Consider the following 144,179-nt stretch of genomic DNA (forward strand, 5'->3'; position numbering starts at 1 on the left):
AATCTGAAAGATTTATCCGAGATTCTACTTAGAAAGCTTTGCCACGCTGCATAGATTTGAACTTCAAGATATGTTCTATGTGGGAGAAACAAAAAAGAGAAATGTATTTGCGCGAATCTTAAAGCAGGAAATGGATGGCTAGATAGAGAGGGCCTGGGTGCATGTGCTCTAATCTATATTTTCGTACAATGTGTACATCATGCGACCATGCAACGTCATGTCGTATTGTCTTATCACTGGCACGCTATCCAGGTCAGCGTCATCAAGTTCTGCAACTTGGTCAGTCAGCTCGAGGCAAGGTGGTCATTGCACGCGGAGGAGATGGTAAATTTTACTTCCTCTCGCTAACCTTGTTGATTGATTCATTCAGTCAATGTTGATCTACACATTATATGTAACCCGCATGCGTCGCCGTGTTGTACCACAGGTTAACGGGACGGCCATTTACGTGCACACATTGTTGGATGAAGTTGAAAGGAGAGTATGTGCGGGAGGACATGATCCGTTGAAAAACTTGTTGGATATCCGGGATCTAGTCGAATTCGAGACCTTGTTGTACTAGACTTAGTTTACATTCTATGTGTGGACGATTCATGCTATTTTCTATCTAAATTTTGATGAATATCGGTCGGTTTGCATGAATTTCGTCCGGTTAGTTAAAATGCGGTTTGAAATTTATGTGGCTAACGTTGGATGGATGTCTCCCGCATCCGTGTTCGCGGACTGGTCCCCTCCTGTCTGCAGACGGATGCAGGTTTTTTTTTTGCAGGTTGCCGTTGGAGATACCTTAATATCGTAGTATTCACTGCTTCGTCCATGACAATTACATCCCACTTTGTCAATTCCTAACTCGAACAGACGGTGAGTCTAACTTGTTTGTTTTACTATGCAGATTAGTGAAAGTGATAAGCTGACCTTCCTCCTCCTCCTCCTCCTCCTCCAAGAAAGAAAGTTAGGGTTCGTGCCTCTCGCCGGCGCCGGCGCAGGTCCGCCTCGTCTCCGGTGGCCCTAGGGCCATGAAGGCGCGGTGGATCCTGGCAAGTGCCGGCGGGAGGGATCCGTTTTTAGTCATTTTTTTCAATCTTGTTAGGGTTTGTGTCCTACTCAGGAAGGCGAGACGGCGGCGGCTCCCTGAAGATGGAATAAAGGTCTCCCCGCCTAGCCCCCATTCCGGCGGTGCGTCTAGCATCGTTGGTGGGCGTGTGGAGGTGTGTATCCGGCAGATCTATCTTTGATGGATTTGCTCGGATCTCGTCGTTGTTCGTCTACATTCGTGTGTCTTTGGTTTGGATCCTTCCAATCTACGTTATTTTTCATCGGCGGCGGTTGCTGTTCTGTGGTGCTGGTCCTATGGGGCCTTAGCACGACGACTTTCCGACTGTCTACTACAACAAGTTGTGCCCGGCTCCGGCGATGGAGGGGCGATGATGGCGGTGCGCCTTCGGCTCGCTTCGGTGCTTGTAGTCATCGCTAGGTTGTCTACGAAACTGGATGTAATTTTTATTTCTGGTATTCGTTGTACTGCCATGATTGAAGATGAATAGATTGGAAGTTTTCCCAAAAAAAGAAGATTAGTGAAAGTGACAAAGGGCATATATTGTGTATGCGTGGCATGTGCAAATGTACCGTGATTCTTACCCCTAATCTCCCATGCTTTAGTTGGAAGTGTATAGACATATACAGGGACATTTACTTTTTCTATTCAAAAAGAAAACGACAGACAGGGATATCTGCCCCGAGGCGTCTTGTGTTCCACTCCAAACCAAAAACAAAATATTTTTACAGGCCTATACAATAAAAATTATGAATAGCATTGTACAAGACATACACATCATTTACTACATCTTGCGTGCTGGCACAATTTTGAAATCAAATTCCGAATAATTAACTGCAAATGGCTCGGTTGTGAAGATCAAATATGGCGTTCTGATACTGTACTCGTCCCACAGTCCTCCATCGAGAGAACGACTTACAGTTCAGCAAATTAAAAACCAAATAGCAACTCATAGATATCACCGAACCAGAGATTGTTCATGTGCGTCAGTGCGTGCATAAAAGCGAGAGAATGGGTATACACGTAATTTCATGCCCTCTACTACCCGGCCGGCCAGTCAGGTTGCACACACCAGCCTATATATACGTCTGCCTACCTTCTTCTTCAACACACACTCAGCTCTCTCAAGTTCTCATCTCAGGTACAGGACACTAGGTTACTCATCATTTTTCATGTTTGCACTCGCACTGTAGTTAACCATGGGCAAGCACGCGCCGTCCAAGTCCAACCGCGAGGTGGTAGAGTCCCTGTACGCTTCCCTGGCCCGTGGCGACGCGGCGGCCGTGACGGCACTGCTGGCAGCGGACCTGGACTGGTGGTTCCATGGGCCGCGCCGGTGCCAACATATGCGACGCCTGTTGACCGGCGAGGCGGCGGGTGCTGTGGCATTTCGGTTCATGCCAACGCGGGTTGCGGAGGTCGGCAGCGCCATGGATGGCCAGTGGGTTGTGGCGGAGGGGTGGGCCGGCGAGCACGACTACTGGGTGCACGCGTGGTGCCTCCACGACGGCATCATCACCAACTTCCGTGAGTACTTCAACACGTCTGTCACCGTCAGGAATCTAGGCCAGACGGCTAAGGAAGACGTGGTGTGGGCCATATGGGAGAGCCAATCGCCCAGGCCCAAGAGCCGCTCCATGCCGGGTCTAGTGCTCGCCATCTGACATTACATAGTTTGTATGTGATGTACATATTTTGTAAAAAGAAAAATATTGTTTTTACCCGGACAACGGGTAGTTGGTTTTTGACCATGCAAGATATGGTGTACAAATGATGTAAATCATGGTTTTACTTTTGAGAGTTGGTCTTTTTACCTGCTAGCATGTTCTTTGTGAATGAGTGCAAATTTCAAGCAGCTATAATAGTTTTATAAGACATTTTCTTCGTTTCTTCGAAAGGTCTTTAACCCAACAGACCACCCGTAAAACTTGAAGGAAGCGAGAGGGACCGCGACATTACAAGAAACATCTATTTGGGTGGGCGGGCGGCCGGGCGGGCTTGGGGAAGAGAAAAGAAGGAAGGGCAAGCACACAAGTTTCTAAAAAAAAGCACAAATACGCGGACAAGTTTTTTTTTTGAGAAAAGCTTGCTAAGCTTTATTGATTAGCTAAAATGGTTGCATGAATTACAACTGGGTCATGAGGAGTACCCAGCCAAAGATCCCTCCCAACCGCGAGAGAAACACCAAACCTAGCTAGCCTGTGAGCTTCATAATTCGCAGCTCGAGGTTCAAAAAAGAAATTACAAGATGCAAAGGAATGAGAAATATCTAAAATCTCTCTGATGATGATGCCGTAGTCCCCCTCAACTCTCTGATGTATATGATGTACTGCCTGTTTGCAATCTGAAGCGACATGGTGAACCATCCCAAGATCTTGCGCCAAACAAAGGCCTTCCCTGCACGCAATAGCTTCTAGCATCGGTGGATCCAACAAACCCGTGAATGACCAGCATGGAAGAGCCCAAATAAGCGCCATTACTGTCCCGCACACGGGAGCGGCCGTACCAACATTATGGTTGGTGGAAACTGCAACGTCAACATTAATCTTTATGGAACCCTGAACTGGCGGGATCCACTTGAAATTTTGGTTTGCTTGTGCAGGAACCGTCTGTAGTGGAGGTTCTGGCCGCGCACTCAACTGATCCAATTCAGCTATGAAGTTAATAACGAAATTGTGCATAGCATATGGACTTTGGTTTATACCTTCATGAATGAGTTTTCTCCTCGCATACCAAATAGCCCATAAAATGACTGTCATCCTTGTTAACTCATCGTGATTCAACACATCCATCATTGAGAATAACCAAGCACGGGCAGAAGGTTCTGACGTGGCTATCATATGCTCCAGGAGGTCATGGTCCTCTAATGCCCAAACACACCTCGCCATATTGCACTCGAGTAAACTGTGTCTCCAAGTGTCTTGTGCTCCGCGCGCAAAACACCCATCGTGATTCGGCATATTTCTGTCCTTGCATACATCCTTTGTTGGTAGTGAATTTTTTGACAAACGCCACAAGAATTTTGCTTTGCCGGGACTGTCACTTTCCACAAAGTGTTCCAGGAACGCTCGTTTTCAGAATTATTTGAGGACCCAGCTCACTCCAACCAATCCTCCCTCCTCTTTTTCGTTTCCACGATCATCCTATACACCGACCGAACTGAGAATATTCCATTCTTTTCAAAAACCGCATGAGCAAAAATCATTCATGGCCCGAGTACACACAGGATTTCTCAATATGGCCGCTGCATCATACGGTAAGAAAACTTGCTCAATGAGGTCTGTGTTCCAGCGTGCATTCTCATGATCTATCAGTTGGAGACAAGTGTGTGACTATGCCCATGATGTTTGGCCCACGTGGCCTCGCATCGTTGTCATCATCTACTGGCCTACCTGCCAACCATGTCCACGTTATCTCCTTTGGGACCTACGTATTTCTCAAAAAAAATTCTCCATTGGGACCTCCTATTTAGCACCCTGCGAGCTGGCCTCCCTTCCACCGGCGCACCACTTTGGGCCGGCTCATTTGCGGATCTGGATGCGCCATTATTTTTTATTTTTTCTTTTTTCTTTTTGTTTCTGTTTTTGTTTTATTCTTCTATAAAATAATTCAGGATTAAAAAAAGGTTTTAAAATTTCGAAATATGTGATTTTTTTAATGTTCGTAATATAAAAAGCTCGTGATTATAAAAAACATCATATATTTAAAAATTGTTTGTGGATTTCAAAAATATTCATGAATGGTAAAACATGCTTGCTTATTCAAAAAATGTTCATAGTATGACAGAAAAATCGTGAAAGGAAAAAGTACCCATGTTCAGAAAATGTTCACGATTTTTTTAAACATGTTCGCGAAAGTCAAAAAACAATCGTTAATTTCAAAAAAATCGTTGACTCAAAAATGTTCACCGATTCAAAAAAAATGTTCATGAGTTTCAAAAAGATTGTCATGAATTTTAAAATGTTCAGGATTTCAAAAAAATGTTCACAAATTTGAAAAATGTTCGGCCTTCTATTCTTGCTAACCCCGCTCTCTAGCCGTGTGTACTCTGAGGACCTCCTCAGCGACCTGTTCAACTTGTCTTACGCCCGTCGTCATTTCCTTTATTCTTTCTGGGTTTTTCTGCAAGACATTTTAATCATGTAAATATTTTCACAATCAGATTAACTGAAACACAGGGATCAGAAAACCCTGTTATTCTCAAAGACCACTTTATTTCTAAGTTTCCAAAGAGTCCAAACTATAGCAGAAACACCAACTACCATAAGATCTCTATCATTTTTGTTAAAAAATTTATCCATATTCCCAACATCTGTTGTATGTTATCAGGAATATCATGCATGTTAAAAGCACATTTCATAACCATCCACAACATCCTCACAACAGAACAATGAAAAAAGAGATGATTAATATTTTCTTCCCTCCCACAAAAAGAGCAGCTATTATTTCCAATCCAAACCCTATGAATCAAGTTATCTTTAGTAAGAATGATCCCCCTCAAGGTTAGCCACATAAAGACTTTGACGCGCGGGGGCATCTTGATTTTCCACAATAATTTATGTGGATAACTATCCCAGTTTGTATCATAAACCTGTAGCAAGATTTCATAGTGTATTTTCCATTCCAGTCAATGTTCATTCAATCTAAATGCCCCACAAGCCTCTTTGATGTGTTCCCATAGCTCCAAAGACTCACCATATAAGGTTCTTCTAAAGCGGAATGTGTCTAAACCCTCCCCGGGCACATCAGCAACTGATTTGTTTTTTTTTCAAAAAAATATTGTACAGCCTAGGAAAGCTATCTTTCAGAGACTTTGGCCCCAACCACTAATCTTCCCAAAATTTGACATTTCTCCCATTCCCCACAATAAATCTACACAAAGAAAAGAAGAACTCTTTCTGTTTTAATAGCTCAGACCGGGACTGAGAAATGTAAATTTTCCACCACCATTTACATAACAAGGCTTTATTCATCAAAGCCAGATTTTGAATCCCCAACCCCCCATGTTTTTAGGTTTACACACTTCAGACCATTTAACTAGATGGTATTTCCTCTTAGCCCTAAAAAAATCATTCTCTTATTCACCCCAACAGCCAATCCATAGAATGGCATCATGTAATAGGGAATACCAGTCAGCGGGGATTGAATCAGAGTAATCCTACCAGCGCTAGCTAAAAACCTCCCCTAACATGTACCACATTTCTTCTCTATTGTTTCCTCTGGAGGTTTCCAATGTTTATTCCTAATTATTATTTTTATCTATGGGGAGGCCTAAGTATTTCAAAGGGAGCTCCCCCGGAGGGCAAGTAAAGATTTCAGAATACCCCTCTTGTTTATCAATGGCTTTTCCAAACAAGAACAATTCACTTTTGTGAAACTTGATTTTCAGCCTAGACATCTGCTCAAACAAACATAATATTTATTTCAAATTATGTGCACTATCAAAATCACCTCACGGAAGAAAAATGGTGTCATCTGCATACTACAGCATGTTAACACCACCCACCAAATTATCATGTAACAGGCCTTTGATCAGACCATTTTTCCTGGCATTATTCGTAAGCATTGCCAGTGCATCAGCTGCAAGATTAAAGATCAAAGGAGACAAGGAACCCCCCTGCCTTACCCTTTATGAGTTCGAAAATATGGTCCAAGATTATCATTTACTTTAATACGCATATTACCCCCTCTGATGGTCCCCATAATCCAATCAATCCATTTACCAATAATTCCTTTAATTTTCAACATTTGAAAAACATAAAGCCATTTAACATTGTCATAGTCTTTTTCAAAATCAACTTTAAACAACAGAGCACATTTTTATTTTGGATGTTGGTCATTGCACTTTGCAAAATCTGATAGTGATGTCATGTTTTCACTCCGTAATGCACGAACTGATTATGGGTGTGCATAAAAAAATGGTAAACTAATGGGCTTGTTACGGGAATATTACGGGCCATTCCTCAAAATTATCCTCACCCCCCGAATTTCATGGTGGGTGGGGCCCATCTCTTTCCCCCTCAATCCAATCCAACCTGGCAAGTCACTATCACTCCATAAAAAAACATAATATTTGGTGGATGTAGCATTGTTGTCTATAGGCAATACTCAAACTCTTTCTATATACCTTTCTCGCCTCGCACATCTTCCGCCTAGGGTTGTATTTCTGTTATGTCGGGTAATAGAAAATGGGAGGTGCGGTCCAAAAAAAACACCTACAACTGTAATTTGCCAAAGAGAAAAGTATGTTTTTGGCCCCTCAAGTTCACCGAAAATCTACATTTGGACCCTCAAGTTTTTTCTGGATGATATTTAGTCCCCATGTCTCAAACCCGGATACAAAATCAGATTTGCTAGGAAAACCGGCCACGTGTCTATGGTTTTCTCCCCGAGCTCCAGATCCCCCTGTTGTGCATCTTGCCTGCATCATGTGGCTGCCGCCCGAGCAACCTCTCCCGACCTTTGTTGTGTGCCTCTCCGCACCACCGTGTACCTGCTGCCCCTTAGTCACCTGCAACGAGGGCACTTCTTCCCATTCTCCCTTTGCGGCTGGTGTCGCGCACCACCTTCTCCTCTGCTCCTAGCACACGGTCTAGAGATGATTCCTCCCAGCCAGCTTGAGCCGTAGTGACCCACTGACCCTCCTATTCTTCCTCTACATCCTCCAGCAACCTCCTAGTCAGAGGAATCTAGCAGGGAAGCTTCCCTTGTTCCCCTCCGGCAAAATTACCCATCGGCAATTCCCCAGCCATGGCGAGTGATGGGGTTATGTACCTAGGGTAGGGTCATGGACCTGTTCCAAGTAACTTACCCCAAGACATCCTTAGAAGAGGTCGCCTTCCAGTCGACCAATGAGGACTCACTCGACTGGCCTGAAGGACTCGACCACGAAGACTCACTCGACCACCAGGAGGTCAAGAGGCACTCTGCACTGCAACGGCCTGTAATCAAGTAGACTTTATGATAGTAAAGGCACTTTATGTGGGGCGTTACCAGTAACGCCCCAGACTTAACTCACCTTAAACCCTCTCCTGCGTGGGCTGGCTAGGGTCCTGGCGCACTCTATATAAGCCACCCCCTCCACAGGCAGAGGGGTTCGGCACCTTGTAATTCATACATTCATAATCCACTCGACCGCCTCCGGGCTCCGAGACGTAGGGCTGTTACTTCTTCCGAGAAGGGCCTGAACTCGTACATCCTTTGTGCTTACAACCTCTCCATAGCTAGGACCTTGCCTCTCCATACCTACCCCCCACTCTACTGTCAGGCTTAGAACCACGACAGTTGGCGCCCACCGTGGGGCAGGTGTTTTAGCGATTTTGTGGAGAAGTTGCGATTCTTCCGAGTACTCTCATCATGGTGTCTGCTGGAGTTTTGGTCAAGGGTCAAGAGATCCGTCTCGGCACTCTCACCTTCATCGCCGACGACTCCGCATGGCTCCAGGAGGCTCCACTCGACGTAGACGCGCTCCCCGTCCGCGGTGCGACGCATTTTCGCGCATGTGTCCGCGGCGTTCTGCTGCGGCAACCGTCGACCCAGTATCGGTCGGCTCCTCCATCGTCCACCCTCCCGGTCTCCCGCCAGCGCAAGCGCTCAGGCCGGTCGAGGCTTCAGCGATGGGTGAGTCACGCGGTGGCTCGCCAATCGGCCACTACACAAGTTGCGGCAATCGAGCCCAACGAATCTCTCTACGGCTTGTTCGATCAGTCGACTGGCTCCGGAGAGACTGCATCCGAGTGCGGAAGCAGTGATCCAGCGGCGGAAATCTTGATGGTCGACGGGCCCCACAGCCCTCCTGGCTTCGCCCGTGGTGGTGGAGCAGGTGACGGCGGCGACCCTGCACGAGACTACGAAGAGTACCAGCCCGAGCCACTCGACTCTCTGCAAAGAGAAGAGCTTCGCCGCAGGAACGAGGATCCCCTGCGTATTCCCATCGCAGGAGAAACCCCCGAGGCTCGTGCCTTGGAGGAGGCGCGTCTGGCCAATTTGGCCGAGCGCACTCGACTGGAGAACCTTCAGCGAGCACTCGACGAGCGCGCGCGGCAACGAGTTCCCGACACCAGTCGACGTCAACTCTTCCCGCCGACTCAGGTATATCGAACCCCAATTCAGAATTTAGCAGCTGCGACCCGTATAGCAGAGTCCATTCAGCCTTCGCAGTCGGAAGCTGGCAGAGGTTTGCTGCAGATCAGGGATCTGCTCCGGGCAGCAGGAGATCAGAATTCAGCCGTGTCTCAGTCGCGCAACAGAATTCACAGTCGATCTGTCACTGTGAATACGGTTCAGTCGGCTCACAGCCCCAGATCGCCTCCGCGGCGCGAAGGGCGTGAGAATCGGCGAGATCAATATGGCGACAGACTCGACCGAGATGATAGGCGTCGAGTGCCCTATTCCCCTCCGAGGGGTGGGTCTTACGCTCCTCGGCAGCCAGATGATAGGCGTCAGTACAGTACAGGGCGTAGGGTTCCAGTTGACCCCAGAGAGCCAGGCTTCGACGCGCGATCCATTATCGTGCAAGGGTTGGTCGACCGGAACAGAGCCCATCGAGGCGCACTCGACAGAGATGTACCCACGAGCAGTCGAGTACATGTTTCTGGTCCTGAATGTTTCAGCAGAGCTATCAGAGCCGCAGTTATCCCCCCCAATTTCAGGTTGGCAACAGGAGTCAGCAAGTTCACTGGTGAGTCTAAGCCTGAAACTTGGCTTGAAGACTACCGAGTGGCAGTTCAGATCGGTGGTGGGAACGACGAGGTGGCCATGAAGCATTTGCCCCTCATGTTGGAAGGTTCTGCCAGGGCATGGTTGACTCAATTACCTCCTAGCAGCATTTACACTTGGGAAGATCTGTCCCGAGTGTTCGTCAGAACGTTTGAAGGGACTTGCAAGCGACCAGCGGGATTGACAGAGTTGCAAGTCTGCGTGCAGAAAACTAATGAGACTCTCAGAGAGTATATTCAGAGGTGGATCACTTTGCACCACACTGTGGAAAATGTCTCTGATCATCAGGCAGTATGCGCCTTCAAAGACGGCGTCAAGAACAGAGAACTGAGTTTGAAATTTGGTCGAACCGGTGACATGACCTTGAGTCGGATGATGGAGATTGCTACCAAGTACGCCAACGGCGAAGAAGAAGACCGACTCCGAAGCGGCAAGCACAAGCCGAGTCAGTCGGAAAAAGGAAACACCAGTCGGAAACAGAAGCGGAAGGCTGAACCGGCAGCTCCTGGAGAGGCTCTGGCCGTGACTCAAGGAAAGTTTAAGGGGAAACCAAAAGGATCCTGGAACCCCAAGAAGGTAAAGGATAAAGAAGGGAACGACGTGATGGATATGCCGTGTCACATTCACACGAAGAAAGATGAAGAGGGGAATATCATTTACCCAAAGCACACCACTCGCCAATGTCGACTCCTGATCCAGCAGTTTCAGGGAAAACAGTCTAAGGACAAGGAGAAGGAGTCGGACAAGGCCGAAGACAAAGAGGACAGTGAGGGAGGATATCCGCATATCAACTCCACTCTGATGATCTTTGCAGATGTGGAAAGCAGAAGTCGACTGAAAGTGATTAACCGAGAGGTGAACATGGTTGCCCCAGCAAAGGCAAATTATCTGAAGTGGTCTCAAACACCCATCACATTCGACCAATCTGATCACCCGACTCATATTGCCACCCCCGGGAGGCAAGCTTTGGTGGTCGATCCAGTTGTCGAAGGCACTCGACTGACAAAGGTGCTGATGGATGGTGGAAGTGGGCTGAACTTATTGTATGCAGACACATTGAAAGGTATGGGCATTCCGATGTCCCGACTGAGCACTAGTAACATGAGCTTCCATGGAGTTATACCAGGGAAGAAGGCCGAGTCACTCGGCCAGATAGCTTTGGACGTAGTGTTTGGTGATTCGAAGCATTTTCGCAAAGAAAAGTTGACGTTTGAGGTCGTGGATTTTCAAAGTGCATATCATGCCATTTTGGGGAGACCAGCCTATGCACGGTTCATGGCTCGACCATGTTACGTGTACCTCAAATTGAAGATGCCCGGTCCCAAAGGTGTGATCACTGTCACCGGTGATAGGAAAAAGGCAGAGGAGTGCTTTCAGAAGGGCTCCAAGATTGCCGATTCCCAAGTGACAGCGGTCGAGTTCGAAGAATACAAGCAAAACGCAGATCCGAGTGACTTGCTGCGATCCAAGAAGCCCGCCACAGAGTCTGCATTCCAGTCGTCCGGTGAGACGAAGCCTGTTCACATTCACCCGACCGACCCCGAAGCAGCTCCGACCCGCATCTCCACAACACTCGACCCAAAATAGGAAGAAGCGCTCATCCAGTTCCTCCGTGAGAACTGGGACATTTTTGCATGGAAGCCCGCTGACATGCCAGGTGTTCCCAGGGGACTGGCTGAGCATCGCCTAAGAGTCGACTCGTCTGCAAAACCAGTCAAAGAGCATCTTCGGCGGTCCGCCGTCCAGAAGAGAAAGGCCATCGGTGAAGAAGTGGCTCGACTGTTGGCGGCAGGATTTATCCGAGAGATATACCACTCCGAGTGGCTCGCTAATGTCGTCATGGTTCCTAAGAAGGACAAGTCGCTCCGAATGTGCATTGATTTCAAGCACATCAACCGGGCCTGCCCGAAAGATCACTTTCCTCTCCCTCGCATAGATCAAATTGTTGACTCGACCGCGGGATGCGAGAGGTTGTCTTTTTTAGATGCTTACTCCGGGTACCACCAGATCCGTCTGTACGGGCCCGATGAGGTAAAAACAGCTTTCATCACTCCATTCGGGTGCTTCTGCTATATCACCATGCCATTCGGCCTCAAGAATGCCGGAGCCACATTTATGCGAATGATTCAGAAGTGTCTACTCACCCAAATCAGTCGGAATGTGGAAGCTTATATGGATGATATTGTTGTCAAGTCACGAAAAGGTTCCGACCTGCTCGCTGACCTCGCCGAAACATTTGCCAACCTCAGAAGGTATGATATCAAGCTCAATCCATCAAAGTGCACATTTGGAGTTCCTGGTGGCAAGTTACTCGGTTTTCTCGTTTCCGAACGGGGAATCGACGCTAACCCAGAGAAGATTGGCACTATTCTCCGAATGAAACGCCCTGTGCGAGTGCACGATGTCCAGAAGCTTACTGGATGCTTGGCCGCATTAAGTCGATTCATCTCACGACTCGGTGAAAAGGCACTGCCTCTTTACCGACTGATGAAGAAGGCTGACAAGTTCGAGTGGACTCCAGAAGCTGATGCAGCGTTTGCCGAGCTAAAAGCTCTGCTCTCCACCCAGCCGGTGCTTGCTGCTCCAATCAGCAAAGAGCCTCTGTTGCTCTACATCGCAGCCACAGGACAAGTCGTCAGTACTGTGCTAACGGTCGAGCGGGAAGAAGAAGGAAAAGCTCTCAAAGTTCAGCGCCCAGTGTATTATTTGTCTGAAGTCTTGACTCCATCCAAGCAGAGATATCCTCATTATCAGAAGCTTGTGTATGGAATATACATGACCACAAAGAAGGTTGCTCATTATTTCTCTGACCATTCCATCACAGTCGTCAGCGACGCTCCACTATCAGAGATTTTGCACAACAGAGATGCAACTGGTCGAGTGGCCAAATGGGCGATTGAACTTCTTCCCCTTGATATCAAGTTTGAGGCAAAGAAAGCCATTAAGTCCCAGGCGATAGCAGATTTCCTCGCCGAGTGGATTGAACAACAGCAGCCGACTGAAGTTCACTCGGAGCATTGGACCATGTTTTTCGATGGCTCTAAGATGTTGAATGGTTCCGGTGCTGGGGTTGTCCTGGTTTCCCCCAGAGGAGATAAGCTCAGATATGTGCTCCAGATTCACTTTGATTCCTCCAACAATGAGGCAGAATATGAGGCCCTCCTATATGGGTTGCGCATGGCCATTTCACTCGGCGTCCGTCGCCTAATGGTCTATGGCGACTCGGATTTAGTGGTCAATCAGGTGATGAAAGAGTGGGACGTGAGAAGCCCAGCCATGACTGGATACTGCAGTGCAGTGAGGAAGCTGGAGAAGAAGTTCGAGGGGTTGGAGCTCCATCATATACCCCGACTGAAAAATCAAGCAGCTGATGATCTAGCAAAGATAGGTTCCAAGAGAGAAGCCATTCCGAGTGGTGTGTTCTTGGAGCATATACACACTCCGTCAGTCAAAGAAGATCCTTTCACCGAAGAAACTCCGCAGCCCAAGAGCGCCACAGATCCGACTGAAGTTGAAGTCCCAGCGGTGGTCGACTTGATCATGGAGGTTTTGGTGGTCATTCCCGACTGGACGATTCCGTATGTCGCATATATCTTGAGGAAAGAGCTTCCGGAGGATGAGGAAGAGGCTCGACAGATCGTCCGTCGATCTAAGGCCTTTACCGTAATCAAAGGACAATTATACAGAGAAAGCGCGACTGGAGTCGGTCAGAAGTGCATAACACCAGAAGAAGGTCGACTCATCCTCAATGATATTCACTCGGGGACCTGTGGTCATCATGCGTCCTCTCGGACCATCGTGGCCAAAGCATACCGAGCCGGATTTTACTGGCCCAAGGCGAATGAGATGGCAAAAGAGATAGTAGATAAGTGCGAGGGATGTCAGTTCTACTCGAATATGTCGCACAAGCCTGCGTCAGCTTTGAAGACCATCCCACTCGTCTGGCCTTTTGCAGTTTGGGGGCTGGACATGATCGGTCCTTTGAGAACAGGACGAAGTGGCTTCACGCATGTACTGGTGGCAGTCGACAAGTTCACCAAGTGGATCGAGGCTAAACCAATCAAGAGCCTTGACACCGGTACTGCTGTTAGCTTCATCAGGGAACTAATATTCAGATATGGAGTCCCGCACAGCATCATTACGGATAATGGGTCGAACTTTGACTCAGAGGAATTCAGAGCTTTCTGCGACTCCCAGGGCACACGGGTCGACTACGCATCAGTCGCCCATCCGCAGTCGAATGGACAAGCAGAGCGAGCTAATGGACTGATTCTCAAGGGACTGAAGCCTCGACTGATGCGTGATCTCAAACACGCGGCTGGAGCTTGGGTCGACGAACTTCCATCTGTACTCTGGGGACTGCGGACCACGCCTAATCGGTCGACCGGAAGAACTCCATTCTTCTTGGTCTATGGAGCTGAAGCAGTCTTGCCGAGTGATCTTCTCCACAATGCTCCTCGAGTTGAAATCTACAACGAAGCAGAAGCTGAACAAGCGCGGCAGGACGCAGTCGACCTTTTAGAGGAAGAAAGGGAGATGGCTCTGATCCGATCGACCATCTACCAACAAGATCTGCGCCGTTTCCACGCCCGAAATGTGAGAGGTCGAGCCTTCCAGGAAGGGGATTTGGTTCTCCGAGTGGATCAGCACAAACCACACAAGCTTGCTCCTTCTTGGGAAGGCCCCTTCATCGTCACCAAGGTTCTCCACAACGGGGCGTACCGTCTTTACAACGTCGAGCATAATATCGACGAGCCCCGAGCTTGGAACGCGGAGCTACTCCGCCCATTTTACACTTAAGTTTTATCACTCGGATGGGTTGCAATAAAGTACTTTTGTAGTTCATGGACCTCAAAATAATAGTGTCATAGTTCCTCCACAATATCTGTCACTTTTTATTTTATTTCCAATAAAATTCCCCTCAGTGGGTGACTTAGTTGCGAATCTGTTTCGCCTAAGTTTGTAAAAATCCTACCAAGTGGTGAGCCAGACTCCCACTCAGAGGCTTAGCTGCGAATCCGTTTCGCCTAAGTTATCAAAATCCTACCGAGTGGTGAGCCAGACTCCCACTCAGAGGCTTAGCTGCGAATCCGTTTCGCCTAAGTTATCAAAATCCTGCCGAGTGAAGAGCAATCCTCTCACTCGGGGGCTTAGCTGCAGCCATGTGCTCGTCTAAGTTATCAAAATCCTACCGAGTGGTAAGCCAGCCTTCCACTCGGAGGCTTAGCTGCAGCCTCGTGCTCGCCTAAGTTATAAAAATCCTACCGAGTGAAGAGCAACCCTCTCACTCGGGGGCTTAGCTGCAGTCCAAGCACTCGCCTAAGTTATAAAAATCCTACCGAGTGAAGAGCAACCCTCTCACTCGGGGGCTTAGCTGCAGTCCAAGCACTCGCCTAAGTTGTAAAAAGTCCTACCGAGTGGTGAGCCAGGCTCCCACTCGGAGGCTTAGCTGCGAATCCGTTTCGCCTAAGTTATCAAAATCCTACCGAGTGGTAAGCCAGCCTTCCACTCGGAGGCTTAGCTGCAGCCTTGTGCTCGCCTAAGTTATCAAAATCCTGCCGAGTGAAGAGCAATCCTCTCACTCAGGGGCTTAGCTGCAGCCATGTGCTCGTCTAAGTTATCAAAATCCTACCGAGTGGTAAGCCAGCCTTCCACTCGGAGGCTTAGCTGCAGCCTCGTGCTCGCCTAAGTTATAAAAATCCTACCGAGTGAAGAGCAACCCTCTCACTCGGGGGCTTAGCTGCAGTCCAAGCACTCGTCTAAGTTATAAAAATCCTACCGAGTGAAGAGCAACCCTCTCACTCGGGGCTTAGCTGCAGTCCAAGCACTCGCCTAAGTTGTGAAAATCCTACCGAGTGAAGAGCAATCCTCTCACTCGGAGGCTTAGCTGCAGCCTCGTGCTCGCCTAAGTTATCAAAATCCTACCGAGTGGTAAGCCAGCCTTCCACTCGGAGGCTTAGCTGCAGCCTCGTGCTCGCCTAAGTTATAAAAATCCTACCGAGTGAAGAGCAACCCTCTCACTCGGGGGCTTAGCTGCAGTCCAAGCACTCGCCTAAGTTGTGAAAATCCTACCGAGTGAAGAGCAACCCTCTCACTCGGGGGCTTAGCTGCAGCCCTGTGCTCGCCTAAGTTACAAAAATCCTACCGAGTGAAGAGCAACCCTCTCACTCGGGGGCTTAGCTGCAGTCCAGCACTCGCCTAAGGTATAAAAACCCTGCCGAGTGGAGAGCAACCCTCTCACTCGGGGGCTTAGCTGCAGCCCAGTGCTCGTCTAAGTGGACTAAAGAATAAGTCGATTGCAGCACAGGCACCTTGCTTTGAACCTGCAAAAAACATTCCGAGCCGAAGGCAATCGTATTCAAGCACCAAATCCAAGTTTGAATCGACATCTAAAGGAACCGAAAGTGCTCAGGCGTCAAGCCCGTTAAGGTTTGTCGGTTACAATTCCACTCGGCATACCGAGGCAAATTTAAAGCGTCGAGCCAGAAGAAGTTTTTTACCCCTCCTGTGGAGGGCTGGAAGGTGCAACAAATTCATCAAGGTCAATTCCGTCGGCGATCCGAGTGGCAGCTGCAAGGAAAGTCTCCATAAAGGACCTGAAGTCGTGCTTCTTGGTATTGGCCACCCGAAGGGCCGCCAGCTTCTCCTCTCGTGCATCTTTGCAGTGGACTCGGGCCAGACACAGAGCGACATCTGCACCACACCGAGCCGAGGACTTCTTCCACTCCTGCACTCGACCAGGGATCGTGTTCAAGCGGGCCATCAGCGACTCAAGGTCATTCTGAAGTGTCTCCTCAGGCCAGAGCGTCGAGTCGATGCGAGATGTGGCGGCCTTCAGCCTTGCGAGATAGTCCACGACAGCTGCAACACGAGACTCCAGTCGGAAAACATCCATGGCAACTTCGTCGTTCACCGGAGAATTGACGGGGTCAAGGTTTGGCTCCAGTCGGCTGGTTTCTTCTTCAAAGTTTTGACAAAATTCTGCAAGGGTGGTCACTAAGTCAAGAGGATGGTCGAATGGAAAAATCACAATTGGAAATGTCTGCCAAGCATAGAGGTTTACCTTCAAGCATAAGAAACAGCTTCTTGGCAAGTCCACTCAGGAAGGCCTCCAGATCAGTTTTCTTCCCAGTCAATTTGCTGACTTGGTCGGTCAGGGCAGCTTTATCAGTTTTCAGTCGACTGACCTCCTTGTTGGCAATCCCAAGAGCAGCTTTCAGATTGGTATTGTCTTGTTCAAGCTTGGTGACTGAAGCTAACTTCTCGTCAGCAAGCTTGATCTTCTCAGCTAGCTCAAGGTCTTTCTTCTGCTGGGCCTCCCTTACCTTACCTACAAGTTACAGCAAGATCAGATTTGAAACAAGCAAGGGGAAAAGCAGTCGTCAGGGTCTCACCAAACATACCTTCGGTCTCCTCCTTTGCCTTTGTCAGCTTCTCCTGAACTAGCTTCAAGCTCAGCTCGACTTGAGTATGCTTGTGTTCCAGCTCTGAGTAGCGAGCCACAAGATCACAAGAGTTCTGCGAAGAACCAATCGACTAAATGTCAAATATAATTCACTTCCGAGTGAAAAAGGGAAAAACACACGTTTCTAAGACTACAGCCGAATACAAGCATTCGACCGTAGTCTCGGGGACTACACCCAGTGGGTGCACTCAGCGTGCCCCCACTAATCCTGTTGAAGACAAAGTCGACCAGTCGACCTCAAAAAAAAAGTGTGCGAGATGCATTCTCTAAGACTGTGATCAACTGCAAGCAGTCGACCACAGTCTCGGGGACTACACCCAGTGGGTGCACTCAGCGTGCCCCCACCGGTTTGTGAAATCCAGTCGACCAGTCGACTGACAGAAAGATTGACATTATAAAGCCTAAGGCCGACTGCCAGCAGTCGACCTTAGCCTTGGGGACTACACCCAGTGGGTGCACTCAGCGTGCCCCCACCGGTTTGTGAAATCCAGTCGACCAGTCGACTGACAGAAAGATTGACATCATAAAGCCTAAGGCCGACTGCCAGCAGTCGACCTTAGCCTTGGGGACTACACCCAGCGGGTGCACTCAGCGTGCCCCCGCTAACACGGAGTTTATTCGACACACCCAGTGGGTGATTACTATAAATTCCGGAAAAGAAAAGTTTTTGGTAGCATATCCAACAGAACAAACAGCGGTCGACTGACCTGGACATTGCTTTGGAGGGCAGAGCTGGCGTCATAAGCTGCCTGGCTCGCGTCCCGGATGGTCTTCAGCTGCTCCATCATGAGTCCCGCCTGGCGTATTGCCTCCTTCGCTGCGCCAGCTTGGTCCTCTGGGACGTGGTGCGTCGTGAAGAGGGAGGGCTGCTGAGCACTCGTCAGTGGATTTGCGAAGGACACCGTGTGTCGAGTGGTGTTCTCTTCTTCCACAGTCAGAATCTCAGGCGCCGTCACATCCTGAGGCACCTTACTGGCGGACGCTTTCCGACTCCTCCTGCGTGCCAGTGGTTCTTCATCCTCGTCGTCATCAGGGAGATTGATAACAGTATTGGGTGGAGCTGCGGAGAAGAATCAGGATCAGAGATCGCGAGTCAGTCGACTAAGAACGATGTTAAGAATACAGTACCTGGGTTCGAAGTTGCTGCATCCTCCATCTCGTGGTCATCAGCCCGGGCCGAGGTTTCAGAAGTAGCAGCACTGCAACTCCAAAGGATCAGTCGACTAACTTCAGCGTCGACCAGAGATAAAGTTCACACAGAATAAGAAAATATGAGCAGCACGGTTACCCTGATATGGTAGGGATGGACACCTTCATCTTCGGCAAGAGCTTGATCGGCTTCGACGGGGCCGCCCTGGGCTGCTTCGGCGCCTTTTCAGTCGGCACCGGAGAGGTGGTCCGAGGGCGCTTGGTCGACTGAGTGGCGGTCGCAACCCCCTTACCACGTTCGGTCGAAGGGTCGTGGACAAGCTTCGACCGCCTTTCTGAGCGCGGTGGTACGACCTCCTCCTCCTCTTCTTCCTCGTCCTCGACGTCGTCTTCATCGCCGTCATCATCATCATCGTCGTCATCATCCTCTGCAACATCCGAGTCCCATTCCTCCTCTTCCTGGCTCTCGCCCCCGCTCGCCTCGCCTTCCTCAGTCGAAGCTTGTGCCCCATTGGGCATCGAGTACAGCTCGGTGAGGGCCTAGCAGATGCCCAAACAAGGATCAGTCGACCAGTCGGCAGGGTTAACAGAAATGAATACGACAAGGGCGCAGTGGAGAGCAGAGCAAGTGTACCTTGTTTGGGTCGCTGTTGTGGTCGAGTGGAGGAATCCTTCTGGCTCCGCGCGGGTTGTCCTTGTTTCCGGTAACGGCTACCATCCATCTTTCCAGAGTGACGTCGTCGACTGCTTCTGGATGGACTCTAGTCTCGTCTTCGGTCCCACAGTACAACCACATGCAGTGGCTCCGGAATTGAAGGGGTTGGATGCGACGCTTGAGGAAGACCTCCAGGAGATCCATGCCCGTCACCCCCTCCCGAACCAACTGCACCACGCGCTCCATCAACATCTTCACGTCGGCTTTCTCCTCCGGAATCAGCTTCAGAGGGGAGGGCTTGTTCACTCGGTCCATGGTAAACGAAGGGAGTCCACTCGACTGCCCTGGCGTCGACTGGACCTGGCAGTAGAACCAAGTCGACTGCCAGCCTCTGACGGACTCGGGAAAGGTCATGGGCGGGAAGGTGCTCTTATTCCTCACCTGGATCCCCAGGCCCCCACACATTTGGACGACTCGGGTTCTCTCATCACCTGGGCTCGCCTTCTTCACGGTCTGAGAGCGACACGTGAATATATGTTTGAACAAACCCCAGTGCGGTCGACAGCCCAAGAAACCCTCACACATGGACACGAATGCAGCAAGATAGGCAATGGAGTTTGGGGTAAAGTGGTGAAGCTGCGCTCCAAAGAAATTCAAGAAGCCACGGAAGAAAATACTTGGCGGCAAGGAAAACCCACGATCAACATGAGTGGCCAAAAGCACACACTCACCCTCTTCTGGCTGTGGCTGCCACTCCTTCCCCGGCAACCTCGCAGCTCCGTGAGGGATCAAGCCCTCGTTGGCCATGTCGAGGAGGTCCTTCTCTGTGATGGTCGACTGGATCCAGTCTCCTTGGACCCAGCCCTTCGGCAGGCGGGATCTGGACGAGGACCCTCCGCGGCTGGTGGATCTCCCCTTCGCCTTCTCCGACGCCGACGCCTTCTTGGCGCGCTCCAGCGCCGCCGTCTTCTCCTTGGCCATGGTCGCCGGAGAGATGCGCGAAGGGAAGTGGTGCGGGGGCGAGAGCGAGCACGCTGAGCTGGGAAGAAGGAAGCAGAGAGAGAGGGAGAATGCTGGGGCGCAGCACAGAAATCCTCGCCGGGCGCATTTATAAGGTCCCTTCCGAGTGGCTGACATGTGGGCCCGGTCGATCTAATCATATCTGAGAGCAGTTATGCAGGCTGGATACGTGGCGAAAAAGGCGGCGCGGAGATCGAGGCGTCTATGCCCCGTCCCATCCGAACGCCGCGGTCCGCCCCGCTTCGCGCGCGCCCCCAAATTTCGCATCCCGCGGAATCCGCGAGCAACAAATCAGTCTGTCAGACGCGGTGTTTCCGGCGATCCGTCGCTCGGAGATCGTCGAAGCCCGAAAGATCACTCGACGCAAAAACAGAATGGATCGAGTCGACTGAAGGCAAATTGCTCCCTGTCAACGAAGAGATTCTTTGGTCCAGAACAGCGCACAACTAGAGCGCAAAGGTCAATCGGAAACGACATCAACTCCTTCTTCACTCGAAGCCTCAATCCATTCGGGGGCTAATGATGGGGTTATGTACCTAGGGTAGGGTCATGGACCTGTTCCAAGTAACTTACCCCAGGACATCCTTAGAAGAGGTCGCCTTCCAGTCGACCAATGAGGACTCACTCGACTGGCCTGAAGGACTCGACCACGAAGACTCACTCGACCACCAGGAGGTCAAGAGGCACTCTGCACTGCAACGGCCTGTAATCAAGTAGACTTTATGATAGTAAAGGCACTTTATGTGGGGCGTTACCAGTAACGCCCCAGACTTAACTCACCTTAAACCCTCTCCTGCGTGGGCTGGCTAGGGTCCTGGCGCACTCTATATAAGCCACCCTCCTCCACAGGCAGAGGGGTTGGGCACCTTGTAATTCATACATTCATAATCCACTCGACCGCCTCCGGGCTCCGAGACGTAGGGCTGTTACTTCTTCCGAGAAGGGCCTGAACTCGTACATCTTTTGTGCTTACAACCTCTCCATAGCTAGGACCTTGCCTCTCCATACCTACCCCCCACTCTACTGTCAGGCTTAGAACCACGACAGCGAGTGCTTGTGGCTATCCTCCTCCAATTCCTCACGGCAATATCACCAGGAGGTCCGACCAAACAATCGCTCATCATCAGTTTCAGTGGGGAAGCGATGCTTGCCTTTGCCAGGCGATGCCCTGCCATAGCCACACCTCTTGTGTGCAGGGCTGCCTCTTTTCGTGGCTACTGTGTGTCGAGCCCGCCTCCCCCGCATGCGGTGAGCTGCGACGGTCAGTACATCTTCATCGACGGGCGCTGTCGTGCAGCGGAGTAATGCAGGTACCCTTAACTCATCCGTTCCGTGCCCCGAGCTGGAGATTGAAGATGACTGGAGTCAGCCAATGGACCCCTTCCGTAAGCCAGAGAGGTGAAGGGGTAAGCAACTGACAGCCCAGGCTCACGTCATTTTAAGTGGACACGTGGCCAGTTTTTCCAATCTAATCTGATTTTTGACAAAAGTTGTTCAGTTTTGAGACATGGGCGACTAATTGTAGGGAAAACTTTTACGGAAATGATATATCCTGAACGTTTGAATTTTAAGCATGGCAATCCAAACATTTTTCATGGCAACTTTAGTTCATGCGAGTTTGGCGAACATGACAATTTTCTGACAAAAAAAACAAAATGGGACAAAGTGGTCATGTTTTAAGAACTAAAGTTGCCACCTAGCGTCAACTAAAATTGCCATGAAAAAACATATGAGATGACATGCTTAAAATCTGAATGTTCGGGATTTATCAGGTTCCAACTTTTTAAGAGACTAAGTACTCCCTTGGTCCCGTGAAAAAAAGGTGGAAGCCACCATCTCTCTCCTTTTATCATATCCTCTTCTTTTTAATTATCCTACCCCTAGACCTAGGTGCATGGAAAATTAAAGAGACCATATATAGAATGCTATTGGTCTTGATTACCGTCTGATGAGAGAAGTAGTTTTTTCTACTTTAATGTGCATTGGTAAGATAGATGTACACTTTTTTAAAACATATTTTAAGGTCAAACGTATGCTTTTCATCGGACGAAGAGAGTATAGACTATCGGTAAATTTGAGGAACAGAAACATACTTTTTCTGTGTCAAAAGAAAAAAGGTTTCATTTCATTCTACGAATCTACTACCACTGTCGGCCAGTGCAGTGATCTCGGGCGCAATTGGTCGATGCACGAACATAACCACGCCACGGCATTTCTCTCTCTAATTAATTGTGAGTTGTACTCCTACACATCTTGAAGTAGGAACACCTAGGATTCCTGACTGATCCATCAAAGCAGAAACAAACCCATCAATGTTGTCGGCATGGCGATCGACCAGCATGCATCATGGACAATTCACCGGGCATCGTAAAAGCTAGCCATACAGCTACGCAGCGGTCGTCGGCGTGCCGGCCTCGCTCCTCGTCTCGGCGGGGCTGTACAGCGCCGACCGGCTGGCCTTGGGCCGGCTCTCCTCGAGCTGCCGCGCCACCTCCGCCATGCTCGGCCTCGCCGCCGCCACCGGCGCGCAGCAGCCCATCGCCAGCTTCAGCGCCTGCACCAGGCCCTCCTCCGCGGGGCTCCGCACGCCCTTCGCCACCTCCGGGTCGAACACCTCCACGGCCGTCTCCTCCAGCACCGCCGCCTTCACCAGCGCCGGCAGGCCGTCGCCCCCGTTCGCCGCCGGGGAGGGCTTCCTCCCCATCAGCAGCTCCAGCAGCAGTATCCCGAACGCGTACACGTCCGTCCGGGGCGCGCACCGCTTCATCGTCTGCAGCTCCGGCGCGCAGTACCCGTCCGCCCTCGCCGCCGACAGCACGGCCTCCGCCGCCGACGGCACCAGCAGCCTGCCCACCACCGCGTACTCGGTCACCCTCGCCACGAAGTACTCGTCCACCAGCACGTTCGACGACCGCACGTTGCCGTGCACCACCGGCGCGTCCCCGTGTCGGCTCTCGTGCAGGTACGCCAGCGCGCGCGCCGCGCCCAGCGCGATCTTGTGCCGCCGCGGCCAAGTCAGCGCCGGCCTGCTCTCAAGACCGCCGCCGTGGAGGAGGTCATGGAGCGTCCGGTGCGGGAAGTAATCGTAGACGAGAAGCTTCTCGCCGCGCCGGCCCTGGTAGAATGCCCGGAGCGGCACCAGGTTCTCGTGCCGCGCGCGCCCGATGCGCCGCACGGCCGGCCCGCACGACGCCGCGTCCTTGCAGCTCCCCTCGCGCAGCAGCCGGAGCTCGATGCTGCCGCCGGCGTCCGCCAGCTTCGCCTTGTACACCGTGCAATAGTTCGCTTTCTCCACCACCTGCCCCGTCGCATTCAGCACCTCCTCCAGCGTGAGGTGCTCCCCGCCCTGGAACACCACCAGCTTCCCCTCGCCGCCTTCCTCCGTCTCCACCCCCTCCTCCGCCGCTCGCCTCACCCTGTTCCTCCTCCACCTCCCCTGCGCCCACCCGATGCACACCGACGCCAGCACGACGGCGCCGGCCATCAGGCCGATGACCATCCCCGCGACGCTGCCGGAGCTGAGGCCCGAAGGGGACACGCACGGCTGCTGTAACGGCGGGCCGCACAGCGCCGGGCTGTTTCCGAGGAACGACTCCGCGGTGAAGCTCGAGGCCCGAAGCCCGGGGGCGTCTGACCGGAGAAGTTGTTGTACGAGAGGTTGAGCATCTGGAGGCCTCTCATCGCGGCGAGGGACTCCGGTATGGGTCCCTCGAGGCGGTTGCCGCCGAGGTCGAGGCGCTGGAGGCCACGGAAGCCCGTCAGGAACGCCGGGAAGTCGCCGGAGAAGCGGTTGGCGCCGAGGTCAAGAATCCGGAGACGGTCGCACGTATCGTTAGGCCCCGCCGGCGCGGGAATCGCTCCGGTGAGAGCGTTACCATGGAGGCGGAGCTCGGCGAGGCGGTCGCAGAGGTTCCAGATGGAGGGCGGGAGCGCGCCGGAGAGGGCGTTGCCGGCGAGGTCGAGCTCGGCCAGCGCGGGCGCGTTGCCGAGCTCGAGCGGGATGGCGCCGGAGAGCGAGTTGGCGGCGAGGTAGACGGTCTCGAGTGCCGCGAAGGCGCCGAGCTCCTGCGGGAGGCGGCCGGCGAGCGCGGCGGCGGGGAGGCGAATGGAGGTGAGGAGCAGAGCGGCGTCCCCGGCGAGCGAGAGGTTGGCCCGCGCGCCGGGGGCGTCGCAGCGGAGCGGCCGGCCCGCGGGCGTGGCCCAGCGGAGGCCGCGCCAGAGGCAGAGCGGCGTGGAGGCGTTCCAGGTGGCGAGCTGCGCGTTGGCGGCCGCCGCGCCCTGCAGCGCCGGCTTCAGCTTGTCGATGACGAGGGCGACGTCCCCAGCGGCGAGGACGGGTAACGGGGAGCGTAGCAGGAAGAAGAAGCCGGCGAAGAGGAGGGGGAGGAGGCAGCGCGGCAGTGCGCGCGCTGTGGTGCGCATCGTACAAACTCTGTGCAGGGGGAGCTAGCTAGCGGCTAGCTGAATCTGAATGGAGCTGGAGCTGGAGCTGGAGCTGGAGTGGGCAAGTGAAGTGGAGTGGAGCAAGAAAGAAGAAAGCGAGGCAGAGCAGCTTGGTCGGTCGTCTCGTCTCGTCTCGTCCTTGTGAATGTTCTCGCTTTAGACGGCGGGCTGGCTCTGGCTTTCCACGCACACCAGTGGCGAGCGGGCCTGCTGAGCGCTGAGTGCGCTGACTGACAGACGCACAATTTTCTTTTCTTTTCTTTTCGGTGATGGGAACGGAGGCGTCCACGGCACACTTTGGTCGTCCTTGGGGCGAAAGTCAGCATCGCAGGCGCAGAGGGCGTGGGCGTGGGCGGCAGCCGCTACGCGCTCTACAGTCGCGGCTGCGTTCGTGCTTGCGTGTGAAATACCCGGGGAACAGTACGAGTATCACACTCGACTCACGTGTAGTAGTGGTACTACTACGCTGGACGGATTGCTAGTTAGGACGAGACATGCATGAGTGGCTCCGACACGAGCATGGGAGCATGTGATCCAGCAGCTACGTTGCCGAGAGTCAAGTGTGCACGCACGCACGCCGATTTAAGCGAGTAATTTACTTGTATCAAGATCTATCTATGTTCTTGCTCTTGTCCATTAGTCAAACAAACCGACGACGATAAGATTCCCGTGTCGACCGCATAATTGCACGGTGCTTCCATCCCGTGCTCCTGCTTGCCAATTAATTAACACAGTACAAACTACAAATGCAGGAAAAAAAACTTACGATCCAAGCTTCATTTTACAAAAACTTATGATATATTCATCAACCATCATATCAGTTAAAAAACATCAGGAATTCAAGAGTAATAAAAATTATTATACCTATGTCCATAGACCATCTAGCGACGACTACAAACACGGTCAACATCGCCTCTCCATCACAGGAGCCATGCAAAAAAGCCTCAAAGGACCGGCGCACCACATCAACAATCCATAGACACACAAACATAGACGAATGAAGACCGGATCCACGAAGACAAACACCAATCGAATCCTGCAAGATCTGCTAGAGAAACACCTTTGCATGCCCTCCGACAATGCAAGTTGCACCGCCTGCACGCAGTGCTAAGTGGAGAGGACCTTATTCCATCTTCGGGGACCCGCTGCCGTCTCGCCATCCTAAGCAGGACACAAATCATAAACAAACTAAAAAACACCTAAAAATAAAGTAGGAGCCCTCCCACCGACAAAGTCTGCGATCGACCACGCCTCTATGGTCCTAAAGCTTGTTGTATCTTCGGACGGACCGGCGACGGAGATCGTTCCCTTCTTGAAGGCGTCGTCGCGGCTCTCATTGCCCGTCATGCGGCTCCGAGGAAAACTCTGATCCTTGGATCGGGCGGTGGCGGCGCGCCAGTGTCGTTCCCTTCTTGAAGGTGCCGCCTTGGTGCGCATGGTTCGTCATATGTAGCTTCGTCTCTGCATGGTGGTAGTGCTAGGGGTGGTGTTGCCGCGCTCAACGTCTTTGTATCCTGCCCTGGGTGTGTGCGTGTGTTGCGGTGGTGTGGCGTGTATTTGTACCGGGTGCTTATTGATTGGTGCTTTATATATAAAGTGGGATGAAAGCCTTTTCCGATAAAACCACAGGAAACAAGACAGATTGACGGCGGTTCGAAGGGAAGGCAGGGAAACACAAGATGCATGGGAGTCTCTAGCGAGGGAGTAGAAAAATGTTCTTTATACCGAACTTAATATCCTAGCTAAGGGCATATCCAACACCGACATTTAAAACAGACATAATATTTGTTCGCGAAATGGTTCGGATACGGATACGAGCCGGTCATCCAAACCTGTCCCCCGTCGCCCGGTGCTGTTTTTTGTAAGTGTGCAACACTCCAAATGATGGCAGGAAATCTTTGAGGAGTGAAAAATATTAAAATATAACAATAGCTTGAATATAAATATTTCAATTCAACTAAGTTTAGAAATAAAATAGTTCAAACTTGAATTGAACTTTGGGAAAACCTTTATTGCCATGCTACCTTCGATAAAGCTACCATGAACTAGTTAATAAATCTGCCATGCTCTAGTAAGTAAAGTTGTTGCGCTCTGAAAAGTAAAAATGCCATGGTACCTACAATAGAAATAGAACAAATTTGCCATGGCAAAAAGCATGGTAGCATGTGTGAGAATTTGCCATCATTCGCTGGACAATTCTTTGTGATGAATTTCCATATGAGCAATACAAAACATTTCCTAAATTTGCCAAAATTAATACAAGTAACCATAGCTTAACCCATTTACGTTTGCACAAACAAAAATGAACATAATGTCAAGCTTTATGGATTGGTGAAACTAGGAGGCTGTTTGGATGGGAGCCCGAGGCTCTGAAGCCAAAATATTGGCGTTGACCATCTACATGGGCAGCGTTTGGATTGAAGCCCGTTATTTGGCTCCCCAAGCCTTGATTCAACTCTTCAGTTCATTTTCTCACCAACGCGTTGGCAAGTTGTGCATCATCGCCAATTTTTGGGCTCGCTCATGCGTTGGCGGGGTCAGCATGGGCACAATCCAAACAGCCCCTAGTTGTCTAGGTAGACATGCTTCATAGTTGCCACATGCTTTCCATTTAGCTAGCTATATTTGCTGCAATGCCCTACTAGTAACCATAGTGTTTCTACTTGGGGTCTTGCACGGAGGCCTGATGGGAACCGTCCGCAGCCCCTGCGTCACCCCCCGCTAGGGCGAGGACGGTGGAGACCATGAAACCGCACCGTCGGGCAGCCTCCATCCCCGTCCTCCTCTCCGTCGCTCTTGGAGGAAGCCGACAACGGTGACGGAGGACCTCTTCCCTCCTGCGTCGGGATCGGGTGAGGCGGGTTACCCAACAGTCGGGGTGTTTCTCCCTGATTTGAGTCGCCGCGGCAGCGACGGAGCTGCAGGACGACGTGGAAGATCGGGTGGTGCTGGCCGCTCAGCGCGTCCGCGTGGTCACGGTTGCCATGGCGTCTCGGCGATACGGCGGCGGTGGCGTCGTTCGGCATGGATCCCGAGGCGGCGGCCCTGGAAGGAGGGGGCAGGTGAAGCTCGGGCTTCCTGTGGCGGCATGGCGTGGTGTTGTTCCTGTCCAAGGTGGATCTGCGCCGACAATCGGTGGCTTTTGGCTCCGGAGTGATTTGGATGAGAGATGGTGACGGGTGCGTGGGATCCCTCTCGGCGGCTCTCGCGGTTTGGCGTGGTAGGGTGGCGGCCCTCCTCCAGGCTCCAGTGGTGGCACACACATGCAGTGTCTGGTGTGACAGGGCTCCCATGGTGGCAGTGTTGCGATGGATGGTCGCGGGATCTAGGCGGCTGGATCTGGGGCTTTGAAGGCGGTCGGGACGACGCATAGGTTGTCGGATGGATTTCTTGGCACAGATCCGGGTGAAAACCTGGTCTTCGGACGGTGGCCGGAACCGGTGATAGTGATGCCCTTGGCATCGTTTCCTTTATGAAGGCATCATCGAGGTCAAGCTCCCAACTACCCCGCTACCTCCGAGGGAAACCCTCGATCAGTTGATCGGATAATGGCGGCACTCTTGTATCTTTTCCTCCTTGGGGGTGTCATTCTTGGAGGTGTGCATTGGCTCGAGGGACCATTGGACAGTTTTAGCGATGGAGCGGCGTTTCATGTCATGCATTGACGATGTGGAGTCTTCGGCTTTAGATGTTAGGCTTTGCTACAAGGTCTGTTTGGTACTCGGCTCGGACTATCGGCACCCCTTCATCAAGTGGATAGGAGTAGCAACATGTGTTGCACTGGTGGAAAAAGGGCCTTTGGTCGCGGTTCGCAACTGCCATTAGTCGCGGTTGCGCAACCGCGACCAAATAGGCGCGACTAAAGGCCCCCACCTTTAGTCGCGGTTGCTTAAGAACCGCGACTAAAGGCCCGTCCACGTGGGCGCCAGGCGGCCGTCGGGGCGGAGGACCTTTAGTCGCGGTTCTTCTGGCCAACCGCGACTAAAGGCCGCCGCAGGTTTAAGGTTTTAGCCCCCCCCCCCAAACCTGTTTTCTGTTTAATTTGTATTGTTTTATTTCTTTTGTGTTTTATTTTAATTTTGAAGGAGTTTCACATATTCTATGGTACTACATACATGGAATGTACAATTTCAAACAAATTTGAAATTAGAACCAAAAAGAATTCAAGAGGAATATACAATATATATTCAATATCATCGGATGACCATATACAATTTTGAACAAGTTTCCATACATAATTTAATGCATATAAAGTTCTACGTCCTCGTAATGGTGTTCTCCTTTAGGATGGAGGACTTCCCTCCTAAACCATCCAGCTAGTTCCTCTTGAAGTGGTCGGAAGCGAGCTTCTGGACTAAGCATCATCCTGAGGTGTATCTCCGGATCATCTCACAGACATAGTATGCACATAGATTGGTCCCCGCTAGCTGAATATCCTCACCATTCTTAGCCTTTGACCTTTTGAATTCTAGCTCTTTTTTGAATTCACCGACCTTTGTATCTACGAACCGTCTCCAAACCCTACGAGGCAAAGAAAATTAAATGAACAAGAGAGTTATTAGTTACTTGATATTAGGAAATGAACGAAATAGGCCGATCGATATAGAGCACAAATGAATGAAAATAATTACTTCTGCAACATTCTTCTCATGTCGCCCCAAAGCTTTGGATCCTTATTCAGAGAGTCGTGGACGAGACATTCTGAGGTGTCAACTTTAATTACTAGCAGAATCCAATGGAACCTGCGGACACGATACATGCACAGTACGTCATGCATAACTCATCGATTAGCCGGCCACATACCATGCATGGAGTAAACAAAAGAGAATGTGCTCAAGACAGAAACACTCACCCAAAATGGTAAGGAAATAGAATATCACTTTTGAGTTCCTGCTTTGTAAGAAACTGCCACAGGTCTGCCTCCATGTCGGCGGGGTGATGCTCCAACACATATCCATTAACGATGTGTGGGTCAATGAACCCAACATCATGGATGTTCCTTACTCTGCATTCCTTAATCTTCATTCTGCATGTATAATAGCGGACACAACAATATAGTTAGGACATATATATAGTGCAGGCAATATGAACGAGATGGGGTAGAAATAAATCACTTACAGAACATAGCAACTGATGATAGATTTGTCGAGCTCGCGCAGATTGAAAAGCTGGAACAATTCACTCAGATGAATTTGTACATAGTAATGTTTGAAGTGATGCTCATATCTAACTTCCGCATAAATATATTCTTTGGCATTTTTATTTTTTATGTAACCCTTGTACCATTTCAGCAGACCTTTCATTTGTGGAGATAGATCCTCTTCCTGCGCAGGCTCGACGAGAGGCCCATTCTTCACATATGTAATTACTACCTCCTTCACTGGCGCCTCATCAAGGCCTAACAGTTCACGAAGAGTAATACCTAAGTTGGCCGCTTGTTCTCTGGCACTCGTTACAGTCAATCCATGTGCTGTCGTAGCTGCTATGATATCAGGGTCATCCGGACCGGCGGCTTTCACTATAAGCGGGGCAATCGATTGTTTACTTTGTTCCCCGAGCTGGGCAACTCGTTTCCCGCTTTTTTTACTTTCTAATTCCGTTTTCTCGGCCTCCTCCAAGGCTTTGTTCTCCTGGTTCTCCGCCCGCTCTTTCTTCTCCTTCAACATGAGTGCCTGCCTACGAAGTTCACGTGCATAGTCGTCAGGCAGATTCTTCGCGGCTTGGGACGGTGTGCTCAAAAATGACTTAGCCCACTTCTTTTGCTCATCAGAAAATACTGGCTTGGGCTCGGGCTCTCTTTTCTTCTTGCAGTCCGCCTTCCATTTCTCATGATCAGCAGCCGCGGCCGCGGCAGTTTCCTCGGCACTACGTTCCCAAGGCCTTGTGGGGAGAGGCTTCAGTGATGGCTCCGGTACCTTTGTGGTCTTAGGTACATAAGGGTCCGGGTTAATAATCTAGGACTGCTTCTGCTTCTTTGCCGGAGGTGGATTGGGGGGCGGCGTCTGATCACCCGCCGGACGAGGACTGGGGGGCGGCGTCTGATCACCCGCCGGACGTTGTGGACTGGGGGGCGTCGACTGACGTGACGGAGGTGTAGGTGAACCGCCACCACCGTAGGGGGGTGGACTTGTTGTCCTTGGCGCCTCGCCTGGAAACTTGATAAACTTCTTTTGCCATAGAATAAAATGGCGCTTGACATCTCCAAGTCTTTTCTCCCCTTCAGGTGTAGCAATGTCAATCTCCAGGTCCTCAAACCCTTGGACTATGTCCTCCACTGTGACACGAGCATAGCCATCTTGAATGGGGTTGTTGTGGTGGAGTGCTCCAGGTAAACATGGTAAAGCACTGCCGATGGCTACCTTCATGGACATGTTCCCGATAGGATAATACAGATGACATTCTTTCATCTCCTTTATATCGTCCACGGGGTAGCGAGGAGGCTCCGGTGTAGTAATTTCGACCACCAGAGGCTCCGGTGCAGTAATTTCGACCACCAGAGGCTCCGGTGCAGTAATTTCGACCACCAGAGGCTCCGGTGCAGTAATTTCGATCGTCGGTGCATCTGCACCAGCCGGTGGGGCCTCCGTGGAAGCCACACTGCTTCTCCGCTGCTGGCTTTTGAGATCCGCTGGATGATCTTCATGCTGCGCCCGAGCTGCATCTCTTTCGGCTACTAGTACACTCACGGTTTTCTTCATCACATCCATTTCCGATGCCAACCGCGCCACAACATCTGCTTCCCGATCCATCTTTCTCTTCCGGCTTCTGTAACCGTACGGGTCATCGTTCTGGGGGAACCCTATTTTCCACGGAATGTGCCCCATGCCTCGTACACGTCCTCCGTGTTCAGGATTCCCGAGGGCTTTTGTCAGCGCGTCGTTCTCTCTGTTGAACTTGATCTTCCCCGCTTGAGCATCCCTCATTGCGTCAATAAGGGCTTGGGTGGGTTTAATTATTTTGCCCCGGTAAACACACTCCCCTGTCTCCGGGTTCAGCGTTCCCCCATGCCCGTACCACCAGCTTCTGGCCCTTGGGTCCCATCCCTCCGTACCTGGACGGATTCCTCGCGCCCTCAGCTCGTTCTCCATCTTCTCCCACCAAGGCTCCCAAAGGCGATACCCTCCTGGCCCCATAATATGATTGTACTCCTTCTTAGCCGCATTTTCCTTATTTTTTTCGATATTTGAATGAACTGCTCCGATTTCTTTTGCTTCACAAATTCTGGCCAATCATGTTTCAGTTTCTCATATTGTCCTTTGAAATCCGGAGTCTTGTTCTGCTTGACAAAGTCATGGGCTAGATTTTGCTTGAATTTCCGGAATGCGTCGGCCATCTTATGAAGAGCGAACTGTTTGACTAGCCTCCTCCTCTCCTTGTTTTCCTCAATCTTGTTACCCTCCTCATCGAATTTGTTGTATTCCGGAGGTAGAACAAAATGTTCCATAAGCTTCTTGAAGCAATCTTTTTTTGTTCTCTTATCGACAAAAGTGAAACCAGCAATTCGTGCCTTCTTTGGCTTATTCCACTCCTGGACGGTGATCGAGACGTTGTCTCTAACAATGGCTCCGCATTGGTTGACAAACTTGGTGGCGTTCTTGCGGGGCTCCAGCGGCCTGCCGGTTGCACTGTCGACAACCTCGATGGTGCATGTTTCTCCTTGTTTCATCGTCTTGGTTGCGCCACGCTTTGACGACGTACTCGATTGTTTCGACGATCCGGCCGAGGGCTAAAATAAGAAAGAGAGTCGCGCGCGTTAGTACACACATATTTATTCAAATCAGTTAGTTTGTATCACCAGAGGCTCAATGTATATATATACCTCGGCGCCGGAGGTGGTTGCTACTTCCATTTGAAGATCGTCGTTTATCGACGTTTGTTCGGCATCATCTTGCTGACGGCGCCCTTCATCTTCACCGTCAAGGTTCAGATAAGAAGAGATATCATCTTCTTCTTGTCCGGTCGGCACATATAGAATATCGCCGTTTATGATGCCGAACATATGTGCTTCACCGTCCGGATCATAGTTGTCCATAATCGGGTCAGCTCTATCGTCCGCCATTATGTCAGTCCTGAAAACATGTAGTAAAAACAAATTAATTAAGTGAAGAAGGGGGGCGGTGGCGGTGGCGGTGGCGAAAGGGCGGTGGCAAAAGGAGGGGGCGAGGAAGGGGTGGGAGAGGGTGTCGCGGTAGAGCGGGAGACGGGGCGGCAGACGACGGCGTCACGGAGAGGGAGGCGAGGACAACACACATGTATAACCCTCGCCGCCCCCTCTCGATCCCTAAAAAAACACCGCGCGCATCGCCGCCCCCCTCGCCGCCCCCTCTCCGTATATACGTTTTTTTTGTTAATTATCAAATTTTACGGTTATTTGTTAAGTTATACGTTTTTTGTTAATTTATTTTACGGTTATACGTTTTTTGTTAAGTTATTTTACCGTTTTTGTTAAGTTATTTTACGGTTATACGGTTATCAAATTTTACGGTTATACGTTTTTTGTTAAGTTATTTTACCGTTTTTGTTAAACTAATTAACTAGTTAAAATTAAAAAGAACAAAAAAAAATTCTCTCTCTCTCTCTCCACGATCTCGCTCTCTGTAGAGAGGCGCGCGCGTGCGCGCGCGGCAGCGAGGTCGGCCGGCGGCGTTGAGGGTGGGCGAGAGGCGGCGCGGTGGGCGAGGGAGGCTGGCGGGCGGCGTACGAGGGCGAGAGGGGGCAGCGGGCGCCGTACGTGGGCGAGAGGGGGCGGCGGGCGGCGTACGAGGGCGAGAGGGGGCGGCGGGCGCCGTACGTGGGCGAGAGGGGGCGGCGGGCGACGGCGGGCGGCGTCGAGGGCGAGGGCGACGGCGGGCGGCGTCGAGGGCGAGGGCGACGGCGGCAGAGAAGACGAGAAATGGAGGCGACGGGTCGGGCCCTTGTATTTATAGCCCCCCCTTTAGTCGCGGTTGGGGAGGCGACCGGCGACTAAAGGGTAACCTTTAGTCGCGGTTGGGGAGGCGACCCGCGACTAAAGGGTAACCTTTAGTCGCGGTTGGGGAGGCGACCCGCGACTAAAGGGGTTTTTGCGTTCCCGCGCGCAACGACCTTTAGTCGCGGTTGGGCCCAACCGCGACTAAAGGTATTTTCCAAATACTTTTTCTTTTTCAAAATCTTAAAAATACAAATAATATATCAAAAAATTAAGAAAAATAAAACTAATTCAATTCAATATGTTAAAAATACAAATAATATATCAAAAAATTCAGAAAAATAGAACTAATTCAATTCAATATGTTAAAAATACAAATAATATATCAAAAAATTAAGAAAAATAAAACTAATTCAATTCAAAATGTTAAAAATACAAATAATATATCAAAAAATTCAGAAAAATAAAACTAATTCAATTCAAAATCTTAGAAATACAAATAATATATCAAAAAATTAAGAAAAATAAAACTAATTCAATTCAATATGTTAAAAATACAAATAATATATCAAAAAATTCAGAAAAATAGAACTAATTCAATTCAATATGTTAAAAATACAAATAATATATCAAAAAATTAAGAAAAATAAAACTAATTCAATTCAAAATTTTAAAAATACAAATAATATATCAAAAAATTCAGAAAAATAAAACTAATTCAATTCAAAATCTTAAAAATACAAATAATATATCAAAAAATTAAGAAAAATAAAACTAATTCAATTCAATATGTTAAAAATACAAATAATATATCAAAAAAATCAGAAAAATAGAACTAATTCAATTCAATATGTTAAAAATACAAATAATATATCAAAAAATTAAGAAAAATAAAACTAATTCAATTCAAAATGTTTTCTCAACATGTACAGCTGATCTAGAACATCATTGTCATTCATTAAATGTTTTCTCAACCAACTGCCGAAAGTCTCCATGTGGGCCTTCCTAATCCAGGATTCAGGCTTCCCCGGGTTGTCCGAGCGTAAAATATTCTTGTGTTTCTCAAAGTACGGAGCCACCAAGCTGGAATTGGTCAGTACAGTGTGGTGTGCTTCAGTCAGAGAATGGCCGTCCATACATATCGTTGATTTCCTTCCGATCGTGCCTTTTCCACTTAGTCTCCCCTCGTGCCGCGATCGAGGAAGACCAATCGGCTTAAGGTCAGGAACAAAGTCAACACAAAACTCAATTACCTCCTCATTTTCATAGCCCTTGGCGATGCTTCCTTCTGGCCTAGCACGGTTACGAACATATTTCTTTAATACTCCCATGAACCTCTCGAAGGGGAACATATTGTGTAGAAATACAGGACCGAGAATGAAAATCTCTTCGACTAGGTGAACCAAGAGGTGCGTCATAATATTGAAGAAGGATGGCGGGAACACCAACTCGAAACTGACAAGACATTGGATCACATCGTTCTGTAACCGTGGTAGATCTTCTGGATTGATTACCTTCTGAGAGATTGCATTGAGGAATGCACATAGCTTCACAATGGCTACTCGAACATTTTTCGGCAGGAGCCCCCTCAAAGCAATCGAAAGCAATTGCGTCATAATCACGTGGCAGTCGTGAGACTTCAGGTTTTGGAACTTTTTCTCCGCCATGTTTATTATTCCCTTTATATTGGACGAGAATCCAGACGGGACCTTCATACTGCTCAGGCATTCAAAAAAGATGACCTTCTCTTCTTTGGTCAGAGCGTAGCTGGCACGACCTTGAAACCATTCCGGATGCCGGTCATCAGGGTCTTTCAAACGTTGTTGATCCTGCCGTGCTTCCTTTGTATCATTTGTCTTCCCATACACGCCCAAGAAGCTTAGGAGGTTCACGCAAATATTCTTCGTAACGTGCATCACGTCGATTGCAGAGCGGACTTCTAGGACTTTCCAATATTCTAGCTCCCAGAATATAGATTTCTTCTTCCACATGGCTGCGTGCCCGTCAGCTCCCTTCGGAACTGATTGTCCGCCAGAACCCTTTCCAAAGATGACTTTCAAATCCTTGACCATATCAAATACCTCAGCACCAGTGCGTTCCGCAGGCTTCGGCCGGTGATCTGCCTTGCCGTTGTAATGCTTGCCTTTCTTTCTTACTGGATGAATTTTCGGAAGAAATCGACGATGCCCAAGGTACACGTTCTTCTTACAATTTGGCAAATGTACACTTTCAGTCTCATGTAAGCAGTGCGTGCATGCATTGTATCCCTTATTTGACAGTCCCGAAAGGTTACTAAGAGCAGGCCAATCGTTGATGGTTACGAAAAGCAACGCTCGTAGGTTAAATTCCTCTTTTTTGTGCTCATCCCACACACGGATACCAGGTCTGCCCCACAGCTGTAAAAGTTCATCAACTAATGGCCTTAGGTACACATCGATGTCGTTGCCGGGTTGCTTCGGACCTTGGATGAGCATTGGCATCATAATGAACTTCCGCTTCATGCACAACCAAGGAGGAAGGTTGTAGATGCATAGAGTCACGGGCCAGGTGCTATGGCTGGAGCTCTGCTCGCCAAAAGGATTCATGCCATCTGTACTTAGACCAAATCTTATGTTCCTTGCGTCAGCTGCAAAATCTTTGAACTCTCTGTCGATCTTTCTCCATTGCGTTCCATCTGCGGTGTGTCTCAACTCCCCGTCCGACTTACGGTCCTCTTTGTGCCATCGCAACAACTTGGCATGCTCTTTGTTCCTGAACAGACGTTTCAACCGTGGTATTATAGGAGCATACCACATCACCTTGGCGGGAACCCTCTTCCTGGGTTTCTCGCCCTCAACATCGTCACCAGGGTCATCGCCTCTGATCTTATAACGCAATGCAGTGCACCGGGCATTCATTCAAATTCTCGTATTCACCGCGGTAGAGGATGCAGTCGTTGATGCATGCATGTATCTTCAGAACCTCTAAACCTAGAGGGCAGACAACCTTCTTTGCTTCGTACGTACTGGCGGGCAACTCGTTATTCTTTGGAAACATATTCTTCAATATTTTCAGCAAGTTTTCAAATGCCGAGTCAGCTACACCTGCCTGTGCCTTCCATTTCAGCAAATCCAGTGTGCAGCCCAGCTTTTTCAGACCATCATCGCATCCGGGGTACAACGACTTTCTGTGATCCTCTAACATGCGATCCAAATTCTCCCTCTCCTTTTCAGTTTCGCAGCGTCTCCGTGCATCAGCAATGGTCCGACCAAGATCATCAACGGTCTCATCACGTGCCTCTTCTTCACCTTCACCTTCACCTTCCCCTTCACCTTCCCCTTCACCTTCCCCTTCACCTTCAGCATCCTCCATGAAAGTATCACCGAAATGAGCAAGATAGCTTTCATCGATGAAATCATCCCCTTCTTCATCTTCTTCCATTATAACCCCTCTTTCTCCATGCTTGGTCCAACAATTATAGCTTGGCATGAAACCGTGCCGAAGCAGGTGCAGGTGAACTTCTCTTGAGGAAGAGTAACCCTTCTGATTCTTACAGTCAACACATGGACAGATAACAAAACCCTTCTGCTTGTTCGCATTAGCCACTACGAGGAAATCTTTCAAAACCGTAGTGAACTCGCGGGAGAGTCGGTTACCGTACATCCATTGCCGATTCATCTGCATTATTATAATATAAAATATATAATTAACCATCATGCATTTGTTAAACTAACTAGCTATAAACAATAGAAATTAAACAATGAACAACACACATGCATATTTTATCGATGACACACATGCATGAAAGGTTCAAGTTGCTAACCGCGATCGAGGAGGAACCTCAAGTGTGGCTCCAACACTTCATATCATGTTTGTTTCACGCTGTTGGGGCATTTCATCAAACACCTTGTGTGCATAAGAGGAACCAAAAGCAAACCTACACCCCCTTGTGAAGAGAAGTGGCACCAAATGGCTAAGTGAGTGCGCTGAACTGGTATATATAGGGAGGAGCTTTAGTCGCGGTTGGCCTGGCCAACCGCGACTAAAGGCCTTTGGGCACCTTTAGTCGCGGCTGACCTGGCCAACCGCGACTAAAGCCCCTCACGTGCACCAGCTGGCCACCGAGCACCCTGGGCCCAGGCCTTTGGTCGCGGTTCGTCTGCCGAACCGCGACTAAAGACTTCATTAGTCGCGGTTCCTACAGTTTCGCGACTAATGGGGCTGGACGGAAGCCTCTTTTTCTACCAGTGTTGCTAAGATGGTGGATTTAGACTTACTGATGTATTGCTTTATAAGGTCTTTATGAATAATTAATAAAATAGATACATGAATCACCAAGATGCAGAGGTCGGGGGTCATCCTCCTTTCAAAAAAATTGCCATCTTGCACCTCGCGAACTTGTAACCAACTCAAAAAATGGCTCAATAATGGGTTGTCGTGATTCTTGCCGGCATCGGTGAACGATGATGATGTGCGAGGGGCGGGATCTTGGCATGGGATCGCATGTAATGATGGAGGAGCTGTCTGTCGGCGTGCTTGGCGATGGCGGTGCTGGACAAGAGACTTGGGGACGACTCACATATGTGGCCCGGAGGTGAGCCCAAGACGAATAGAGGGTGAGCCGCATAGTCGGTGAGGCGCGAGAGCTCCAGGGACGCACAAAGCAGGGCGTGTCCGCTCGAGGTCTGTTGTATCAGCAACGCAAGCCAGCGAGAGGAGCAGGGCCTGGGTCACCGAGCATCACCACGGACCCAACAAGGGCCACTCGCTGAGGATATCGATGGAGGTAGCGGTGGCGGCACGCACCTCCTCCCGCGCCTCGTCGATGGCGTCGCCTACGCAGCCCGCCTCTAGCTTATCTCCTCCGCCGCCCGCCTCGCTTCTGCCCTCGCCCACCTAGACACCGGCGCAACCCGCCTCGCCGCCGAAATTGAAAGCGGCACAACTAGATGAGGTGAGGAATGGGGAGCGTCAGTGAGAGAGAAAGCAGAGTGGGAGAAGAAATTCAGCCGGTTGGGCGTTTGCGATGATATCTAGGTTCGCTGGAGTGTCTCTTTCCTTTGCTTTAACACATCTGCACATTTGTTACCTCAAAAAAATATCTGTGCATCTGACCCAATGGCAACAAATACATTCGTCGGGAATCCTCAAAATATTTACCTTTCGGCATATGCATTTCCCTAAAAATTTGAAATGATGGATTATCGACAACTCCACAATAAACTCCATCAGTTATTTTTTTCCTTCAGAAAAAGTAGGGTCTACCTTGACTGTTGACGCAATGACCACCAATAATTGCAGGTCAACATACTCGGAGCCTGGAAGCCATCCAACCCCCTACTGGAAGCGGCAGCCAGGGGTCGCCGTCCTCCTGGAGGCGCAGGCCATCGACATCCAGATCTCGTCTCCGCTCTCCGCTCACCGGCCGGCCGGCCGGCCGGCCGACTGCCGCGGTACGGATGTTCCTTTTTCTTTCTGTAAATCTCTTCCATCCTCCCTCTTTTCATTTGATTCATCCTAGTTAACTTGGTGCTACCTCCAACTCCCCTCCTCCGAGTTTACTAATTTCTTGTTGCCTGCTAGTACTCCCAAGATAACTAGTCGGTCTTGTGCCTGCGACATGGCCCAGATCAAATCAGGCTAACTATCGTTCTGTTACCTTACACCCATCAGCGTCGGTAAAGGAAGTCAGATTAGAATAATCAGAAAACAATATTACTAGCTACTAGCATCTGTGATAAATCTATAAATTCGAGTTTCAGACATATTATCCGGATTAGATGTTCAATTTGATCTCCATATGTGTATGTGCTAGCTAGTACCAAATCAACTGTTAAGGAAAGTGTGACTCTGTATCCTAAACCTGGTACTGTTAAGATTCAACCATGTGTGATGTAAGTAAATCTAAGGAATATAATTCTACTGGAAAAACAAGACCTCCTGAGCGAAGGCTGGAGTTTGAAGTGTCTGATGCAGCTCCTTTGTCTTCTGCCGCTGGTGTTTGGGGTCTAAGGTTATTGCTGAAATCCAGCTCATCGCTTGCTTTTGAGAAATCAGAGCACAAATGAGTGTTTAAAATAACTGACGTACAGGTTGACGCTAGAGATAGGATCAGTCATCGTCAAGTCAAAATTTGGAGAACTGTCGTTAGCAACAAGATGGGAGAGCTTAATTGTAGTAAAGCACATACCAAATTTGAACACTTCTTTGTGCTACAGTTTTTAGCTTACTTGCTGTCTACTTTGAAGTGACTGAGATTTTTTTAAGGTGAGAATTATCAAACCTGTTGTGTCTTCGATGATTATACCTGTAAGTAACTAGGGAGTTGGGATGCATGTGATCTTCATTCTCTTGCTCTATATAATTCATGACATTTGCATCATCTGGTATAGTGAATGCTCTTATTTAAAGAGCACTGCACCATATTACGTATCTGCAAATGGAGTACGAAATTAGTACTGGACATAATGCTCTGGAGCGCATGTTAATTGATGGAAGTGCGGAGCCAATGGATCTGCCGTTATCACTTTTAGAAGACATCACAAATTGTTTCTCTGACGATCAGCAAATCGGCAGTGGCGGGTTTGCAGTGGTCTATAAGGTACACAACTCTAATAAGCTTCCATCTAATCACAATTGGTCTAAAAACTAAACTGGCATATGGTCACGTGACATAAGTCACACCGCCACAAGCCCGAAAAGGTTTGCAATGACAATACTTGTTTGTGACCGCAGGGAATGGTCGGAAATGAGATAATTGCTGTGAAGAGGCTATCCAGGAATATGCATGAGAGTAAATTCCACAAAGAGGTCGAGTGCTTGATGAAGGCCAAGCACAAAAACATAGTGCGTTTTCTAGGATATTGTTCTGACACGCAAGGGAAAATTATGGACTATGAGGGGAAGATGGTCATGGCGGATATACGAAATTGGTTGCTCTGTTTTGAGTATGTACCTAACGGCAGTCTTGATAAGTATATTACTGGTAAGATCAAGACATTCATTTCCATCTTTATTTGCTTTATTATAGAGCCCAAGGATCCCACGTAAACTATGCTTATGTTGCCTGACGTTTGTAAGTTTATTACTCACATTATACAATCTCTACCTGCCTATCTCTACAGATGCATCTCATGGACTTGAATGGAGGGAGCGTTTTGAGATAATTAAGGGAACATGTGACGGTCTATGTCATCTTCATGAGAAGCGCATTTTGCACTTAGATTTGAAACCCGCTAATATTCTAATAGATGATCACATGGTACCCAAAATTGCTGATTTTGGCCTTACAAGGTGCCTCGAGAAAGAGCAAACCCACGTTTTTACTTCAAACCTTTGTGGATCACTGTAAGCCAGCCTCTGGGGAGCTCTCCTTTATTTCATTTTGTATAGGATGAATTTAATTTCTAGAACCTCCGCCCAGAATTAGTTAACTCAAATTTGTCTAGTTACAGATGTATCTAGACACGTTTTAGCGTTAGATACATTCGTATCTAGACGAATCTAGGTCAACTAATTTGGGACGGAGAGAGTATTTTACAGAAAGTGAGAAGTAACTCTATAAATCTTCTTGCAGCGGATATTTGGCACCTGAGTTCTATAGTGGGCAAGTCACATTTGCATCGGACATATATAGTCTTGGCGTTATAATCCTGGAGATAATGACTGGACAAAAGGGTTACTCCGAAGATAAGAATGTAAGAATAATTTAATCATTTTCTCCAAGTTAAAGCATAAAATAATAAGTTAACAATATTACCCTCTAACTTATGAATTAGAAATGACATTCCTTCCTTTTCTAGACTTGGGAGTAGTGAATGAGAAGCACTAGTCTAGAAAAGTAGAGCTTATGAATTAACAATATTACTCTACATAACTAATAAAGATGTATGATTAGATTGTTTAAGTTGTATATGAAAAATTAGAAATACATACTCCCAACCGTATAAAGTGCTTTACTATTCAATACACTATTTTGAATAGTATTACACTATTCACAACAATATTTAATTTTTTGGTATTATATGCTCGTTCTGTATTCACTAAGCAGCTTATATCTTAATGCATGATCTATTTAGGGGCTGGCGAGGCCAACAATACGTCCGACGATGTGCACAGAGGTGTAAAATCCTACTCAGTACTCACCATATTTTTCATTATGTTGTATTAGATGTAGTTAGTTACGTTCACTTAGTAGTTTTAATTGCAAATTTATGGGGTAAATTTCTATCGTCTTTCCAGTCAGTTCCACCTGAAGGGAACACTTCTCTACGGCCACAAGGTTCTCATTCAAACACCACTCTGGGTTACACAGAGAACTACACACGCAGAGGTTTCTCCTTTAGGATTTCTAGCATAAGAACTCGTCCCATAAATTCATAAATAAATATACCAAGTGAAACCAAGAAACTATATCATTTCCACAACATAATTTACATATGAATTTCCCTTTCAGAAGGCCCCAAAGGGATTACATAAGCTAAAAAAATTATCTTCTAACTACCTTCTTGAGCCTTACAATGCTCTGGATACTGTGACTCTTATTGCAGGATGAGGCGAGAGAGCAGCTCTGTGGATGGCTTCCGGGAGAATGCACCTCTTTATTTTATATTTGGTAGGATGCATGCGTGTCTTTCTAGGGTATTGATAAGAGCGAGAGATAGTGCCCCGACAAACTTCAATCTTCAGGAATCTTTCAAGTCATTGCTTTTTTCACGTGCGCATTGTCTCTTGGTGAATAATTGGTTGACTCTTCTTTTCATCTTCGCTTTTCAGCGATGCAAATCTTCATGCCTTCAGATAGATTGCTTCTCCTTCAGGAATCCTTGTGCCAGTGTATGCGTACATACATGCCAAGATTATTTAAATATTCAACATTGCTTATTCATTTATTTTTAATTTTTTTTATAAGGGGTCTTCCCTGCCCATATGATTGATGATAATACCTTATCAATATTTAAAATATCTATTTTTAGAATGTCTATCAATATTCGGGTCGGGTATAGGTCCTCCGCGCCCGAATAATTGATAGCAATATCAATATATGCAGTTTAGACTTTATTCAGCCGCTGCCCATGCCCTGCTATGTCCATATGATCATCATCGTTTAACATATTGAAATCATATTTTTGATCGCATTCTTTCTTTATTTCTTCAAAATTTCCATCCATTTCATGCCTTAATTCTTTTAATATTTCTTCTTTTAATTTTTTCTTTATTATTTTTGAAAATTATTCAAATCTTTTATCCATTTCTTGATTTATGTATTCATTGTCTAAAGGGTCAAGTACCTTTAGAAGGCATTCTTGATATGTTTGATATTTTGAAGACTCTTCCTTCTTTATATTTTTTGAGCTTGATGCCTCCCCCTTTGTAGGAGTTGGTGAAGTAGGTATGCCTCTTCTCATTTGGGGTCTTTAGCCTTTGGGTCAATATAATTATTTGGTCCGAATACCTTTCTTGCCCAAAATAAGGCATCATTTATACTATAATATCTTTTGAATGTTAAATCTTCTCCTTTTCTTTTTGCATTTAATTTCTCAATCATAACGTTTTTCCATTCTAAATATATACCGGGTTTATTTCCATCAAATATAATATATAATGTTTCTCCTTTTGGTATTTCAATCTTTTCTGGCTTTGGCAGATTTTTGTTTAATTCGTTAAAATATTCTGCCAAGCTATTGATATATAATCGTTAAAAGAGATGAAAGAGGATATTTGTTATCAATTCTCAATAGCTTGGCAGAATATTTTAACGAATTAAACAGAAATTTGCCAAAGCCAGAAAAGATTGAAATACCAAAAAGAGAAACATTATATATTATATTTGATGGAAATAAACCCGGCACATATTTGGAATGGGAAAACATTATGATTGAGAAATTAGATGTAAAAAGAAAAGGAGAAGATTTAACATTCAAAATATATTATAGTATAAATGATGCCTTATTTTGGGCAAGAAAGTTATTCGGACCAGATGATTATATTGACACAAAGGCTAAAGACTACATCCAAATGAGAAAAGGCATACCTACTTCACCAACTCCTACAAAGGGGGAGGCATCAAGCTCGAAAAATATAAAGAATGAAGAGTCTCCAAAATATCAAACATATCAAGAATGCCTTCTAAAGGGACTTGACCCTTTAGACAGTGAATACATGGATCAAGAAATGGATAAAAGATTTGAAGAATTTTCAAAATAATAAAGAAAGAATTAAAAAAGAAATATTAAAAGAATTAAGGCATTAAAAGGATGAAAAATTTGAAAAAATAAAGAAAGAATGCGATCAAAAATATGATTTCAATCTGTTAAACGACGATGATCATATGGACATAGCAGGGCATGGATAGCGGCCTGAATAAAGCCCAAACTGCATATATTGATATTGCTATCAATTATTCGGGCGCGGAGGACCTATACCCGACCCGAATATTGATAGAAATTTTAAAAATAGATATTTTAAATATTGATAAGGTATTATCATCAATCATATGGGCAGGGAAGACACCCTGTAAAAAAATAAAAATAAATGAATAAGCAATGTTGAATATTTAAGCAGCCTTGGCATGTATGTACGCATATACTGGCACAAGGATTCCTGAAGGAGAAGCAATCTATCTGAAGGCATGAAGATTTGCATTGCTGAAAAGCGAAGATGAAAAGAAGAGCCAGCCAATTATTCACCGAGAGACAATGCCCACATGAAAAAAGCAATGACTTGAAAGATTCCTGAAGATTGAAGTTTGTCGGGGCACAATCTCTCCCCTATAAAAGGAGGCGTTTGCTGCGAAGAGAGACACCAGATGGAGAAGAACCACCAGCCACCGATAGAGCAAAGAGATGCGACCCAGCTAGCAAGCTCGTTGCTCAGTAGTAGTAGTACTAATAGTAGTAGTTCCTCATCCTGCAATAAGAGTCACAATATCTAGAGCATTGTAAGGCTCAAGAAGGTAGTTAGAAGGTAATTTTCTTTAGCTTGTGTAATCCCTTCGGGGCCTCCCGAAAGGGAAATCCATATGTAAATTATGTTGTGAAAATAATGTAGTTTCTTGGTTTCACTTGGTATTTTTATTTATGAATTTATGGGACGAGTTCTTATGATAGGGATCCTATAGAAGAAACCTCTGCGTGTGTAGTTCTCTCTGTAGCCCAAAGTGGCGTTTGAATGAGAACCTTGTGGCCGTAGAGAAGTGTTCCTTTCGGATGGAACTGCCTGGGAAGACGATAGGAATTTATCCTGTAAATTTGTAATTAAAACTACTAAGTGAACGTAACTAGCTACATCTGATACAACATAATGAAAAATATGGTGAATACTGAGTAGAATTTTACACCTCTGTGCACACCGTCAGACGTATTGTTGGCCTCGCCAGCCCCTAAATAGATCCTGCATTAAGGCCCCCTTTGTTTGGGCTAGAGATTGCTGAGAATCAGCTGCCACTTGGATTCCGAAAATCCACTACAGCTGTAGATTTTGAGAATCCAAATCTGAATGTTTGTTTACCCCGGTTTTGGAAAAACAAAATGTTGTGAAGTGTCTACAACGCCCCTGATGTTGTGGAGTGCAGGACGCCGGAGAGGGGCGGCGTACGCAGAAATCGGGGCGGTGTGTTGATAACCCACAAGTATAGAGGATCGCAACAGCTTTCGAGGGTAGAGTATTTAACCCAAATTTTTTAATTCGACATAAGGGGAGTCAAAGAATATTCTCAAGTATTAGCAGCTGAGTTGTCAATTCAACCACACCTGGAAACTTAGTATCTGCAGCAAAGTATTTAGTAGCAAAGTAATATTATAGTGATGATAACGGTAACAAAAGAGTAACGAAAGCAAAGTAATGTTTTTGGTATTTTGTAATGATTGTAACAATAGCAACGGGAAAGTAAATAAGCGTAAATCAGTATATGGAAAGCTCGTAGGCATCGGATCAATGATGGATAATTATGCCGGATGCGGTTCATCATGTAACAGTCATAACATAGGGTGACATAGAACTAGCTCCAATTCATCAATGTAATGTAGGCATGTCATAGTCATACGTGCTTATGGAAAAAAACTTGCATGACATCTTTTGTCATACCCTCCCGTGGCAGCAGGGTCTTAATGAAAACTAAGGGATATTAACGCCTCATTTTAATAGAGAACCGGAACAAAGCATTAGCACATAGTGAATACATGAACTCTCATCACCGGTAAGTATCCCGATTATTGTCACTTCAGGGTTAACGGATCATAACACATAATAGATGACTATAGACTTGCAAGATAGGATCAAGAACTTTCATATATTGATGAAAACATAATAGGTTCAGATCTGAAATCATGGCACTCGGGCCCTAGTGACAAGCATTAAGCATAGCAAAGTCATAGCAACATCAATCTCAGAACATAGTGGATACTAGGGATCAAACCCTAACAAAACTAACTCGATTACATGATAAATCTCATCCAACCCATCACCGTTCAGCAAGCCTACGATGGAATTACTCACGCACGGCGGTGAGCATCATGAAATTGGTGATGGAGAATGGTTGATGATGACGACGGCGACGAATCCCCCTCTCCAAAGCCTCGAACAGACTCCAGATCAGCACTCCCGAGAGGTTTTAGAGCTTGGCGGCGGCTCCGTATCGTAAAATGTGATGAAATCTTATCTCCGATTTTTTTCTCCCCGAAAGCAGATATATAGAGTTGAAGTTGGAATCGGGAGGTCTCCAGGGGGCCCATGAGGTAGGGGGCGCGCCCTAGGGGGGGGGGGCGCCCCCCACCCTTGTGGAAAGGGTGTGGGCCCCCTGGTCTTCATCTTTGTCGAGGATTTTTTTATTATTTATTGTAAGATATTTCGTGGAGTTTCAGGTCATTCCGAGAACTTTTATTTTCTGCACATAAAACAACATCATGGCAATTCTGCTGAAAACAGCGTCAGTCCGGGTTAGTTTCATTCAAATCATACAAGTTAGAGTCCAAAATAAAGACAAACGTGTTTGGAAAAGTAGATACGACGGAGACGTATCATATGTGCATCGCGGTCGGAGCTCGTGGGCAGCGGCGAAGACGGAGCTTGCTGGCCGGAATACGGGGTGGGAGGATCCGCCGTCCTGTAGGCGAGCAGGCTGGTGTACGTGGAGATCAGGGACGTCGCATCGCTGGCGGAGCTCGTGCGCAACGGCGGAGACGCAACTCGGTAACCGGAATACAGGGAGGGACGGGCATGGTGGCGTCAGATCCGGCCTTCCTGGAGTCGACGGGCATGGGGAAGGTGGTGAAGGAGGCAGGGGTCGGTGACCGGAATACATGCTTTCGTTCAGGGCATCTCCATTGCATAGCCGCTTGTGTAGATGCTTAAGGATTAAAAATATAAAAGATATTGTCTAGCGTTTGCATAAGCGTCTCAACCTCCAATGCCCAGAACGTGTAAAGCGCTAACAATCTCAGGTCAAATCAACTACTAATGAACTGAAGCGTCCGCTGCCAGAGTTGGCACCGCTGCCCGAAAGGCGCCGGGAAATATTCTCTGGGTTAGCGAAACGGCCAGGATTAAGATCCTTTTTTTTTTGAAGCCAGGATTAAGATCCTTAGCGCCGCGTTGTAGGTGCCCTCAGGCGAGAAAGAACGAGGGGAGAGAGAACCTGTCGTGGGGAGATTTGGATAAGGGCAGCAGTGGCATTCCTGCTGTAATAACGGGGATAACTTGGTCTGGACTTTAACTTGGGTAAGTGGCCGCTCGGGAATCGCCCGAATCACCAGATTCGTAGCTTCCGGCTTGGACGTGCCTGGTACTCCCTCCGTTCCAAAATATAGCGCGCCTACGCTTTTCGAGGTTCAACTTTGACCATAAATTTAACCCACGAAACCGACTGCGGCGGGATCAAAAATTATATAATTAAAAACTTTTTTTGAATACGAATTCATTGGTATAATTTTTTCGCCCGCCGCAGTCGGTCTTGTTGATTAAATTAATGGTCAAAGTTGAAGCACGGAAACCGAGGACGCGCTATATTTTGAAACGGAGGGAGTAGTTGATTTCCAGAAGCGATTCTAGGAAGCTGGTGTGAGAATATGTGTGTTTGTTTTAGTTTCTGATTTTATGAGGCCTAGAATCTGAAATCAGTGGCTACAGCTCAAACAAAGGCCACCTAAGATATAAGTTGCTTAGTGAATACAGAACGAGCATTTAGGGCGTGTTTGGTTGCCCGTGCTGCACTTGCATGGCATCCCAGATGTAATTTCAGTTTGGTTGGTAAACTATATGGCCATCTAGGCCTCCCAACTCATGCAAAAAGTACCCTCTCAGCCAGGCCGAGAGCTATGCCTGATTTGGCCGTTCCTTGGATGCATGCACGAGTTGTGCAAAATGCCTGCACCCACCCCCGCATCATGCGTGCAGCTTCATGCGCAGGGTTGCGGCCCCCCTCGCCACAACGGCATGAGATCCAGTGACTTCACTTGGTGAAGTTACGTTGCAACTTTAGGCTCTTCATCTCCATCCAAAACAGATCCAATGGTCCATATCACACAAAGGCAAAAGCCCTCAGCACTTGGTCAGTTTTGCAGCCCAGCAGCGACAGAAAACTCATCGTAGGATTCAGTTAAAACAGATTACATGCCAACTATCTAATCTTCATTTCTGAATATATAAACTATAGGTCTATAGCCGTTTCAACATACATGAAGCAAGGTTATCATTTGGCTGTACCTTCCACTTAGCTGAACTAAAAAGATCATACATGCACATACATATTTTTGACTGACAATACTCATGAAACAGATATAGAGTGGCATTTGACATTGAAAGGCTGCATCATAGAATATCCAAATGCTACAGCAAAAAAAGCCAATGTTGAGTAATCATTCAAGTACATAAAAGTAGGCCATTTCACTTGTACACTTAGGCCAAAAAAGACTGGTTAATCCCCAAAATACTGTAGTTAACCCTATCCAAAATACTACCTAGCAACTTTGAAGATACTAGATCAGATCATCATGAAGATATCATCGTCAACTCGTGAAGTTGTCAAAAGCTTGGTAAAGCTGTCGATTGCATCATATTCTTGACGCTTCTCACTTTCTCCCATGGGACTCCCTCCTTTGTTTGTGCCATCATTCTCCACTTGCACTTGAGGCTGCACACTGTCTTTTTTCTTTTGTTGTTGTTGCTGCCAGTGTAAATGAAAAATCATTTTGTTAGTTTAGGAATGAATAAAAACAAATAGTACATACATACTGCAGCTGACCTTTGCTTTTTTTTTTGTTGCCGCTGATTTAGGTTGCTTTCGCCCCTTGCGTAACTTATCAAACCAAGTTTGCTTTCTCCTTAAATTTTTAGATGAAACCTCCTTTTTCTTCAGTTTTGCAGAACTAAGAAAGTCATTGGCTTGCTGCACATTTGGATCATTTTAGCATCAGCCCAGAATATGTTGGTTATATCCTCCTCACAATCCAACTGTAGTGCATATTGAAATGATGGATTGTCAGCAGTTTTGTCATGAAAATATTTCAACATACTTCCAGCTTGTCCAAAAGCCAACTCCCTTTGTCGCTTGGTTCGCAAATGATTTTTTTGGTCACGGCAAGTATATCCAAGGTTAATCGGTCCACCAACTTGATGAGAAGCAAACTCATGTGCAGCTTGTGGCATAATGCCGGAATCATCGGCGGTTTCAATTTCAAAAGCTTATCTTTCTGAAATCTTTCTTTGGGATACCATCAAGTGGCGAGTTTGTGGCAATTGCAACAAGTGGTTGTGTTCCAGCACAACCTCGGTTACTTCATAACTTCCGGCCTCTCGATTCAATTGAAAAGACATACGAACTTGGCAATTGGTTCTTGTTTCAGCTCTAAAACGCTTTGTTGCATGATCGGTTTGTCCTTTTCTTCGATGACCCTCGTTGGAACAAACAAATCTACATGAACCAACCTGACCATCAAGTCTGCTTTTGTTTGCATATCTTCTTCTCATATCAAAGCCTGTGTGACCCCCATATGCAACCCAAAATGCCCAAGCCTCATCCACATTTCTGAATCTCATACCAACTTGAGGTATTCCCTTGCCAATTTCTGCCATCTCACAATAGTCAATTGTGAAGCACAACACTGAATTCTGTCAAATAGCACAATAGAGAGCACTCAATTTCAGAAATTCTAAATGAAAGTCTAAAATCAGAGGACAAAATTTCATCACAGTGTACGTGCAAACTATTCCAAGCAATTTGTATTGTACATGCATCATGAGTAACCAAACTGACTACCATTCTGCACCCAAGCAACTCAACTGAACCTGTACAAGAACTGCTCTGTACATACCTAACTCTTACTGTATCTGTATGAATCGGGGACACATTACCTCGACTGGATGCGGGATGGCAGAGGTCCGACGGCGACGGTGGCACGCGTGGCCTTCCCACTCCTCCGGCGGCAGCCCGCCTCTCCCTCTCCTCCAGCGACGGTGCGGCCGCGCGGCTCCTTTTCCTCTTCAATGCGGCGGCCGGCGCGGCCACGCGGCTCCTCTCCGATGCGGCGGCCGGCGCGAGTCCCTTGCTCTCTCTCCCAGATGTTGCGGTGTGGTGTGATTCCCCTTCCTCTCCGATGCGGCGGAGCAGCGCCGTCTCCCTGTCCGAGACGCCGGCGCGGCGCGGGAGAGCGGAGCAGATTCCCGCGAACTCTTTTCTTTAGCCTGCACTCGTCCAAAACTGCTAAGTGCTGAGGTTTTTTTTTTTTTTTGAAAACAAGTGCTGAGGTTTTTTGCCTTTGTGTGATATGGACCATTGGATCTGTTTTGAATGGAGATGAAGAGCCTAAAGTTGCAACGTGACCAAATGAAGTCACTGGATCTCAGTCCCGCCACAACTCCCCATTTTTTTTCACCTCGTCCGCCCAGTCCTTCTCCCACCCCCGCCCGGCCTCAGATTCGCCGCCGCTGCCTCCTCACCCTCGCCGCTGTTGCTGCCTCCCCACCCTCGCCGCCGTCGCCTCCTTCTCCTCCTCTCCGTTGCCGTCCCTTTTTGCTGGCTGCCGTCAACAGGAGATAATACATGGGAGGATCAGATCTCGATCTGCCGCGGCATCCATGAATCCTTGCACGGGTCGCCGGACCCGGCGCGGTTGAGGCCGAGCTGGGCGCGCTCGGCGTCGAGCTCCGGTGAGTGGATCCCGCGACGCGACGACCCGGTCGTCGCTTCTCGATCCCGCTGCAGTGGGGGCGCTGGTCGGTGGTGAGTGCCACGTGATCTGGATCTGATGCCGGCGTTGGTCGCAAGATCAAGGAATGGCAACAGCAACCAGATCCTGTTGTGCCCATACTTCGTTTCTGCTGTGTTGATCTCCAGCCTGAGATCCCGTGTCAACATCCTCGTAAACAACGATCCATTCAGTTGGTTGTGAATTTATTTGCTGTGTATGAAGTAGTACCACTCGATAGCAAGAGAAGGGAACGGCCGATGGCGGGCTGGCGGCAGCCGATTTTTCTGAAGAAGTTCTGAACTGTTCTAAAGTTTTGACTGAATTTAGTTCTTAGCTACATTCTGATGACTAGTGCCATGGCTGATGTCTCCTGTGTTTGTTGTTGTATTTGTAAACAAAGATTGCTTGTTAATTTTATCTGAAACAGACATGCTTCTCTTGTTTGCTACAAGCAGTATGACCAATTTACCAAATAATATCTCGCTCATCCTGTGGCATCTCATACAACCTATCAAACACATATTCAGCCTGGCCAGTCCCACGGCACACAAGCAACCAAACACACATCTCACTGTACCATTGCATTAGCCCAGCCAGGCCACAGTCAGCCAGCATGCTAGATGGGATGCAGCGAAATGTCACCCAGGCAACCAAACACGCCCATAATACCAAAGAATTAAATATTGATGTGAATAATATAATACTATTCAAAATAGTGTATTGAATAGTAAAGCACTTTTAAGAATAATGCCCTACCTAGTGAACAGTGAATACTATTCAGATAAAAAGCGCATACCTATCCACCTAATCTCATATTAACCTAATCAAAATCTGATCTATTATTAAAGGTTAATAATTTATTTTCTCTATATTGTATATATATATATAGATCCATTGACGGACCGGTGGTCCTTGCCACGTGCAGTCCCCCTTCTGTGGAAATAGACCCTCCACTGACCGACGCTTTTTAACATGCAGTAAAACCCGTTAGTGTAGTTTTTTTTCAGTTTGCTATATAGCCCTTTTCCCTATACGTGGAAGGGGTGTGTATATAACTTATACGAAAACATTTCAGCTAAAATGAAAATTTCCCCGGCAGCCACCTGGAGTAATCTAGTTTCATGACTCATCAAAGTATGCATTTGACTTGGTACATTTTATCATATTTCTTTTGGATATACCATTTTATATGGATACATAGCAAAAAGCAGGGGCCTTCAATTTCATGGTACTCATATAGGATTATTTTAGAATCATTATTGAAGTTAAAAGTGTATGTATATATAATTTGTTTGTTTAAGTGGAATATAGAAGGTGAGAGTGCACATATACTCCTAGGAGTTTGAAATAGGTGTCCAAGAGCATATCTTCTAATCTGCAACGCAGATTGGAGCTAATTGGGAAGAGTAGTATAGTCTCTGCATAAATGCGTTGGTGAGAATGCAAAATCATATAAGACTTTGATGATCAAGTATACGAAACTCTTAAGCTTAGAATTTTTTTTGACAGAGATTTTAAGGGAGGCCCCCTAAAGTATAATTGTTGCAACAAACCCAAATTGCAAGTATCATGCCTTGAACCTGGGTGGGTAGGAAGGCATCTGCCCCTTTCCACGTGTAGGCTATGCCTTAGTCTGTAGCTTAGAAATTTTGGTACCTGGCGCAAATTTACATGTCCTTTTTGTCCAAAATTTGCAGTTATACATACAAGTGTTTCAACTTTTGAAGAACTTGCATTGGGACTGTATTTTCAATAGATGATCAGATTACTACTTTTGGAGTTCTCTCCTTTCTCTATAGAAGCTATAGATAACCTATCATGGGAATAAATCCTGACTCATAATTCATAAATGCAACTTTGTAGGTAATTGATACTTGGATGATTCAAATGGAGACATCAGATCAGGCGGACATTCTGTTGGAACAAGTAAGAGTATGCACAAAAATAGGGATAGAGTGCATGAACTCGGACCCCAAGAAGAGCGAGACACATAGTCGATATGCTTGATAAAACAGAAGTGCTGACTATTCAGAAGAAACTGCCATCAGCTTCCCTGCAAAGAAAAGGAAAAAAGAAACTGCAAACAACAGTTCATCACATAATCCCCTCACCTCGCCTGCCTACAATGTGGGGACGAAGTGATGGCAGCAAGGCAGGTGTGGGCACAAGGGCGGAGCACGGAGTGGTGGGATCACTTGAGTGACCCAGCATGCCCAGAAGCTGAATTCCGGCTGGCCTTCCGCATGCGCCGCTCCATATTAAACGACCTATGTGATGAGCTCAGCGCCGCTGTCACGAAGGAGGACACCTTGTCGCAAGCCGCCATCCATGTGCATTAGGCCAACTCCACCGCACGACCTTAAATATATATCTATTTTGTCTGGATTTTGTCCGTATGCGATAGAAATAGAATGAACAAACGCCGAACAGAGGCCACACAAACTCGCTGCGCCCAACGCTGCTACCCTAAATCTATACCCATTTTATCCGAATTTTGTCCGTACGATGGGCCAGGTACAGAAAAGGAGAGAGTGACAGGTGGGGTCGAGGGCGGACACAGACAAACGACGAGGACGCGAAGACGTCCGCTTTCTGTCCGCTTTGGCCCCAAACTGAAAGCAATTTTGATCTAGAAATGGGGCAAAAGCGGACACAGAGCGGACGAAACGTCCGTATGCTCATATACGTTGGGTCGTTCGGTTTGTCCGTTTTACCTCAAACGGACATAAACAGACGATTTGCGATCGATTTGGGTCACGCGCTGGAATTGGCCTTAGCGTGTCGCCGTCTGCCTCTTGCGCCTCGCCACCGGGGAGCCCCTCCGCGGGCTCTCCCGTCGCTTCGGCCTTGGCATTTCCACCTGCCACAACATCGTCCTCCAAGTCTGCGACACCCTCACCCACGTCCTCATGCCCGAGGTCGTCCGCTGGGAGCTGGATCGTCCGCGGACGCCGCCTGTAGATTCCACGCCTTGTATGGGATCCCCAGCATTGTCGGTGCTGTGTGCACCGACCACGTTCCCATCGGCCCACCCAAGGATAATGTCGACGCGTTCTACAACCATCGCCTCTCAGTGCGCAATGTTGAGTATGTATTTTGTATTGCATATGTATTAGAGTTGTGGTCCACTTTTTAGTCTTTTATAATTGAGGTAGAGGCATTTCCTTGTATTATATATATGTGCACCAATACTTCATTAATACAACGTCTATTGTATTGCAAACTTTTCCGTCTACATGGTATCATCTTGAAGGTCCTGACCTAGGGCAAAGCCGCCGCCGCCACCGCTCCCCACTGCCGTCGCCGCCGCCACGCAACACTTCCCCGCGCGCGCCGCCGCTGCCGCCGCTCCCCGCCGCCGCCGCCGCCGCGCAGCGCCTCCCCGCGCGCCACCGCCGCCGCCGCGCAGCACCTCCCCGCGCGCCGTCGCTCCCCACTGCCGCCGCCGCCGCACAGCGCCTCCTCGCGCACGCCGCTACCGCTCCCCACCGCCGCCGCCGCCGCGCAGCGCCTCCTCGCGCGCGTCGCCGCCGCCGCCGCGTCCTCCTCTGACGCCGCCGCCGCCCCGCTTCCGCTCCCACCCGTTGCACTGACTTGCTTCCACCGCCGCGTGCCGCTGCCGCCCGTCGCGCCGCAACCCTAACCCGACGCGCCGCCGCTGCGCTCTCCCGCGTGCCGCCGCCACCCCCTTCCTCCTCCTGCCGTTTCTGACGCCTTCCATGGACTCTCCAGGCTACTTCACCATCTGCGGTGGAACCGCTCCATCGGCCGCGCCAACCCAGTCGCGTCCTCCCGCACCCGCCGGGTGTTACCCGGTGTCGCCACCAGCGCCTCCCCCGCAACACCCGCAAAGAGGAGGGGGCCGACGCAACCGGCGTGGCGGCGGTCGCCGCCACCTGCAGCAGCAGTGGGCCCAGGACGCCGGGGGGGGGGGGCGCCGAACTATCAGCAGGCTCTCCCCGCTGGCCACCAGGCGTTCATCGGCGCACCCTTCCAGCCGACTGGCGCTAGTTACGGGGCCCTCCTTGCGCCGCCGCCCCTCGGTGGTTATGGACCGCCCGTCCCAGCGCCGCCCTATGGGAGCCTTCCGCCGCCGCCGGTACCTGTGCCATGGGACCCCACTCTCCTCGCCGCCCAGCACTCCGCGCCGTCGCCGAGTAGCTCTGTCGGTGGAGGCAACTGGTACATGGACTCAGGTGCTACTATGCACATGGCAGATCATCCCGGTAACCTAACCTCCTCCACTCCCGTTCACACACCCACTTGTATCACCGTCGGCAATGGCTCCTCCTTACCGATTACTCATATCGGTACCACTAGCTTTCCCTCCACTTCCACACCCATCACTATGTCTAATGTTCTTGTTTCACCTGATTTAGTCACGAACCTAGTTTCCGTTCGTCATCTTACTTGTGAGAACCCACTTACTGTTGAATTTGACGGTGTTGGCTTTTCTGTGAAAGACGCCCATACCCAGATGGTCCTTCACCAATGTGACAGTCCCGATGAGCTCTATCCCGTGAACGCTGGTGCCTCCACCTCCACACCCGTCGCCCTTGCCGCCGGCGTTGACCTTTGGCACGCTCGCTTGGGTCACCCCAACCACACCGTCTTACGTCAAATTATTAGGAGTTTCTCTTTCTCATGTGATAAGCTCGACAAGCACTCTTGTGAGGCTTGTCGCTTAGGCAAGCACGTTCGTCTTTCCTTTAGTGCGTCTTCTTCCGTTTCCACTTTTCCATTTCAATTACTTCATAGGGATGTTTTGACATCTCCCGTTGCGAGTAACACGGGCTATCTATACTACTTGGTGATTTTAGATGATTATTCTCATTATGTGTGGACTTTTCCCCTTCGTTGTAAATCCGATGCCTTAGCCACACTCACCGCCTTTTATTCATATGTCACCACCCAGTTCGGTCGCCCCATGCTCGCACTCCAAACTGATAATGGAAAAGAGTTTGACAACGTCGCTCTTCACACACTTCTCGCCTCCCACGACACTGATGTCTACTACACAACCTTCTTCTTGTAGACGTTGTTGGGCCTCCAAGTGCAGAGGTTTGTAGGACAGTAGCAAATTTCCCTCAAGTGGATGACCTAAGGTTTATCAATCCGTAGGAGGCGTAGGATGAAGATGGTCTCTCTCAAGCAACCTTGCAACCAAATAACAAAGAGTCTCTTGTGTCCCCGACACACCCAATACAATGGTAAATTGTATAGGTGCACTAGTTCAGCGAAGAGATGGTGATACAAGTGGTATATGGATGGTAGATAAAGGTTTTTGTAATCTGAAAATATAAAAACAGCAAGGTAACTAATGATAAAAGTGAGCGTAAACGGTATTGCAATGCATTGAAACAAGGCCTAGGGTTCATACTTTCGCTAGTGCAAGTTCCCTCAACAATAATAACATAATTGGATCATATAACTATCCCTCAACATGCAACAAAGAGTCACTCCAAAGTCACTAATAGCGGACAACAAACGAAGAGATTATGGTAGGGTACGAAAACACCTCAAAGTTATTCTTTCCAATCAATCCGTTGGGCTATTCCTATAAGTGTCACAAACATCCCTAGAGTTCGTACTAGAATAACACCTTAAGACACAAATCAACCAAAACCCTAATGTCACCTAGATACTCCAATGTCACCTCAAGTATCCGTGGGTATGATTATACGATATGCATCACACAATCTCAGATTCATCTATTCAACCAACACAAAGGACCTCAAAGAGTGCCCGAAAGTTTCTATCGGAGAATCACGACGAAAACGTGTGCCAACCCCTATGCATAGGTTCATGGGCGTAACCCGCAAGTTGATCACCAAAACATACATCAAGTGAATCACGTGGTATCCCATTGTCACCACAGATACGCACGGCAAGACATACATCAAGTGTTCTCAAATCTATAAAGATCCAATCCGATAAGATAACTTCAAAGGGGAAACTCAATCCATTACAAGAGAGTAGAGGGGGGGGGGAGAAAACATCATAGGATCCAACTATAATAGCAAAGCTCGCGATACATCAAGATCGTATCATCTCAATAACACAAGAGAGAGAGAGAGAGAGAGAGATCAAACACATAGCTACTGGTACATACCCTCAGCCCCGAGGGAGAACTACTCCCTCCTCGCCATGGAGAGCACCGGGATGATGAAGATGGCCACCGGAGAGGGATCCCCTCTCCGGCAGGGTGCCGGAACGGGTCTAGATTGGTTTTCGGTGGCTATGGAGGCTTCTGGCAGCGGAACTCCCGATCTATTGTCTCTTCTGGAAGTTTTAGGGTACGTGAGTATATATGGGTGCAGGAAGTACGTCGGTGGAGCTTCGGGGGCCCCACGAGGTAGGGGGCGCGCCCTAGGGGGGGGGGCGCGCTCCCCACCCTTGTGAGCACCTCCCTTGGCTCCTGGCGTGGGGTCCAAGTCCATCCAGTAGCTTTCCTTCCAAAAATAACCTCTCCAGTTGATTTCGTTCCGTTTCGACTCCGTTTGATATTCCTTTTCTTCGAAACACTGAAATAGGCAAAAAAACAACAATTTTGGGCTGGGCCTCCGGTTAATAGGTTAGTCCCAAAAATAATATGAAAGTGGATAATAAAGCCCAATATTGCCCAAAACAGTAGATAACATAGCATGGAGCAATCAAAATTATAGATACGTTGGAGACGTATCAAGCATCCCGAAGCTTAATTCCTGCTCGTCCCCGAGTAGGTAAATGATAAAAACAGAATTTTTGATGTGGAGTGCTACTTGGCATAATTTTAATGTAATTCTTCTTAATTGTGGTATGAATATTCAGATCCGAAAGATTCAAGACAAAAGTTCATATTGACATAAAAATGATAATACTTCAAGCATACTAACTAAGCAATTATGTCTTCTCAAAATAACATGGCCAAAGAAAGTTCATCCCTACAAAATCATATAGTTTAGTCATGTTTCATTTTCGTCACACAAGAATGCTCTCATCATGCACAACCCCGATGACAAGCCAAGCAATTGTTTCATACTTTAGTAATCTCAAACCTATAAACTTTCACACAATATATGAGCGCGAGCCATGGACATAACACTATGGGTGGAATAGAATATAATGAGAGGGGTTATGTAGAGAAGACAAAAAGGAGAAAGTCTCACATCAACAAGGCTAATCAATGGGCTATGGAGATGCCCACCGATTGATGTTAATGCAAGGAGTAGGGATTGCCATGCAACGGATGCACTAGAGCTATAAATGTATGAAAGCTCAACAAAAGAAACTAGTGGGTGTGCATCCAACTTGCTTGCTCACGAAGACCTAGGGCACTTGAGGAGGCCCATTGTTGGAATATACAAGCCAAGTTCTATAATGAAAAATTCCCACTAGTATATGGAAGTGATAACATGAGAGACTCTCTACTATGAAGATCATGGTGCTACTTTGAAGCACAAGTGTGGTAAAAGGATAGTAACATTGTCCCTTCTCTCTTTTTCTCTCATTTTTGGGCCTTTTCTTTTTTTATGGCCTTCTCTTTTTTACGGCCTTTCTCTTTTTTTATTCCTCACTTGGGACAATGCTCTAGAAAATGATGATCATCACACTTCTATTTATTTACAACTCAATTATTACAACTCGATACTAGAACAAAGATGACTCTATATGAATGCCTCCGGTGGTGTACCGGGATATGCAATGGACCAAGAGTGACATGTACGAAAGAATTATGAACAGTGGCTTTGCCACAAATACTATGTCAACTACATGATCATGTTAAGCAATATGACAATAATGAATGTGTCATGAGGAACGTAATGGTGGAAAGTTGCATGGCAATATATCTTGGAATGGCTATGGAAATGCCATAATAGGTAGGTATGGTGGCTGTTTTGAGGAAGATATAAGGAGGTTTATGTGTGATAGAGCGTATCATATCACGGGGTTTGGATGCACCGGCGAAGTTTGCGCCAACTATCAATGTGAGAAAGGGCAATGCACGGTACCAAAGAGGCTAGCAAGGATGGAAGGGTGAGAGTGCGTATAATCCATGGACTCAACATTAGTCATAAAGAACTCACATACTTATTGCAAAAATCTACAAGTCATCAAAAACCTCGGCACTACGCGCATGATCCTAGGGGGATAGATTGGTAGGAAAAGACCATCGCTCGTCCCCGACCGCCACTCATAAGGAAGACAATCAAATAACACCTCATGTTTCAAATTTGTTACACAACGTTTACCATATGTGCATGCTACGGGACTTGCAAACTTGAACAAAAGCATTTCTCAAATTCACAACTACTCAACTAGCACGACCTTGATATTATTACCTCCATATCTCAAAACAATCATCAAGCATCAAACTTCTCATAGTATTCAACACACTCATAAGAAAGTTTTATTATTAATCTTGCATACCAAGCATATTAGGATTTTAAGAAAATTACCATGCTATTCTAAATACTCTCAAAATAATATAAGTGAAGCATGAGAGTTCATCTATTTCTTCAAAATAAAACTACCATCATGCTCTAAAAGATATAAGTGAAGCACTAGAGCAAATGACAAACTACTCCGAAAGATATAAGTGAAGATCAATGAGTAGTCGAATAATTATGCAACTATGTGAAGACTCTCTAACATTTAATAATTTCAGATCTTGATACTTTATTCAAACAGCAAGAAAAACAAAATAAAATGGCATTCTAAGAATGGCAAACATCACGTGAAGAAGCAAAAACTTAGGATCAACCGTAACTAACCGATAGTTGTTGAAGAAGAAAGGTGGGATGCCAACCGGGGCATCCCCAAGCTTAGATGCTTGAGACTTATTGAAATATTATCTTGGGATGCCTTGGGCATCCCCAAGATTGAGATTTTGTGTCTCCTTAATTCCTTTCATATCACGGTCTCCCTAAATCTCAAAAGCTTCATCCACACAAAACTCAACAAGGACTCGTGAGATAAGTTAGCATAAACCATTGCAAAAACCTTATCATACTCTACTGTAGCAAATCACTAAAATTATTATTCAACATTGCATACTAAATGCCTCTGCATATTTAATAGTCCTATCCTCAAATAGAATCATTAAAGAAGAAAACATATGCAAACAATGCAAACATAACAGCAATCTTCTTAAACAGGACAGTCTGTAAAGAATGCAGCAACATCCATACTTCCCTAGCTCGAAAAATTATGAAAGAAAATTCCCACTATAGTAAATTTATCAGAGCTTAATATGAAAAAGGTTTAAACATTTTATCACATTCTGACTTTTCTAGGGAATTATTGCAACAGTGGTAAACTTTCTGTTTTCAAACATCAACATGTGGACTTGTAACATAGGCATAGTAAAGACTATCAATGCCACTTTTATTAGAATAAAAGATGCAAAAGATTGTTCCAAATAACAGAAAGCAAATCCTAACAAAATAAATTGACGCTCCAAGCAAAACACATATCATGTGGCGAATAAAAATATAGCTCCAAGTAAAGTTACCGATGAACAAAGACGAAAGAGGGGATGCCTTCCGGGGCATCCCCAAGCTTAGGCTCTTGGCTATCCTTGGATTATCTTGGGGGTGCCATGGGCATACCCAAGCTTAGGCTCTTGCCACTCCTTGTTCCATAGTCCATCGAATCTTTACCCAAAACTTGAAAACTTCACAACACAAAACTTAACAGAAAACTCGTAAGCTCCGTTAGTATAAGAAAATGAATCACCACTTCAAGGTACTGTAATGAACTCATTATTTGTTTATATTGGTGTTAAATTTAATTTATTCCAACTTATCTATGGTCTATAACCTATTTTACTAGCCATAGATTCACCAAAATAAGTAAACAACACATAGAAAACATAATCTGTCAAAAACAGAACAGTCTGTAGTAATCTGTATCAAATGTATACTTATGGAACTCATAAAATTCTCAAATAAATTTCTGGACCTGAGGAATTTATCTATTAATCATATGCAAAAAGAACTAACTCAATATCACTCTCCAATAAAAAATGGCAGCAATTCTCGTGAGTGCTAAAGTTTCTGTTTTTTACAGCATGATCGCAAAGACTTTCCCCAAGTCTTCCCAAAGGTTCTACTTGGCACAAACACTAATTAAAAGCATAAAACCACATCTAAAAAGAGTATAGATGAATTATTTATTACTAAACAGGAACAAAAATCAAGTAACAAAAATAAAGTTGGGTTGCCTCCCAACAAGCGCTATCGTTTACCGCCCCTAGCTAGGCATGATGATTTCAATGATGCTCACATAAAAGATAAGAATTGAAATATAAAGAGAGCATCATGAAGAATATGACTAGCACATTTAAGCCTAACCCACTTCCTATGCATAGAGAGTTTGTAAGCAAACAACTTATGGAAACAATAATCAATTAGCATAGGAGGGCAAAACAAGCATAACTTCAAAACTTTAAGCACATAGAGAGGAAACTTGATATTATTGCAAGTCCTATAAGCATATGTTCCTCCCTCATAATAATTTTCAGTAGCATCATGAATGAAGTCAACAATATAACCAGCACCTAAAGCATTCTTTTCATGATCTACAAGCATAGAAAATTTACTACTCTCCACACAAGCAAAATTCTTCTCATGAATAATAGTGGGAGCAAACTCAACAAAATAACTATCATGTGATTGAAAATTAAGATCAAGATGAAAGTTTCATGGTTATCATTATTCTTTAAAGTATACGTGTCATCACAATAATCATCATAGATAGGAGGCATGCTTTCATCATAGTAAATTTGTTCATCAAAGCTTGGGGGACAAAAAATATCATCTTCATCAAACATAGCTTCCCCAAGCTTGTGGCTTTGCATATCATTAGCATCATGGATATTCAAGGAATTCATACTAACAACATTACAATCATGCTCATCATTCAAATATTTAGTGCCAAACATTTTATAGATTTCTTCTTCTAGCACTTGAGCACAATTATCCTTTCCATCATACTCACGAAAGATATTAAAAAGGTGAAGCGTATGAGACAAACTCAATTCTATTTTTTATAGTTTTCTTTTTGTAAACTAAACTAGTGATAAAACAAGAAACTAAAAGACTCGATTACAAGATCTAAAGATATACCTTCAAGCACTTACCTCCCAGGCAACGGCGCCAGAAAAGAGCTTGATGTCTACTACACAACCTTCTTCTTGTAGACGTTGTTGGGCCTCCAAGTGCAGAGGTTTGTAGGACAGTAGCAAATTTCCCTCAAGTGGATGACCTAAGGTTTATCAATCCGTAGGAGGCGTAGGATGAAGATGGTCTCTCTCAAGCAACCTTGCAACCAAATAACAAAGAGTCTCTTGTGTCCCCGACACACCCAATACAATGGTAAATTGTATAGGTGCACTAGTTCGGCGAAGAGATGGTGACACAAGTGGTATATGGATGGTAGATAAAGGTTTTTGTAATCTGAAAATATAAAAACAGCAAGGTAACTAATGATAAAAGTGAGCGTAAACGGTATTGCAATGCATTGAAACAAGGCCTAGGGTTCATACTTTCGCTAGTGCAAGTTCCCTCAACAATAATAACATAATTGGATCATATAACTATCCCTCAACATGCAACAAAGAGTCACTCCAAAGTCACTAATAGCAGAGAACAAACGAAGAGATTATGGTAGGGTACGAAACGACCTCAAAGTTATTCTTTCCAATCAATCCGTTGGGCTATTCCTATAAGTGTCACAAACAGCCCTAGAGTTCGTACTAGAATAACACCTTAAGACACAAATCAACCAAAACCCTAATGTCACCTAGATACTCCAATGTCACCTCAAGTATCCGTGGGTATGATTATATGATATGCATCACACAATCTCAGATTCTCTATTCAACCAACACAAAGGACCTCAAAGAGTGCCCCAAAGTTTCTACCGGAGAATCACGGCGAAAACGTGTGCCAACCCCTATGCATAGGTTCATGGGCGGAACCCGCAAGTTGATCACCAAAACATACATCAAGTGAATCACGTGGTATCCCATTGTCACCACAGATACGCACGACAAGACATACATCAAGTGTTCTCAAATCTATAAAGACTCAATCCGATAAGATAATTTCAAAGGGGAAACTAAATCCATTACAAGAGAGTAGAGGGGGGAGAAAACATCATAGGATCCAACTATAATAGCAAAGCTCGCGATACATCAAGATCGTATCATCTCAAGAACATGAGAGAGAGATCAAACACATAGCTACTGGTACATACCCTCAGCCCCGAGGGAGAACTACTCCCTCCTCGCCATGGAGAGCACCGGGATGATGAAGATGGCCACCGGAGAGGGATCCCCTCTCCGGCAGGGTGCCGGAACGGGTCTAGATTGGTTTTCGGTGGCTACGGAGGCTTCTGGCGGCGGAACTCCCGATCTATTGTCTCTTCTGGAAGTTTTAGGGTACGTGAGTATATATGGGTGCAGGAAGTACATCGGTGGAGCTTCGGGGGCCCCACGAGGTAGGGGGCGCGCCCCCACCCTCGTGAGCACCTCCCTTGGCTCCTGACGTGGGGTCCAAGTCCATGCGGTAGCTTTCCTTCCAGAAATAACTTCTTCAGTTGATTTCGTTCTGTTTCGACTCCGTTTGATATTCCTTTTCTTCAAAACTCTGAAGTAGGCAAAAAAAACCCAGCAATTCTGGGCTGGGCCTCTGGTTAATAGGTTAGTCCCAAAAATAATATAAAAGTGGATAATAAAGCCCAATATTGCCCAAAACAGTAGATAACATAGCATGGAGCAATCAAAAATTATAGATACGTTGGAGACGTATCAGGCACCACCTTCCGTCTGACTTGCCCCTACACTACCCAGCAGAACGTGCATTCTCCGCACTCTTAATGACCGCGTTCGCACGTTACTCTTTCACTCTAACGTGCCCGCTCGGTTCTGGCCCGATGCCCTCGCTACCGCCACTGTCTTAGTTTCCATTCGTCCGTGTCGCCCTCGGTGGAACTACGCCCCTCACCACCTTCTCTTCGGCACACCACCGTCCTATGATTGTCTCCGCATCTTCGGTTGTCTCTGTTATCCTAGCACCGCGTCCATCACGCCACACAAGCTCGCACCACGATCTGTCCCATGCGTCTTCCATGGCTACTCTCCTAACACCAAAGGTTACCGGTGCTATGATCATGTCACTCATCGTGTGTACACCTCGAGGCATGTGTACTTTGTCGAGACGGTGTTCCCTTTTTTTCAGGTTCCTCCGGTTTCGGCCCCTTTGACGCCGGCCCCCGCGCCCCCTTCGTGGAGCGATGCGCGGCGGCAGCCCCCGGCACGACGCCTTCTGCCGCCACCACCTGGCTTCGTGACTCCCTCCCCCGAGGTCGAGTCCGAGCAGGCCCCCGGGTCCCCATCTCCCTCATACGAGGTTGAGCCCGGCACCCTGCCCGCCACCCCTGCGACGGGCTCGACGTCACCCTCGCTCGTCGCCTCTTCCGCCGCCGAATCGGTCGACGCTGCTGCCGTCGCGGCCCCCGCCGCCGTGCTATGTCTTGAGCTTGCGTTGGTTTTTCCCGAAGAGGAAGGGATGATGCAGCAGAGTAGCGTAAGTATTTCCCTCAGTTTTTGAGAACCAAGGTATCAATCCAGTAGGAGCCCACGCTCAAGTCCCTCGTACCTGCACAAAGCGATAGCTACTCGCAACCAACGCGATTAGGGGTTGTCAATCCCTTCACGGCCACTTACGAGAGTGAGATCTGATAGATATAATATCTTTGGTATTTTTGGTATAAAGATGCAAAGTAAAAAAGTAAAGGCAAAGTAAAAAGAAAAGCAAGATTAAAGTGATAGAGATTGATATGATGAGAATAGACCCGGGGGCCATAGGTTTCACTAGTGGCTTCTCTCAAGAGCATAAGTATTCTACGGTGGGTGAACAAATTACTGTTGAGCAATTGACAGAATTGAGCATAGTTATGAGAATATCTAGGCATGATCATGTATATAGGCATCACGTCCGTGACAAGTAGATCGAAATGATTCTGCATCTACTACTATTACTCCACTCATCGACCGCTATCCAGCATGCATCTAGAGTATTAAGTTAAAAACAGAGTAACGCCTTAAGCAAGATGACATGATGTAGAGAGATAAATTCATGCAATATGAAATAAACCCCATCTTGTTATCCTCGATGGCAACGATACAATACGTGCCTTGCTGCCCCTTCTGTCACTGGGTAAGGACACCGCAAGATCGAACCCAAAGCTAAGCACTTCTCCCATGGCAAGAACTACCAATCTAGTTGGCCAAACCAAACGGATAATTCGAAGAGACTTGCAAAGATAACCAATCATACATAAAAGAATTCAGAGAAGATTCAAATATTATTCATAGATAGACTTGATCATAAACCCACAATTCATCGGTCTCAACAAACACACCGCAAAAAGAAGATTACATCGAATAGATCTCCACAAGAGAGGGGGAGAACTTTGTATTGAGATTCAAAGAGAGAGAAGAAGCCATCTAGCTACTAACTATGGACCCGAAGGTCTGAGGTAAACTACTCACACTTCATCGGAGAGGCTATGATGATGTAGAAGCCCTCCGTGATGACGGCCCTCTTCCGGCGGAGCTCCGGAACAGGCCCCAAGATGGGATCTCGTGGATACAGAAAGTTGCGGCGGTGGAATTAGGTTTTTGGCTCCTGTTCTGATCGTTTGGGGGTACGTGTGTATATATAGGAGGAAGAAGTACGCCGGAGGAGCAACGAGGGGCCCACGAGGCAGGGGGCGCGCCCTAGGGGGGCGCCCCCACCCTCGTGACCGCCTCTTTTGTTCCTTGGAGCAGGGTCCAAGTCTCCTGGATCACGTTCGGTGAGAAAATCACGTTCCCGAAGATTTTATTCCGTTTGGACTCCGTTTGATATTCCGTTTCTTCGAAACACTGAAATAGGCAAAAAACAGCAATTCTGGGCTGGGCCTCCGGTTAATAGGTTAGTCCCAAAAATAATATAAAAGTGGAAAATAAAGCCCAATATAGTCCAAAACAGTAGATAATATAGCATGGAGCAATCAAAAATTATAGATACGTTGGAGACGTATCAGGCATCCCCAAGCTTAATTCCTGCTCGTCCTCGAGTAGGTAAATGATAAAAAGAGAATTTTTGATGCGGAGTGCTACTTGGCATAATTTCAATGCAAATCTTCTTAATTGTGGTATGAATATTCAGATTAGAAAGATTCAAGACAAAAGTTTATATTGACATAAAAATAATAATACTTCAAGCATACTAACAAAGCAATTATGTCTTCTCAAAATAACATGGCCAAAGAAAGTTATCCCTACAAAATCATATAGTCTGGCTATGCTCCATCTTCACCACACAAAGTATTTAAATCATGCACAACCCCGATGACAAGCCAAGCAATTGTTTCATACTCTAACTTTTTCAAAACTTTTTCAATCTTCACGCAATACATGAGCGTGAGCCATGGATATAGCACTATAGGTGGAATAGAATGGTGGTTGTGGAGAAGACAAAAAGGAGAAGATAGTCTCACATCAACTAGGCGTATCAACGGGCTATGGAGATGCCCATCAATAGATATCAATGTGAGTGAGTAGGGATTGCCATGCAACGGATGCACTAGAGCTATAAGTATATGAAAGCTCAAAAAGAAACTAAGTGGGTGTGCATCCAACTTGCTTGCTCATGAAGACCTAGGGCAATTTTGAGGAAGCCCATCATTGGAATATACAAGCCAAGTTCTATAATGTAAAATTCCCACTAGTATATGAAAGTGATAACATGAGAGACTCTCTACTATGAAGATCATGGTGCTACTTTGAAGCACAAGTGTGGTAAAAGGATAGTAACATTGTCCCTTCTCTCTTTTTCTCTCATCATTTTTTTATTTGGGCCTTTTCTCTTTTTTATGGCCTCTTTTTATTTGGGCTTCTTTGGCCTCTTTTTTATTTTATTTTTCGTCCGGAGTCTCATCCCGACTTATGGGGGAATCATAGTCTCCATCATTCTTTCCTCACTGGGACAATGCTCTAATAATGATGATCATCACACTTTTATTTTTCTTATAACTCAACAATTACAACTCGATACTTAGAACAAAATATGACTCTATGTGAATGCATCCGGCGGTGTACCGGGATATGCAATATGACAATGATGGAGTGTGTCATGATAACAGAACGGTGGAAAGTTGCATGGCAATATATCTCGGAATGGCTATGGAAATGCCATAATAGGTAGGTATGGTGGCTGTTTTGAGGAAGGTATATGGTAGGTGTATGATACCGGCGAAAGGTGCGCGGTATTAGAGAGGCTAGCAAAGGTGGAAGGGTGAGAGTGCGTATAATCCATGGACTCAACATTAGTCATAAAGAACTCATATACTTATTGCAAAAATCTAGAAGTTATCAAAGCAAAGTATTACGCGCATGCTCCTAGGGGGATAGATTGGTAGGAAAAGACCATCGCTCGTCCCCGACCGCCACTCATAAGGAAGACAATCAATAAATAAATCATGCTCCGACTTCATCACATAACGGTTCACCATACGTGCATGCTACGGGAATCACAAACTTTAACACAAGTATTCTTTAAATTCACAACTACTCAACTAGCATGACTTTAATATTATCACCTCCATATCTCAAAACAATTATCATGCTTCAATCTTTTCTTAGTATTCAACACACTCAAAAGAAAGTTTCACAAATCTTGAATACCAAGCATATTATTATTAAGCAAATTACCATGCTATTAAGAGACTCTCAAAATAATTTAAGTGAAGCATGAGAGATCAATAGTTTCTTTAAAATGAATCCACCACCGTGCTCTAAAAGATCTAAGTGAAGCACATAGAGCAAAATGATAATGCTCAAAAATATAAGTGAAGCACATAGAGCAAAACTACTTAGCTCAAAAGATATAAGTGAAGCACATAGAGCAAAACTACTTAGCTCAAAAGATATAAGTGAAGCACATAGAGTATTCTATCAAATTTTAATTCATGTATGGCTCTCTCAAAAGGTGTGTACAGCAAGGATGATTGTGGCATACTAATACACAAAGACACAAATAATACAAGATGCTCCAAGCAAAACACATATCATGTTGGTGAATAAAAATATAGCTCCAAGTAAATTACCGATGGAAGTGGACGAAAGAGGGGATGCCTTCCGGGGCATCCCCAAGCTTTGACTTTTGGTGTCCTTGGATTATCTTGGGGGTGCCATGGGCATCCCCAAGCTTAGGCTCTTGCCACTCCTTGTTCCATGATCCATCAAAAGAATTCACCCAAAACTTGAAAACTTCACAACACAAAACTCAAAATAGAAAACTCGTGAGCTCCGTTAGCGAAAGAAAACAAAAGACCACTTCAAGGTACTGTAATGAACTCATTCTTTATTTATATTGGTGTTAAACCTACTGTATTCCAACTTCTCTATGGATTATAAACTATTTTACTAGCCATAGATTCATCAAAATAAGCAAACAACACACGAAAAACAGAATCTGTCAAAAACAGAACAGTCTGTAGTAATCTGTAGCTAGCGCAAGATCTGGAACCCCAAAAATTCTAAAATAAATTGCTGGACGTGAGGAATTTATCTATTAATCATCTGAAAAAATAATTAACTAAATATCACTCTTCAAATAAAAATGACAGCAGTTCTCGTGAGCGCTAAAGTTTCTGTTTTTTACAGCAAGTTCAACAAGACTTTCCCCAAGTCTTCCCAACGGTTCTACTTGGCACAAACACTAATTAAACACAAAAAACACAACCAAAACAGAGGCTAAATAATTTATTTATTACTAAACAGGAGCAAAAGCAAGGAATAAAAATAAAATTGGGTTGCCTCCCAACAAGCGCTATCGTTTAACGCCCCTAGCTAGGCATAAAAGCGAGGATAGATCTAGGTATTGCCATCTTTGGTAGGCAATCCATAAGTGGCTCTCATGATAGTTTCATATGGTAATTTTATTTTCTTTCTTGGAAAGTGTTCCATGCCCTTTTTTAATGGAAATTGAAATCTAATATTCCCTTCCTTCATATCAATAATCGCACCAACCGTTCTAAGGAAAGGTCTACCAAGAATAATAGGGCAAGAAGGATTGCAATCTATATCAAGAACAATGAAATCTACGGGCACATAATTCCTATTTGCAACAATAAGAACATCATTAATCCTTCCCATAGGTTTCTTAATAGTGGAATCCGCAAGATGCAAGTTTAGAGAGCAATCATCAAAATTACGGAAATCTAGTAAATCACACAAAGTCTTGGGAATAGTAGAGACACTAGCACCCAAATCACACAAAGCATAAAACTCATGATCTTTAATTTTAATTTTAATAGTTGGTTCCCACTCATCATAGAGTTTTCTAGGGATAGAAACTTTCAACTCAAGTTTTTCTTCATAAGATTGCATCAAGGCATCAACAATATGTTCGGTGAAGGCTTTATTTTGACTATAAGCATGTGGAGAATTTAGCACGGATTGCAACAAGGAAATACAATCAATTAAAGAGCAACTTTCATAATTAAATTCCTTGAAATCCAATATAGTGGGTTTAGCAACATCTAGATTTTTATTTCTTTCAATCCCACTTTCATCAATTTCATCATTAAGATCTAAATACTCCGAATTTTTAGAACGCCTTCTAGGTAAAGGAAGATCATATTCAGTTTCATCAAGATTCATATTGCAAAATAAAGATTTAATAGGAGACACATCAATAACTTTTAGATCTTCATCTTGATTTTCATAGGTATTGGAAGAACACGCTTTAATAAAGGCATCTTTGGAAGCACGCATCCTAGCGGTTCTTTCCTTGCACTCATCAATGGAAATTCTCATGGCTTTGAGAGACTCATTGATATCATGCTTAGGAGGAATAGATCTAAGCTTTAAAGAATCAACCTCAAGAGAAATTCTATCAACGTTTCTAGCCAAATCATCAACTTTAAGCAATTTCTCCTCAAGCAAAGCATTAAAATTCTTTTGTGAATTCATAAACTCTTTAACACTATTCTCAAATTCAGAGGGCATCTTATTATAATTTCCATAAGAGTTGTTGTAGGAATTACCATAATTATTAGAAGGATTACTAGGATATGGCCTAGGATTAAAATTCCCTCTATAAGCGTTGTTACCAAAATTATTCCTACCAACAAAATTCACATCCATAGATTCATTGTTATTCTCAATCAAAGTAGACAAAGGCATATCATTAGGATCAGAAGAAACACTCTTAGTAGCAAATAATTTCATAAGTTCATCCATCTTTCCACTCAACACATTAATTTCTTCTATCGCATGCACTTTTTTATTAGAAGATCTTTCAGTATGCCATTGAGAATAATTAACCATAATATTATCTAGGAGTTTAGTAGCATCTCCTAAAGTGATTTCCATAAAAGTGCCTCCCGCGGCCGAATCTAAAAGATTTCTAGAAGCAAAATTCAATCCGGCATAAAATTTTTGTATAATCATCCACAAATTCAAACCATGAGTAGGGCAATTACGTATCATTAATTTCATTCTCTCCCAAGCTTGTGCAACATGTTCATGATCAAGTTGTTTAAAGTTCATAATATCATTTCTAAGAGAGATGATCTTAGCGGGAGGAAAATACTTAGAGATAAAAGCATCTTTGCACTTGTTCCATGAATCAATACTATTCTTAGGCAAAGACGAAAACCAAGCTTTAGCACGATCTCTAAGCGAAAAAGGAAATAGCTTCAATTTAACGACATCATTATTGATACCTTTTTTCTTTTGCATATCACATAAATCAACGAAGCTATTCAGATGAGTAGTAGCACCTTCACTAGGAAGGCTGATGAATTGATCTTTCATAACAAGATTTAACAAAGCACTATTAATTTCACAAGATTCAGCATCGGTAAGAGGAGCAATCGGAGTGCTAAGGAAATCATTATTGTTGGTATTGGTGAAGTCACACAATTTAGTAGTATCTTGAGCCATCGCGACAAGCAAGCAATCTAACACACGAGCAAACAAAAGCAAACGGGCAAAAAGAGGCAAATAGAGAGGGAGGATAGGGAGAGAGAGGGCGAATAAAACGACAACGGTGAATTGGGGGGAGAGGAAAACGAGAGGCAAATGGCAAATAATGTAATGCGAGAGATAGGGATTGTGATGGGTACCTGGTATGTTGACTTTTTGCGTAGACTCCCCGGCAACGGCGCCAGAAATCCTTCTTGCTACGTCTTGAGCTTGCGTTGGTTTTCCCCGAAGAGGAAGGGATGATGCAGCAGAGTAGCGTAAGTATTTCCCTCAGTTTTTGAGAACCAAGGTATCAATCCAGTAGGAGCCCACGCTCAAGTCCCTCGTACCTGCACAAAGCGATAGCTACTCGCAACCAACGCGATTAGGGGTTGTCAATCCCTTCACGGTCACTTACGAGAGTGAGATCTGATAGATATAATATTTTTGGTATTTTTGGTATAAAGATGCAAAGTAAAAAGTAAAGGCAAAGTAAAAAGCAAAGCAAGATTAAAGTGATGGAGATTGATATGATGAGAATAGACCCGGGGGCCATAGGTTTCACTAGTGGCTTCTCTCAAGAGCATAAGTATTCTACGGTGGGTGAACAAATTACTGTTGAGCAATTGACAGAATTGAGCATAGTTATGAGAATATCTAGGCATGATCATGTATATAGGCATCACGTCCGTGACAAGTAGATCGAAACGATTCTGCATCTACTACTATTACTCCACTCATCGACCGCTATCCAGCATGCATCTAGAGTATTAAGTTAAAAACAGAGTAACGCCTTAAGCAAGATGACATGATGTAGAGAGATAAATTCATGCAATATGAAATAAACCCCATCTTGTTATCCTCGATGGCAACGATACAATACGTGCCTTGCTGCCCCTTCTGTCACTGGGTAAGGACACCGCAAGATCGAACCCAAAGCTAAGCACTTCTCCCATGGCAAGAACTACCAATCTAGTTGGCCAAACCAAACGGATAATTCGAATAGACTTGCAAAGATAACCAATCATACATAAAAGAATTCAGAGAAGATTCAAATATTATTCATAGATAGACTTGATCATAAACCCACAATTCATCGGTCTCAACAAACACACCGCAAAAAGAAGATTACATCAAATAGATTTCCACAAGAGAGGGGAAGAACTTTGTATTGAGATTCAAAGAGAGAGAAGAAGCCATCTAGCTACTAACTATGGACCCTAAGGTCTGAGGTAAACTACTCACACTTCATCGGAGAGGCTATGATGATGTAGAAGCCCTCCGTGATGACGGGCCTCTTCCGGCGGAGCTCTGGAACAGGCCCCAAGATGGGATCTCGTGGATACAGAAAGTTGCGGAGGTGGAATTAGGTTTTTGGCTCCTGTCCTGATTGTTTGGGGGTACGTGTGTATATATAGGAGGAAGAAGTACGTCGGAGGAGCAACGAGGGGCCCACGAGGCAGGGGGCGCGCCCCCACCCTCGTGACCGCCTCTTTTGTTCCTTGGAGCAGGGTCCAAGTCTCCTGGATCTCGTTCGGTGAGAAAATCACGTTCCCGAAGATTTTATTCCATTTGGACTCCGTTTGATATTCCGTTTATCCGAAACACTGAAATAGGCAAAAAACAACAATTCTGGGTTGGGCCTCCGGTTAATAGGTTAGTACCAAAAATAATATAAAAGTGGAAAATAAAGCCCAATATAGTCCAAAACAATAGATAATATAGCATGGAGCAATCAAAAATTATAGATATGTTGGAGACGTATCACACCGCCGCACCGGGTGCCCCCGCCGCCGCACCAGGTGCCCCAGCCGCCACGACACTCGCCGGCACTGCTGCCCCATCACTTGGCGTGACTACCCATGCCCAAGAAGGAGTGCTTTGGCCCAGCACGCGCTACTCTACCGACGAGTATGTGTTTGCTGCCTCGACGTCGACGCCATCACCCGCCCCCCCTCCGCTTGCGCTGCCCTTCGGGATGCCCACTGGCTAGCTGTGATGCAGGAGTAGTTCGACGCCTTATAGCGCAACCGCATGTGGCAGCTTGTTCCGCGACCCCCTCGTGCCAACATCATCTCTGGCAAGTGGGTGTTTCTCCACAAGACTCGCCCGGACGGTTCTCTTGAGCGCTACAAGGCTCGGTGGGTGGTTTGCTGTTTTCGGCAGTGCGCAGGCGTGGACTTCACCGACACCTTCGCCCCGGTTGTGAAACCAGGCACGATTCGCGCCGTGCTTCAGCTGGCGGTCTCACACGTCTGGCCGGTGCACCATTTGGATGTCTCTAACGCCTTGTTGCATGGCCATCTCGCCGAGCAGGTGTTCTGTGAGCAGCCCACTGGTTTCATCGACGCCGAGCACCCCAACTTCGTGTGCTTGCTCCCCCGTTCTCTTTACGGGTTGAAGCAGGCGCCTCGGGATTGGTACCAGCATATCGCAGCCTTCCTGCAGTCTCTCGGATTTCGTTCCACTCGCTCCGATGCTTCTAGAAGTTTTAGGGTACGTGAGTATATATGGGTGCAGGAAGTACGTCGGTGGAGCTTCGGGGGCCCCACGAGGCAGGGGGCGCGCCCCCACCCTCGTGAGCACCTCCCTTGGCTCCTGACGTGGGGTCCAAGTCCATCCGGTAGCTTTCCTTCCAGAAATAACTTCTCAAGTGGATTTCGTTCCGTTTCGACTCTGTTTGATATTCCTTTTCTTCAAAACTCTGAAATAGGCAAAAAAACCCAGTAATTCTGGGCTAGGCCTCTGGTTAATAGGTTAGTCCCAAAAATAATATAAAAGTGGATAATAAAGCCCAATATTGCCCAAAACAGTAGATAACATAGCATGGAGCAATCAAAAATTATAGATACGTTGGAGATGTATCAGGCACCACCTTCCGTCTGACTTGCCCCTACACTACCCAACAGAACGGGAATTCTCCGCAGTCTTAATGACCGCGTTCGCACGTTACTCTTTCACTCTAACGTGCCCACTCGGTTCTGGCCCGATGCCCTCGCTACCGCCACTGTCTTAGTTTCCATTCGTCCGTGTCGCCCTCGGTGGAACTACGCCCCTCACCGCCTTCTCTTTGGCACACCACCGTCCTATGATGGTCTCCGCATCTTCGGGTGTCTCTGCTATCCTAGCACCGCGTCCATCACGCCACACAAGCTCGCACCACGATCTGTCCCATGCTTCTTCCATGGCTACTCTCCTAACACCAAAGGTTACCGGTGCTATGATCGTGTCACTCATCGTGTGTACACCTCGAGGCATGTGTACTTTGTCAAGACGGTGTTCCCTTTTTTTAGGTTCCTCCGGTTTCCGCCCCTTTGACGCCGGCCCCCGCGCCCCCTTCGTGGAGCGATGCGCGGCGGCAGCCCCCGGCACGACGCCTTCTGCCGCCACCACCTGGCTTTGTGACTCCGTCCCCCGAGGTCGAGTCCGAGGAGGCCCCCGGGTCCCCGTCTCCCTCATACAAGGTTGAGCCCGACACCCTGCCCGCCACCCCTGCAATGGGCTCGACGTCACCCTCGCCCGTCGCCTCTTCCGCCGCCGGATCGGCCGACGCTGCTGCCGTCGCGGCCCCCGCCGCCGTGCTATGTCTTGAGCTTGTGTTGGTTTTCCCCGAAGAGGAAGGGATGATGCAGCAGAGTAGCGTAAGTAATTCCCTCAGTTTTTGAGAACCAAGGTATCAATCCAGTAGGAGCCCACGCTCAAGTCCCTCGTACCTGCACAAAGCGATAGCTACTCGCAACCAACGCGATTAGGGGTTATCAATCCCTTCACGGTCACTTACGAGAGTGAGATCTGATAGATATAATATTTTTGGTATTTTTGGTATAAAGATGCAAAGTAAAAAGTAAAGGCAAAGTAAAAAGCAAAGCAAGATTAAAGTGATAGAGATTGATATGATGAGAATAGACCCGGGGGCCATGGGTTTCACTAGTGGCTTCTCTCAAGAGCATAAGTATTCTACGGTGGGTGAACAAATTACTGTTGAGCAATTGACAGAATTGAGCATAGTTATGAGAATATCTAGGCATGATCATGTATATAGGCATCACGTCCGTGACAAGTAGATCGAAACGATTCTGCATCTACTACTATTACTCCACTCATCGACCGCTATCCAGCATGCATCTAGAGTATTAAGTTAAAAACAGAGTAACGCCTTAAGCAAGATGACATGATGTAGAGAGATAAATTCATGCAATATGAAATAAACCCCATCTTGTTATCCTCGATGGCAACGATACAATACGTGCCTTGCTGCCCCTTCTGTCACTGGGTAAGGACACCGCAAGATCGAACCCAAAGCTAAGCACTTCTCCCATGGCAAGAACTACCAATCTAGTTGGCCAAACCAAACGGATAATTCGAAGAGACTTGCAAAGATAACCAATCATACATAAAAGAATTCAGAGAAGATTCAAATATTATTCATAGATAGACTTGATCATAAACCCACAATTCATCGGTCTCAACAAACACACCGCAAAAAGAAGATTACATCGAATAGATCTCCACAAGAGAGGGGGAGAACTTTGTATTGAGATTCAAAGAGAGAGAAGAAGCCATCTAGCTACTAACTATGGACCCGAAGGTCTGAGGTAAACTACTCACACTTCATCGGAGAGGCTATGATGATGTAGAAGCCCTCCGTGATGACGGCCCTCTTCCGGCGGAGCTCCGGAACAGGCCCCAAGATGGGATCTCGTGGATACAGAAAGTTGCGGCGGTGGAATTAGGTTTTTGGCTCCTGTTCTGATCGTTTGGGGGTACGTGTGTATATATAGGAGGAAGAAGTACGCCGGAGGAGCAACGAGGGGCCCACGAGGCAGGGGGCGCGCCCTAGGGGGGCGCCCCCCACCCTCGTGACCGCCTCTTTTGTTCCTTGGAGCAGGGTCCAAGTCTCCTGGATCACGTTCGGTGAGAAAATCACGTTCCCGAAGATTTTATTCCGTTTGGACTCCGTTTGATATTCCGTTTCTCGAAACACTGAAATAGGCAAAAAAACAGCAATTCTGGGCTGGGCCTCCGGTTAATAGGTTAGTCCCAAAAATAATATAAAAGTGGAAAATAAAGCCCAATATAGTCCAAAACAGTAGATAATATAGCATGGAGCAATCAAAAATTATAGATACGTTGGAGACGTATCAGGCATCCCCAAGCTTAATTCCTGCTCGTCCTCGAGTAGGTAAATGATAAAAAGAGAATTTTTGATGCGGAGTGCTACTTGGCATAATTTCAATGCAAATCTTCTTAATTGTGGTATGAATATTCAGATTAGAAAGATTCAAGACAAAAGTTTATATTGACATAAAAATAATAATACTTCAAGCATACTAACAAAGCAATTATGTCTTCTCAAAATAACATGGCCAAAGAAAGTTATCCCTACAAAATCATATAGTCTGGCTATGCTCCATCTTCACCACACAAAGTATTTAAATCATGCACAACCCCGATGACAAGCCAAGCAATTGTTTCATACTCTAACTTTTTCAAAACTTTTTCAATCTTCACGCAATACATGAGCGTGAGCCATGGATATAGCACTATAGGTGGAATAGAATGGTGGTTGTGGAGAAGACAAAAAGGAGAAGATGGTCTCACATCAACTAGGCGTATCAACGGGCTATGGAGATGCCCATCAATAGATATCAATGTGAGTGAGTAGGGATTGCCATGCAACGGATGCACTAGAGCTATAAGTATATGAAAGCTCAAAAAGAAACTAAGTGGGTGTGCATCCAACTTGCTTGCTCATGAAGACCTAGGGCAATTTTGAGGAAGCCCATCATTGGAATATACAAGCCAAGTTCTATAATGAAAATTCCCACTAGTATATGAAAGTGATAACATGAGAGACTCTCTACTATGAAGATCATGGTGCTACTTTGAAGCACAAGTGTGGTAAAAGGATAGTAACATTGTCCCTTCTCTCTTTTTCTCTCATCATTTTTTTATTTGGGCCTTTTCTCTTTTTTATGGCCTCTTTTTATTTGGGCTTCTTTGGCCTCTTTTTTTTTATTTTTCGTCCGGAGTCTCATCCCGACTTATGGGGGAATCATAGTCTCCATCATTCTTTCCTCACTGGGACAATGCTCTAATAATGATGATCATCACACTTTTATTTTTCTTATAACTCAACAATTACAACTCGATACTTAGAACAAAATATGACTCTATGTGAATGCATCCGGCGGTGTACCGGGATATGCAATATGACAATGATGGAGTGTGTCATGATAAACGGAACGGTGGAAAGTTGCATGGCAATATATCTCGGAATGGCTATGGAAATGCCATAATAGGTAGGTATGGTGGCTGTTTTGAGGAAGGTATATGGTAGGTGTATGATACCGGCGAAAGGTGCGCGGTATTAGAGAGGCTAGCAAAGGTGGAAGGGTGAGAGTGCGTATAATCCATGGACTCAACATTAGTCATAAAGAACTCATATACTTATTGCAAAAATCTAGAAGTTATCAAAGCAAAGTATTACGCGCATGCTCCTAGGGGGATAGATTGGTAGGAAAAGACCATCGCTCGTCCCCGACCGCCACTCATAAGGAAGACAATCAATAAATAAATCATGCTCCGACTTCATCACATAACGGTTCACCATACGTGCATGCTACGGGAATCACAAACTTTAACACAAGTATTCTTTAAATTCACAACTACTCAACTAGCATGACTTTAATATTATCACCTCCATATCTCAAAACAATTATCATGCTTCAATCTTTTCTTAGTATTCAACACACTCAAAAGAAAGTTTCACAAATCTTGAATACCAAGCATATTATTATTAAGCAAATTACCATGCTATTAAGAGACTCTCAAAATAATTTAAGTGAAGCATGAGAGATCAATAGTTTCTTTAAAACAAATCCACCACCGTGCTCTAAAAGATCTAAGTGAAGCACATAGAGCAAAATTATAACGCTCAAAAGATATAAGTGAAGCACATAGAGCAAAACTACTTAGCTCAAAAGATATAAGTGAAGCACATAGAGTATTCTATCAAATTTTAATTCATGTATGGCTCTCTCAAAAGGTGTGTACAGCAAGGATGATTGTGGCATACTAAGACACAAAGACACAAATAATACAAGACGCTCCAAGCAAAACACATATCATGTTGGTGAATAAAAATATAGCTCCAAGTAAATTACCGATGGAAGTGGACGAAAGAGGGGATGCCTTCCGGGGCATCCCCAAGCTTTGACTTTTTGGTGTCCTTGGATTATCTTGGGGGTGCCATGGGCATCCCCAAGCTTAGGCTCTTGCCACTCCTTGTTCCATGATCCATCAAAAGAATTCACCCAAAACTTGAAAACTTCACAACACAAAACTCAAAATAGAAAACTCGTGAGCTCCGTTAGCGAAAGAAAACAAAAGACCACTTCAAGGTACTGTAATGAACTCATTCTTTATTTATATTGGTGTTAAACCTACTGTATTCCAACTTCTCTATGGATTATAAACTATTTTACTAGCCATAGATTCATCAAAATAAGCAAACAACACACGAAAAACAGAATCTGTCAAAAACAGAACAGTCTGTAGTAATCTGTAGCTAGCGCAAGATCTGGAACCCCAAAAATTCTAAAATAAATTTCTGGACGTGAGGAATTTATCTATTAATCATATGAAAAATAATTAACTAAATATCACTCTTCAAATAAAAATGACAGCAGTTCTCGTGAGCGCTAAAGTTTCTGTTTTTTACAGCAAGTTCAACAAGACTTTCCCCAAGTCTTCCCAACGGTTCTACTTGGCACAAACACTAATTAAACACAAAAAACACAACCAAAACAGAGGCTAAATAATTTATTTATTACTAAACAGGAGCAAAAAGCAAGGAATAAAAATAAAATTGGGTTGCCTCCCAACAAGCGCTATCGTTTAACGCCCCTAGCTAGGCATAAAAGCGAGGATAGATCTAGGTATTGCCATCTTTGGTAGGCAATCCATAAGTGGCTCTCATGATAGTTTCATATGGTAATTTTATTTTCTTTCTTGGAAAGTGTTCCATGCCCTTTTTTAATGGAAATTGAAATCTAATATTCCCTTCCTTCATATCAATAATCGCACCAACCGTTCTAAGGAAAGGTCTACCAAGAATAATAGGGCAAGAAGGATTGCAATCTATATCAAGAACAATGAAATCTACGGGCACATAATTCCTATTTGCAACAATAAGAACATCATTAATCCTTCCCATAGGTTTCTTAATAGTGGAATCCGCAAGATGCAAGTTTAGAGAGCAATCATCAAAATTACGGAAATCTAGTAAATCACACAAAGTCTTGGGAATAGTAGAGACACTAGCACCCAAATCACACAAAGCATAAAACTCATGATCTTTAATTTTAATTTTAATAGTTGGTTCCCACTCATCATAGAGTTTTCTAGGGATAGAAACTTTCAACTCAAGTTTTTCTTCATAAGATTGCATCAAGGCATCAACAATATGTTCGGTGAAGGCTTTATTTTGACTATAAGCATGTGGAGAATTTAGCACGGATTGCAACAAGGAAATACAATCAATTAAAGAGCAACTTTCATAATTAAATTCCTTGAAATCCAATATAGTGGGTTTAGCAACATCTAGATTTTTATTTCTTTCAATCCCACTTTCATCAATTTCATCATTAAGATCTAAATACTCCGAATTTTTAGAACGCCTTCTAGGTAAAGGAAGATCATATTCAGTTTCATCAAGATTCATATTGCAAAATAAAGATTTAATAGGGGACACATCAATAACTTTTAGATCTTCATCTTGATTTTCATAGGTATTGGAAGAACACGCTTTAATAAAGGCATCTTTGGAAGCACGCATCCTAGCGGTTCTTTCCTTGCACTCATCAATGGAAATTCTCATGGCTTTGAGAGACTCATTGATATCATGCTTAGGAGGAATAGATCTAAGCTTTAAAGAATCAACCTCAAGAGAAATTCTATCAACGTTTCTAGCCAAATCATCAACTTTAAGCAATTTCTCCTCAAGCAAAGCATTAAAATTCTTTTGTGAATTCATAAACTCTTTAACACTATTCTCAAATTCAGAGGGCATCTTATTATAATTTCCATAAGAGTTGTTGTAGGAATTACCATAATTATTAGAAGGATTACTAGGATATGGCCTAGGATTAAAATTCCCTCTATAAGCGTTGTTACCAAAATTATTCCTACCAACAAAATTCACATCCATAGATTCATTGTTATTCTCAATCAAAGTAGACAAAGGCATATCATTAGGATCAGAAGAAACACTCTTAGTAGCAAATAATTTCATAAGTTCATCCATCTTTCCACTCAACACATTAATTTCTTCTATCGCATGCACTTTTTTATTAGAAGATCTTTCAGTATGCCATTGAGAATAATTAACCATAATATTATCTAGGAGTTTAGTAGCATCTCCTAAAGTGATTTCCATAAAAGTGCCTCCCGCGGCCGAATCTAAAAGATTTCTAGAAGCAAAATTCAATCCGGCATAAAATTTTTGTATAATCATCCACAAATTCAAACCATGAGTAGGGCAATTACGTATCATTAATTTCATTCTCTCCCAAGCTTGTGCAACATGTTCATGATCAAGTTGTTTAAAGTTCATAATATCGTTTCTAAGAGAGATGATCTTAGCGGGAGGAAAATACTTAGAGATAAAAGCATCTTTGCACTTGTTCCATGAATCAATACTATTCTTAGGCAAAGACGAAAACCAAGCTTTAGCACGATCTCTAAGCGAAAAAGGAAATAGCTTCAATTTAACGACATCATTATTGACATCTTTTTTCTTTTGCATATCACATAAATCAACGAAGCTATTCAGATGAGTAGCAGCATCTTCACTAGGAAGGCCGGCGAATTGATCTTTCATAACAAGATTCAACAAAGCAGTATTAATTTCACAAGATTCAGCATCGGTAAGAGGAGCAATCGGAGTGCTAAGGAAATCATTATTATTGGTATTGGTGAAGTCACACAATTTAGTAGTATCTTGAGCCATCGCGACAAACAAGCAATCTAACACACGAGCAAACAAAAGCAAACGGGCAAAAAGAGGCAAATAGAGAGGGAGGATAGGGAGAGAGAGGGCGAATAAAACGGCAACGGTGAATTGGGGGAGAGGAAAACGAGAGGCAAATGGCAAATAATGTAATGCGAGAGATAGGGATTGTGATGGGTACCTGGTATGTTGACTTTTTGCGTAGACTCCCCGGCAACGGCGCCAGAAATCCTTCTTGCTACGTCTTGAGCTTGCGTTGGTTTTCCCCGAAGAGGAAGGGATGATGCAGCAGAGTAGCGTAAGTATTTCCCTCAGTTTTTGAGAACCAAGGTATCAATCCAGTAGGAGCCCACGCTCAAGTCCCTCGTACCTGCACAAAGCGATAGCTACTCGCAACCAACGCGATTAGGGGTTGTCAATCCCTTCACGGTCACTTACGAGAGTGAGATCTGATAGATATAATATTTTTGGTATTTTTGGTATAAAGATGCAAAGTAAAAAGTAAAGGCAAAGTAAAAAGCAAAGCAAGATTAAAGTGATGGAGATTGATATGATGAGAATAGACCCGGGGGCCATAGGTTTCACTAGTGGCTTCTCTCAAGAGCATAAGTATTCTACGGTGGGTGAACAAATTACTGTTGAGCAATTGACAGAATTGAGCATAGTTATGAGAATATCTAGGCATGATCATGTATATAGGCATCACGTCCGTGACAAGTAGATCGAAACGATTCTGCATCTACTACTATTACTCCACTCATCGACCGCTATCCAGCATGCATCTAGAGTATTAAGTTAAAAACAGAGTAACGCCTTAAGCAAGATGACATGATGTAGAGAGATAAATTCATGCAATATGAAATAAACCCCATCTTGTTATCCTCGATGGCAACGATACAATACGTGCCTTGCTGCCCCTTCTGTCACTGGGTAAGGACACCGCAAGATCGAACCCAAAGCTAAGCACTTCTCCCATGGCAAGAACTACCAATCTAGTTGGCCAAACCAAACGGATAATTCGAAGAGACTTGCAAAGATAACCAATCATACATAAAAGAATTCAGAGAAGATTCAAATATTATTCATAGATAGACTTGATCATAAACCCACAATTCATCGGTCTCAACAAACACACCGCAAAAAGAAGATTACATCGAATAGATCTCCACAAGAGAGGGGGAGAACTTTGTATTGAGATTCAAAGAGAGAGAAGAAGCCATCTAGCTACTAACTATGGACCCGAAGGTCTGAGGTAAACTACTCACACTTCATCGGAGAGGCTAGGATGATGTAGAAGCCCTCCGTGATGACGGCCCTCTTCCGGCGGAGCTCCGGAACAGGCCCCAAGATGGGATCTCGTGGATACAGAAAGTTGCGGCGGTGGAATTAGGTTTTTGGCTCCTGTTCTGATCGTTTGGGGGTACGTGTGTATATATAGGAGGAAGAAGTATGCCGGAGGAGCAACGAGGGGCCCACGAGGCAGGGGGCGCACCCCCACCCTCGTGACCGCCTCTTTTGTTCCTTGGAGCAGGGTCCAAGTCTCCTGGATCACGTTCGGTGAGAAAATCACGTTCCCAAAGATTTTATTCCGTTTGGACTCCGTTTGATATTCCGTTTATCCGAAACACTGAAATAGGCAAAAAACAACAATTCTGGGCTGGGCCTTCGGTTAATAGGTTAGTCCCAAAAATAATATAAAAGTGGAAAATAAAGCCCAATATAGTCCAAAACAGTAGATAATATAGCATGGAGCAATCAAAAATTATAGATATGTTGGAGATGTATCACACTGCCGCACCGGGTGCCGCCGCCGCCGCACCAGGTGCCCCAGCCGCCATGGCACTCGCCGGCACTGCTGCCCCATCACTTGGCGTGACTACCCATGCCCGAGCAGGAGTGCTTCGGCCCAGCACGCGCTACTCCACCGACGAGTATGTGTGTGCCGCCTCGACGTCGACGCCATCAACCGTCCCCCCTCCGCTTGCGCTGCCCTTCGGGATGCCCACTGGCTAGCTGTGATTGCAGGAGGAGTTTGACGCCTTACAGCGCAACCGCATGTGGCAGCTTGTTCCGCGACCCCCTCATGCCAACATCATCTCTGGCAAGTGGGTGTTTCGCCACAAGACTCGCCCGGACGGTTCTCTTGAGCGCTACAAGGCTCGATGGGTGGTTCGCTGTTTTCGGCAGTGCGCGGGCATGGACTTCACCGACACCTTCGCCCCGGTTGTGAAACCGGGCACGATTCGCGCCATGCTTCAGCTGGCGGTCTCGCACGTCTGGCCGGTGCACCATTTGGATGTCTCTAACGCCTTGTTGCATGGCCATCTCGCCGAGCAGGTGTTCTGTGAGCAGCCCACTAGTTTCGTCGATGCCGAGCACCCCGACTTCGTGCTTGCTCCCCCGTTCTCTTTACGGGTTGAAGTAGGCGCCTCGGGCTTGGTACCAGCATATCGCAGCCTTCCTGCAGTCTCTCGGATTTCGTTCCACTCGCTCCGATGCTTCACTTTTCGTGTATCATCAGGGAGTTGACACTGCATATCTGCTGCTCTATGTCGACGACATCATCCTCACGGCGTCCTCCCCCGACCTCCTTCAGCGGCGGACTGCTCGTCTTCGCCATGAGTTCGCCCTCAAGGACTTGGGGCCCCTGCACTACTTCCTTGGCATCGAGGTGGTCCGACGGACTGACGGCTTCTTTCTGCATCAACAGAAGTACGCCCATGAGCTCTTGGAGCGTGCCGGTATGCTTAACTGCAAGCCAACACCCACCCCCATCAACACGAAGGCGAAGGTCTCTTCTCTCGAGGGGTCTCTTGTGTCTAATGGAGCATTTTATCGCTCTATTATCGGTGCTTTACAGTACCTGATGCTGACTCGCCCCGACCTGTAGTATGTTGTCCAGTAGGTGTGCCTCCATATGCACGCCCCGCGTGACTCTCACTGGACTTTGGAGAAGCGTATTCTCCATTACATCGGCACCATGTCCTTGGGACTCACCCTAACGGCCTCCCCCTCCACCGACCTCGTGGCCTAATCCGATGCCGACTGGGCTGGCTACCCCGACACGCGACACTCTATGTCAGGCTACTACGTCTACCTTAGGCCCTTGTTGATCTCTTGGTCATCGAAGCGGCAACCCACGGTTTCCCGCTCCAGCGCCGAGGCAGAGTATCGCGCCGTGGCTAATGCCATGGCCGAGTGCTCTTGGATACGTCAGCTGCTCCAGGAGTTGCTTTGTGATGTTCACAAGGCCACTCTTGTCTACTGCGATAACATCAGCGCGGTCTACCTCTCATCCAACCCAGTGCACCTTCGACGAACGAAGCATATTGAGCTCGATATTCACTTCGTGCGCGAGCAGGTTGCCCTTGGCCGTGTTTGGGTTCTCCACGTGCCGATGACGCAACAGTTTGCTGATGTGATGACTAAGGGATTGCCTACTCCCGTCTTCGAGGAGTTTCGGTCCAGTCTCTGTGTCTCCGGCAACGCTTCGACAGCGGGGGGGGGGGGGTTGTTGAGTATGTATTTTGTATTGCACGTGTATTGAAGTTGTGGCTTACCTCGTAGTCTTGTATAATTGAGGTAGAGGACCTCTCTTGTATTATATATATGTGCACCAGCACCAATACCAAAAAAAGACACATCTGTGACATTTTGGGCCGAACAATTTTTTTCCTGTCATACATATGACACTTCTATGGCGATAATTGTGACAAAACCCAGTATCATTATAGATGTGGTGGGCTCCTACTTCTATGACAAAAAATCATGACATAAAATGGGCTTTTCGTCCTGGGCGGGCCGGAGACACAGCTGCATGACATTCTTTGGGCCGTCCATGACGGAAAAAACCGTGGTAGAAGCGAGGGGGAGGAAAATTTCGGGGAGTTCCCGGTTACGGTGGGAGGTCGGGGGCCGAGTGATGTGCGTTTCTCTCGTACACATACGCGCGCGTGTGTGAGGCGTTGGCTCTAACTGACCCCGAGCGAGGCGTTGGGCTCTAACTGAACCCGAGCGATTGCACTGCAGGCTACGCGTTACTGAACCCGAGCGATCGATCGATGGCTGTTAATTGAACCTGTAAGTGCATCTAGTGCCACCCCTAGTTGGTTTTGGAGTATTGACGAAAAACCTGGTTGAGGGACTAATGTGTTTGTGAGAATTGCAGGATAACACAGGTAGAAGTCCCTCATTGATTCGGTTTTCCTACCAGAGATGACCCCTAAAAATGTATGAAGACATTGAAGTCAAAGGTGGGATGTGAAGACATTCACATTGAAGACTATGACAAGAGAAGACATCGTGTGAAGACTATGGAGCGCGAGAACCAGTCAGAATGACTGAAGTGATGCTTAACCAAAATCCTATGTCTTCGAGCGAAGACTATGAGAACAAATCTTATCCAGAGTTGGATAAGTCAGCTTTGCTTGTAGCCCAAGTAAAGTTGCCGTGTGTGTTTGAAATCTGACCGTTGGAACATGTGTCAGTTCCTTAGTGACCCAGGGTCATTTCGGACAAATCAGGTCGGGTTGCCTAGTGGCTATAAATATCCCACCCCTACAACCATAAACAGTTGGCTGCTCAGAGTTAGTGTACGGCTTTTGTCGTTTGAGAGCAACCCACCTCGAAGCCTTTGAGAGAGAATTGCTTGCGAGGATAAAGCCCTAAACACCCAGAGCCAAAGAGTGTTAGGCATCACTTAAGTCTTCCTGTCTGTGTGATCTGAAGACTTATTACACTTGAGGACTGTGAATCCTCCAGCCGGTTAGGCGTCGCGTTTTGAGCATCCAAGGGTCATTGTGGATTGCCGGTGAACGAAGTCTGTGAAGGTTTGGAAGTCTACCTTGAAGACTTACAAGAGTGATTGGGCGAGGACTGGGTGTCCTTAGCTCAAGGGGAATAAGGTGAAGACACGGTCTTCTGAGTTGAATCTCAGCCTCCCTAACCAGACGTACAATTGTCACAACAACTGGAACTGGTCCAACAAATCATTGCCTTCAACGAGTCACTGGTTCTATCCTTCCCATCTCTTTATTTACAGTTGGTCCTTGTGAAGTCATTGTCTGTTTGCATTATCTTTTGTCTCCACTGAGTGACTGCTTCTTCTGATTGGCTTCATACTATCTTCCTACCTGATCTATACTGCCTAGCTGCCATTAGTCGTTGTGCTTTCACTTCATTGAATACTTGACTATGGTTTGCTTAGTGTAGTCTACCTTCCGCTGCATGGTAATAGGTTTATTTCTATTGTTTGTCTTCGAAACTCCCATGTGTTGAAGACTTCCTTAAAAATCGCCTATTCACCCCCTCTAGTCGATCACTAGCACTTTCAATTGGTATCAGAGCAAGGCACTCCCTTATTCTGTGTGATTCAGTTTAACCACCTGGAGTTTTAGCTATGTCGACTGCAGGGATAATCAAAGTCTCCGCTGCGTGCCCAGTCTTCAATGGAACTGAATATCCCTACTGGAAGAATAAGATGCCCATGCATCTTGAAGCCATTAATGTTGACCTCTGGTATGTCGTCAAGAATGGCGTTCCCAAGGCTGGTGAAGGTGTCACCGCTGCTGATGTCAAGAAGTTCGTTGAACTGGACTCCACTGCCAAGAACATCACCTATGGTCATCTGATCAAAGGACAGTATGGCCGTGTGAGTGCTTTGGAAACATCTAAACTAGTCTGGGACTGGCTCTCCAAGGTCAACGAAGGCGTCTCAACCCAGAGAGATCAAAGAATCAGTGTCCTTCGCAACCTTTTCAACTGCTTCAAGAGAAACGACAATGAGAATGTCCAACTCACGTTTGATCGACTCACTGACATCACAAATGAACTTCAAGCCCTTGGTGCTATTGAGATCACCAAGCATGAAGTCGTCAAGACACTCCTGAGATCACTTGACAGCTCGTTTGACACCCTAGCCCTGATGATTCAAGAACGTCCTGACTTCAAGACACTCGATCCGCCTGACATACTTGAAAGGCTCAACACACATGAGTTTCAGCTTTCTGAGAAAAGAGACATCTATGGTCCCAACTATGGGCGAACTCGTGCCCTGAAGGCAAAAGCTGTCTCCTCATCTGAAGAAGAATCTGACAGCAGTTCTGATGATCCTAAAGACATTGGAAAGGAGCTTGCTATGCTTGTGAAGAAGTTTCAATAATTCACCAAGAAGAAAGGCTTCAGAAAGTCTTCATGATCAAGCTCAAGGAATGATGAACCTTCTGCTCATGACTACAAGAAGAGAACATGCCACAAGTGCAAGAAACTTGGCCACTACATCTCTGAGTGTCCGCAGTGGGACAATGAGAACAACAAGAAGAAGAAGAGCAAGGAGTATGATTCTGACGACAAGAAGAAGAAGAAGAAATACTCAAAGTCTTCTTCCAAGTCCTCATCAAAGTCTTCATCACACAAGAAGAGCTCATCTGGCAAGGCTCGTGCGTTCGTTGGCAAGGAAATGGATTTAGAGGAGGAGTCCGCTTCTGAGGAGGCGGAGGTGGAGTCTGAGGAGGAGTCCGATTATGGCGTTGCAAGTCTGGCTACATCATACGTTGCCAAGTCCATCTTCAACACTGAAGACAATGGCTTCATCGCCGACACCGATGCAAATCACAAGGACTACTCCGCTCCCACCTACTGCTTCATGGCATGCGGTGCCAAGGTAAATACACGCACTACTCACTATCAAACATCCAGTGAAGATGACTCTGATTGTGGTTCCAAACCCAGCTACAAAACACTTGCTAAAATTGCAACTGAACAACAGAAAGCTATGGAACATATTCAAAAACTGTTAGACAAAAGCGATGACCTGTTAGACGCTGAAATGACTCGATCTCAGTCCTTAATTGAAGACATAAAAAATCTTCATGTTAAGTATGAGGAACTTGAAAGTCGTCATGAAATGCTCTCAACAACTAATGAAAAGCTTTCCTATGATTATCTTCAAAGGAAGCAAGATCTTGAGAAATTGAGAGCGGCTCATGAAGATCTTCAAAAGGAAAACGAGTCACTTCGCGCCGAACAGATCAGTTCCGCTCAGGAAGGATTTGAACCACCATGTCTTAAATGCATTGAGCGTGACAACACTACTTCTGTTGCTGGATGTTCTACTGCTGCTACTATTGCAATATCTTCAACTGTTGATGTGGTAACTAACCCCACTGCTGAGGATACCACTGCTATTGCTGATGAAAATGCTAGGTTGAAGACATTGCTTGAAACAGGGATGTACAAAAGTCTCAAAGGGCACCAGACACTATGTGATGTCCTCAAAAGGCAGATCCTGAACCGAAACCCTAGGAAAGAGGGTCTTGGGTTCAAAAGGAAAATGAATGCTGATGGCTCTTACTGGAAACCTGAGCAGTACCACAAAACCACATGGGTTGCTGCAAAGGAACCTTCAATGGATCCATCCACCCTGTCTGGCTTCACTTGTGCTAATCCCATTGTTATTGATGAATCCTTTGATGCAAACTATAAACTGTTTAAGAATCAGAATGGTGAAGTGTTTGCCAGGTATATTGGTACTAACTGCAGGAATAGGCCACCTATGAAGAAAGTCTGGGTGCCGAAAAAATGGTTGGAGAATCTTCCTGTGAATGTCGTCATGACATCACAAGTGAAGAAGACAAACCCCAGATCACATGCTTCATATGGTCCAAAGGCTTCATACAGACAAAGGACTCACCTGAGTCGCATTAACGCAAATGTTTTGCAGGGAAACCATACTCAGGCCTATGAATATGAGCGCGTTTCATCAAACTGCCATGTTCATAAGACCAAGAACTACTCTGCTTATTCCTATGAGTACTATTGTCCACCTGCAAGACTATTTGCTAGGGCTCCAAAGCCAAAGTTCTCAGATGCCGCACTTAGACTCATTGCTTCGAAGCCACCCTTGAATATGTGGGTGGCTAAGAAAGCTTAACTCTCTTTTGCAGGGAAGGGTCTCCAGCCGAAAATCAAATTCGTCTGAAGCTATTGCTGGGGACCTTAAACATCTTGTAGGGCGCAAGATCAAATGCCCAAAGGTCTTATTATGTATTTTGTTCCTGAGTCGCTTGCTACTTGCCCTATCAGTCCTAACCTGGATCTAAGCTTTCAAAATCCACTTGCTCATCAAATGTTTGTGCTTCACAATTCTCTTCGGGAAGCCTATCCCCCTAACTGCACTGTAGGGTATGACACCAGCTGCTTCAGAATGGATTATTGATAGTGGGTGTACTAATCACATGACTGGCAAGCGAAGTCTTCTCATGGACTCAACGTTATGTCCATCTGACAAGAGTCACATCACATTTGCTGATACTGGTAAAAGCAAGGTATTGGGTCTAGGTAGAGTTGCAATCTCAAGGGATCAACACATGGATAAAGTAATGCTTGTTGAATCCCTTGGTTTCAACTTAATGTCTGTCTCAATGCTTTGCGATTTGAACATGATTGTGATATTTGGAAAATATCATTGCCTTGTTCTAATGGAATCAGACAAGTCTCTAGTCTTTGAAGGGTATCAGAAAGATGATTTGTATGTGGTAGATTTCTCAGCAGGACCACAACTTCCCGTATGTCTTCTAGCAAAAGCTTCAGAATGCTGGCTCTGGCATCGGAGGCTAGGGCATGCTGGCATGAGGAACTTGCACACTCTTGCTAAGAAGAAGCATATCATAGGCATCGAGGGCGTCAAGTTCAAGAAGGATCACTTATGCGGTGCTTGTGAAGCTAGAAAGATGACGAGGGCCAAGCATCCCTCGAAGACGATCATGACAACGACTCAACCCTTCGAACTGCTACAAATGGACCTCTTTGGTCCCACTCACTACTCAACTCTTACTACTACTGCTTGTCTCTATGGTTTCGTCATTGTTGATGATTATTCAAAATATACATGGGTGCATATAATCCTCTACAAGACTGAAGTGCAGGATGTCTTCAGACGCTTCACCAATCGAGCCATGAACAACTATGGCGTCAAGATCAAGCACATCAGAAGTGACAATGGCACTGAATTCAAAAACACTGGCCTAGACACTTATCTTGATACTTCGGGCATCACTCATGAATTCTCAGCTCCGTACACGCCGCAGCAGAATGGCGTCGTGGAACGCAAGAACAGAACACTTATTGAGATGGCCCGGACGATGCTCGATGAATACAAGACTCCAAGAAAGTTCAGGCCTGAAGCCATTGATACTACATGCCATATCATCAACCGTGTTTATCTTCACAAGCTTCTGAACAATACATCCTATGAGCTCCTTACTGGCAAGAAGCCAAATGTCAGTTACTTCAGAGTATTTGGTGCCAGGTACAGGATCAAGGATCCACATCACACTTCAAAATTTGCACCTAAAGCACATGAAGGTTTTATGCTTGGATATGGAAAGGATTCGCACTCCTACAGAGTCTTCAACCTCTTTCACTATAAAGTGGTTGAAACTGTGGATGTGCGGTTCGATGAGACTAACGGCTCGCAAAGAGAGCACCTGCCAAATGTGCTAGATGAAGTTCCATCTAGTGAATCCATCAAGCTTATGGGAACTGGAGAAATCATACCATCTGAAGCTCAGCCTGAAGAGGAACTCATCATCTCTGCACCTGATCAATCTGAAGACAATGCTCAGCCTGAAGATAATCCTTCCAACGATGACAATGCTTAGAATGAGCAAAATCTTCGACCTGCTCATCCACGAGTTGCAAATGAAGTACAGATTGAGAAAATAATTGATAGCATCAATGCACCTGGTCCACTCACTCATTCAAGGGAAACACAACTAGCAAAGTTTTGTGGACACTTCGCATTTGTCTCAATATCTGAACCCTAGAAAGTTGATGAAGTCTTCATGGAACCTGAATGGATTCAAGCTATGCAAGAAGAGCTTCAACAATTTGAGTTGAATAGTGTATGGGAACTAGTCAAACATCCTGATCCTCGTAAGCACAACATCATAGTCACCAAATGGATATATCGCAACAAGCAAGATGAGCATGGTCAAGTTGTCAGAAACAAAGCTCGTCTTGTTGCTCAAGGTTACACTCAAGTTGAAGGAATTGACTTCAATGGAACATTTGCTCCCGTGGCTAGGCTTGAAGCTATACGCATACTGCTGGCCTATGCAAATCATCATAACATTCTTCTGTATCAAATGGATGTGAAGAGCGTTTTTCTCAATGGCAAGATTGAAGAAGAAGTGTATGTTGCACAACCGCCTGGCTTTGAAGATCCAAAACATCCTAACATGGTTTACATGCTCAACAAGGCACTGTATGGCCTTAAACAAGCCCCTCGAGCTTGGTATGACACACTCAAAGACTTAATGAAGAGCAAAGGCTTCAAACCTGGTTCCCCGGATCCCACTCTCTTCACGAAGACATATGATGGTGAACTGTTTGTGTGCCAAATATATGTGGATGACATTATCTTCAGCTGCACCAACCAGAAATACAGTGATGAGTTTGGATATATGATGCAAGAGCAATATCAGATGTCCATGATGGGTGAGCTGAAGTTCTTCCTTGGTCTTCAAATACGTCAGCAACGCAACGACATCTTCATATCTCAAGAGAAATACCTCAAAGATTGCCTAAAGAAGTTTGGAATGCAAGAATGCAAAGGGTACACGACGCCAATGCCAGCTAAACACCATCTGGGCCCCGACGACAATGGTAAAGAGTTCGATCAAAAGGTATACCGCTCCATGATTGGTTCCTTGTTTTATTTATGTGCATCTAGGCCAGATATCATGCTTAGTGTTTGCATGTGTGCCCGATTCCAAGAGGCAGCAAAGGAATCGGATCACTTAGCTGTGAAGCGAATTCTTCGATATTTGGCTCACACCCCAACACTAGGACTATGGTATCCAAAGGGCTCAGAGTTTGATCTAGTTGGATTCTCGGATGCTGATTATGCTGGTGACAAGGTGGATCGCAAGTCTACATCAGGCACATGTCACTTTCTGGGACGATCACTTGTTTGTTGGTCTTCAAAGAAGTAGAACTGTGTATCAATCTCCACTGCTGAATCTGAATACATTGCTGCTGGATCTTGATGCGCTTAGCTTCTATGGATGAAGCAAACACTCAAAGATTATGGCGTTCTTCTGAAGCAAGTGCCACTCTACTGCGACAACGAGAGCGCCATCAAGATTGCTAACAACCCAGTTCAGCACTCGAAGACAAAGCACATTGAAATTCGTCATCACTTTCTCAGAGATCATGTCATGAAGGAAGATATTGATATCATACACGTCAACACTGAAGAGCAATTGGCAGATATCTTCACAAAGCCCTTGGATGATAAGAGGTTTTGCAAGTTACGGTGTGAGCTAAATATCTTGGAATCCTCAAATGTCCTATGATCAGGCACACATCCTAACACTTAAGCATGTTGATGACTTAGATGTGCAACACACAAAGTAACGTATGTCTTCAATCAATGAAGACTTACATTCTAAGTGTGAATACATTAATGTGGAATTTGACTTCGGAGTGCCACGATAATTGTGCGCCGTGTCTGGGTCTAATACCTCCTATACAGTGGGTAACGTGTGATGCCCCGAGACCGATGTGCCAGGTGTTGTCTAGTTATTCACTGTTGTTGCCTTGTCATTGCTTGCGTGTCATGCATCTCATATCATGTCATCATGTGCATTTCATTTGCATACATGTTCGTCTTATGCATCCGAGCATTTTCCCCGTTGTCCGTTTTGCAATCCGGCGCTTCTATCTCACCCGGTGCCCCTTTCTACCTCTTTTCATGTGCGGGTGTTAAACGTTTTCGGATTGGACCGAGACTTGTCATGCGGCCTTGGTTCACTACCGGTAGACCACCTGTCAAGTTTCGTGCCATTTGGACTTCGTTTGATACTCCAACGGTTAACCGAGGGACCGAAAAGGCCTCGTGAGTGTTACAGCCCAACACCCTTCCAAAGTGGCCCAAAACCCACTTAAACCACCTCCATCATCTCAGTCGTTCAATCACGATCGCATGGCCGAAAACCGCACCTCATTTGGACTCTCCTAGCTCCCTCTACCTATAAATATGCGTGCCTCTCGGATTATTCGCGCAGACGAAACCCTAGCAATCTTCCTCCTTCCGCCGCCGGACACTTTCCCGCGCCGACGGACATGTCCGCCCGTCCCCACGCCGCCGCTCCCAGCCTCTCCTGGACCGCCACGTGGCAAGCGCCGCCGCGGGCCCGCGAGCCCACGGCCGGCCCTCCGAGCCCATCTCCTCCGCGCGCCTGCCCCGAGCGAGGCCCGCGTCCGCGCTGCTTCTTCCCCCGCACCGGCGCCGAAGTCGCCCGCCTCCACCGCTGCCAGACAACCTCGCCGCCTGGGATCTTCCTCGCGCCGCGCCGCCGCGAGCTCCCGTCGGAGCACCGCCGGCCTAGCACCGCTCCCAACCGCGCCGCCCGCCGCCATGGCCTCCCCACGCCTCGGCTGCTCCGGATCCGGCCACCGGAGTTCCTCCCCGTCCTCCTCTCCGGCGAGCCCAGCCGGTGAACCTCGGTTCACGCGCCGCCCCGATCTGGATCTGAGAGGTTGACTTTTCCCCCTTGAGTTTTTCTCTAAGTCCCTTAATTCTTGCATTTTTATGCCCACTTTGTCATGCTATATCTCTGCAACCGTGGCTCCGTTTTGGGCGTGTAGCATATCGTAATGTTCGTCTCAGAGAGTACATCATTTCATCTCATTGCATCATTTTCATTCGAGCTCAGACTACTAGAAAAACCCCTACTAATGGCGCACCTAATATGGCCATTAATGGCGCATCAGTGATGTGCCATTACTAGCACGCCATTAGTAATTTTTACTAATGGCGCACCACTGGTGCGCCATTAGTATCTGGTATACTAATGGCGCACCACTGGTGCGCCATTAGTATAGGCCAGGGTGCGCCATTAGTATGCCTCCCAGGGGCCATGTATACCCAGGTGCTTTGGCATACTAATGGCGCACTACAACGGGATGCGCCATTAGTAACCGCGGCATACTAATGGCGCACTGTCCTGTGATGCGCCATTAGTATGCTTTGTCATACTAATGGCGCACTGTCATGTGATGCGCCATTAGTATGAATATTAGGTTTTTTTATTTTTTATTTTCTGTTTTTTGCACAGGTTACAAAATGTATAATTTGACAAAATATAGACACCACACATCAACAACAGATTCATCGAATACAATAGAAGATTAGTCTTTGAATACAATTCATCATATTAGTCTCCGAATACAATTCATCATATTAGTCTCCGAATCGAAGAGACCGAACAAAGATAGAACATTATATTACAAGTCTCGAGACCGCGAGTAGCGAGTTTGTCTTCACATTACAAGTCGATATCGATCATCTAAACTACCATCACATAGAAGAGAGATGCGGTCATCACGATGAGCATCATCACGATGAAACTCGTCTTCATCCGGTTCCTCCAACGCTCCCTCCCCTCTCCCGCTAGATAGCGGGCGTATCTAGATTCGGCCTCGGCCCTAGTGGTGTACCCTGCTTCAACACATTGGAAACTGAGTTCTGACTGCTACAAATTCAGTTTTCAGATACCAGCAATCAGGAGCCTACATGGTACCATTTTGTTATCCTAGCAAGAACAGCATGAGCCAAACAAGTAAATGGAAAACATGTTTCCTCAACAAGCAAAAAGGGAAAATGCAATTTATGGCACATAGATATTGATCCACTGACATTCATAAATTTCAGAAGAGAAAACAGCAGGCATTGCCCATGCAGTATTTACTGCTAACCAGGGAGAAGAGGTTCTTATTTTCACTCCCAACAACAAGCAGGAAAACGTCTACATCGATGCACTCGGACGAAGAAAGTGCAGCATACATATAGTTCATAACAGAGTGCACTGTGTGCAGAAACAGGAAGCTAACATAAGATTTGTCTTCTAAGAAAAAAGCTAGCATAAGATTTCTTCTCAAAAAATATCTTCTCAAAAAAAAGAAGCTAGCATAAGATTTCTCTTCTGAGAAAACAACTAGCATAAGATTGTGGGAAAAAAAGCTAGGACTGCATACCCCTAAAATAAACTAGGACCGCATGGCCACTATCCACTTAAACCCTGATGAGCTAATTTCACCACAAGTAAGCTAACCATCCGAGCGCTCGGTTTGCTCAAGGAAGAATATTTGGAACTTCAGCGGTCATTATTCAAGAGATGAAGAGAAGGATGCAACATTTTTTGCATCAATGGAGGTTGTCCATGAGAAGACAAGTATACCAATAACATACTGATGACATGATCACATAGTATACCAATACCATTTATATCCTAACAATATTTTCTCATCTTTTTGGCATCCTTCTTAACAATAACAATGTCCATGGTTAGAAAAACAAAACCATAAAACTCTACGTGAACTAGTCTAGAGGCATGACTGGAGATATGATTGGTGTTTATCTTTCCACACATGCAAACGGGTCTCTGAATCTAACATTCAAGAACCATTGCAATTATAGCACTAAAACAAACTTAATTCTGAACCATTGCAATTATAGCACTAACACATGCAAACGGGTCTCTGAATCTAACATTCAACTAACCTAGCACATGACCAGATCGGGCCCAGGTGATGAGCGGTAGTGGGGCACATAAGCATCAGACCGGCCACGAAACCCCGGCATCAAAACAGGGGTGGCCATCACGAAATCAAAAACCTTCATATAACTTCACACAAGTGTCCCACGCCATAAATCTTAGGGAAGCATGGCTAACAGATGTTAGCAAAGCAATATAATCCCAATAGTCTGCATTACGTAATAATACGACTAATATTCAGATTTCAGATCACCTCTAGAAATTATTATGCCTTGTGCGATGTTGCCGAGAAACATGCACAAATCAAAATCCAAAGCAAAGAAATTATCTCCATAATTGTTCTAATCAATCAAAAATTAGGTGGTACAAACTCTAGTGAGGCGATAATAATTACTCCCGCAAATTAGACTACTAGTCTGTACTAGCTAGTTTGTTGGCAGAGTACATTTTTCGGTAAATTAGTTCTTCCACCTCTGTAGCATGGGAAACTTAGCGTGAACAGATGGGCCCCAGGTGATGTCAGTGTGACAAAAACAAAAGATTATGCAGTAACTTAGCATGACAGCCCAAGCCCATACACCCAACAAATCACACCCTTAGTGTGCAAAGCATTAACAAGGATTCTATTATGAGCTCTCCCTTAATTCCCAACAATCACAATCAACAAAGCCTTATCCTGGTGATTGAACTACAACGTTGCAGACTGTTGGCGTAAGATCTGCAGAGTGCTACAGATATCTGAAATCGGTATCTTTCTTTAGAATTTCATGGTATTGCTATCGAATCATCCTTTGATGACCTGATTTGGTAGTGACATGTGGAATAAAAATCCATGAGCAGAACACAAAAAAAGTTTCCATCTCTAACATGAACATGGAAGAAAGATTAGCCAAGAACGAATGAAACCTCATAGAGAGGAGTTAGCCAGTTAGGTTACCTCCGGCAGCTAGAAACGAAGGCGGCGACGGTCGGTGCAGTCAACCACAAGCCAGATCTGTGGTGGAAGTGGCGAATCCATTTTGAATCCGTGGCGGTAGGGCTGTATAGGAGGATAGGGGCGAAGCTGCTGGAGGCAAACGCCTCCCTTCACGACGCTGGACATCGCCGCCTGTCCCGCCACTACTCCAGTCGCCGACCACCGTCGAGGCTACGCCGCTACGGGCGTGTGGAGGAGAACCGGCCCAAGGGGGAAATTTGAGGTGGCTGGCGACCTGTGGAGGGAGGAGGACAGGGCAGGGCAGGGGAGCTGTTAGCCCGGCGTAGACAGGGAGGAGAGGCGCGACGGCGACCGGGGAGAGAAACTGGGGACGACCTTGCGGGCTTGTGTGTGCGAGAGCACAGGAGCGACACACGGGAACAAACTGGCTATCGAGGGCGGCGGGGCGACGGTGGTGTCGGGGCGGCGTCGAGGGCAGCGGGGCGACGGTGGTGTCGGGGCGGCGCTGGGGCGGCAGGGCGACGGTGGCGTCGAGGGCGGCGGGGCGACGGTGGTGTCGGGGCGGGGCGACGGTGGCGTCGGGAGAGGAGATCGGGGAAGGGGATCGCGGGCGAGGGCGAGGGAGAGAGAGGGGATTGCGGGGAAGTAGGGGCGCACTCCGCCATGGTTACTAATGGCGCACTCCGCCACGGTGCGCCATTAGTAGTTTTGCAAAAAAAAACATACTAATGGCGCACTCCGCCACAGTGCGCCATTACTAGTTTAAACTAGTAATGGCGCACCGCGCGTGAGTGCGCCATTAGTAGTTTTGCAAAAAAAGGAATAAAAAAAAAAATAACATTAGTGGCGCGCTTTCTGGCTAGTGCGCCATTACTAGTTACAACTAGTAATGGCGCACTACCTGTGGATGCGCCATTAGTATGTTTGGACAGGCGCACTAGTTCAAAAAAAATTGGTACTAATGGCGCACTGTGGGCCAGGTGCGCCATTAGTAGTTTCAACACTAATGGCGCATCAGAAGGTGGTGCGCCATTAGTATATACTAATGGCGCACCACTTGTCTGGTGCGCCATTAGTGTCAATACCATCTATAGCCCTTTTTCTAGTAGTGTCATCTTGATGCCCGAAATGCTGTTGGAAGAGGGCTATTTGAGATAATTGTCAGATCTGCTGCATCAAATAGCTATTTGTCATTTTTGCCATGATTAATGTGTGCATGATATGCTCCTGAGCTCTACATGTGTTTTGTTATATGCCATGCCATCTTTACAGAGGTGCTTGCCATGTATTTTTGTGATACTTGTGGTGACTAGCACAAGCTTGCAAAGTAGTGCATTCGTTAATGCTGATTTCAGGGACTTAGAATTTCTCTAAGTCCTTGATCTGTTTTTGTGTTTATGCCATATGCTCATGTTGTTTCCTAGTGATCCGTGCCTCTTTTGAGGAGGATCAGTAAGGATGATTTGTTAATATTGTGGTGCTCTATCCATCCATGTCCTTGTTTGCAATTATGGAGCACCCTAGCTTGAGTCAATCGAGCTCTACTTTTGCTATTTCGTGAATCCTGGCAGATTGTTTACTTGTTAGCGATTTTGCCGAGGATGTTGTTGTTGCTCCATGCATGCTATGTTGTTGTTCTTACCATGTCTAGCTTCTATAATATGTATTCTTGATGGGTGTATGCTTAGTTTGTCATGCCATGCTCTGTGGTGAGTGCATCGAGCTCATAAACATGCCTACTCGCTAACAGTTGTTCATGCTCTAGTTTTTCACTAAGTCTGTAATCTGATTATGTTTTTGCCATGTTCACATGCTTGCAACTGTATTTTCTGATCCCTTTTGGCTCAAGGTCACTAAGGTACTTTTGTTAAGTGCTTTGAGTAGCTTCATTCCATGCCTTGCTTTGCCATGTTAAGTTCTTGTAGCATATAGTTTTCATGCTCCAAAGTGTGCTACCTGATGTTAAATTCCAGACTTGTGTTTATTTCACTAAGTCTGAAACCTATTTATCGTTTGCATTTTTGCCATGTTTGTTTGAAACCTGTTAATGGATGAATTAGCCGTAGCTCAGTGTTCATCTTTTGTCAAGCATCTTGAGTGGATCCCTGCCATGTATTTTGTTGCCATGTTTGAGTGCCGTAGCATATTTATCTTGTTGCATTTAGATGGCTACTTGCCGTTTATCGCAGACCGATGCCATATTTGTTTTGCTTGCCATTTCCAAACTGTGCATCCGTCCGGTGATCTTTATATCGGTTTCAACCGAAATCACCTCACCTTTCCAGTGGCACTCTTGGATTTCCAAGTTGAGGCCAGGTTCAACCATTCCTTTGCAAATCATGCATATGCACCGCATACCGCATCCCGCATATCATACCATGTTCATGTGTGGTTTGTTTACTTGTTGTGTGCTTCTTTCCGGTGTTTGCTTCTTCGGGTTGGTTCCGGTAACGACGCGTTTGTGAGGACCCATTCGACTACATCCGTTTGTCTTCTTCATGGGCTCGTTCTTCTTCCTTGCGGGATTTCAGGCAAGATGACCATACCCTCGAAATCACTTCTATCTTTGCTTGCTAGTTGCTCGCTCTTTTGCTATGCCTATGTTGCGATACCTACCACCTGCTTATCATGCCTCCCATATTGTTGAACCAAGCCTCTAACCCACCTTGTCCTAGCAAACCGTTGTTTGGCTATGTTACCGCTTTGCTCAGCCCCTCTTATAGCGTTGTTAGTTGCAGGTGAAGATTAAAGTTTGTTCCTTGTTGGAACATGGAGATGTTGTTCCTTGTTGGAACATGTTTACTTGTTGGGATATCACAATATATCTTATTTAATTAATGCATCTATATACTTGGTAAAGGGTGGAAGGCTCGGCCTTATGCCTGGTGTTTTGTTCCACTCTTGCCGCCCTAGTTTCCGTCATATCGGTGTTATGTTCCCGGATTTTGCCTTCCTTACGTGGTTGGGTAATAATGGGAACCCCTTGACAGTTCGCCTTGAATAAAACACTTCCAGCAATGCCCAACTTTGGTTTTACCATTCGCCACCTAGCCTTTTCTTTTCCCTTGGGAGTCGAGCTCCTGAGGGTCATCATTATTTTACCCCCCCGGGCCAGTGCTCCTCTGAGTGTTGGTCCAACCTGTCAGCTGCAGGTGGCCACCAGGGGCAACTCTGGGCTGGCCTACCTGTCCGGGATATACCCCGTGGCGTAAACCGGCCAGAAGTATAAACCGGCCGGACTGGATGACTCACTGGTAACCCGCCCGGAGCTTGGTGGTTCACCGGCTACCCGCCCGGTCTTGGCGGTTCATTAGTAACCCGGCGGGCGGGTCAGATGGATGACGAGGCCCATGGCCCAGAAGGCCGGTTCATACTATGGTGGGCCGGTTTAAGAGGAAAGGCATGAGGAATATTTACCTTACAAGGAGTTAAGACCAGGACTTGTATCCGGTTTATATTAGAGATAGACTAGTCCTAATCCTAATAGGACTCCACATGTAACCCGACCCTTCAACATATATAAGGAGGGGCAGGGCTCCCCAAAGAGGGACAAGATTCACAAGTGCCACAAGTGGGACAAGTTAGGTTTAGACAATAGCTCTCGAGATAGAGCACTCTTGTAACCGTCATCACCATCATCAATATCAATGAAGGAGGATGTAGGCTTTTACCTCCACCATGAGGGGCCGAACCTGGGTAAAACATCACGTCTCTCATCCCGCTCAACCCCTCTCAAGCTACCACATAGATGCGTTGGCCTCGCGACTAAGTGTTGACACTAAGGACATCTGCCGTGACAATTCCACGACAGTTGGCACCCACCGTGGGGCTCGCGCACGATGGTGTTAAGTTCTTGGAGGGATTTTCTCTCACGGATTAAGAAGTTCGTAATTAGCCGGATGAAGACCCGGCGAGGAAGAATCGCGCAGGATAACCTGCCTACGAGGTTTTGGGTCAAAGAAGTTAGGGTTCTGTGTGCGCCGCCACACAATCTGTCGATCCGCCAGTCCGAGTAAATACAATTTCCGCCGGTGCAGACCGGAAAGACCGAGCCGGACTCAAGATTCGCTTCAATGTTCCAAAGCTGCTACCCTGCTACTATCATTACACATTGTGCTGGAAAGATTTTTTGGGTACACCAACCAAAGGAACAGAAGTCTAGGAGGAAAAATCAAATCAACCAGGTGCTGACGTACTTCTAAAAAAACTGGAGGAGGTGGACGTGGATTTTGTCAATCGAAGCGTGGCTCCACCTTGTCGCCCAGAGCTGGCTCCTCGCATCGGATCTACGCCTCGCCGAGGAACAACTGGCCACCTCGCTTGATGGAACAGCTGCTTCGCGTCAGTCCGAGTCGTCGCCACGGTCTGCCTCTGGGCCGCCTCCTGCCGCTGGCCGTCTCTCCAGCGGCTGCCCGTCTCCATTGCGGTTGCGCTCGACTACTCCAAGCTGCGGTCGCCTCCACTTGTAAACCGGCCTCTGCCATCTTCACCTTCAACCGTTTCCAAAGCGCTCCTGATGTAGAGTACTAGACCAGGCCTGCCTCCGCCTCGCTGGGTCAACTCCGTGGACGTCCGCGCCTCTTTTTTTCCACCACCTTGACTACGGATTCGAGCGTTGCCTCCATGACTGACCTCGTCTTCACTCCCGAATCCGCCTTGGTGTTGCTCGCTGCACGTGATCCGAGTCATCCAAGAGCTCTGTTTCTGACTCGGCTTCAAGCCGCCTCAGTGGCTGACTCTATCTCCGCGTTGCCAAGTCACTGCCGCGGGCTCGGCATGAACCTCCAAGATGCCTCTGCCTCGAGCCGTTCTGCTGGCCTCTACTGTGAAACTGTTGTGGCTGGCTCCGACCTCAACGCCACCGGGCCAAGCCGCCGCGCCTCGAACCGCAACTCTGAGCTGCCGTCTCCACCTCAAACAGCCGTAAGGCCGCAGCTTTGCCCCGGTCTTGAGCTTCCGCTCCTGCAAGTTGCCTGGTGTCGCTCTGCCTCCGCCGTGGGGTCCGCCATCAAAGCCGTTGCTGCCGAGCCACCAGCGCATCGCTCCGAGCCGCTGTCACTAGCATGCCTTCGCCGCTGGGCCGCCAGCGCGTCGCTCCGCTGTCGGGTGTCGAGCCGCCCTTGCGCAGCCCCTGAACCGCCCCGCCGGAGTCCTTGCTGCAACCCGACCGTCCTCGGCTCCTCTCGTACGACCTGCGCCCCATGAACCGGATTTTACTTACTCCTGATGCGGGGAATCCTGCATATTTACGTCCTCCGCATCAAATCAAGTGATTGCCGAAGAGATGCAAACTTTAGTTTCAACAGATACACAGAACATACTTGTTATGGATTTTCCAGACTCATCAACCCGTCGTGGTCCTCCATCGCATCACGACCGGTCCGCTGGTCTCCACCCCTGCGGCTGGCATCAAGCGCCGCCTTCAAGCTGTTTATACCCGCCTTGCACCGTCCTTGCTGGAGCGGCTTCAAACCGCCGCTGATCTAATCCGCCGTGCCTACTGGCGCCCGCGCCTGCGGCCGGTTCACCCGTGATTAATTTCAGCTTCATACAGTTATCATCAACTTCATGGCGGGTTATTTCCGGCCTAAACACATCAGGTGATATCCATATAAAATATATTTTATTAGCACATATTATTTTTTTTATCAAAAAGCAGTTTATCTTTGCCTTGGTCTGCAATACTGTTTATGCAGGACAATTGTTCATTACAAATGAGGCGCTATGTTACGGGCACGGAGCACGTGCTAGCAACGTTCTGCACTGGCGTTTCGCCGTGTCCTACCACCCGGTGAACGAACGTTAGAAGGTCGCTGTCCCTGTGGCCCGGTTTACATCAGCTTGCCGGGACCGCGCCCGCGATTAACTCGCCCGTCCGAGCCGGTTTACGACACCGGTGCCGATCTTCCCCGTCCGCACCAGCTTACAATGCCGCGGCTGACTCATCTGTCCGAGCTGCCTCTGATGTTGCGGTCGTCCTTATCGTCCGTCTCCTGTGGCCTGGTCTACATCAACATACCGGGCCACACCTGTCTGCATGAGCTGTTTATTGAGTATGAACAAGTCACAGCTTGGGTAGCCCAGTTTTTCTTTTAACAAAATGAAGGCAAATCATCATATACTATCAACCGCCATCTGCACTGGGTGGTTCAATGGGCAGGCGCACAAATCGCCGCCACTACAGTTTGGTTAACCTCAAATCACCAGTTGGAAGGAACCATTGGTTGAGTTGCTGACACGGCTCATACGGGATCATTTACAACCCGCTGCAGTCACCTCAACCTTCTGTGGAGTCACATCGTGCTATTAACACCAATGATATACAAGTTATGCCGGTTTATATCACAGTCAAATATGGAGAATCTCAAGCCAACTCCTCGAGTCACCTTGAGACTTGGGGGCTACAATGATATGACTTAGCAAACGTTGTCGGTTTTCTGTGAAGTCAAGAACCCCAATACGTTGGAGGGAAAGATAACCTGGTCCCGGATTCAATCGTGCTGTCAGAAGATTTATGGATTAGAAAGTATATGACAGTTACAAAATCCTGCCTCAATGAAGAAGTTTCGGGTCATCAGAAAAGGATTCCGGTTTACAATCTAGTACAAGGGAAATTTGTTCTCCGACAAAGCTCTGAAACTCTCAAATCCGGTTTAAGAATTTCTGGTTCAAAAAGGAATTAACTTCTCGCAAGTTCGAGTTTAAAGGCCGTCAGAAAATTTCCGGCTGAAAATGAAGATTCCGGTTTAAAATCCGGTTCAAGGGAAAGATGTCTCCCACAAAGCTTTGACGGTCTCAATATCCGGTTCAAAATCCTGGTTCAAGAAGAACTTGTCTCTAGCAAAAAGTTAAAAGTTTCCGAAGAGAACCTATTGCCATGATGCGCGGTTCAAACATGAGTATCCCGCCTTACTGGCCTGACACATTATTGATCACATGGGGGCTTCTGCTTCATAAAGCGGGGTCGTGTTCTTTTACATCATGTGTGGTTACACGGAGTTGTTCTAAAGCGGCCTCCGGTTTACCCCTTGAGTTAGCTTTTCAAAAGCATCATGTTATATCACTTGGGGGCTTGGTCATGTCCGAACCAATGCAATACCTCTTGATAGGCGAGAGCCACCAGATCACTTGGGGACTTGGTCACGTCTGAACCAGTCATGCCTCTTGATCGGCCTAAGGCCACAAAATCACTTGGGGGCTTGGTCGAACCCGAACCATTGCCATGCCACTTGATCGGCATAAATGCCACGGTTTCATTCGGGGACCTGGCTGACTTGAACCATAGCTACACCTATCGGGAGCTTGGTCGTGTCCGACCATGGTAACGCCATCTGATCAGCTCAAATAAGCCTCTTTTTGCAAACGGTTTTGTCATTACCTTTGCTTCACATTTTTCTTTGAAAGATATTTCTTTCTTTTTATTTGCGTTTTTTAAACCGACAAAGTTTTAAGCCGGTTCAAACTATCAAATTGACGGAACACGGTCAAATCTTAATCCGGAGACTATCTGCCCGGTTTGATTTTCTGTTACCATCCTATTATGGAGTAAACCGGTGTTCATCAACCCGGCTTGGCTTTCAACTACAAGTTGTCAGTACACGATCAAATTATAATCCAGAGATTATCAGCCCGGTCTGGTTTGACTACGAGTCGCCAGTATTTTATATGGTTAAACCGGTGTTTATCACAACCCGGTACGGTTTTATCATAAACCGGCACAATATGAAAGGAGTTATCATTACTCAAGATTGGGGTTATCACTCTTACTACAAAAGTTGGTAAAACCAACAATGTGATTCAATGTCATAGGTATGATGTATTTCATATTTGATTATTCTTAAGTGCAGCCTCGGTTATAAACCCAGGTTATATGTCAGGCATTATGACCCGTCCGGCGGTAAACCGCCAGGACACTTTAAACTTGTTGTATGCTGAAACAGGTTGAATAAAGTATGACGATAAATTATCCAGTGTTTATTAAAACGGCCTGGCTTTCGACTATAAGTCGCCAGTATATATTTGGATTGCGCCATTGGAATCATGTGCTCACAAATCATTGGGTTATATTATTCAAATAGCCAAACTTGGCTGAATTTCCATTATGATGTTGAATGAATAAGGTTTTCATACCGGATTATGTTATCTTGAATAGCCAACATGGCTGGATTTTATTATGGTTATTAATAACAGGTATTATTAAGGTTTTCAAAGTCGCTTTAGCGCAATGGCTATTATATTGTCAATGGATATGGTTTATTTTACAATTGAAGGAATAGTCCTGAGTCGCTGTAGGCTCACGACCCGGCACTTGGGGGCTACATTATTCAACTGAAGATTATATCAAATATGCAAGTCTCATGTCGCTGCAAGCATGCACCATGACACTTGGGGGCTAATGCAAAGTCATTTTTTGCTCACCTTGCCCTTGGGGGCTACCAATTGCCTCTATCAACAACTTAAGGTACAAAGCTTTTTATCCATTACATTGAAGGGTCCACTGCTCAGTTGGTAAAGCACAAGGCTCTTAACCTTGTGGAAGTGAATTCAAGCCCCATGATGGGGGTTACATCATATGGTGTTATTTTCATTGAATAATATATCAAAATCCCAGCTCAATATTATCTTACTAAGCCGGCCCTTGGGGGCTACACGTTGCTGTTCAAAGTTTACAAGATTATATTTACAAAGTCCCTGCTCATTATTGGATAATGACCCGACCCTTGGGGGCTACACTGGTTGAAGTTTTTATGAGCATCAAGAAATTACAAGTCCCAGGTTGCTGCAAGCATGACAACCCGGCACTTGGGGGCTACATATGTGGAATACTCAATTCTGACTAGTGACTGGGATGAACAACGTGGATTTCTTCAAAATTGGTAACATTTATATTGAAGCAAGTCTTAAGCCATCACTTTGTTCTGCTCAAGATTTGGGGGCTATAGGTATTATATTATTATCGAAGAAATATTTTCAAATTCTCTGTTTGAGCAAACCAGATTGACCCGGCGTCACCAATCATTATGACCCTGTGGCTGCAACCCGACGTCATCAATAATCATGAACCGGCGTTGTGAACCGGCATTGGCAGCAATCATAACCCGACGTCTATCAACGGTCATAATCCGGGATGATCAGTTTTTATAACCCGGCCATTTTGGTAATGTTAAACCGGCCAGTTTTACATCTTCATACCGGCTGAATATCAGATAAGTATTTCAAGACCCATATTTCTTAAACCGGGGCTTTGGGAGCTGAGTCAAAGGAGTTATTCTTCACAATATTTCTCGGTGACAAACCAATGTCGGCAAATTGATTATGAAGCTGGTCTGTTGACCCGGATTTCCCAGAAGGAGGAAATAACAAAGACTTAAGAATGATCAGGTACCGGTTTACAAAGTTTTTTAACCCGGAGCATAACCTGTCAAATTTGCTCTTGAGTTTATGTTGCAGATCAGTTTAACATGGATAAATGCAAATTAAACTGGGGGCTAATGTCGGGGATATACCCCGTGGTGTAAACCGGCCGGACTAGATGACTCACTGGTAACCCGCCCGGGGCTTGGCGGTTCACCGGCTACCCGCCCGGTCTTTGTGGTTCACTAGTAACCCGGCGGGTGGGTCAGATGGATGACGAGGCCCATGGCCCAGAAGGCCGGTTCATACTATGGTGGGCCGGTTTAAGAGGAAAGGCATGAGGAATATTTACCTTACAAGGAGTTAAGACCAGGACTTGTATCCGGTTTATATTAGAGATAGACTAGTCCTAATCCTAATAGGACTCCACATGTAACCCTCCCCTTCAACATATATAAGGAGGGGCAGGGCTCCCCAAAGAGGGACAAGATTCACAAGTGCCACAAGTGGGACAAGTTAGGTTTAGACAATAGTTCTCGAGATAGAGCACTCTTGTAACCGTGATCATCATCATCAATATCAATGAAGCAGGATGTAGGCTTTTACCTCCACCGTGAGGGGCCGAACCTGGGTAAAACATCGCGTCTCTCGTCCCGATCAACCCCTCTCAAGCTACCACATAGATGCGTTGGCCTCGCGACGAAGTCCTGACACTAAGGACATCTGCCGTGACAATTCCACGACACTACCCGTACCTTGGACAATCCGGTGTGCCCTGAGAACGAGATATGTGCAGCTCCTATCGGGATTTGTCGGCACATTTGGGCGGTGTTGCTGGACTTGTCTTATCTTTGTCGAAGTTGTCTTGTAGAACCGGGATGTCGAGTCTGATCGGAATGTCTCGGGAGAAGGTTTATCCTTCATTGACCGTGAGAGCTTGTGATGGGCTAAGTTGGGACTCCCTTGCAGGGATTTGAACTTTCGAAAGCCGTGCCCGCGGTTATGGGCATATGGGAATTTGTTAATGTCCGGTTGTAGAAAACCTGAAGTTGACCTTAATTAAAATGCATCAACCGCGTGTGTAACCGTGATGGTCTCTTTCCGGTGGAGTCCGGGAAGTGATCACGGTGTTGGAGTTATGTTTGACGTAGGTTGTTCTAGGATCACTTCTTGATCATAGTTTCTCGATCATGCTTTGCCTTCTCTTCTTGCTCTCACTTGCGTATGTTAGCCACCATATATGCTAGTCGCTTGCTGCAGCTGCACCTCATACCTTTACCTTACCCATAAGCTTAAATAGTCTTGATCGCGAGGGTGTGAGATTGCTAAGTCCCCGTGACTCACAGATACTTTTAAAACCAGCTTGCAGGTGCCGTTGAATCGTGCAGATGACGCAACCAAGCTCAAGGAGTAGCTCGATGTAGATCTTGCCCCTTTGTGTTGTTTCATTCTAGTTGATCAGTAGTGGAGCCCAGTTGGGGTCGAACGGGGACCTTGTCACATTTGGGGTTCTTCTTTTATTTTGGTTCCGTAGTCGGACCTTGATTGTATTTGGATGTTGTAATGCTTTATTCATGTAATTGTGTGAAGTGGCGATTGTAAGCCAACTACGTATCTCTTTCCCTTATGTATTACATGGGTTGTGTGAAGATTGCCTCACTTGCGACATTGCTTTCAATGCGGCTATGCCTCTAAGTCATGCTTCGACACGTGGGAGATATAGCAGCATCGAGGGCGTTACAAGTTGGTATCAGAGCCTTCCCCGACCTTAGGAGCCCCCACTGCTTAATCCAATTAGTTGACGAGTTGAGTCTAGAAAAATGTTTTGAGTCATTTAGGAATTGTATACCGAAGAGTTTAGGAATTATTTTTACTCCCCAGTCCCTTCATCGCTCTGGTAAGGCATCCTGACGTAGAGTTTTGACTCTTCTCTTCTCAAATTTCACTAAATTTTTTTAGGATCACGCGGGTATCTTGGAATCGTTCCGATCGATTCGTGATGAGAACATTGTTCTTGGTGCCTCCTGTCATTTAGGGGTTGTGGCAGTGTCCCTGGGAGTTGAGCTCCGAGGTGTTGTCATCACAATTTTATCGTTGCAGTTATGGAATACCTGAGTTTAGTTTGCCGACATCGAAAATCTCTTTTATGCAGTTGTTGGTGAGTTAACCTCGACGCCACCCAGTACCGGGGCGGGAGTTCGGGAGTATTGCCATAACTCGTATAACGGATGCTTTTTGAAGGTTGAGGTAGACGATTTCCGAAGGTTTCTTGGTTATGTGTTGAAGGATGGATACATCTGGATGTAGGATTTGCTAGTTTGGGTGAGATATTATGCTTCCCCTGTATCCCCAACACCTGATTGCATAACTGGGAAAATCGGGAGTTTATAAGTGGGAATTCAAGTAGCTCTTAGGATATCTTTACGACGGATGTATGATATGAAATTGGGGTTCGACGTCTAGTGGTCCGCCTATTCACGGTTGGTTTTACAGTGGTCTTGCTGTGTCTTAAAGAGTCCTTGGCTATGCCGACTCGGGGACGCTTCGTATGTCATGTGCACTGCCTTGTACATGATGGTGCTGTACGATCGAGCCCGTGTAGGCCCCACCACGAAAACTTCGGACGAAATCTCAATCATATGTTTGTTCCGCCTTATTCCGCAAGCCAATCCTTTGTTTTGTTTTGTGTTGTGGTATTCCAGTTGCTTCGAAGTCAAATGCTGATTCCACACCTTTTTCCAAGCGGTGTTCTCATATTTCTATGTGAATACTAATCCTTTCTCGATCATCGAGTCTGTCATGTCAATCCTTTTAACCGGTGTGTCTCTCTTTAAGTGGATCCGATCACTTCAACTTCCGCAAGATCAATTATCACTTCTTCTCAACGGTGTTTGTTTCATCTGTCTCCAAGTTGCCTTTGTTGTTCCCGCCCACCCACCCTTCTTCTTTGAGGACTCAGATTCTTTTTCAAGTATCCTTTTATTGATGTGAAGTCTCTCCATTATTTTTTTTCCGTCAATGTTCTTATCCAGTGGTTCTCATGAAGATTCTAACAGAGCTTCAAGTTCGTCATTCTTCATTCTTTTCATCTCCGGTGGTTTCAAGTCAAGCTTTGTTGATCATATCCTTTCCTCGTTTCAATGTTTTCTCATGCCGGTGCAATTCTTAATCATTCACCTCTCGCTATTCAGTTGTTTCGGAGTGCTGAAGATATCTCAGAAGGATCGTCTTGTCATTCAAGATCCGTTAATCCTATTTTGAGGATGTTTATCTCATTCAAGCCTTTTAATTCAACCGTTGCTTTCTCTCTTTTAAATCGTTCTATGGTGTTTCTTTTGAGTGGGCCCAAACCCACAGGTCTTTTCTCAGGATCTTACATGACTCCTCTAATTCTCTCGGAGCTATCCTCAAAAATTCTTTTCGAAGTTTGACGTAAGAATGATTTACCATTAGTCAAATGTCTTTCTCCAAGATCTTTCAAAATTCTTTTCATCATTGGCTCAATCTCTTCGCTTTTGATTCTTCCGGAGTGCCTCTACAATTATTGGTGGTGTTTCTCGTCGTATTTCTTAGATTTTGAAGACCGAAGAAGAGTTTTTCCCCTCCATGTCTTACCCCATTCTCTTCATGTTTCATGATTTTAGCTTGTTGCCATCATCTCATAATTTATTTCGTTTGTGAGTATTCTTTTCACCTATCCGGAGCAATTCAAGAGTCTTCTCAGTCTGTTATCCGGAGTCCATCAACTCAGGATTATTCATTCTCAGCTGTCAGTTATCATTCTCCTATCTTACCGGTGCTTCGTTCAAGTGATCTCTAATAGGCTCGTGATCTCTTCGTTCTCAGGTATCTAAATCCTCTCAAGCATCTTTGTTCATTTTATAATTCTTCCCGGTGTTTCTTTATCTTTACTTCGGTCGTTTTCAATTCTGACGGTGGTTCGTTCAAGAGTTATCTTCCTTCGTGTATCATATCTATGCATTCGTGTTTTTCAAATTCTACCAGTGGATCGTTGAAGACTTTCTCAAGTTTGCGCTATATCTATCTTAATCTTTCTACGAGGATAAGTAGTATGTCAAATCCGTTGCTTGTCAGCAATTAAATTGTTGAAGGATACGCATAACATAATTCTTATTCTTTTTCCATCCAAATGATTAATTCCCTATTCCGGAGGTTCTTCAAAATTCTTGATCTCAATTGTTCATCTTATCTTTGTCCCGGAGTTCCTACCTCTCGCAATTATATCACCACGGATATTCATCTAAATCATTACAAGGATTCACCTTGTGTTTTCAACTTCTTTTTCCTTTCGTTGGATCATTCCTTTTTTTTACCGGAGTTCTTCATGAAGGTTCTACACATTGGTTCAGCTATGAATTAATTCATTCTCGAAATGTCCATTGAGATTCTTTTCAGAGAAGCTCAAGTATTCTGTATCTTGCATTTTGAAGTGCAATTCTTTCAACCGTATCATTCGAGGTGGTATTATGTCATTCTTGATAATTTGAGTTCATGTTTAATGTTTCACATATTGTCAAGAATGAGGTATTTTAAATCCATCAACCTCTTCATTGGAGTTATCTTGGGTTATTTTTTTCACCAAAATTTTTCCCTAAGGATTGTTGCTAAGTATGGTGCTTATAAATGATCCAATTTCTTCATCTATCCTCCCGGGGAAATAAGTTTCTCGTCTCCTCGTTCATATCAATCCAATTCTTTTCCCGTAAGTGGCGGGTTGTCACCTCAAAAATTTGAGATGTATTCCATAAGACCATATCAAGCGTATTCTTTTCGTTGTTGGTGTTCCAACAACTCCGTTCGACCCTTCTCCTAAAGATGCGTTTTCAAGCTCTTTTGTGGCAGAAATTAGCATTTTCTTCTCCATTCTCCTATTTCAATTATCTATCTTCTATTCTTTTGTTACGGAGACTTTATGATCTTGCTCTTTTCTCTCATCATCTTAGATCGTGTTCTTTTCGTGTTTATCCATTTAACCGGAGTGTTGTGTCCTTTTGCTCAAGCTCTTTCATTTTATCAACTCTTTCATCTCTCTTCAACCGAAGTGCTGCTCGAAGTTGTTCTTCCTTGTTCCTTTTTCCTAACGGAGTGTTTTCAACTTCGTTCATCTCCATTGCTTTCTTTCTATCTTTTGCTCAACCTCGCAAGGTTCTTTGGTTTCACTCGTTTGTCAAAGAAGCAACTTAGTTTTACCTCTTCTCTTTCTCTTCCGTTGTCCCTCCGGTGCCATTCTAGATCTCGGGACGAGATCCTCTCGTAGTGGTGGAGTGTTGTGACGCCCCGAGACCGATGTGCCAGGTGTCATCCAGTTATTTGCTGTTGTTGCCTTGTCATTGCTTGTGTGTCATGCATCTCATATCATGTCATCATGTGCATTTTATTTGCATACATGTTCGTCTTATGCATCCAAGCATTTTCCCCGTTGTCCGTTTTGCAATCCGGCGCTTCGATGTCACCCGGTGCCCCTTTCTACCTCTTTTCGTGTGCGGGTGTTAAACGTTTTCAGATTGGACCGAGACTTGTCATGCGGCCTTGGTTCACTACCGGTAGACCACCTGTCAAGTTTCGTGCCATTTGGACTTCGTTTGATACTCCAACGGTTAACCGAGGGACCAAAAAGGCCTCGTGAGTGTTGCAGCCCAACACCCTTCCAAAGTGGCCCAAAACCCACCTAAACCTCCTCCATTATCTCGGTCGTTCGATCACGATCGCGTGACTGAAAACCGCACCTCATTTGGACTCTTCTAGCTCCCTCTACCTATAAATATGTGTGCCTCTCGGATTTTTCACGCAGACGAAACCCTAGCAATCTTCCTCCTTCCGCCGCCAGACACTTTCACGCGCCGACGGACATATCCGCCCGTCCCCGCGCTGCCGCTCCCAGCCTTTCCTGGACCGCCACGTGGCAAGCGCCGCCACGGGCCCGCGAGCCCACGGCCGGCTCTCCGAGCCCATCTCCTCCGCGCGCCTGCCCCGAGCGAGGCCCGCGTCCGCGGCGCTTCTTCCCCCGCACCGGCGCCGAAGCTGCCCGCCTCCGCCGCCGCCAGGCAACCTCACCGCCCGCGCCGCTGCGAGCTCCCGTCAGAGCACCGCCGGCCTAGCGCCGCTCCCCACCATGCCGCCCGCCGCCATGGCCTCCCCACGCCTCGGCTGCTCCGGATCCGGCCACCGGAGTTCCTCCCTGTCCTCCTCTCTGGCGAGCCCAGCCGGCGAACCTCGGTTCATGCGCCGCCCCGATCTGGATCTGTGAGGTTGACTTTTCCTCCTCGAGTTTTTCTCCAAGTCCCTTAATTCTTGCATTTTTATGCCCACTTTGTCATGCTATATCTCTACAACCATGGCTCCGTTTTGGGCGTGTAGAATATCGAAATGTTCGTCTCGAAGAGTACATCATTTCATCTCATTGCATCATTTTCATTTGAGCTCATCTTGATGCCCGAAATGCTGTTGGAAGAGGGCTATTTGAGATAATTATCAGATCTGCTGCATCAAATAGCTATTTGTCATTTTTGCCATGATTAATGTGTGCATGATATGCTCCTGAGCTCTACATGTGTTTTGTTATATGCCATGCCATCTTTACAAAGGTTCTTGCCATGTATTTTTGTGATACTTTTGGTGACTAGCACAAGCTTGCAAAGTAGTGCATTCGTTAATGCTGATTTCAGGGACTTAGAATTTCTCTAAGTCCTTGATCTGTTTTTGTCTTTATGCCATATGCTCATGTTGTTTCCTAGTGATCCGTGCCTCTTTTGAGGAGGATCAGTAAGGATGATTTGTTAATATTGTGGTGCTCTATCCATCCATGTCCTTGTTTGCAATTATGGAGCACCCTAGCTTGAGTCAATCGAGCTCTATTTTTGCTATTTCGTGAATCCTGGCAGATTGTTTACTTGTTAGCGATTTTGCCGAGGATGTTGTTGTTGATCCGTGCATGCTATGCTATGTTGTTGTTCTTGCCATGTCTAGCTTCTATAATATGTATTCTTGATGGGTGTATCCTTAGTTTGTCATGCCATACTCTGTGGTGAGTGCATCGAGCTCGTAAACATGCCTACTCGCTAATAGTTTTGCATGCTCCAGTTTTTCACTAAGTCTGTAATCTGATTATGTTTTTGCCATGTTCACATGCTTGCAATTGTATTTTCTGATCCCTTTTGGCTCAAGGTCACTAAGGGACTTTTGTTAAGTGCTTTTCACTAAGTCTGAAACCTGTTTATCGTTTGCATTTTTGCCATGTTTGTTTGAAACCTGTTAAAGGATGAATTAGCCGTAGCTCAGTGTTCATCTTTTGTCAAGCATCTTGAGTGGATCCCTGCCATGTATTTTGTTGCCATGTTTGAGTGCTGTAGCATATTTATCTTGTTGCATTTAGATGGCTACTTGCCGTTTATCGCAGACCGGTGCCATATTTGTTTTGCTTGCCATTTCCAAACCGTGCATCCGATTTCGGTGATCTTTATAATGATTCAACCGAAATCACCTCACCTTTCCAGTGGCACTCTTGTATTTCCAAGTTGAGTCCAGGTTCGATCATTCCTTTGAAAATAATGCATATGCACCGCATCCCGCATATCATACCATGTTCATGTGCGGTTTGTTTACTTGTTGTGTGCTTCTTTCCGGTGTTTGCTTCTTCGGGTTGGTTCCGGTAACGACGCGTTTGTGAGGACCCGTTCGACTACGTCCGTTTGTCTTCTTCATGGGCTCGTTCTTCTTCCTTGCGGGATTTCAGGCAAGATGACCATACCCTCGAAATCACTTCTATCTTTGCTTGCTAGTTGCTCGCTCTTTTGCTATGCCTATGTTGTGATACCTACCACTTGCTTATCATGCCTCCCATATTGTTGAACCAAGCCTCTAACCCACCTTGTCCTAGCAAACCGTTGTTTGGCTATGTTACCGCTTTGCTCAGCCCCTCTTATAGCGTTGTTAGTTGCAGGTGAAGATTGAAGTTTGTTCCTTGTTGGAACATGGAGATGTTGTTCCTTGTTGGAACATGTTTACTTGTTGGGATATCACAATATATCTTATTTAATTAATGCATCTATATACTTGGTAAAGGGTGGAAGGCTCGACCTTATGCCTGGTGTTTTGTTCCACTCTTCCCGCCCTAGTTTCCATCATATCGATGTTATGTTCCCGGATTTTGCGTTCCTTACGCGGTTGGGTAATAATGGGAACCCCTTGACAGTTCGCCTTGAATAAAACTCTTCCAGCAATGCCCAACTTTGGTTTTACCATTCACCACCTAGCCTTTTCTTTTCCCTTGGGAGTCCCGCTCCTGAGGGTCATCATTATTTTACCCCCCGGGCCAGTGCTCCTCTGAGTGTTGGTCCAACCTGTCAGCTGCCGGTGGCCACCAGGGGCAACTCTGGGCTGGCCTACCCGTACCTTGGACAATCCGGTGTGCCCTGAGAACGAGATATGTGCAGCTCCTATCGGGATTTGTCAGCACATTCGGGCGGTGTTGCTAGACTTTTTTTATCTTTATCGAAGTTGTCTTGTAGAACCGGGATGTCGAGTCTGATCGGAATGTCTCGGGAGAAGGTTTATCCTTCGTTGATCGTGAGAGCTTGTGATGGGCTAAGTTGGGTCTCCCCTGCAGGGATTTGAACTTTCGAAAGCCGTGCCCGCGGTTATGGGCAGATGGGAATTTGTTAATGTCCGGTTGTAGAAAACCTGAAGTTGACCTTAATTAAAATGCATCAACCACGTGTGTAACCGTGATGGTCTCTTTCCGGCGGAGTCCGGGAAGTGATCACGGTGTTGGAGTTATGTTTGACGTAGGTTGTTCTGGGATCACTTCTTGATCATAGTTTCTCAATCGTGCTTTTCCTTCTCTTCTCGCTCTCACTTGCATATGTTAGCCACCATATATGCTAGTCGCTTGCTGCAGCTCCACCTCATACCTTTACCTTACCCATAAGCTTAAATAGTCTTGATCGCGAGGGTGTGAGATTGCTGAGTCCCCGTGACTCACAGATACTTTGAAAACCAGCTTGTAAGTGCCGTTGAATCTTGCAGATGACGCAACCAAGCTCAAGGAGGAGCTGGATGTAGATCTTGCCCCTTTGTGTTGTTTCGTTCTAGTTGATCAGTAGTGGAGCCCAGTTGGGGTCGAACGGGGACCTTGTCGCATTTGGGGTTCTTCTTTTATTTTGGTTCCGTAGTCGGACCTTGATTGTATTTGGATGTTGTAATGCCTTATTCATGTAATTGTGTGAAGTGGCGATTGTAAGCCAACTATGTATCTCTTTCCCTTATGTATTACATGGGTTGTGTGAAGATTACCTCACTTGCGACATTGCTTTCAATGCGGTTATGCCTCTAAGTCGTGCTTCAACACGTGGGAGATATAGCCGCATCGAGGGCGTTACATAACGCCACCACCAAATTCTTCCCTTAGAAGTATTTTTCACATGGCGTTACATTTGCAAAGTCTTCACTTTCTGTTTGTCTTCAATGTTAACATGGTCTCATGTTTATCATCAATTTGGTTTCTGTCCTCTACAACATTCACTTATAGCTATGTCTTCACGTTGAATCTTTTGAACTAAGTGAATGTGATCGGACCCTAACCCCTCCATGGTTCTATCTTAAGTCTATCTATCCAAATCATATGCATTCTTTTGACACAGTCAAAATGTCTTCTCTGCGTCCTTGTTAGTAGAAGACACAGAGACAAACATTAATCTGTTTTCAATGCTAAATCCTTCAACCTGAAACCCGGAGAAGTGGGAACAACCACCCACCAATCCAGGCGTGCGTGGGAACGCGGAACAACCTCCAATGTGTTGCATGATAGACACGTGTCCTTCAGATGTGAACCGCCAAGGGCACCTGTGTAATAACACTGTGCCGTCCCTGTCCCTATAAATACACGCCTCACCCCAGTCATTATCCTTTCTTCCACTCTTGCACAAATCCTAGCGCCATCGCTAGCCCTCGACGACGCCGACGACGAAGCACTTAGCTGCCGCGACCTCACCGACGCCGTCCTCACGCCGGCCGCGGACATCGTCTTCTCCGCCGTCGCGGTAGGTGTCCTCCGTCGCCAAGTTAGAGCACGGAAGATCGAACTACTTGGCCTCCTCTCCCACTCCGTCTAGCAGTTCCTTGTGTGGTAAATAAAACCTCCTTTTTACAGTCTCTTTGATCTGATAGATTCATCCTTTTCTACCACAAGCAGTTTCTGTTCACACAAGTCGGATCTATTTCATACTGCATCTCATAATATGCCTAGTATGTTCACTTATGCTTCACAAAGTAGTTAGATTCCTCACTTGTACTTATTCGTGGATTCGTACAAATCTGGAACCAACTCTCTATCTATGAGTGAATCTCTTCGCACTATGAGGTCAATGTCTTCTAAACTGATTTATGTTCAAAATCTTCTGAGAATGCATATATGACCTCTTCCCCTTCCCTCGCACCTTTAATGCTGTCACAGGTACATGTCCGTGGGAGAATCCCCTGGTTCTCATAGTATGCATTCATTTGTAGAATTCTTACAACATCATATAAATTCTCCTGAAGCCAGTTCTTGTCTGACCAGTAGACGGAAGACTTTGTCAGCTTTGAAGCCTGTCAGTCTAAACTTCATGGCACCAGAAAAATCTGCAAGGAAGGGTGGCAGACAGCACCATGGTAACACCTCAAGAGATCTGCCTCCTGACCTCTATGAGCTGTACAAAACAGATCCGGAGGAGGACTACAATCAGCGGAAAACTCGCATCCAATGGATTCGAAGATATTGGGCAGAACAATGGTTCAAGTACAGGTTCGTGACCCAGGAGTATGCTGAGAAGAATGCCATCAAGCGACCGTGGGGATACATCCTATACAGAAATCTTCAACCCAGGTCCAGAGCTGAAGCCATTGAACAAGGCTTCTATCCCTCATGGTCCATGGACCACAGCCTGCAGATGCAGACCCATCGTCATTGCTATGGTGTCATGACGACAATCTGTTCAAGCACAACCTTCAGTTTGCCAGGAACCCGGCCAAAGAAAACAAGAAGTCGCGGGGAATAGACTTCAATCCAGGTCCCTCTGCTCCTCATGCCGATGGCTCACGCGAAGCTGAACCCAATCTTGTTGGGCCCTTCTACAACCTGAAGGTCTCATCAGTCATATTATGGTTCAAGGAACCGCCGTGGATGATCCTGCAGACGATGCTGATTCTGATGAAGCGCCTGCACCACCGAAGCCAAAGAAGCTAAAGAAACCTAAAGCTTCGAAGCCTTCCTCAGCACTAGAGGTTTCACGGGCGAAGCCTCTGGCCACTGCACCTCCTGAACACAGTGTGCAGTCTGAAGATCTGTCACGCGTCTCCAAGCCCTCCAAAGTGAAGATGCCCATGCAACCCACTAGCCAAGCACCGACCCCTGCTGCTGTTCTGCACAATGAGAATGACGCCATTGATCTGTCCAGCGATGACGATCTTGGCGATGACGCTCTTGAGCAGTTGATCAAGAGCAAGAAAGAGGCAGAAATCTTCAATGACCTTCCTCTCTTTGATGTTGAAATCATCAACACGTTCATTGATGAGTGGTTTGACAACCCAAATGTTAGCTTTGATGATCTTTAGCTTCCCATTGGCCTCAACGTCGCCTTCCACGGAGCCATTGCTGCTGAGCTGGCTCTAGCTCAGAAGATTGTTGAGCTGAAGCATAAGATAGATTATGAAAAGGCTCAGTTCAAGAAGCATATGGCCAAGCTCAATGTTGAAGATATTCAGAACTTCCAGGTCATGATGCATGAGCTCAAGGAAGCATTCCAAACCAAACGCGAAGAAGCCAAAGGTTCTCGTGAGCGCATGAAGGATCTTGCTGCTAAATGTGTTCAGGGATACAATGAAGCTGAAAAGCGCAAGGCTTTGGGGCGACCAGGCATCGACCCCAGAATGGCGGCCAAGAAGAAGAAGAAGCCAGCTGTGGCAAAACCCGAAGCACCAAGGCAGGAAGTACATCCAATTGTTTTCCTAGCCAGTATGACAGGCTCGAAGCCTAAGGTCCCCACAGTGGCTTCAGAACTGAAGAAAACAAGGGCAGCTGAAGCTAAATCCAGAAAGCGCAAAACCAAGGCCACCACTGATGATGCTCCTCCAACTAAGAAACACAAAACCAAGAAGAGAGATCGGGCTGCTCCCACAGAGCCCCTTGTGGCCGAGCCAATCTTAGTGGCTCGTCCTGCGTCTAAAAATTAAGAACGCCAAGTGGTAGTTCATGAGCCTGCTTCCACAAAGGCTCATGAAGCTGAAGACAATCCAGCTGTTGACCCCATCGCAGCTGAAGACATTGGTCCTCACGACAATGTTGAAGATGATGAAGTCCTTCCTTAGATCGAGCACCAGTTAGTATCATCGCCTATGCTCACGCACAGCAAACTCATCAGCATTGGTCGTCCTCTGATGCCAACTGCTCAGGATGCATCATGGGCTGATCAACCACAACGACAAGACACCCCAAGCTCTCCCCAACCACAAGTCACCTCACCCGTGCAAGATGATGATGACTTTGAGGCCCAGCAAACTCCATCTCCGCAACCGTCGCCAACACGCAGGTTTCGCAAAGGACCGAGGCCCCAACTCACTCCCACTGTGCACGTGTCAGAGTCTGAAGCCAAAACCGCTGAAGACATTCCGGCTGCATCAACCAATGAAAGAGAAGAACCAAGAGTTAAAGCAGATAGCATTGCTACACACCCGTCCCACCAAGATGTTGTTCTCGAGGAGAACGTGTCCGACCCTCCAGCTCCTGAAGTGGAGGTTAACAATCTTGAGGCAGCCACCAACATCAACACTGAAGCCAATGACATTGTCTTGGCTGAAGCTAATGTGGTGCCTGAAGCTCATGCGGTACCAGAAGTGCAAGCGCCTGAAGCCACTGCTGAAGCACCTGAGATGCAAGCACCTGAAGCCAATGTAGCACCTGAAGCCCATGTCAACGACAATGCCAATGCTCCTGTTCCCCCCTCCAAGACCTCACACCATTGAGCTGGCATTTGATCGTGGTCAACCTATTATGGTCCGATGGCCCATTCTGACTCCTCCACCTGCGGCGGGTCCACAATTTGACTATCATGTCGAGCACAGACCTCCCGTCCAGAAGCCCAAGCCAAGACTTCCACGATTCCCAGGCACTGCAACTTCACCTGGGGTCTTCAATGTGAATGGCTTCGTGCACATAACACCTTCTTCAACAGCGCCAAGAACCCTTATACCAAACCTCACATTTCATCAGATCGGTTCTGGAGCTATCAGCAGCGCAGCTACTATTCCTGCATATTATACAATCAAGGGCGCATATTTCCACATATGCGTCTCGACACTGAACCCATAGCTGACCTGCCCTGCCTTGAAGAAGCGTTGGATTGTTTCAGAGACATTGGACTTCTGCAGTTTGTCACAGATAAGGAACACTAGAATGAAGAGCTTCTGCTACAGTTCTATGCAACTCTTCACATTCGAGGCTACAACAGGGATCCAAAGACTTGGGTCCTTGAGTGGATGACAGGCAATGTCCGTCATGAAGCCAAAGCTCTTGATATCATTGAGCTCACAGGCCTGCCCACTCCTGGTGAATACTATGAGCCAGGTTGTCAACAACACCAGAATGCTTTGGAGAGCATTTTTCAGAAGCCAGAAACCAACATGAGTCAAATGCTGAGCATGATGAAGCCTTTGCCTCACGACGCTGAATACCTGTCTGAATTCTTTGCTGAAGACCTAGAGTATCCGCCTCGCACCATTTACCATATCATCAAAAAGACTCTATGGCCTGTCAAAGGACATTCATCTGCAGTGAAGCTTGAAGGTGCAATGAAGACTTTGGTTTTCTATATCTTCAATGGCACCAGCTTCAATGCTCAAGACTTCTTCATCAGACAGTTGGCTGCATCTGGCTCTGACATTTTTGGTCTAAAGTTTTATGCTCCATGGGTAATGCGCCTTATCAACCTTCACTCTGCAATCAACTATCAGCCGTCTGTGTGCAATCATCTTGTCTTCTTGCCAGAGGTTGATCTATCTGTTGAAGATATTTACCCAGAGCCTGCTAAGGATCCCATTTATCTTCACAATGTTGATCACCAAAGCTTCACCCAGCCTATTGAAGGAGTTCAAGAAGTTTCTCGTGTTTATCCCCTCGCTGGCAACACACATGCCCCTCGTGCTCAAACTGACGCCACAGGAAGCACAATTGCGCAAAGGCCTCGGAGGCGTTCTCGTGTTCTCAATGACAGAGAGCTTCTTGTCGCGCTACACCAGAAATAGGACAAACATCACAACTGGCTTAAGCGTCAGATGCAAAGCCTCTTGGTGGATGTCAACCGCATTCGCAATTTTGCCACAAAGAATGCCTTTGTCACTCATGAAACCCGTCGGAGGTCGTGGAAGAGTTTGACATTGCTTAGTGCTAAAGCTGATCTACAAGACGATGGCTTCATCGAACGATTCAAGTTTGACTCAACTCCTCCTAGGAATGCTCACTTGCGTCGGACTCCCTCACTTGAACACTCTGACTATTCGTCCTCAGCTGTGACAGTGAATGCCAGAGTCATTGATGACCAAGATGATGCAACTTCACCTCCTCCAACTTCAGCGCATGTCGACACTGCACCAAGCTCTTCTGCACCACGGACCTCAACGACGACCCTGCTGCCTCGCCTGCACCTCATGGGAACGAGTAGGCGCTCTATGTCTTCAAACCTTTTTGGTCCTTACTGACAAAAGGGGGAGAAGCATATGAGTTGATAGTCTTCAAGCGGGTCCATATGGGTGGTTGCTTTACCTTTTTCTACTTTTGCCAAGTGCTTACAACTCTTGCTTGCTTTTTGATACATTTGGTTCTTTGAGTTGTAACACTTAAACTCAATGGTCGTCTGCTACTTATTTGCTATTCTGTGATGCGATGATAAATTCCGCATGTGCGATGATAAGTTCCTCACTTAGGTCATTTTGCAGACGTCCATTTTTCATTATGCATGTCATTATCTTCGTTACATCATATCATGCATGATGAATTGTCATCATAGGTTGAAGAGAATCTCCACAAGTACAACCTGCCATATGCATTTGCATTCCAAGAGAAAATTACTTATATGCACATCTTCAGGGGAGCCTTTGCAACTTATGAAGACAATACCCTATCCTTTACAATTTCACATATTTTATTACCGTTGAAAAATTCAACCAGTTTGTCATCAATCACCAAAAAGGGGGAGATTGTAAGTGCATCTAGTGCCACCCTAGTTGGTTTTGGAGTATTGATGACAAACCTGGTTGAGGGACTAATGTGTTTGTGAGAATTGCAGGATAACACAGGTAGAAGTCCCTCATTGATTCGGTTTTCCTACCAGAGATGACCCCTAAAAATGTATAAAGACATTGAAGTCAAAGGTGGGATGTGAAGACATTCACATGGAAGACTATGACAAGAGAAGACATTGTGTGAACACTATGGAGCATGAAGACTTAGTTGTTTCGTCGTTCTTTTTTCTTCTTTGTTGAGTCATAGGAACCACCGTACTGTTAAGTGGGGTCCAAGAGAACCAGTCAGAATGACTGAAGTGATGCTTAACCAAAATCCTATGTCTTCGAGCGAAGACTATGAGAACAAATCTTATCCAGAGTTGGATAAGTCAGCTTTGCTTGTAGCCCAAGTAAAGTTGCCGTGTGTGTTTGAAATCTGACCGTTGGAACACGTGTCAGTTCCTTAGTGACCCAGGGTCATTTCGGACAAATCAGGTCGGGTTGCCTAGTGGCTATAAATAGCCCACCCCTACAACCATAAACGGTTGGTTGCTTAGAGTTAGTGTACGACTTTTGTCGTTTGAGAGCAACCCACCTCGAAGCCTTTGAGAGAGAATTGCTTGCGAGGATAAAGCCCTAAACACCCAGAGCCAAAGAGTGTTAGGCATCACTTAAGTCTTCCTGTCTGTGTGATCTGAAGACTTATTACACTTGAGGACTGTGAATCCTCCAGCCGGTTAGGCGTCGCATTCTGAGCATCCAAGAGTCATTGTGGATTGCCGGTGAATGAAGTCTGTGAAGGTTTGGAAGTCTGCCTTGAAGACTTACAAGAGTGATTGGGCGAGGACTGGGTGTCCTTAGCTCAAGGGGAATAAGGTGAAGACACGGTCTTCTGAGTTGAATCTCAGCCTCCCTAACCAGACGTACAATTGTCACAGCAACTGGAACTAGTCCAACAAATCATTGCCTTCAACGAGTCACTGGTTCTATCCTTCCCATCTCTTTATTTACAGTTGGTCCTTATGAAGTCATTATCTGTTTGCATTATCTTTTGTCTCCACTGAGTGACTGCTTCTTCTGATTGGCTCATACTATCTTCCTACCTGATCTATACTGCCTAGCTGCCATTAGTCATTGTGCTTTCACTTCATTGAATACTTGACTATGGTTTGCTTAGTGTAGTCTACCTTCCGCTGCATGGTAATAGGTTTATTTCTATTGTTTGTCTTCGAAACTCCCATGTTTTGAAGACTTTCTTAAAAATCGCCTATTCACCCCCCTCTAGTCGATCACTAGCACTTTCAGAACCCGATCGAGCGATTCCTTCGCTACTGCTGCTGACTAAAGCCGATCGATGCTGCCTCTGGGATGAACAGTGAGCGTTGCGGGGGGTTTGGATGAACAGTGAGCGGTGGCATTGCCTCTAGATGAACAGGACCCCGTGGTGTGGTGGAGGGCTGGATGAACAGTATATGGTGGAGGGGTGCCTGTGGAGGGGTGGTTGAACAAGAGCCCGTGGTGTGGAGGGCTGGATGAATAGTATACGGTGGAGGGGTGCCCGTGGAGGGGTGGTTGAATAGTAGCCGGTGGAGTAGCGCGCGGTGGAGGCTGATTGAACAGGAGCCCATGGAGGCTGCAGGAGGTCGACGGTGGAGATCAACAGTATCCCGTGGAGTCCCATTTTGCGGTACGCCACACCCTTCGTGATGAACAGGACCCCCGTCTCGACCGTATCGCTCCAACACAAGTCTGTTTCGTCCGTTTTGCGGTACGCCACACCCCTCCCGATCAACAGGACCCCCGTTTCGACTGCAGGAGGTCCGTTTCCTCCATTTTGTGGTACGCCAGACCCCTCCCGATCAACAGGACCCTGTTCCGAACGTAGGAGGTCCTTTTCCTCTGTTGTGCGGTACGCCAGGCCTCGTTTCCATCGCCTGTTCCGTCCAAGACCTCCCGATGAACACGACCACGCATTCCGTTCTGACCCAGCCGGTTGGCTCCCACGCGTTCCGTTGCCTCCTGATGAACACGGCGCATTCCGTTGCCTCCCCATGAACACGACGCATTCCGTTGCCTTCCCATGAACACGACGACGACGCTGTTTCTCCGTTCCGACCCAGCCACGTACACGAGCCCTGGCCGTACGTATGCGTGAGTAGGCATTTGAGACCCCGCCCGTATGTACACATACGTGGCCGTATTTTCTTTATTGCACCCTGGTTGCTGTACATACGTGTACATGCTACGTGCGCGCCTCTACCACAACACGTGCGCGCCTCTACATCCACCAGTATATATGTACGTACACGTTCACGACCAGAATGACAACGCTACGTACGCTTCGACCAGGTGGGTCCCGACTGTCAGGCACTTCCTTGCCTACGAAGATGTAGCTGGTGGGTCCCAGCAGTCAGGGGGGCTAATCATTTTTTTGCCCGGACGCACTTCCTTGCGTGCGAAGATGTAGCTGGTGGGTCCCAGCAGTTAGGCTGAAACATTTTTTACGCGAAATACAGTGGCCCGTCCGGTGGGTCCCAGTTGTCAGGTGGAGGAATCATTATTTTCTGCGTAATAAGGAGGCACTTCCTTGCTGCAGCCATGGACCCAGCTGTCAGCCTCTCCACGTACAGTCCACGTCCGATGGAAATCATTCCTTGACCACGTTGACCACGCCGTGGCAAGAGCACCAGGGCAGTGGACGATGGCGAGGCCTAGGAAGGGGACGACGGGGAACCGGGGAAGACGCAGCAGTGGAAGCCCGCGCGGAGAGGAGTACGAGGGTTCACTGGTTCGGCTGCGGTGTGAGGCTGCCGTCGCCGCAGGGCCTGGCCAGCGGTGGGAATAGTAGGAGGGCGGTGAGGCCTCCAGGGCAGCACAACCGGCCACGGGAGGCAGGAGCATGCGGCACGACTGGTGCTGCTTTGGGCGGATGGAGCAAGAAGACCAGAGGTTGAAGAAGCACTACGACCGTTGGATGGACATCATACGGTCATTGGAGCTAGAATCGTTTATATTGACTAAGTTGACAAAGCCCTCCGTCCCCGTCAACTTAGTAGGCCCACAAGTCAGCCTCCCACCAAGGTGGGTCCCAGCTAGCAGGGGGTATTAATTTTTTTGTTCGTAAGAAGGAGGCACTTCCGGTGGGTCCAAGCTGACAGCAGGGGGAACGTTTTTTTCACGAAATACGTTGGCCCTCGGGTGGGTTCCAGCAGTCAGGGGCAAACATTTTTTTCGCGAAATACTGGTGGTGTCCGGTGGGTCCCTGCTGTTAGGTGGAGGAATAATTATTTTCCATGTAATAAGGAGGCATTTCCTTACGGCTGCCATGGACCCAGCTGTCAGCCTCTCCACATACAGTATTCTTCCGATGGAATTCGGTCGTTGACCACATTGACCACGCCACGCCAAGAGCACCACGGCGGTGGACGACGGCGAGGCCTAGGAAGGGGACGACGCGGAGCCGGGGAAGACGCGGCAGAAGAGGAGTACAAGGGTTCACTGGTTCGGCTACGCTGCCGTCACCGCAGAATAACAGGGGGTGTGGGTGAGTAGAGTGGAGGGATGGCCTGGCCAACGGTGGGAGTAGTATGGGGGCGGTGAGGCCTCCACGGCAGCACAGCCGGCCACAGGAGGCAGGAGCAGGCGGCACGACCGGCGCTGCTTTGGGCGGCTGGAGCAAGAAGACCAGAGGTTGAAGAAGCACTACGGCTGTTGGATGGACATCGTACGGTCAGTCGAGCTAGAATCGTGCATATTGACTAAGTTGACAAAGCCCTTCATCCCCGTCAACTTAGTAGGCCCACTATACTGGGTTCCAGCTAGCAGGGGGAGTATTCATTTTTTTGTGCGTAATAAGGAGGCACTTCCTTGCGTGTGAAGATATAGCTGGTGGGTCTGAGCTGTCAGCGGCGGTAACGTTTTTTTCACGAAATACAGAGGCCCTTTCGGTGGGTCCCAGATGTCAGGTGGATCAATCATTATTTTGCGCGTAATAAGGAGGCATTTCCTTGCGTGCGGCCGTGGACCCAGCTGTCAGCCTCTCCACGTACAGTCCACTTCAGATGCATGTCGGTCGTTGGCCACGTTGACCACGCCACGGCGAGAGCACCATGGCGGTGGACGACAGCGAGGCCTAGGAAGGGAACGACAAGGAGGCAGGGAAGACTCGACAATTGTTTTTGTTTCCCACGCGGAGGGGAGTACGATTGTACGGGGGTTTACTGGTTCGTCTGCCGTCGCGGGAGAATAACAACAGGTGTGGGTGAGTAGAGGGATGGCTAGGCCAGCGATGGGAGTACGATGGGGCGGTGAGGCCTGCGCGGCAGCACAGCCGGCCGCGGGGAAGATGGAGCAGGCAGTCCCGCCGGCGCTTTTTTGAGCGGCTGGAGCAGGAAGAGCAGAGATTGAAGAAGCACGACGGCCGTTGGATGGACATCCAACAGTATACATGCCATTTATGGAAAGCCTCAAATCTGTGGAAAACAGCATACAACCCATCTGCCATTATTTCAAATAATTTATAGCCCATTTGCTAATTCTTACGGGTTTTTTGGAGCCCATATTCTTTTTATTAGCATTACAACCCATATTGTGGCCACGGTTAAAAAATTATACGAAATTTTGCATATGTTGGTGCGGTCTGAACTATTTTTAATCCCGAAATTTTGAGTCACATCCAGACTGATTTTAAAAATAAATGTATAGCAACCCGAAATCTAATAAATTGTCCACGCATAAAAAACAATGTAATTTAAAATCTCGAAATGAAAAAAGATATTTGAAACTAATTGCCGGTTTGATGTGTTTAAAAAATGTACAACCCATTTCTCATTACTGATAGGACATTTTCTCGGCCAGCCGAATGCAGCTCTCCCCGTCTTAAAAAATCACAAAAAACTGGGCTAGCCATTTTCAGAAAAAAAACTACTAGGCTGGTCTATGGTAAACATAAAAGAAAAGGCTGTCTAGACAGGCCAGAGTGTCCCGCACAGCCCAGTTGACACCCTGCTTCCGTCTCAAAACCAAATTAGATAAATGCCACTCCAATTATGGTGATTCATAAAAATGTGTAAGTGCATCTAGTGCCACCCCTAGTTGGTTTTGGAGTATTGACGACAAACCTGGTTGAGGGACTAATGTGTTTGTGAGAATTGCAGGATAACACAGGTAGAAGTCCCTCATTGATTCAGTTTTCCTACCAGAGATGACCCCTAAAAATGTATGAAGACATTGAAGTCAAAAGTGGTATGTGAAGACATTCACATTGAAGACTATGACAAGAGAAGACATCGCGTGAAGACTATGGAGCGCGAAGACTTAGTTGTTTCGTCGTTCTTTTTCTTCTTTGTTGAGTCATAGGAACCACCGTACTGTTAAGTGGGGTCCAAGAGAACCAGTCAGAATGACTGAAGTGATGCTTAACCAAAATCCTATGTCTTCGAGTGAAGACTATGAGAGCAAATCTTATTCAGAGTTGGATAAGTCAACTTTGCTTGTAGCCCAAGTGAAGTTGCCGTGTGTGTTTGAAATCTGACCGTTGGAACACGTGTCAGTTCCTTAGTGACCCAGGGTCATTTCGGACAAATCAGGTTGGGTTGCCTAGTGGCTATAAATAGCCCACCCCCTACAATCATAAATGGTTGGCTGCTCAGAGTTAGTGTGCGGCTTTTGTCGTTTGAGAGCAACCCACCTCGAAGCCTTTGAGAGAGATTTCCTTGCGCGGATAAATCCCTAAACACCCAGAGCCAAAGAGTGTTAGGCATCACTTAAGTCTTCCTGTCTATGTGATCTAAAGACTTATTACACTTGAGGACTGTGAATCCTCCAGCCGGTTAGGCGTCGCGTTTTGAGCATCCAAGAGTCATTATGGATTACCGATGAATGAAGTCTGCGAAGGTTTGGAAGTCTACCTTGAAGACTTACCAGAGTAATTGGGCGAGGACTGGGTGTCCTTAGCTCAAGGGGAATAAGGTGAAGACACGGTCTTCTGAGTTGAATCTCAGCCTCCCTAACCAGATGTATAGTTGTCAAAGCAACTAGAACTGGTCCAACAAATCCTTGTCTTCAACGAGTCACTGGTTCTATCCTTCCCATCTCTTTATTTACAGTTGGTCCTTGTGAAGTCATTGCCTATTTGCATTATCCTTTGTCCTCACTGAGTGACTGCTCGTTCTGGTTGGCTTCATACTATCTTCCTACCTGATCTATACTGTCTAGCTGCTATTAGTCATTATGCTTTCACTTCATTGAATACTTGACTATGGCTTGCTTAGTGTAGTCTACCTCCCGGTGCATGGTAATAGGTTTATTTCTATCGTTTGTCTTCGAAACTTCCATGTTTTGAATACTTCCATAAAAATTGCCTATTCACCCCCCTCTAGTCGATCACTAGCACTTTCAATTGGTATCAGAGCAAGGTACTCCCTTGTTCTGTGTGATTCGGTTTAACCACCTGGAGTTTTAGCTATGTCGATTGCAGGGATAATCAAAGTCTCTACTGCGTGCCCAGTCTTTGATAGAACTGAATATCCCTACTGGAAGTATAAGATGCGCATGCATCTTGAAGCCATTGATGTCAACCTATGGTATGTTGTCAAAAATGGCGTTCCCAAGGCGGGTGAAGGTGTCACCGCTGCTGATGTCAAGAAGTTCGTTCAACTGGACTCCACTACCAAGAACATCATCTGTGGTCATCTGAACAAAGGACAATATATCCGTGTGAGTGCTTTGGAAACATCTAAGCTAGTCTGGGACTGGCTCTCCAAGGTCAACGAAGGCGTCTCAACCCAGAGAGATCAAATAATCAGTGTCCTTCGCAACCTCTTCAACTGCTTCAAGAGAAACGACAATGAGAATATTCATCTCACGTTTGATCGACTCACTGACATCACAAATGAGCTTCAAGCCCTCGGCGCTACTGAGATCACCAAGCATGAAGTCGTCAAGACACTCCTGAGATCACTTGACAGCTCGTTTGACACCCTAGCCCTGATGATTCAAGAACGTCCTGACTTCAAGATACTCGATCCGTCTGACATACTTGAAAGGCTCAACACACATGAGTTTCAGCTTTCTGAGAAAAGAGACATCTACGGTCCCAACTATGGGCGAACTCGTGCCTTGGAGGCAAAAGCTGTCTCCTCATCTGAAGAAGAATCTGACTGCAGTTCTGATCATCCTGAAGACATTGGAAAGGATCTTGCTATGCTTGTGAAGAAGTTCCAAAAAGTCACCAAGAAGAAATACTCAAAGTCTTCTTCCAAGTCTTCCTCAAAGTCTTCATCACACAAGGAGAGCTCATCTGGCAAGGCTCGTGCATTCGGTGGCAAGGAAATGGATTCAGAGGAGGAGTCCACTTCTGAGGAGGCGGAGGTGGAGTCTGAGGAGGAGTCCAATTCTGGCGTTGCAAGTCTGGCTACAACATACGTTGCCAAGTCCATCTTCAACACTGAAGACAATGGCTTCATCACCGACGATGGTACAAATGACAAGGACTACTCCGCTCCCACCTACTGCTTCATGGCACGTGGTGCCAAGGTGAACACACGCACTACTCACTATCAAACATCCAGTGAAGATGACCCTGATTGTGGTTCCAAACCCAGCTACAAAACACTTGCTAAAATTGCAACTGAACAACAGAAAGCTATGGAACATATTCAAAAACCGTTAGACAAAAGAGATGACCTGTTAGACGCTGAAATGACTCGATCTCAGTCCTTAGTTGAAGACAAAAAAATCTTCATGTTAAGTATGTGGAACTTGAAAGTCGTAATGAAATGCTCTCAACAACTCATGAAAAGCTTTCCTATTATTATCTTCAAAGGAAGCAAGATCTTGAGAAATTGAGAGCGGCTCATGAAGATCTTCAAAAGGAAAACGAGTCACTTCGCGCCAAACAGATCAGTTCCGCTCAAGAAGGATTTAAACCACCATGTCTTAAAATGCATTGAGCGTGACAACGCTACTTCTATTGCTGGATGTTCTACTGCCGCTACTATTGCAATATCTTCAACTGTTGATGTGGTAACTAACCCCTCTGCTGAGGATACCACTACTATTGCTAATGAAAATGCTAGGTTGAAGACATTGCTTCAAACTGGGATGTACAAAAGTCTCAAAGGGCATCAGATACTATCACTACAGGAATCAGCTATTTTGCCGTCTGCCACGGCGGACGGCAAAGGCATGAACGGCGGACGGCAAAGGCCTTTGCCGTCAGTCATGGATGGCAAAAGGCTCCGGCAAAGTAGGCTACGGTAAACAGCTACTTTGCCGTCTGCTTCCTGGCGGCTGACGGCAAAGGCCCTTTGACGTCCGAGGCGGACGGCAAAAAAAGAGGACGGAAATAATTGCGCTATCAGTCCATTAAGTGGCTAACGGCAGGCCTTTGCCGTCCGCCGCTGACGGCAAAATTTCTAGTGTCTTTGCCGTCCGCCGTATGATGTCATCTACACGTCACTACATGGCAGGTTCTTTGCCGTCTGCCACTGATGGCAAAGTGCAGGTTCTTTGCCGTCTGCCACTGATGGCAAAGTCTTTGCCGTCTGCCACTGTAGGCAAACTGACCAAATGGGTCAGCTCCCAGGAAGCACAGCTGGATGCCACATGTCTTCTTTGCCGTCCGCGGCAGACGGCAAAGCGCCCGTTGCCGTCGGTGGCAGACAGCAAAGAGCCTGCATATTGGCTCTTTTATCTGTTTTTTATTAAATCCAACAATTTTCATCACAAATATATATGACATATATAGATATATTTCAAAAGGCCATTACAGAGCAAACATATAAGATATCCAACACATAACTTCATCATCCAACCATATATATTACATGCATAGTTCCATCATACATAACAAGTTCAACATAGAGGCATCCAACCATATATATTACAATAGTTTCATCCAACGATACATGCATAGTTCAACGATACAAAGGAAATAGAGAAAGGGATAAGGAGCACTCCATCTATGCAAGCTTTCGTCAAGTGAATGAAATCTGCAAAATGAAAAATAAGAAAGTTAGAACAAGAAGAGTAGAACAAGAAGAGTAGAACAAGAAGAAGACTAGAAGAAGAAGAGTAGAACAAGAAGAAGACTAGAACAAGAAGAGTATGTCATTTATGAGCTAACTTACGTGAAATGGATCATATATGAGCTAACTAAGTTGAAATGGGTCGTTTATGAGCTAGCTAAGGTGAAATGGATCATTTATGAGCTAACTTAGTTGAAATGGGTCGTTTATGAGCTAACTAAGGTCAAATGGATCGTTTTTGAGGTAACTAAGGTGAAATGGATCGTTTTTAGCTAACTTAGGTGAAATGGATCATTTATGAGCTAACTTAGTTGAAATGGATCGTTTTTGAGCCAACTTAGGTGAAATGGATCATTTATGAGCTAATTTAGTTGAAATGGATCTTTTTGAGCTAACTTAGGTGAAATGGATCATTTCAAAGCTAATTTAGGTGAAATGGATCGTTTTTAGCTAACTTGGTGAAATGGATCATTTATGAGCTAAATTAGTTGAAATGGATTGTTTATGAGATAACCTAGGTAAGATGGGTCATTTTGGAGTTAACCTAGGTGAAATGGGTCATTTTCAAGCTAACGTAGGTAAAATGGATCATTTAGGAGCTAATCTAGGTAAAATGGGTCATTTTTGAGCTAACTTGGATGAACTGGATCATTTATAAGCTAACCTAGGTAAAATGGGTCATTTTAGAGCTAACTTAGGTAAAATGGATCGTCTATGAGCTAACTAAGCTAATTATGCAATTTTTGACATAAGTAAGCTAAGTACAGATCGTTTTAGAGCTAACTTAGGTAAAATGGATGGTTTTGGAGGTCAGTAAGCTTATTAAGTCATTTTGGAGGAGAAGAAGCTAAGTCCAGGTCATTATGGTAAGCATTGGAGGAAATAAAGCTAAGTCTAGGTCTTTATGCATGTGTTAAGCAAAACACTAGATAAACTTACCAAGATCCAGGAGGTGTAGCGGGGTGGCTCGTGTCGGTAGCGGGAGAAGGATCATGCGATTCTTGTCTGGAGTTACGCTGCACCAAAGATCATTTCCAATGTCTTGTTAGCATGATGACACTCAAATGTTAAGACTAGCAAGTAATGTCCATTCAAATAAAACTCACCGTGGTCCCAGGAGCAATCACTGGCATCGGCGGAGCGGTCTGACCTGTCTTCTCGCACACGGACTGCACATTTGGTTTTGACGACTCAGTCATACTAGTTAGTAATGAGACAAACACTACATGAATGTTTTGGCTAATCTGCAGAAGAAACTTACCACAAGGATCTCGTACATGGCCCTTGCCTGCATGTCATTCCGTGCCCTCTCCTCCTCCATCATCTTTGTCGTCCTCTCCTCCAACTCCCGCTGCCTCTCCGCCGCCTCCGCTAGAAGTTTCTCTGTTCTATCTCTCTCACTCTGTATAGCAGCCTGCAACACCACTCACATGACCATTTGTAATCATTGATGGAAGCGCACACAATGTAATGGAGAAAGATAACTGAGTACGTATCACTAACCTTGATGGCGAGTTGCACTGGCCGTTCACGAGTCCTTATCTCAGGAGCGGAGCTCGACTGGTGCGCCTTGATCTCCGGGAGAGTGCTAGGACAACAGATAAGTCCACCTCCAATGGCTATGGAGCCATGGGACCTCCCGCCACCAGATAGCATCACCAGCTCTGGATCAATGGGACCCTTGCTCGGGTTAAAGTCCTCCCCTTTCCTCGCCTTCCCCTCATCTCTATATCTCACGAGCTTGTTGTGGGAGGAGATGTTGGTGAAGTTGTTTGCATCATCGAGTGCTTGGTTGATTTGGACATCAGGAACATCTAAATGAGTGCTTTGGTTGATTTCAACTAGCCCTATATGTTCATGAGTCCTTCTAGTCTCCTTCGGCTGAAACCAATAACATTTGAAGACTACGACATTCGGTGGGTTTTCACCATAGAACAGAAGTTCATAAATTGCTTCAACTCTCCCATAATACTCGGTACCTCCTTCGCTGATAGCAGATACACAACAATTTGTAGACTTTCGGTCGGCCATAGATAGCTCTTTGCCATAGGTACGAAAGCGATACCCGTTGATGTCGTACTTGTCAAATGAACGGACCTTATAGTCAAAACCATTAGTGACTTGTCTCAATTCGGCGTCCATAGACTCTGAATTAGCCTACAAGTTTAATATGAAAGGATTGTTGCATTATGCACAAATTAGCGAATGAAATGAAATTGTCTAATAGAAATTACCGTTTGTTTGAACCAAGAGATGAAACCGGGATAGCCACCTCCTTGCTTTGCGAGACGCTCATACTCTTCGACGGAATCCTTTTGGATCTTCGCTCCATACGAGAATATGGCGACGTATCGACTGTATGACATATCCAGGAATAAGCGTAGTTCAAAGGAAATAGAAGTTGCGAAACAATGTACCAAGAACTTACTCGATGTACGGCCGCACTTCTATCAGGTTGTTGAAGATATACAACGAAATGGTCCGCCATTCTTCGTTATCCAAAGATACTGGATGTGAAACACTAGCTGGTGCGAGATTCCCTTTGAATAGGCTGAGGTTGGATCCACCCTTTTTAGGCTCTTCATCATTGTACCGAGGCTTCGGATTATGCAAATGACGATTTTTGGCTTCGTAGTGCGCTGTTACGAAGTTTGCCGCCTCCTCTATGATGAATGCCTCAGCCATCGATGCTTCAATTCTATGTTTATTTTTACATTTTTCTCAAAGCGTCTTCTGCATCCTCTCAGTTGGGTAGCACCAACGATTTTGCACGGGCCCCGCCAATCTTGTCTCGGTCGGGAGATGCAAAATCAAATGCTGCATTGGATTAAAGAAGCCCGGTGGAAAGATCTTCTCTAACTTGCAGATCAACTCCGGCGCCAACTCTTCCATTTCATCTAGCATGCCAGGCGATAGTTCTTTCGCACAAAGAACACGGAAGAAATAGCTGAGTTCTGCCAGTACTAGCCATTCATCCTCAGGGATGAAGCCACGCAACATCACCGGCATTACCCGCTCAATCCATATGTGCCAATCATGACTCTTGAGACCAAATATCTTCGGTTTATCAAGATTCGCTCCCCTCTTTAGATTCGCTGCATACCCATAGGGGAACATCAACTGCTGTTGCACCCACAAGAGAATTTCCCTCATAGCTGGCCTTCCAAGATTGAACCATGCCTTTGGCTTCGTCCAGTTCTGCTTTCCTTTCGGTTCTTTCATGTTTTGTAACGGCCTATCACATAGCGCCTCCAGATCGACTCTAGCCTTAGTATTATCCTTTGACTTCCCATCTATGCCGAACAATGTACCAAAAAGTGCCTCGGCGATATTCTTCTCAGTGTGCATCACGTTGATGTTATGTGGGCAAAGGAGGTCTTTGAAGTAAGGCAGATCCCATAAGCATGTTTTGTGAGTCCACGCGTGCTTAGTATTATACCCCTTGAAGTACCCTGGACGTTGTGGATCTGGCTCGAGAGCGTTTAACTGATCCAGGGTCTGTTGGCCTGTCAATGCAGGTGGTGCAGAGTTTTTGATAACTCTACCCCTGATGAAGTTCTTCTTGTCTTTCCTGAACTTATGGCGAGGATCCAGGAACTGTCTATGCATGTCAAAGCAAGAAAACTTGCGACCGGCCTGAAGCCAACGAAACTCAAGAGCTCCCTTGCATGTGGGGCACGGGAACCTTCCATGCACACACCAGCCAACGAATAGCGCATACGCCGGCAAGTCATGCGTCGAGTACATGTACCAGACACGCATTATGAAGTTCCGTTTGCTAAAGGCGTCGTATGTCTTGAACCCATTATCCCAGGCTTCTTGCAATTCGTCCTTAAGCGGCTGCATGTACACATTCATATTTTTGCCCGGATAGTTAGGTCCTGGAATTATCAACGTCAGGAAAATGTTCTTTCTTTGCATAATCTGTCCGGGGGGGAGATTGAGTGGAAGGACAAATACGGGCCAACAACTGTATTGGGCTGCCGTCATACCAAACACACTGAACCCATCCGTGCTGATGCCGACTCGAGGATGCCTCGGATCTGCCGCTTTGTCAACATGTAATTCATCAAACGTTTTCCATGCAACACCATCTGATGTGTGTACCATCATCAGATTCCCATCTGCATCTAGTTCGGTTCTTTTTCCTGTTTTGTGCCATGTCATCTGTCTGGCCGTCTCTTCGACCATGAAAAGACGTTGAAGTCTTGGTACGATTGGCATATACCGAAGAACACTAACGGGGATTTTGGTCTGTGTCTTCTCACCCATACCATTGTCTACCACAATATACCTGGAAGACTTGCAAATGGGACAATAGTTCAAGTCCGCATAGTCAAGCCTAAATAAGGCACATCCTTTCTCACAGGCATGTATCTTCTCATAGGGCATCTTGAGTGCACGGAGGATTTTGTCCGACTGGTACAGGTTTGCAGGCATTACATGGCCTTTGGGTAGAAAGCGTCCAAATACTGTCATAATTGTGTCATAGCATTCTCTGCCCAAGTTGAACTGAGCCTTCAGAGCCATTACTTGTGAGATGGCATCCAACTGACAAAGCTCAGTGTGCTCGTGGAGCGGACGTTTCGAAGACTCCAACATTTCATTGAAGGCCTTTGCAGATTCCTCCATCTCCTCATCCGAATCCCGAGCATCATCATAGCCTTGCACCATGTTTTCCATCCCGGTACCATGCTCGTCGGTGCAACGACGATCCACCTCAGCTCGGTCACGTTGGGCAGACTCACCATGAAATGTCCACACCGTATAATCGGGCGTAAAACCACTCTTCTGCAGGTGTTTGCCCATTTCAGCCTCTATCTTCTTTTCCCAATTGCCGCACCGGAAACAGGGGCACTAGGTTTTCTTTTGGCCATTTGCAAATGCGGCTTGCACAAACCCCTTAGTTTTTGTGAACCATTCAACGCTCCATTTGTTTTGACCAGTGTGACCGGTATACATCCACGCACGGTCACTCATCTTGACTTTCAGAGCTACTGGACACACAACAATTATATATGTAATTCACCATGTATATATTCATCAGTTGATCTACTTTGTCAATTTTATTACGTCCATGCAACCTACACTCTAATAGGTAATGATAGGTCCTAATCCCACCCGTGTATGTGTAGATTGGGTTCATTTTCTCATGCTATGCTCCGGATCCGACGCAAAATTTTGGCAGCACCTCTCCGGATCCCACACTATAAAGGCTGTCCATGGATAGCGTTGGACAATTCGGAAGAATCAAGGTTATAAATATGCAAATGCATGCATATTTATAACTATGACGCTTTCGAACAGGAGACACATATTGGTTACGCATACTGATGATTCAAGACACATATATAGCTAGCTATAAAGTTTCATCGGAATAGATCAAATAATTAATGGGGGAGGAGGACTTGTCATTTGTGCTCACCCACAAATGAAGGGGCAGAGCTCGTCAAACGCACGACGAGGTCGTCGAACACCAAACCTCGCAGCGATGAAACAACTGCACATTTAAAACTACACGATCAACACAATTATATATGATGTTTTTCATAACAAAATTGAAAAATATATGACCTAACTAATAATTCACAAATATATGACCCTGTCGTCCTCTGGAAGGCCAAAGAACACCTTTTCGGGAGGTGTCGGGGGTCGGGGTGTCCTGTTGGTGTCGGGGTGCCGTGTCGGGGTCGGGGTGCTGTTTCGGGGTCGGGGTGCTGTTTCGGGGTCGGGGGGTCGGGGTGTCGTGTCGATGTCGGGGTAGTGCCGTGTCGGTGTCGGGGTGTTGTTTCGGGGTCGGGGTGTGGTGTCGGGGTCAGGGTGTCGGGTCAGGCTCGGGGTCGGGGTGTCGGGTCAGGCTCGGGGGGTCGGGGTGTCGGGGTCGGGGTCGGGATGTCGGGTCAGGCTCGGGGGGTCGGGGTGTCGGGGTCGGTGTCGGGGTCGGGGTGTCGGGGTCGGGGTCGGGGTCGGGGTCGGGGTGTCGGGGTCGGGGTCGGGGTCGGGGTGTCGGGGTCGGGGTGTCGTGTCGGGGTGCCGGGCCGGGGTCTGGGTACCGTGTCGGGTCGGGTTTTTTTTCCTTTTCTTCTTCTTCCTCTTCTTCCTTTTCTTCCTTTTTTCCTTCTTCTTCTTCTTCTTCTTCTTCTTCTTCTTCTTCCTTTCCTTTTTCCTCTTCTTCTGCTCCTCCTATCCTCTTTTTTCTTCTTCTTCTTCCTCTTCTTCTTTTTTCTTCTCCTCCTCCTCTTCTTCTTCTTCTCCTCTCCTCTTTTTCTCTTCTTCTTCTTTCCTAAAACTAAACTAAACCTAAACCTAAAACTAAAAAAACAGAAAAAGGAAAAAACTAAATCTAAACCTAAAACTAAACTAAAACTAAACCTATAAACCTAAAACTAATCCTAAAACTAAATCTAAACTAAACATAAACCTAAAACTAAAAAAACAGAAAAAGGAAAAAAAGGAAGCAGAGACTCACCTGGGTGGAGGAGGGGGCGGTGCGGCCTGGGGCGGCGGAGGAGGGGGGCGGGGCGGCCTGGGGTGGCGGAGGAGGGGGGCGGGGCGGCCTGGGGCGGCGGAGGAGGGGGCGGGGCGGCCTGGGGCAGCGGCGCCGGGCCCGGCCGGGGCGGCGGGGCGCGGAGGTGCCGGGGCGTGGCGGCGCCCAGACGGCAGGGCGGCGGGGGCGGCGGGGGCGACGGGGCGGGGGGCACCGGGGCGACGGCGGGTGGTGGGGCGACGGGGCGGGGGGCGCTGGGGCGGCGGCGGGGTGGTGCGACGGGACGGGGCGGTGAGAGAGAGGGGGGGGGGTGTGGGGCGCAGGCGTTAATGTTAGGTGGGACCCTCCCTCTTTGCCGTCCGCCACCCTTTGCCGTCCGCCACCCTTTGCCGTCCGCCTTCTTGCTCTTTGCCGTCCGCTAGCGGACGACAAAGAGGGGGGCCGTTAGGTTTTTTTTTGCAGCTCGTCAGTGGGCCCCCTCCCTCTTTGCCGTCCGCTAGCCGACGGCAAAGAATCTTTGCCGTCCGCTAGCAGACGGCAAAGAACTGGCTGATGGCAAATTTGGTCTTTGCCATCAGCCAGTTCTTTGCCGTCTACTTTTTGGAAGCTGATGGCAAAGAGCTTCTTTGCCGTCTGCTAGCGGACGACAAAGAACTGGCAGATGACAAAGTAGCTGATTCCAGTAGTGTATGTGATGTCCTCAAAAGGCAGATCCTGAACCGAAACCCTAGGAAAGAGGGTCTTGGGTTCGAAAGGAAAATGAATGCTGATGGCTCTTATTGGAAACCTGAGCACTACCCCAAAACCATATGGGTTGCTGCAAAGGAACCTTCAGTGGATCCATCCACCCTATCTGGCTTCACTTCTGCTAATCCCATTGTTATTGATGAATCCTTTGATGCAAACTATAAACTGTTTAAGAATCAGAATGGTGAAGTGTTTGCCAAGTATATTGGTACTAACTGCAGGAATGGGCCACCTATGAAGAAAGTTTGGGTGCCGAAAAGGTTGTTGGAGAATCTTCCTGTGAATGTCGTCATGACACCACAAGTGAAGAAGACAAACCCCAGACCACAGGCTTCATATGGTCCAAAGGCTTCATACAGACAAAGGACTCACCTGAGTCGCACTAATGCAAATGTTTTGCAGGGAAACCATACTCAGGCCTATGAATATGAGCGAGTTTCATCAAACCGCCATGTTCATAAGACCAAGAACTACTCTCTTATTCTTATGAGTACTATTGTCCACCTGCAAGACTTTTTGCTGGGGCTCCAAAGCCAAAGTTCTCAGATGCTGGACTTAGACTCATTGCTTCGAAGCCACCCTTGAAGATGTGGGTGGCTAAGAAAGCTTAACTCTCTTTTGCAGGGAAGGGTCTCCAGCCGAAAATCAAATTCGTCTGAAGCTATTGCTGGGGACCTTAAACATCTTGTAGGGTGCAAAAACAAATGCTCAAATAGTCTTATTATGTATTTTGTTCCCGAGTCGCTTGCTACTTGCCCTATCAGTCCTAACCTCGATCTAAGCTTTAATAATCCACTTGCTCGTCAAATGTTTATGCTTCACAATTCTCTTCGTGAAGCCTATCCCCCTAACTGCACTGTAGGGTATGACACCAGCTGCTTCAGAATGGATTATTGATAGTGGGTGTACTAATCACATGACTGGCAAATGAAGTCTTCTCATGGACTCAACTTTACGTCCATCTGACAAGAGTCACATCACATTTGCTAATACTGGTAAAAGCAAGGTATTGGGTCTAGGTAGAGTTGCGATCTCAAGGGATCAACACATGGATAAAGTGATGCTTGTTGAATCCCTTGGTTTCAACTTAATGGCTGTCTCAATGCTTTGCGATTTAAACACGATTGTGATATTTGGAAAATATCGTTGCCTTGTTCTAATGGAATCTGACAAGTCTTTAGTCTTTGAAGGGTATCAGAAAGATGATTTGTACGTGGTAGATTTCTCAGTAGGACCACAACTTGCCGTATGTCTTCTAGCAAAAGCTTCTGAATGCTGGCTCTGGCATCGGAGGCTAGGGCATGCTGGCATGAGGAACTTACACACCCTTGCAAAGAAGAAGCATGTCATAGGCATCGAGGGCGTCAAGTTCAAGAAGGATCACTTATGCGGTGCCTGTGAAGCAGGAAATATGACGAGGGCCAAGTATCCCTCGAAGACAATCATGACAACGACTCAACCCTTCAAACTACTCCACATGGACCTCTTCGGTCCCACTCATTACTCAACTCTTACTACTACTGCTTGTCTCTATGGCTTTGTCATTGTTGATGATTATTCAAGATATACTTGGGTGCATATAATCCTCTACAAGACTGAAGTGCAGGATGTCTTCAGACGCTTTGCCAATCGAGCCATGAACAACTATGGCGTCAAGATCAAGCACATCAGAAGTGACAATGGCACTGAATTCAAAAACACTGCCCTAGACACTTATCTTGATACTTTGGGCATCACTCATGAATTCTCAGCTCCGTACATGCCGCAGCAGAATGGCGTCGTGGAATGCAAGAACAGAACACTTATTGAGATGGCCCGGACGATGCTCGATGAATACAAGACTCCAAGAAAGTTCTGGCCTAAAGCCATTGACACTGCATGCCATATCATCAACCATGTTTATCTTCACAAGCTTCTGAACAAGACATCCTATGAGCTCCTTACTGGCAAGAAGCCAAATGTCGGTTACTTCAAAGTATTTGGTGCCAGGTGCTGGATTATGGATCCACATCACACTTCAAAATTTGCACCGAAAGCACATGAAGGTTTTATGCTTGGATATGGAAAAGATTCAAATTCCTACAGAGTCTTCAAACTCTTTCACTATAAAGTGGTTGAAACTGTGGATGTGCGGTTTGATGAGACTAACGGCTCGCAAAGTGAGCACCTGCCAAATGTGCTAGATGAAGCTCCATCCAGTGAAACCATCAAACTCATGGGAACTGGAGAAATCATACCGTCTGAAGCTCAGCCTGAAGAGGAACTCATCATCTCTGCACCAGATCAACCTGAAGACAATGCTCAGCCTGACGACAATCCTTCTAACGACGACAATGATCAGCAAGAGCAAAATCTTCGTCCTGTTCATCCCCGTGTTGCAAATGAAGTATATATTGAGAGAATAATTGATAGCATCAATGCACCAGGTCCACTCACTCGTTCAAGGGCAACACAGCTAGCAAATTTCTGTGGGCACTTCGCATTCGTCTCAATATCTGAACCCAAGAAAGTTGATGAAGCCTTCATGGAACCTGAATGGATTCAAGCTATGCAAGAAGAGCTTCAACAGTTGAGTTGAATAATGTATGGGAACTGGATAAGCGTCCTGATCCTCGTAAGCACAATATAATAGGCACTAAATGGATATATCGCAACAAGAAAGATGAGCATGGTCAAGTTGTCAGAAATAAAGCTCGTCTCGTTGCTCAAGGATACACCCAAGTTGAAGGAATTGACTTCGATGAAACATTTGCTCCTGTGGCTAGGCTTGAAGCTATACGCATACTGTTGGCCTATGCAAATCATCATAACATTCTTCTGTATCAAATGGATGTGAAGAGCGCTTTTCTCAATGGCAAGATTGAAGAAGAAGTGTATGTTGCACAACCGCCTGGCTTTGAAGATCCAAAACATCCCGACATGGTCTACAAACTCAACAAGGCACTGTATGGCCTTAAACAAGCCCCTCGAGCTTGGTATGACACACTCAAAGACTTCCTGAAGAGAAAAGGCTTCAAACCTGGTTCCCTGGATCCCACTCTCTTCACGAAGACATATGATGGTGAACTATTTGTGTGCCAAATATATATGGATGGCATTATCTTCGGCTGCACTAACCAGAAATACAGTGAAGAGTTTGGACATATGATGCAAGAGCAATATCAGATGTCCATGATGGGTGAGCTGAAGTTCTTCCACGGAGCCATTGCTGCTGAGTTGGCTCTAGCTCGGAAGATTGTTGAGCTGAAGCATAAGATAGATTATGAAAAGGCTCAGTTCAAGAAGCATATGGCCAAGCTCAATGTTGAAGACATTTAGAACTTCCAGATCATGATCCATTTGCTTAAGGAAGCATTCCGAACCAAGCGCGAAGAAGCCAACGGTTCTCGTGAGCGCATGAAGGATCTTGCTGCTAAATGTGTCCAAGGATACAATGAAGCTGAAAAGCGCAAGGCCTTGGGGCGACCAGGCATCGACCCCAGAATGGCGGCCAAGAAGAAGAAGAAGCCAACTTTAGCAGAACCCGAAGCACCAAGGTAGGAAGTACATCCAATTGTCTTCCCAGCCAGTATGACAGGCTCGAAGCCTAAGGTCCCCACAGTGGCTTCAGAACTGAAGTAAACAAGGGCAGCTGAAGCTGAAGCCAGAAAGCGCAAAACCAAGGGCACCACTGATGATGCTCCTCCAACTAAGAAATGCAAAAACAAGAAGAGAGATCGGGCTGCTCCCACAGAGCCCCTTGAGGTCGAGCCAATCTCAGTGGCTCGTCCCGCGTCTGAAAATCAAGAACGCCAAGTGGTAATTCATGAGCCTGCTTCTCCAGAGGCTCCTGAAGCTAAAGACAATCCAGCTGTTGACCCCACCGCAGCTAAAGACATTGGTCCTCACGACAATATTGAAGATGATGAAGTCCTTCCTCAGATCGAGCACCAATTGGTATCATCGCCTGTGCTCACGCACAACGAGCTCCTCAACATTGGTCGTCCTCTGATGCCAACTGCTCAGGATGCATCGTGGGTTGATCACCCATAACGACAAGACACCCCAAGTTCTCCCCAACCGCAAGCTACCTCACCAGTGCAAGATGACGATGACTTTGAGGCCCAGTACACTCCATCTCCGCAAGCATCGCCAGTATTATGAAGGCTTCGCAAAGGACCAAGGCCCCAAGTCACTCCCACTATGCACGTGTCTGAGTCCGAAGCCAAAATGGCTGAAGATATTCCGGCTGCATCAGCCGATGAAGAAGAAGCACCAAGAGTTGAAGCAGACAGAGTTGCTACACCCCCTCCCACCAAGATGTTGTTCTCTAGGAGAACGTGTCCGACCCTCCAGCTTCTGAAGTGGAGGTTAACAATCTTGAGGCAGCCACCCACATCACCGCTGAAGCCAATGACATTGTCATGGCTAAAGCTAATCCGGCGTCTGAAGCCACTGCTGAAGCACATGAAGTACAAGCACCTGAAGTCAATGTGGCCCCTGTAGCCCATGACGATAATGCCAATGCTCCTGTTCCCCCTCCAAGACCTCATACAATTGAGCTGGCATTTTATCATGGTCAGCCTATTATGGTCCACTGGTCCGTTCTGGTTCCTCCACCTGCTGCGGGTCCACAATTTGAGTATCATGTCGAGCACAGACGTCAAGTCCAAAAGCCCAAGCCAAGACTTCCACGATTCCTAGGCACTGCAACTTCACTTGGGGTCTTCAATGTGAATGGCTTCGTGGCACATAACACCTTCTTCAACAGCGCCAAGAACCCTTATACCAGACCTCGCATTTCATCAGATCGGTTCTGGAGCTATCAGCAGCGCAGCTACTATTCATGCGTCCTATACAATCAAGGGCGCATATTTCCACATATGCGCCTCGACTCTGAAGCTATAGCTGGCCTTCCCTATCTTGAAGAAGCGTTGGATTGCTTCAGAGATGCTGGACTGCTGCAGTTTGTTACAGATAAGGAACACTGGAATGAAGAGCTTCTGCTACAGTTCTATGCAACTCTTCACGTTCGAGGCTACAACAGGGATCCAAAGACTTGGGTCCTTGAGTGGATGACATGCAATGTGTCGGGGATATACCCCGCGGCGTAAACCAGCCGGAAGTATAACCAGGCCGGACTAGGCATTTCATTGGTAAACCGCCAGAGGATTGGCGGTTTACGTGATTGGCGGTTTACATGTCTGGCGGTTTACGTGTCTGGCGGTTCACTGGTATGACGATTCACGAGCCTGAAGACTCATTGGTGACCCGGCGCGTGTTCCAGACGGATGACAAGGCCCAAGGCCCAGCATGCCGGTTTATGTTAATGGTGGGCCGGTTTAAGAGGAAAGGCATTAGGAACATTATCTTACAAGGAGCTAAGACCTGGACTTGTATCCGGTTTGTATTAAGATAGATTAGTCCTAATCCTAATAGGACTCTACATGTAATCCGCCCCTCCAACATATATAAGGAGGGGCAGGGCTCCTCAAAAGGGGACAAGATTCACAAGTTCCACATGTTGGACAAGTTAGGTTTAGACAATAACTCTCGAGATAGAGCACTCTTGTAACTGTGATCATGATCATCAATATCAATGAAGCAGGATGTAGGCTTTTACCTCCACCGTGAGGGGCCGAACCTGGGTAAAACATCGCGCCTCTCGTCCCGCTCAACCCCTCCCAAGCTACCACATAGATGCGTTGGTCTCGCGACTAAGTCCTGACACTAAGGACATCTGCCGTGACAGTTTCACGATAGTTGGCGCCCACCGTGGGGCTTGCGCACGGTGGTATTGAGTTCTTGGACGGCGCCATCTCAGGGATTGAGAAGCCCCGTCCGGCTCAACGAAAAAGTTCCGGTCGGTTTGTCGGAGAGTTCCAGTCAGCTCACCGAAAAAGTTCCGCCAGGCTCATCGAAACGTTCCGCCAGTTCGTCGGAAATTTCCGGCCGGATCATTGAAAAGTTCCGACCGTCTCGACGAAAGGTTCTGTCTGAATCATCAAAAAGTTCCGATCGCCTCGACGAAAAGTTCAGTCCGAATCGCCAAAGGGTTCCAGCCGCATCGCCGAAAGGTTCTTTCCGAGTCGTCAAAGAGTTCCGACTTCGGCTACAGAAAAGTTCCAAATTATCAAATACTTCCGGATTAGCAAAAAGTTCCGGCCGGATTATCAAGAGGTTCCAGCTCAAAAGATTCCGGATTATCAAAATTTCTGGTTGGATTATCAAGAGGTTCCGGTTCAAAGGTTCCGGATTATCAAAAGTTTCGACCGGGTTATACAGAGGTTCTAGCTCAAAAGGTTCCGGATTATCAAAAATTCCGGTTGGATTATCAAGAGGTTCCGGTTCAAAAGTTCCGGATGATCAAAAGTTCCGGCCAGATTATCAAGAAACTCCGGTTCCAAAAATTCCGGTTCAAAAAATTCCGGCCAGATTATGTGGAGATCTCAGGCATTACAAGACACAGAACCAATCAACTCTTTTGTCAAAACAAAAGCAGCACTATGCATTATCCGGCGCCAGTGTCCGGCAAAAAAATACCAGCTGCTATCGTTTCTATGTATTTTATCAGTACATGTTAATGCATTCGACAACAATTACTCTGGCCTGTAATATTTTTACGTAGGGCAACTATTAAAAGAAAAAGGGGTGGTGTTATACCTTCGGCTGTATCGTGCGGCTTCACGGACAGGGTGTCGCGGTCCGGTTTACGCCAACGTACCGGCTGACTCGCTCGTCTGCACCACCTTACAACGGTCACCGGTTCATGCGACCACGCCGTCTTACAACGTGGAGGACAACTTGCTCGGCTGCACCAGATTACAACGCCGGGCCGACTCATCTGTCTGCTCATACGGTTAACTCGGCCGTGATTAATTTTAGCATCACTGTGGTGATCATCAACTCGATGTCGGATAATTTCCAGCCTAGCACATAAGGTGATATCCATCTAAAATATATTTATTAGCACATATTATTTTTGTCAAAGAACAGTTTACCTGTGCCTTGGTCTGTAATATTGTTTATGCAGGACAATTGTTCATTGCAAAAGCTATGGCTGTGTCATGGATGTATAAACTCGCGCAACCATTATGAATGCGCTAGTATCTTACCATGCCATCAAGCTCGGTGAATATATGTGCAAACCGCCATTCTACAGACCGGTTTACACCAATATGACGTGCCTAAGTCGCCCGTCCACGCCAGTTTACAATGCCG

General features: G+C 46.5%; 1 protein-coding gene and 2 pseudogenes across 1 annotated transcript; 2 read left to right on the plus strand and 1 right to left on the minus strand.

Moving 5' to 3' along the window:
- The first annotated feature begins 2,253 nt into the window (after positions 1 to 2,253).
- On the plus strand, positions 2,254 to 2,718 carry LOC123191475 (wound-induced protein 1-like). Its single transcript, XM_044604195.1, has one exon. It carries the CDS (start codon positions 2,254 to 2,256, stop codon positions 2,716 to 2,718), a length of 465 nt encoding a protein of 154 aa, XP_044460130.1.
- A 19,535-nt stretch (positions 2,719 to 22,253) lies between these two features.
- LOC123187383 (putative kinase-like protein TMKL1) lies at positions 22,254 to 24,793 on the minus strand (annotated as a pseudogene).
- A 13,140-nt stretch (positions 24,794 to 37,933) lies between these two features.
- Positions 37,934 to 53,710, plus strand: LOC123191476 (G-type lectin S-receptor-like serine/threonine-protein kinase At1g11330; annotated as a pseudogene).
- Positions 53,711 to 144,179: the final 90,469 nt, after the last annotated feature.

The sequence above is a fragment of the Triticum aestivum genome, chromosome 2A (assembly GCF_018294505.1).
Source record: "Triticum aestivum cultivar Chinese Spring chromosome 2A, IWGSC CS RefSeq v2.1, whole genome shotgun sequence".
Classification (NCBI taxonomy): domain Eukaryota; kingdom Viridiplantae; phylum Streptophyta; class Magnoliopsida; order Poales; family Poaceae; genus Triticum; species Triticum aestivum.

What these genes read in the sequence shown, in the direction of transcription:
- LOC123191475 (XM_044604195.1), top strand. Translation starts at nt 2,254, where the DNA reads ATGGGCAAGCACGCGCCGTCCAAGTCCAACCGCGAGGTGGTAGAGTCC.